We start from the raw sequence: 144,179 nt of genomic DNA on the forward strand, positions 1-144,179 counted from the left end.
AGAGGATATGTAAAATGCGGCAAATCGTCAAGGGTTCATTTTCACAGTTCAGGGTTTTCACTGTAAAGTTTTGAAACTTCTTAATCATCTTAAAAGTTGAACTGAATCTCCACGTTACCTGCAGGAATTGCAACCTCAACACAGTGTTTCAAAAGTTTTACCAAGAGCCAGGATTTTCAGATTTTGTTTTTTATCCATGAGGAGCTTGACAAAAATGCAGAATGATGCAAAACCTGCTGCGCCTAACTGTGAAACAGTAATCACATGTGAATGGTCGTAGCAAGAGCCAGTAGGAGGCGGGTTTGGCAATGGGGTGCACTCATTAGGTGCTCACTAATGTGCCCTTGAGATTTGCTGGACAGCATCAATCTTTAAGCTTTTATTCCTCTCTTTAGTCTGTTTTCCCTCTGGTCCTCCACCCTGCTGTGCATCTCCGACTTCCCTTCTGTCACAAGGTCAACAACAGCACTCAGCTGGAAAACATCTGTGTCTTCATGTTCACTAGAAATTACATCATCAACATTGAAAGTTCAGCTGCATAGAATGATGTTTTGCTTTAAATATATCATGTGTAGAGTGTCTTTTTTATCCAAACAACAGAAGGAGAGTTAGAGTCTCTTATTTATTTACCAGAAATAGTGACTCAAGTCAACAGCAAACGTTTGACTTGGACTTGTGCTCTTACTACTCACAAGTTAACTCAAAATATGGAACTCAACTCGCAAGTGATCTTTTACCTTACTTGAGCAAAAAGATGAATATAGCCCAGACTGTTTTAATGTATAACTGTGCCATGGTTGCAAATAGTGTCCCTGGGTGTGTTTTTAAGCACCGACGCCTTCAAGCATAAAGCACAAACGTTTTACACAGTTCCATTCGATTCTCATCTCCCTTCAGTGCTCTCACTGGGATTTCTCCAGTTGAACTCAATTTCTCAAGATGTGTTTGGACTGGGCTATTCCACGAAGGAGGAATTATGACTGCGACGTTGAGTTTCTGCACTGTTTTTTGTCTTCCTGCGATAAAATGATAAAGTCCTGATACCGGAGGAAGTGAACAAATTTCTTCAGTCCATGTGGGCAACTCTATATTTAGCACTCCAATGATTCTTAAATTTGTCTTACAAAGCCTGCAGCTCTCATCAACAGCCATCTTGTTCTCCCTTTGCAGTGAGAGATGGTTGTTTACAGTACATGCAATTTCTAATGAGCTTCATAGCAAAGTGTCCTTCTTAATGGAGCTGCTGTATTACATACCTCATGGTTAATATTTGGACTGTTTGGGTTTTAAACACGTTTTAGGTGCTAAATGCTTGGTGTTAGCCTCTGTATACTGGACCATGCCCTAAACTGAAACAAGTGAGCAACTCTTTTCACAAGGACACAGAGAAGTACAGACAAACTGGATTATTTAGAGTTGTGTATTTTGAACTTGTGCCAGCAAAGGCAGAGACAAACAGAGGCAGGGGGTGAAGGATTTTTGAAGCTTTTCTATTTTTCTCTGCAGGCATGTCTCACATCAAATCAACTTTTCCATTACTAACTCTCATCAAAACAGGATAGGGCATAAAACAAAAGCCTGGCTTCTGGTGTGGCCTCCTTGGGAACAAAACAGGGTATCAGTCCACAAACTGATTAACAGAAGTGTGTTTCTTCAACATCGATTCAAAGAGAGAGTAATAACAGCCTGGGGACACAAAGGCAGAGATTCAGCGCTGCTGATCTACAGATGTTTACGGGTGCACATTGGAGTCGGACTTTTGGCTTATTGGGGGTTTAAGCATGTGCACTGTTTAGGCATAAGGCACATGTTTCTTGCAGAGTGTAAAATAATTCCTTTAATGAATAACTTAATTTTTTTAATGTGAAAGTAAAAACAGTCAAATACATGGCAAAGCACATGTAGGAGGATATAAACTCCAAGGAATAATAATTTAATTATCAATAAATCTGTATCATTCACTTTGTGTAGAGGGGCCTTTCACAACAAAGCATCCCTCCTGTGGTTACAGGAAGTTACATAATTATGAAAAGCAATTTCTGTAACGTTTCAACCTATTTGTTTGTTTCCAGCCTGCTGACGTGTCAGACACTAATCAGTTTATTCAGCCCAGCTGTGCCTGGTGCCTCTCACCTGTGCTCTGCTCCCTGCAGCCACACAGACAAGGCCAGATTATCCATATCAGCTCTGTGTATGAATGTTTGTTGCCAGTTTTTTTTACCTCTCGGTTATGACCTTGCTTTTCTTGTTGTGCCTCAACCTTTGTGAATTCTACATTCATCTCTGCTTTCTGGACACAAAATGGACTTTGACCTTTGCACTCAGCCATGCCTGATCGCCTCAGTCCATACCTTTGTTTCTCACCCTCACTACTTGCTTTTGTCATTGATAATTGGAATTTGATGGCAATATTGTTTATCTATTTCTGTACTAGTTTAGTCTTGTTTTTTTCAGTATGATGTATTTTTTTTGTGTGTGTGTATTCTGTCTAAATTAAGTATGGACAAGTTGAAAATTGACAGAAAAAAAGAGGAATTATTATTATTATTATTATTATTATTATTATTATTATTATTATTATTATTATTATTATTATTATTATTATTATTATTATTATTATTATTATTATTATTATTATTATTATTATTAAATAAACCTTCTTGCCATGTCTTTGCCCAATAGACAGGATTTGTTGTTGGACCAGTGGTGATGACCTGTGGACATCAGGGTTCGGCATGTGGAAGTCAAGCAGCTGATTATCCTCAGAGAGTTTAGTGAAACTTTGAGTTTGTTTAACTCAGCAGTCATTTCTTTAGCCACCGACTTCCTTGTTTTCCCCAATTCATTTGCTCAAGAACGTTTTTGTGACCAGTCTGTTTCCCGCCAGTTCCAGGGCTTTTAAAATGTGTTCTGTGCTTGGCTGAATTATTTGGTCCCCAGTCAAAATGTTCACTTTGGTTAATCAAATGTTTAAACATGAATACATAAAAACAAAAAATAACAGCTCATCTCTAAAATGATGGTCTGAACTCTTTCTAAGGTAGGTTTTTTACGTTGGGTATGATTATGCATGAGATACTTTAATGCTAACATTTGTTTCTCTCTGTGACAGAAGTAGAAGTGCAGTTTAAAAAGCCCGTTGGTTCGATGGATAAAGTCTGTTGGAGACCGGCACCAAAGAGTGCTGCCTCGGGGTCACAAAGTCTCCACAAGAGCCATTAAAGACTACTTGCATGCCAACCAGTTATTTGGGAGCTACGCCAGGGAAAAGCTGCTGTTAGCATTTGGTACATCCCCTTTTTGCAGTAGGGCAGCACTTAGTCCTCCCCTAAAGATTCTTTGGTTTTACTTTGACCAAACCTCAGCAGGTGCTCTCAATCCCGGTCCTCAGTCAGGAAACCACCATTCACAAACCTGAATTAAATAATTTAGGGCGATTTGAAAACTTGAACATGTCACTCTGTGAGCTTAACCTAAAAATAGGTGATCATGACTGGACAAATAAGAACAAGAATCACATGCATTAGGTTTGTGATGTTAATGATGGTAAGACAGAGCAGAGATTTTGTAAACATGATATCATACCATCTAATGGCTGTGTAAGATGAAGAAGCCAAGATGCTACTCTTTGCTGCAGTAAGTTTTGGAGATCTTTTCACCTCTTTTATCATCTTTAGTTGGGGTCAATAACTGGCCCTCTTGATTCCGTTAAAGCCAATATTTCTTAATGTGTGTTGCTATTTTCTTCCAAGATTAGAAAAAAAAAAAAAAATCAGTATTTTTGTCTCTTCTTTGCATTAGCATTCAATCCTATGGTAATAAAAGATAAAAAAAATTTGCCATCCATTCTACATATGCCGTAAAATCTGGAGGTAGCCATGAGGTTTAACAGGAAAAATGTAATTCTAAAACAAAACTGTGTTGCAATAAGTTTTATCTTACAGCTGGTACATGCAGTGAGAAAGGGTTACAATAACAGCTGCAAGGCAGGCATCACTCATGAATCTGATGACAAATAACTGTGACACTGAGATCATGATGGAAGAGACCCTTTCTTCTCAGTCATCAGACCCTTCTAGATCATTTTAGTTTACTTTCTCCAACCAGTCAGTCACACTTAATTTGCGGCCAGACACTGGCAAATAAATGGAGCCAGAAATAATCAGAACGGTCAAACACATTTACATAATTAAAATGAAAATGATGTTGAAATTAAATTGGTAATATATCTACCTCCAAGAGGCTCTCGTTTACAGTGGAATGGAAAGAATTGATCTGTCATGGGTTGCTAAATTGACACTGTCCTTCTCCTCTGTTACAGGCTTTAATCTGAAATAAGCGTATTCTACTTTCCAACCATCAAAGTGAATGAAAAAAATTCCAGAGAATAAATAATTCAACTGAAAAACCAGCTTAAAAACAACATTTTAATATTTATACTGTCTCTTGAAGGGTCTTCTTAAACCATCATTGACATAATCAGCTGTAAATATGAAAATCCTCTGTCCTGAGAACACAAATATGAGCATCTCCTCCCTTCACTGACACAAAACCCAGCACACTTCCTCTTGATCTTTTGAGCTCCAGGTCTTGTTCTTCACCCCTCTTAGTCTTGTAATGAACACAGAGAGAGGGTAGGTTGGAAAATGTCACAGCACTGATAAGGAATTGTGAGGTAGTCAGAACAAAAGGTCACAAGGACTGTTACTAAATGAAAACAGTGTCAAAGGGTTGATCCTGCATCTTATTATTACAAAGCAAAAGCAAATTAGGGAATCACAAATATATGGAGTTCTAAGTTTGCCACAAATATTAGTCTATGTTCAGGACTCATCCCAGCAGATAACAAGTCTCCATTGCTCTTAAGTCCAGTGGTGATGCGTGCTACACCTCTAAATGTGAAACTTTGCTTTACACTTGGTGAGATAAGACTTGGGTAAAGCTGCTCAACCTTGAAAACTCGTTTCATTTCCGCACACTGTTCTTGAGCTAATCTCAAGGCTAAGTGAAGTTTGGCGGTCCATAGTTTCTGACTGCATAAAGCTACGGCATTCTGCGCTGCAATATTTAAATAGTCGTCCATTTCAAAGATGGGTTTTGTAATTTCTAATCACTTCTTATGAACTTGTTTGCTGAGGTGTAACTTTATCGTGGTATGATGGTGGATTTCACTGAGCGCAAATGTCTGTAGAAAAAGTATAAATGCCTGGGTGCTGGATTTTATACACATGTGGGATTGGAAGTATTTGTCAGTGCTGAACTGAATGATTTATGGGAGTATGTGAATACTTTTTAAAATATACTACAGGTGGGTTTTATAACCTCAGCATAACATGAAAAACAAAGAAAAGTCAAACAAAAGCAGACTCTGCAACCTTTCTAGAGTGCATCATGAACTCTGAGACACACTGGGACATTTTAAATAATAATAATTTGGTAGTTTCTGCCAATAAGTTAATAATCCAGGATATTTGGCTAAAGAAAGATGGAAACAATTCAGCAGATGCAAAATTATTTCATGATCATCTCATTCTCCAGAACTAAATCCTATAGAAAGTCTGTTATGAGTTTAATTTAAAAAAGATGGTTCTCAGTCGATTTTGTACAAAACACAAAACAACCAAACAAACATATGATGATCTTTAAATGTGTTTTTTTTTTCTGACACTGAATAAATGAACTCAAAGGTTTGATTACTAAAAACACTGGTAATTTTTAAAGGATAAACTGTGCCAATAAACATAATGGATGTTGTATTTAATATTTAGCAAATTTTTGAAAACTAACTCAATGAGATAATTGGGAGAAAATATTGCACATAGTAGTGTTTTGTGGGGTGTTTTTAGTGTAAGCACACAAATTGTTAAACATTCTTTGGAAGAGAAATGTTTATCCAAGTCTTAGAGAGGAACATTGGTAATGGCTGTTATTAACTCTGAATCACAATTGTTTCCTCATCAGGACTTACAGACATTTTGATCCAGAGCTCTGTAATTAGCTGCCCTTGAATCTACTGAAGTCTCTCATTTTCTCGAAGGTGAAGAAAGCTCGGCTGTTTGATAGAAAATTTGTCTTTGCCTGTAAAATCTAAATAATTCACACACACACATTATTATTCATGAGAACAGTCCATTTGGATCAAGTGCTACCTCTATGTTTCGTGTTATTGTCTGCTGCCTTAAAGCAGCTTTCAAATCTCAGTCATGTGTGGAGCAAGCTGTGACACGAAGTTGAGTTCAAAGATGATGTCTCATTAAAAAGTCAAATTTGTCTGCAAGAACACACACAGTCTGAAGATGCTAGTTGAAAACATCAAAACATATATATCCGTTTATCTGTGGCTTCAGGGCAGGAGCAAAAAAAAGTTTGTTTATGGAGCAACAAATATCAAGAAAGAGCCTCTATTTAAAAAGGATAGTTCAAACTTTTTAAAGTAAGGCTTTCTTATTATCAAAAATAGTTTGGAAAGTGGAACAGATGATAATCTCTTTCGAGATCTCTTTAAATCCCTCACCAAACATTTAAGCTGTTTTTCTTTTTTTTTTTTTTTTGAAGGCCTTAAAGGGCTCTTTTGATCTCAACATAGTGTTTACTCTAATTTGATCAGTCAGGTAGCAACTGAATGTCCAAGGAAAGAACGGGGCAAATCTTCTTCAAAATAGTGAATATTCTCATCATGTGCAGCGAATGTGACAAGACTTTGTGATTTCAGCCATTTTAAGTAAGAATAAATGACGAAGTGTCCTAAATTATTCGTCGCCAGATTTTTTTTTTCTTACATTTTAAGAAGTCAGGGTTATTTCCGTATGTATTTATTTCTTCAATATAAAATCTCAGCCTGGATCTTATTGCTCATTTTAATTGTACGCAGTCCTTTAAATGTCGTGTGAGTAAATATATTTGCCCATTTATCCATAACAACTGGAACTTCAACATCTAGGAAGTTATTTTCGCAGTTTACCGCGAGAGTGCCCCTCAGATTAATTTCACTCCCTGCTGCGGCGGGGTTGAAATTACCGTAATAACCCAAGATTGGCTGGGAAGCGCAACGTGTCCCCTTTCAGAACCGTTGGAATTTTTCATATAGTGCAAAGTGTATCGGAATTACGGTACTGGCAATATGGCTGGATCGCCCACCGGCGCTCCCTTTAGGATTTATAGGGTTAATAGTTCAATATATTTCTAGATTATTTCTGCAAAGCTAGATTGATGCTAAAATAAATAATCATAACTGTAATCATGCATTATGTGAAACAACAAAACACAGGCTTTCTTAGGGTGACATAATTGTTTTCATGAGTGTAAATTAGATTCCTTCTCATCTTTGTTTTTGGTGAGCTGGAATCTATTGCTGTAATGTTCCTAAAGGCTGTTGCTCGTCATTTCTCACAATAGCGTCTCCATGTGAGGGAAGCTGGTGCTTTGTGTCACTTAAAATATGAACTCTGACACGGTGTGGAGCTTTAACAAGATCACCTGAGAAGAGTTTCAGCCAGGCCAGGACATGAATCAGAGTGAAAGACTGAAACAATATCTGGGGCTGCAGTTTTCTGCTTCTCTGTGATATATTATTATTTAGAGAATTGGTTTTACAGATAATTTAATTTCCTTTTTTCCAAGGATATTGCAGTAACTGACCATAACAGAGGAAAAAGAGGTCTATAAAAAGACTCATTAATATAAATTATGGCGCACAAGCCAATAAAACACTGCAAGCGTAATGTATGTATATAAAACAAGAGAAGTTGTATCAGCTAAAAGTGCCTAAATGGTAAATGAAAGAGGCAGAAAATCACAGAGTCAGAGTGTAAGCTTACCATACATTACGTTGTGCTGTTAATACTTAGAATCACTTTAACCTTATGGACCAAAATTGAAACTAGATCAGATTCAAAAAGTGGTTAAACAAGGTTGTATTTTTAATCAGAGTCATTTTCCACTGTGATCTTTTTCAGTAGATAAGGTGATTATTCTCCATAAGGACCTCTTGATAAGTTATGATCAGTTATTCCATCTGGCATTGCTTAGCTGTGTGTTCTCAAAGTTGACAGTCTATACTAGCTTAGAAAATGATTTGATTGTGTTTTACATCTGACCAGATAAATCATGTTTGTTGGTTCAGTGGACCTCTTGATGAAAAGCCACAGGGTTAAGGGTTAAAAACAATTAAAATAGCCAGGCCTTCTTTGTGTTATAAACCTTGATTTCTGACATAAAAATCTGTGCACATTATCACTTTGGTCCATGACGATCCATCGCTGTTAATATGAGTAATAAGGAAGAAATCCATCCAGTTAAAGTGTACAAACACTAGATTAAGTCACTTTTTTTAAAAGTCAGATGTGAATCAGAAACAAAAGCGGTGATTGTTTTTCAATTTTTTTAATGTTACAAAAGCCAACCTGCAAGGTTTTATGGTCTGTGTTTGACTGCAGCTCTTACTGGGACAGGTGATTTATTTTTTTCGTACAAAAATGTTAAACATCTTCAATGCAAGCTAAACCTGACAAAAAACTAAAACATCATAACAACGCTAACAATAAAAGTAGTAACACCTTAGAACTCGAAGGACATGTGGCTGCAAAGAGCTAAAGCAACGCTAACTGAATATTAGACCCTAACATTGGTTCACTCCATCCATTCTCATCCTGGAACGGTCTGCTGGAAAGTTTGCTTGCTGCCAAAGAAGAGCAGGGTGCTGCATAAGCGAAATCTCTGCAGGAAACAAGTTTAAGTAAATACATTCATGCTATGTTGTTAGAACACGACATCTATTGTCAGCACAGTCTGCTCTGCAAAAATATTGCCTTAAATATGTTGGCTGTTGAATAATATTTCTTGGATTTGAAACTATTTCTATGCATATCCCCATTACAGTGGCAGACAAAACAATACTAAGATGGTGTGGCGATGAGGAAAGACTGGTTTTGTATTTAAGGATGAGCTCAAACTTCAACCTCCTCAACAACCTGCAGAAGTTGAAGGTTTTACATTCAGACCAGCTAAAAAAAACCAGATTTTTTTCTGGCAGCACTGTGCTTTTCTGCACAGCTGCAGAAGTTGGCACAAGTGCCAGTAGCTCATGAAGAAAATATCCCATTAACAACAAATTAATATGACTAAATTGAATTAAAATATAAGGTTTCCAACTATCCTGAAGCCTAAAGATTGTTGACATTGTCAAATGTCAGGGAGTGCTGGCTGAACTCTGGATTAAAACAAGATCATGCACAGCTGCATAACCTGCCAGTATAATATGTCTTCAGTGCTCAGTGATCTTATCTGAACACTCCTTTGAAAGGCTCCGGCACAAGAGGATGGGACAAATGTGAAGGGGCATCCTTCCATCATCTGTCCATCCATCTATCCATCCAGATGCAAGCATGGCACTTGTGATGAAGAAGCCCTGCAGCAGCTGAAAGAAGGCAGAGATGTGACAGAGATATCTGTCACTGCTGGGTTAATCCCCTGCAGAAGCATCTGAAATGAAAAAATCATGTGACTATTACTAACATGTTCCTTTAATCTAAAAGTAAAAACATAGAGCTGGAAATATTGAAATATAAAAAATTCTGCAGTTTTATCAAACTGCAAACGCATTGTTTTATATGCATTTCCAAGAACAAGAGTAATTTTTGTTCATCTTTAAGCTTTTTTTGGTTTTGGTTATCGCCTCACAACAGATTTGGACAAACTCACAGTTTGTTAATGCAAAGCAAGGCTGGCACCTTGTGGACAACAAAGGTAGCAAGCTCTTGTCTTGAAATGAGTTAGTTTGCTTGGATTCAGTCTTTAAAGGTTCACAAAAACATTCCTCCCTTTTCAGAGAGAATTTGAAACCAGATTCTTTGCTGCATTTTTTTATTCTTATTATTTTCTGAGTGGTCTGACCTTGCTATTGCAATGTGAAAGAGCTGGATGGGCCAACACTTCTGTGAACATCTGGACACAACATGACGACTCAAATGAGTCGTTTCTTCTGACCCGCCACCTACACATTCTTTTCCCTTTTATTTCTCTCCACAAGCATTGTTTTCTATTCTTCAGTCACTATCCCTTGCATCCTCTCGTTGTCCTTTTTCAGAAACTGCACATTTTCAATTGGTCTGGTTGTAACGGCAGAACGCAGCAAAAAATTAGCTCACATGTATTAGAAACTTACATTTTAGGAAAATGATTTTGTGTTTTTAAGGCTTTCAAATGCTCATAGGTATCATAAAAGCATATTTATAAAAATGTTCATTAGTGCTGCATTTGTGTTCTTTTTTTGCCACTTCATACCATGGCACAGTAAGGACTTCCAGAAATAAATGAAGAAAATATGGGAGAAGGAAAATGGGTGCACCTCCAAAACCCATGAAAAGACCAAGAAGAAAGAGGTGAAGGAGGCTAACAAGAGGCTAACACCTGACTAGCCCTGGTTGTCTGTCTGTACAAATCTTTCACATTCTTCATGTAACAGGAATGAGTATGGTTTTAGGACAGAGGTTTTTTTTACTTTTGAAACCTTATAAAACAATGTGTTGTAGTCTGATTAAGATAGACGAGAACTTTTTGCTACAAAAACAACACTGTGCCGTACAATGAAAGATGGTAGCAGCTTCATGATTGGTTGCTTTTCTTGCAATGATTGTGGGTATTTCCATCAAAGTAGATGAACATATTTTCCAACATTACAAAGAGTCAAAGCATATTTCCTATTCAACAGAGAAACAACTTCACCAGAGGAAAATTTAAGTTTTGGAATGGCTTTGCTACTATCCAGGACAACCTGAAGGGTTATGGACGAGAGATGTTGCAATGGCAAAGACTTGAGGGAGCTTTGCAAGTCAGAGGGGACAAATATGAGATGCTGGAAGACTCCTGCTTTAGAAGATGGAACGTAAATATTTTTGACAATTTGGTTTAATTAAAAGCTATGCACATTTATTTATTTTTTGTTGTTAAATTGTAAAGGATGTGCGGGAACCTTTCTGTAAAACACACACAAAAAAACTTATCTTACTTCAAGCAAAGGAAAGTCTGAACAAGAGAGGAAAGAATTTGAATTATGTAACGACAAACAGGGTTTGCAGACAGATCAACTGACTCTTCTCCAGGTCGTTGATTTTTTTTTTCTTCTTTTTATTCCTCTTCCAGACTCTCATCTCCTGCTCAGACCTGCTCTTTGGATCTCAGTCTAGACATTTCCTCTCCCCAAGGGATTCGGGGCAGCATTTTGTCTCTTGGATTTTTTTTGTTTTGCTTTTCCAGCAGCGAGGGCTTTGGGCTGCAGTTGACAGAGTATCTGTCTCAGCTTGTAATAAGTAGGCAATGGCACCTCTCCTGTTAGTTCCAGTGCATATTTCATCATGGCAGGAATCTTAAATCGCACGAAGGCCTCAGGGAGCCATCCACCAGGAGGCAGGAGAGGGGGGTTCTGGACATGATTAGAGTATGTCTGAGGGAGATCACTTATCCTTTGGTATGGTGGAGATATTACTTCGTAGCATATTTTCTACACTAGATTTCTGGTGAATCCTGTTATTTATGCTCTTGGGCTTCAGGGACCAGTGCAAAGTTAAATTAAACTTTTATTTTATTTAAAGAAAGATCAGCCGTAGTCAGAAAAAGAAAAAAATCTTTCTAAAGTAATTATTATTCTCAAACAAATGCGACATTCAGATTACTTACTGACATCTTGGGGTTTTGCAAGCTGAGCTTGTGTGAAACTATCTCCATCTAGTTGATGGAAATATTTTTATTGATATTATCAATAAATCTGCTATGTAATTGGCCTGTTTTATATCTTCAACACAGCTCTTTAACAATTTGTTCTCTATTAATATCTGCTGATTTTTAACGTCATAGACATAAAGTGGCGTCTGTGAATATCTGCTGGACAACGGACAAGTCAGCCATTTTCCCTATGATTATGTAGTCCACAGCATAACGTTTCTGCTCTAAAATATATTGATTTTACTTTGTGTGAAATTACACAATGTGAAAGTGTCACTGTGCTGAATTAGTGACATAAATGACCATTTCCACAATATTTCAATTGATGGAGATGGTTTTCTGCTTAAACCAGTTTACAATGTACATTATATACAGTTGAAAAGTTTTTTTCTTGATGTCTGAAATATCACTAAATAGTGTTTTATTGTCTTAATTAAATATTTTTTGTCTAATTTGAAAATTGTTCAATATTACAGTGGGTCATGTGTCATTGCTTTCTTTTTAACTAAGATGTGAAAGAATGATCTTTTTTCCCCCACCGTGTTTAATCACCAAACTTTGTATCTTTTACAAAAAAGCAATAATAATGTAATCTCAGTCAAGCCACAGGCAGAAAGAATGCGTAAAGACCGTGGTTCACTTCACACATATGTTTATAGTACTTCACCATGATTTTATTTCAAGGGGCCCAGCAAAGTGAAAGCGGAGGCTGAGACAGAAACTCAAAGAAGTCTGATCAGAAGCCATATTGGCACCACACGTTTCCCAAACTGACCTCAAGTGTGCAGGGCCTTGGCAGGGGGATAGACAGGCAACTGTGAGACTCAGGAAGAGAGGAGCAGCCAACTGGAGCGGTAACAGAGCAGCATTGTGAACTGCGGCTGGCTCAGGCCTCCGTGGAGCAGAGAGGCAACTGGCCGGGGGTGGCCTCCTTCCTGGGCCCCTGCAAGACCCCTCTGCACTGCAGCTTGGCTGGAAGTGGGTCAGCCAAACACGAGGCCACAAATGAGCAAAATGGCAAGACATTTACACTCAGCAGTGACAAAGAGGGATAAACAGTGGAGCTTGTGTACTGTTAGCTGGAAGGACAATAATCACGCTCAAATGAAAAGCCCTCTAAGAGTTTTTTGTTTTTGTTTTAAGAAAATTGTTCAAGTTTTCTAAAAACAAAACTTAAAAAGCAGAGGTAGTATCTGTACTTGCCAGAGGGGGGCAGTGTTATCTTTCATGGCCCATTAGCATCCTTCTCAGCATCCATTTTGCATCTAATTCTTTGCAGCTCTTAGACTGCAAAATGATTGCCTGCTACACAAGCAGAAGGGAATCGGTTATCTTGTTACTGATGTGGGCATTTTAAGGAGGAAGCAGAGGAAGACTACAGCAACACAAATAAAAAGAACTGTTTGAGAAGGAATGCGAGGAATGGTGGCAGTAAAACCTCCCATCAAAACCGAAACATTTGGAAATGCCATCATGCTTGTGAGTTTGTTCTTGGCAGTGTGTGAACACACGCAGTTAAAAAACAATCGCAGTACCAGAAGTGGGGGATACTAAATCCATGTCATAGTTTGGTTTTGAAACTGGAGGATATGTCTCATTTACTAGAGCAGACAAAAAACGACTTTACAACCTGACCAAGGCCCAGGAAAATGTGGACAAGCGGACAGTGAGGTTATGCTTTACATCTGTGCTGGCACCTTGTCAGAACATCATGTGTCTGAGACATTCTGCTCACTCTGAAGCTGAGAATGCCTGGTGTTTATCCTCCCACATGATGCCGCAGCAGGGAATCCATTCAGTTCAAATCCAGCAGAGTTTACAGAATAATAAAAAAAAAGAACCTCTTTTAGGCCAGATCTGATTTAACTTGGGGAATAAATGAAGAGCGAGGACTGTGATGTGGAGACAAAACAGACCACACCATCTTGAGATCTTGGTAAATGCTTTATATGTAACCGTTTTGATCTTTGCACACACGCACACACACCATATAGAAAACAGTTATGGTAACATTTTTTTCTCTCAACATTTGAAGCGTGTCTGAGCTGTAAGGCAGAGATGGCCCAGTAAACTACAGCTTTGCAATCATCATTCCTCTCACTTTACAACCTCCTCTTACACATTTCCCCATCACATTCAGATCAAACACACACACACACACACACACACACACGCCTCCATCCAAAACAATCAGTCTCTTCTTCTTCACAGTTCAGCTTAATTACACTATTTCAGCATATAAAGGTTCTCAATATGTTTTTTTTATTTAAAATAGCTATCACCATTTATGTTGTAATATTTGGAAAGTGATACATTTGTATTTACATAAGCTTATTGAGCAAGTTTCAAATACATTTTGTGTACATACAGTATGTATTCTTGTATCTAGGATTGTATTTGTACAGTAACTTCCAAAAGTATTAAAATGCCTTGAATTTTACATTTTGTGAAACACTAATTTCAACATGGTTTTTTTTACAGCCCAACATAAAGTAGTGCATATTAGTGAAGAAGAGGAAAATTGACAGTTTTCAATTTATTTCTTTTGGAATGAAAAAAAAAGAAAAAAGCATGGCATGTATTTGTTTTGCTCTCTTTAGTTCAAGGCCGCCACTAAATAAAATTCACAATTTGCAAGAAAACCACCTTCAGAAGTCCTCTAATTACTAGTTTGAGTCCAAGTCCGTGCAATTAAATCTCAGTATAAGTACAGCTGTTCTGTGAAGGCCCCAGAGGTTTGTTTGAGAACATTAGTAAACAAACAGCATCATAAAGACAAAGGAAGGCGACAGACACGGCAGGGAGAAAGCTGTAGAGAAGTTTAAAGCAGAGTTAATTTGCAAAACAATATCTTAAAGTCTGAGCACAACCCCATGGTCATCCACGTAATACGTACAGGTCATGCAACGAGAGCGTTATTCAGAGCCAAAACACCGATTATGACACTGGAGGAGCTGCAGAAAGCAACAGCTCAGGCCTTTCTGCTAACAGAACTATTAGATGTCCATGCAACAGATCTGGCCTTTAAGGAAGAATGGCAAAGCAACTAAATTGTTGATGGACACCCAAACAAAGTCAAATAAGAAAATTACTATTAGTAATTCCAGCATGTGGAGGAAATTTTAAATTAAAACCTCTTTGCCCACATTAAAAAGAGGATATGTTATTGTAAGGTTATCCAAACTTTTAACTTATAGAATCTGAATGAAAAGGCATGTTTCGCTATTTAGATGTATATATATAAAAAAATGCATCCTTTTACATCCTCTCACAAATATGCACTACCTTATTAAGGTCCATCATTAATAAAATTCCAATGAAATACACAAACATTTCTGTTTAAGTGACAATAGGAGAAAAACTACAAGAGACAATAATACTTTTACAAGGCCCTGCATGTGCTGATTAGAGCCATGCGAGTCGAGGGTGTTCAGTCGGTTCAGTGAAGTGCTGTCAGAGAAGAAAGTGCCTCAGTCTTGGAGGGGAGATGCAGAGCAGCAGAGACATACACCCCACTTACTGTCACTCCCTTCAAGATGTCGTGATAACATGAGGCCATTTGTGGAGCCTGAAGTGACTGGGCATGATATGACGTGCTCACAGTACGATGGACTCATACATTCAGCAGCGGCCAGGAGGTCTGAGCTGTTCACTTGGACGACTGCGGCTTGGTGTCCGACCACGTCAGCGACTGGCCCGCTCTGACTCATGGTTTTGCTTGGATAGCGTACGATAAAGAAATGTAGCAAATGGTCACAGTACCATGTCTGAGTTTAGAAACTTCTTTAAACATAAAAAAATATGATCCCCACCATTTCATACACTTATTCCTCATTTCTGTCTACTCTCTCACACCCAGATGCTTGCATTTTCATGCATATACATACAGAAGTAAATAAGCATCGACACCTACTGTACATACCAAGAAAAACATGAAAGCACACACGCACTGAGACAAGACAGGAAAGTGAGGCACATAATATGACAGGCAAAATGTTGCCTGGATTTTGGTATACATAAAACAAACGTCAGATGTAGACAATTAAGGTGTCTCAGACCGGCCCAGGCTTCTAGTCCAGTGAGAACTTCTAAAATATAATCTATTTCTCATTATGTCTTACAGATACTCTGTATGTTTCAGTACCAATAAAACGGACACACATGTTGTAGCTCTCTCATTCAAGCTAAGTGGCCACTTTTTGGGGATCACAAAAGGTAACCTTAGTGAAGGCTTTCCCCCTTCATCAGCATTTGCTGTTATGAAGGCTAAAATATTTCAAAAGAAAATCACTTAACAGCTAAAAAGTCATCGCCGGCTCTAAACTCTGAGTGTGAACCCAAAATAGGCCACCTATCAACTCTGGTTTGGTCCCTACATGGCAAGAAGAACAAAAAGGTTAGTATAGCATTGGGTAAAAAAATTGCTTTGTGTTGTGGTTAAAAAAAAAAGCACCACAGTCTTTGAGAGGTGCAGAATAACAGAAGCTGAATGAGAAATGATGAGTAGCATTTTTGTGTACTATTACAGTGGGCCTTCAAACCTTCATGAGGGTCATAGAGTAATTTAATGTCTCTAAGGTCTTTATTTAAACCGTTTTATCTACCTTTCCTTCAATCAATTTATAGGCTACTTTATCATCCTGGGCATGTTGGTTCATACAGAGGATATATTTATAACTCTTTTTTTTTTTTAACCAAATTTAAAATAAAAAGGGAACGACGGGGGAAACGAATAAGAGCAGTTATTCTGTCCATCCAGTCATCCCTCAATTTGTCAGAACAGAAATCTAGAACACAAGCGCCTTCGACTTCCACTTCAACCGTCATCTGGGGTTGAGTCGTCAGGCGTGGACGAGTCTTCGGCAAAGTCGTCTGTTGAGCCGCTCTTATGAATGCGCCCGTCGCTACTCATACTTTGGAAAGTCTTTCGGAAGGCCTCCATCATGGAGTGTGCCAGCTTCTTGGCCTCCAATTTGCTCTCGCACTCCACAGCGTGACAATCCATCTGGAAGGACAGGTCGTCGTTGATCTCCCGGTAGATCCACGCAAATATGTTGGGTCTTACACTGTGGTCGGCGGTGCAGTAAGCGATGCGCGCCACCTGGTAGGCGTCCACGGTTAGAGAGACTTCGCCACGCTCATCCAGGTGGTGGAGGCGCACCTGGAAGGGACGGATTTCCAGCAGGGAATTGCTTGAAGGATTGGTGCCCTGCTGTTGGTCCAAGGCACGACGTTCCACCAGACTCACTACCGCTGACTCCGTACAGCCTGACAAGAACTGGGTCCCGGAGATTGTCATCTTGCCCAGGTAGGTCACCTGCAGCAATGAGACAAGCAAATACTCTTAAATTCTTTTGTTCTTTTAAATATTCAATAAAAATGGAAGTATTCTTCAAATGTTCTGTGTCATTTGATTAAAAAAAGTGGGTCAAATACTGGGCATTTGAGTAACATAACAAAAGAGAAAAAGTGTTTATATTTAATTGTTGGTTTCAATGAGGGCCTCTTGTAGTGAAAAGTGAAGGTTTGCTGCTGAGCAAGGACTGGGCCAAGGTCAAGACATCTGGAGAGAAACCCCAACAGTAGGTCTTGGAATGATATCTACATAAACCGAAGTTAAAAGTTAGCACAATTTCTACAAAGCTCTTCAAGGAGATAGAAAATGACAGTCATAAACAGATGAAAATAGGACAAGAACTGTTGAAGTCTTTGGTGTTGGCACAACTTCCTTATTCCTTTCATTTGTTTGGCTTTTTAACAGAGTTTCAATACATCACGAGTGACAGGCAAGATCACTAGCACATGTATTTTGTGTATTATTTACTTAAATGCTACAAAAAATAGTATGTTAAACAGAACTCCATAGTAACAACACTACACAATAGGAGAGCGACAGACTGAGAAGATTGAGACGGATAAGAGGAAAGAGGAGGGAAAGAAAAGAATATTGCTGGAGATTTCTTTGGGAGCGAGGCCAATCTGAAGGCTGCAAAGGAATAAAGGCTGACTTATGCACTCCTCTACATACTGTTCTTTATGGTTTTATAAAAATACACAGAGGAGGAGCCTCAAAACTCAAACTGTTTTTACCCCCGTCTGTGTTTATTCTAGGCCAGGGAGACTCTCCTGAACTCTTTTGGAGTTCATTACAGTTGGCTTCCAGCCCACATTTGACACATGGCTGCAGACAGCATGAGTGCAGTATTAAATGTGAATTGCTAAGAAAAGATGTGTATCATTTTTATAAACATTTACAGAGCAAGTGGCCTGCACGGCTCAATGCACACCTGCAAAATGTAGCGAGTCTGATCTTGATGATAAAACTCTTGAGAGCTTTCTGTAGACCAGTGAGGTCCTTAAAACGTGTATATTGTGTTACTCAGATGATCAAATCTATAAAACAAAGCTCACCGAGAGAGGACAGCTTCAGTCTAGAATGGAACCATAGCATGGGTTTGGGAGCCATCCTTCACTTTATTCACAGTCTCTGCTCAGATATTTGACTGAATACGACCTTTCACATTAACATCAAGCGGTCAGCCTTATCATCTCTAGTCAGGGTTTGCTGTTGTGTGCAGCACAGTGCAACATTTCCCATCAGCCTCCAAAAATGTGCAAAAGCTGAAGTTAAGCAAAAGATACTAAGAAATATAATTCCTATGTAAAACAAGCTCTTTGTGATTTCAACAACATACAATATTAGCTAAATTAATGACACTACCTGAAATTTCTTGCATTTTGTCATGTTACTACTACAAACTTTAATGTATATTGCGGGAATTTCATATGACAGACACAAGTTAGCACTTAACTATCAAGTGGGAGAAATTAGATGCATGTGTTGATTTTAATTTATTATTTTTACTCGTAAAAGTTTGAAAAGTGTGGTGTGCATGATAGTTTACTAGCCCCCTCACTACACTGCCCCAAAATAAAATACAGTGCAATAAGCTGGATAGTAATAAGAGTCCAGCCTCATGTACATCAGTCCAGCTGTTCAGCAAAGACCTCAAACATTCTTTAAAGAAAATTGGTGGTCAGGAATGAAACTGAATGTAAAGTTAGATAATAAAATGCTATCCACACCTGTAATCTTTATATGCATGGCTCCATGCTCTAAATCATTCTTGATAATTTCCCGTCTAAATATAACTAGTGCACAAACGGATCCACAGTCAAGAAGTTTTAACAAATGCTCTAACAAGTTCCTATACCTAGGAACTTGTTAGGGCAGTTTCACTTCACTATTTTGCAAATCTGTATTATTTAAAGCATTACTGAGAAACAGGAAATGTGGTTTTTCAGCTTGACGGGAAAAAACATAAAAAAATGTTTCCTAAATGTTATTTTTTATCATCCATCCATCCATCCATTTTCTGAACACCCTTCGTCCCTAATGGGGTCGGGAGGGTTGCTGGTGCCGATCTCCAGCTGCGTCCCGGGCGAGAGGTGGGCAGGTGTTAGAGGTGTCACCCTGGACAGGTCGCCAGTCTGTTGCAGGGCAACACAGAGACAAACAAGACAAACAACCACGCACACACACACTCACACCTAGGGAGAATTTTAGAGAGACCAATTAACCTGACAGTCATGTTTTTGGACTGTGGGAGGAAGCCGGAGAACCCGGAGAAAACCTACCATGCACAGGGAGAACATGCAAACTCCATGCAGAAAGACCCCGGGCCGGGAATCGAACCCAGGACCTTCTTGCTGCAAGGCAACAGCTCTACCAACTGCGCCACTGTGCAGCCTGCACTATTTTTTATCATGTCTACCAAATACAACAAAGAACCACCTTATAATAATTTTAACATGAGTCTCTTATATTGCAACATCAGTAATTTCTATTTCACACAACAGTGGGAGATACAGACAGCGCAGCTGTCAGTGCCTCATTTTCATTGGAGGCCGACAACTATTCAGTTCAGCCACTACGCCGAGTATCAGCTGTCAACAGCAGTACATTGTACAAAGAAAGGGCCCTTTAAATTCAAGGGTTTTAAAGAGTTGCTCAACAGTGTCAACTCTTGAGCAAAAAATATACTTTAGTTATATTACTATTAATTTTAAATATCAAGGGGTTTTTGTTTTAGGCACATTCAGTCTTTTTCAAAAGCTTTTCAGTAATAGCTTTATAAGGCAAACTTGTAATATTTTATACCTGGTTCAATCGAAGTGTGATTTTGCATTCTTGAGTTTAGAATGAAACATTTTTAGAACCTGTTAAAAACCTTTAGACAATAAAACCAAACACTGGAAGGTAAGTGCAGTTTTCAGTTCAGTTCAGAGCCACTATGTCCCCGGGCAACTGAGGCTACAATGTAGCTTAGCATCACCAGTGTGTGGATGTGTGTATGAAAGGGAGAAAGACCGACTGCAGAATAAAGCGCTACGCAAGTACAGGCCATTGCCATTTACCCTGACTGTAGCTTCAGGCTCTGCTGTTTGATATTTCATTGTGGTTAAAAACAATTCTCCAAGAGAACTGTGAACAAGAAGACAGTAAACATGGATTCGTTTGGCCACTTATGGTTTCCAAGTCAAATAAATAGAGCCTTGTTGCTCTTTTAAGATCAGGCCAAAGATAAACAGGTGGCTAATAGTTAGTGAATTTCATCGTTTCACAGCAAGATTTTTTATCTGACCACCCAACAAGTGTTAAGAAAGGAGAACATTACAAAGGGGAAAGGAAAGTAGAGAATTAGTCATGAGGAGGGAAAGAAGGAAGAGACAGATTAGGAAACAACTCACGCTGAGATGGAAAGCAATAAACAGAAATTTTAGTACCATCATTAAGATTCAACAACAATGGCTCATAAGTCAAGTTGAACAAATCCATTAGCCTGTCTTGCTCTGATGTGTAGTGTATATGTATAAACATATAATTTAAAGCAGAGCAGAGAGGTTTAACCAAGTTAAACTGGAAAAAAAAATCTAAATTAAAGACCTAAATTAAAAAAAAATTATGTCAGAAAAACAAAAGCTGAAGAAAACAAGGGGAAAATCAACTAAACATTCATTTAAGACTTTTGTAGTTTACAGGACATGAGAGCAGATAATCAACTCTAAAATTATTTACATAGCATACAAGTATACTCAACACTGATTGCAAAGTTAGATGTTTGTACGTTTGTTTTATTTAAAAAAAATACAAAAAAACACCCTGCATATACTGTAGATGACAATAGTTTACCCAAAAGATGCAAACAGCATGAACCTTCACATAAATTAAAATAACACTTCCTGTGACTAATCCATTCTTTTAAAATAAGAACTCATCTTGAAACTAAACTTTCCAAACAAAAACAAAATAATACCATCTCCATCAGTTTGTGAAAATGTAAAAATAAATAAATAAATAAATAAATAAAAAAAACTTAGTTCTGGAAGGCATGCGCAAAATCATTTTTCAATTAGAAACACTTTTTTTTTCAGCATGTGACACTAGATGCAGAACTGGTGAAACCCTAACAGAGGCACTGAGTGGGTCTGTGCACAATCTGTCTGGAGGCAAGCTGAAGATGTGAATCTGAGACTAATTATGGTTTTGTTAACTCCTACAGTGAATCTGAGGGAGTGTGTGAGCATCAGGTTGGTCTCTAAGAATCACATTAAACATAGTAAGAGGCAATTCATTAATTCTTTCCTTTCCTTTTCATTTATGCTTTCATCACTGATGGACGTTTACCATTTTGAGCCATGTCAATAGCATAAAAAACACTGAAGTTCATAGGACTTGTGATATTTCAGCCAATAATTTTTGCTGTATAAATATTGCACACATCAACATTGTGATGACAATATATTCACGACATACTGTACAACCCTATTTTTGACAATAAAGAACATTAAATCAGAATCTGTACTCTGATTTCTGCAGAGAGGCAAGAGAGATGATCTCAGTTATAGAGCAGAACTGATTTTATTTAATGATCTCAGGGCCTAAAACCAGATGCTCTGCTGAGAATAACTCATGAAGAAAAGCAGTCCAGCTCTGGCAGGAAATTCATCAGCCTCTAGATAAAATAAAATAAAAATAAAAATAAAAAAATCCATACATCAATCCATCCATCACCAGCAGGGACACATCTGCTCTCCTTGACTCCGTCAGTCTGTTCACCAGTTGTTTCTGTGCTGACAAGTCAGGCAGGCAGCTTAAATCAACGCACAGGACCGCAGAGCTCTCCCCTTGTTTTAAACTTTCCATCTGTTTCTGTTCCACTCCAGTGTCTCCCCCGTCTTAAAACACTTTCTTTTACTCATCTGGTTCTCTTTCCCTCCATCGCCCCCTCCCTTTTCTTTATATCCTCTGCTGTTTTATACTTTTATCAATGACCTGCCTTATATAGCGTTCAATCAAAACAAACATGTTGACTCGAAGTGAAACACTATGGGTTGAGAAATAAAGATCAGCGACAGAAGAGGAGCCCCCCGAGGCCATCAACAAGAAAGAATGCTATAAAGAAAATTGACAGAAAAATAGACAGGATGAGCGGCAAAGAAAAAAGCAAAACAATGTCCCAGTAAATTTTGAATCATTCACTGGAATGCCGGTCTAGACGTGACACGAAAGGGCCATGCAGACCTGCTTTGTTGACGAGACACAAAAACAACAGAGAAAAGCAGCGAGAATGTTTGCGAGAGTAACAAAGGAGGAGGAGGAGGAGAGTTAAACATTTGCATGTGTGGTGAAACATGTGGGCACTATTACTGACTCTAGTTTTCCTTTTCTGTTCTCGCAACAGTAGGAAAATCTCAAAAGGCACCTGCAACACACAACGTAGGTGAACATCAGCATTCACAAAAATGTTTGTTGGGGAGAGGTAAGCCGACATTTTATTGCACCTTAAAATAATTTTTTTAATTTTACTGAAAGGTTTCTATCTCCTGCGACAGACTGGCGACCTGTCCAGGTTGAACCCCACCTCTCGCCCAGAACGTTAGCAGGGGACAGGCACCAGCAACCCTTCTGACCCCATTAGGGACAAAGGGTGAATAGAAAATGGATGGATGGATGGGTTTCTATCTCAAAGCAATATAAATGTTTTAGAGTGGGCCAGCCAGATTCCTGACTTGACTCTGGCCAAGAATCTGTTAAGGGAGCTAAAGATACAGGTGATGGGAAGGAATCCTGTCAAACAAAAATACTATGAGCTAATCACCAAGATAAATCATTAAAATATCCGCTCGATAATAAAAGTTTGGTGAAATGTAAAAAAATAAATAAAAATCCCAACAATTATTGAGAAGGGTATACACCTTCAATACATTAAATATTTAATTTATAGTATTTTTTTCAATCTTTAAATTTGTTGCCTATCGTACTTCTTTCAGAAACAAATTTCTTGTATGAATATAAAATATTTTTTAAATGTAATCTGCCAGCTGTATGAATAATTCTGTGCCTATGATGACTTCAGTCATGTATGAATAAATTAAACAAAATTTTAACACAATTCCAATGCTAAACAAAGTACACAATATTGTATGCCATTTTTTATAAGGCTGGGACAATAATGATTACATTACTAGGGCTAAGTTACCCTATATACTGGATCATGGGAGCATCGAAAATGTATGTGTTTTCCAACATAAATCTGAACCTACTTTGTTTTACTGTCCCTTTGCTGCTGTTGTTCAGGAATTTTCCCATTTCACTATAATACAGTGCATTTATCATCTATTCTATTCTAATTTCATACTATTTCTTGCACTATGTACCAAACTACTGAGATCTTTTCAGAAAAATTAAGATTTGTTTAGTTATCAATTAGGGATGCAGGATATATCCAGATTGAAATTGGTATCAGCTGATGGTAGCCATTTTCAACACATGGGCATTGATCCTACAAGTAAAACTGGACTGATATCAATAACCAATGGTTATTTCCATCTTGTTGCAGTATGTGTCTCAGTGGGGCAGAGGAGTGGGAGTTGGCCATGGGTTGAAACTGATTAATCGCAGGACTGTGGGGTGATGAACTGAAGCGCAGAGTCAATTTCAGCGGTCATTTTTTCATGGTGTCTGAAGGGTGGGGAAATGCCTATAATATTTCTCAATATTGGTTATCAGAAATATCATTAATGACATTAATATTGAAGATCAATAGCTGAACGTTTTATACTGCCACATCCCAAGTAGCCATTGCTCAGTCATCTACTTAGCTTCAGCTAAAGAGAAAATATGTGGCTAACTAAATATTAATGTGTCATTCATTGCTGATTTAATTTTTGTTGTGAGGGATGGAGAAAGTGAGCACCACCATAATCACGGAGGCCATCTGGTACAGCACTATGTCACCTTGGCAGGGTCACCCATGGCAATTAAACCTCAGTTGTTGGCTCAGATAGTTTGGCCAGTTCTCTTTGTAGGAAGTTGTATTTTGTGAGGTTCCAAATGGTAAAACAGCACTCAACAGGAAGAGACAGGAAGCCTCTTTCACATGGCCACCACCACCAGATGTGGGTGGAGACATCTACATCCAGTGCGACATGGACAAGGTGGGAGGCATCATAATCTGGTTTAAGGGACATGAAATGACCTCTAATTGCTGGGAAGGAAGGCCAAGTTGCTGTGTAAGCTTGAGCGAAACCAACTAGATACTGGACCAGCCACACAGCTTTGGCTCTGGAACGTTAGGAGGTTGCCTCCTTGTAGCTTCAAGATGTAGCACAAAAGCTTCTGTCTATCTGTGTTTGGCCACCAAACAACAGTTGTTAGGCTTTCTAGAAAGTGTCCTGGAAGGAGTGACATTTGGGGATTCTGTCTTTAGTCTTGGGTTCTCTAGTGACTATGGAGCCAATGGAGGAATTTGGACTCAGCAAACATTATTTTTGTAAACAATCAAATGCTGCCAATTACCCTATATTTGGGAGCTGTAATTTCCTAAGCAGCTGACATGCATAGTAACGTTGTGTGGGAAAGTTGTGGCAACACTGCAATATAAATGGAACAAAAACAGCTATTTGCTATAAACTGGAACTGGAGGAAAAGTTTTAGTTTTGTGGGTGGAGGGTGAGGTTGGGGTCACCCTTGTGTTCACCATTAATTGAGTCTACTCTGCATTAAACTATCACGTGTGCGGCTGTGCTCAGCCATGGGCAAAATCTTTAAGAGTTGGCTCTCTTTGCAAAGCTCGGTTAAAATATAGCAAAAAGCTGTAAAACGAAAGAAGTTGCAGCATCTAAAGGGTGTAACCTCATAAAGCCAAATTAGACATTCTATAAAACTTTAGCGGAGCTGTATGTTCAAAGGACTGAGCAGAGAAACTAGATGTTTCAGACTTATTTGTCTGCATGCTAGATTATGTTGGAGACTGTGAGAACTAAGCCCATCAGAGTGGTCTTCAAGTGTCAAAAGCAGCAATTTTAGTTAAGATACTAACAGTTTTGTATTTTTCACCAATTGGTGAAATCTACTGTTCAATTAGTCATGGCTTCTGTTTAAAACGACATTCCTCAATCACAGCAGTGACAGGCAAGTAAGCCTGATATTCGTTGATCCAAGGATAAATGCAGCAAATGATTCACTGCTATAATCCCACATGTTTTGGTCACAAATAAGAAGAATGTCTTTTTTTTTGTTTTCTGGTAAATGGGACAAGTAAATCTGGAATTTGACTCTTTTTATGACTCAGTGGATTAATACGCAACAATGAATGGAAACCACTACTTTTCCAAATGGTTTAGGACAAACTGACTTACAAGGAGGTAGGAAGGGAAACTGTTTTGGAAACAGATGGGGAGAAACAAAGTGAGACACATATACAAGGGGAGACAGGATAAACATCCGCACCTTGGCCACTGAGTCGATGGGAAGAGACGGGAACATCCTGGCACACTCAGATATAGAGTGTCTGTCTAAGCTGGGATGAGGGCATACTTGTCTGTACAGAGGCGTGTCTGCATGTGCATGAGAGGTGTAGCAGTTGGGCAGCTGCTGCCGCTGGAGCAACAGCTGGATCAGCTATTAACACAGAAAGGAAGCAAACAGACGGGAAGTAAGCAGGCGGTAGAGGAAGAAACACAAAGAGAGCTCAGTGAAAACATACCTGTCCCCATAGAGAGACTTTGGGGATGTGAATACAGATGCAGAAGATAAGATGAGGAGGTAGCTGTAGAGAAAAGACGTCAGCCAAGCTTGATCTGGTCTGGGAACAGACCTTTGTGGTGATTAAAGCAGCAACATGTTTCAGCTTCAGATAGTTTCTGGAGCTCAGTCCAAGGGCAAACAGATGGTGGAGACAAAACACAGCCTGCACCCAATCCCACAACCTTCTGTACCATTTTGGCTAAAATGAACTCAGTGAGACGTTCTAGAGTAAACAAAAGAACAAAGCAGCACAACTGACAAAAGACAGAAATGAATGAGCAATTACTTCAGGCAGCAAGAGACCACCACTATGATCTCCAACAAAGTATATTTCTTTAAAAGTGAATTCATGTCTGTAATTTAATGCAACCAAAAAGTTTGAACCAAATTTGAAACACAGAGTGATATATTTTTGTCAATGCTGAATATGACTTACAGCTGAGAAAAAGCCAAAGTTTATTTCTCAAAGTTTGAATATTATATTTCAATTCAAAAAGGTTCCTAAAGACAGAAACTTCCACATACTGAACTCTATCTGCAAGTCTGCAGAATATGAGCTCCTTGTTTGGTCAGGATTTCTTAACCTTTTGTGTCTTCCTTCTGGGGGTAAGGCAGTGATGGCCTGCTGGAGAACTGTCAAGTCACCAGTCTTCCCCAGGATTGTGTTGGATATATCCCATTTTTGCATAAAAAAAAAAAAATCTTTTCTGTATTGAAAATCCTTTCTTTATTAGTCGTGGGTCAATTAGACAAATTGACAAACTAACATTTGAAAGCCACCATCAAAATTAGCACAAATGCTACTGTCATTGTGTGTAAAGCATATATAAAACCCAATTTTAATTCATTCACATGAAACTATAAATATCATACATATATTTAGTGAGTTTGTATAAAAACTCCAAATTCCTGTTCAGTTTTAAACCTTCCAGTATAATACCCATAATACCCAAGTATAATTTAACTGGGTTCAGACAAACTGGATCATGCATACAGTCAGGACTGAAGATTACCTTAGCATGCTTCCTGAATTGGCCCCCTGTGCCTGGAACCTCTGACTGAGATTCCAGTGTTTGGAAATGCAACATTCCTCAGGAGCATGCTAACATTCCACTCAGACTTACTGAATCAGCACACTGCATCTGGCTCTGCTTGTCATGGCATGAAGTGATGGATGAGGTTCTCATTTCTTATTTTAAATAGAACAGTGTGCATTAACTGGTTTACTTTGGAACGTGACGGCCAAAGTTCAACTTGAAATGTTCCTGTGTAAAAGCAGGCTCCTGTTTTTGGTGTACATGAAAGGTGCTTTTACAGACAAACCACCTTCCTTAAAGACCTTTCAACATCCATAGAAAGATGGTGAACTCTCCTTGAACACACCACAAAAGAGTACCTTATAATAAAAAGTTCACCATATTTGTAGATCTATGTAGATTTCAACAAGTACCAAGCCAGAAAAATGTGTTGGCACAAACTACTTCTCCAAATATTTAGCACAAATAAGACTTTGCTTTGCTTTTTAATGGCATGGTCAACAAAGATGGCAACAATAAATCTACTTCACAATAAGATATCTGCAAGCAATACCTGTTTTGTTTTTTTTCCCAAAAAGAAAATTGCTAAACTTGTGTAAGCTATAAAGAGTATTTCATGGATTTTCAAAAGACCATTGAAAAAGTGGTTCAATACTTTTCTTTTTCCATGCTTCCTTGACTCATTGTGTCAGGATTGAAGACCTGTGGCCAAAGACTAATATGCTTTCTGACACTGGACAGCATATTTTATTCCAATATGCCTCAATAGTCTTGAGAAATAATTGTGTTCTGCAGAGATTCATGACTTGCCACAGCAAAGCAACAAAAGCTAAAATTAGTACACTATTTTGTTTTACAATATGTAACGCGTTTCTTTCCTTGAAGACCTCATAGAGATGATTTAACTGGCTGGACATCCGGTTTTCTCTAAATAGTTCAAGAATTATTCTTCCAGTTTATATGGGGGCTGTGAACACGCATTGGTGAATTCCAGACTGGCTTAGTTTTGTTGTTTTTGGAGCCTACCTGAAGTCAGTTATGTTCAAAAAGTGGCAGATGGAGAAATAAAAACAAAAACATTAAGATCCTTGAACATGGAGTTCAGTTTGAATGGTTTTGGATGGTTTTGTTGGTTCTTCATTTGCATTTCCTCCTGTGTGCATTTTCCTGCTACATGATTTCATAGCCCTTACCACTAGAATTATTTTTTATTTTCTGAGGTCCTCAGGCAGCTCTCATTTGCTCTCTCAATCATGACATCAAACTACCCAGAAGCATGACTGTTGCCTTAAAAGTGCTGATTAAAACCTTAAAGACACCAATTGTCCTAATTAAGGTTAAACAAGAAGAAGAACTGATGACTACTGCATTTTTTCACACAATCTATACCAGGTTTCCAATGGACAAACAATTTTACGTCTAACAAGTTAACTTATTTTTACATATTTCAAAATAGTTTCTCCCTCCACGTTGATCATAACAAAACTTATTTTAAAAACAACATTGATCCTTTTCAATAATGTGATATTATCCAAAACTTGACTACCTTCCATCCTTAACCAATATTTTTTTATTCATTTTAACAGAACTACTTGCTTGGTAACAATATAAATATTTATATTTTTATTCATCCTTTACTTTTGTTCTCTTACTAATACAGATTGACTCTTGTGGGGCCCCACCAGCCCCTCATAGCCATCACCACTATTAACTTTAAAAGGTGGAACAAGTGTGATCAAAACAAAAACATCGCCAGCAGCTAACGTCCAATGTCTAACTGATCTGAGAAATATGATGATCAACAGGACCTGATGATGTGTATAACATGCACAGCAACTGATAACATCTGGACAGTGGCATGACGATTGTGACACAAAGCTCAGCCTTGGGGAAATCCCTCAAAGTTGATGGTTCCAAGCTTCAAGCCAGACTCCTTTTTCCAAAATGGGAGGTGTGTGATCTACAAGCTCATACAGGTTTTGAGCTCGGTAGACTACCTAGTAATACGTTGAAGGATAAATTGATCTGTAACGAAAGGCTCCTAGTTAAACTCTTAAGGCAGAACCATGAAGTAAAAGGGTGTATTGAGAACAAGAGTAAAGCAAGGAAGTTATGGAAATCCAAGACTGAATTTGGATGCTCTTTGCTTTAAACAGCTCTGTAGGAGAAGATGTCAGTGAAAACAGTTTGGAAAGGAGCAGGCACTTCCATAAAATACTTGGCAGGAACAATCTGTCTGTTAAAGTTTATCATGACAAAATCTTAACTGACTGAAGTTGTTTTTAAGAAAGACCAGCTTTCGCAAGTCAATAAGAGAACAAAAATATGCTTCCCGCTGTGAAAAGAATGGAATTGTTTTTGCCATTAGTCATCCAACTACTCATAGCTTGCAGGATCAGAACTGACTCATTTGGGTCTTGAGAAATATCTGCAGTTGCCAAAATTGGACACCGAATGATCCAAAGTATCTTAGCAGCCACCAACTTATTAAAGCCAACTCGGAAAAGGTACAATTTTATGCAGTTGGAATTTCCTGAATTTTACAAGAATTTATCTGTGTCAAAAGCTCAGCATTTGGTCTCACTAACTCAAAAATACTGAGACTGAGCCTCAGATTCAGTGTTTGGATTTCGGTACAGTCCTGAAATCCATCTCAGTCTGGCTCTGCTGCTGACAAGTTGCAGTACCAGCAATGAAAACAGAGGAATTATCATGAGCAGGAGTCAGGACTCTTTCCTAATCTTTCAACGCTCTAGTTTCCATACACACAAAGCGTTTTTGATTCTTTATACATTGCTTACCTTCTCTGTAGCCCAGATTAACTGATTTGACTCAGCTTTAAGGTGTGTAAACAAAATGTGTGCCTTCCTAACCACTAACAAAATAATCCAGAGAAGTCTGAACACTCTCAAACTTATAAAAGCCAGCTAACATATTGATAATCTGTTCCCATTTTATCTTTTATCTTTTAGAAATGAAAAAGACAAGGCCATTTGCAAAGAGAAAAATAAACCCTCGGTCATCTCAACCTACAAGTCTACAAAATTCCTAAATGTTGCAGCTGTGCATCCTGTTCCTCCTCACCGAATGAGAAGAGACAGGGTGTCCAGCATTCATCTGACATCAGAATACAAAGTACAGAAAGATGGAAAGGCTCAACGAATAGACAAAAGTGTGGCATACATTGTTTCTGTTTTCAATTACACTTTCCCCCCAGTGGCTATTTAGAGTAAGGGCATAGTGCTTGAACCCACATCCTTCATTATTATCTTATACTGGCAACTTTTTAAGCACCCTGACTTAATGTGTCAATTCAAAGTCTATTGGAGTGGAAAAGAAACTAATAAGGAGGTCAAAAATAAGAAGTGGTCTTGGTAGGGAGACAGGACAGTAGACTAATCCTGCTATCCTGCCTTCCTGTAAACTGTGAACACAAAATACTAATTGGAGAAACAGGCAAGTGAAAGAAAGAAGATCTGAAACACTATTATGCTGCAGCATATAAAAAGCAACAAGAGAAGGCCAACAAGTATTTCAGAAAGGAACTAAATCTTTCTGTTTGTGCTGGTTTTCTGCCACAAAAAACAATCACGTCTCTTGAGTAGTAAAGCAGAGGAGCAGGTGGGCAGACAGACATTCAAACAGACAGGTAGGAACTCAGATGGGAACTTCCACAAGACAACAGATCTAGACAACAAGGCACAAAGGCCGGTATGCAAGGTAGTAGCACACAGCAGACAGAAGAAGACTGTGTGTTTTGTTGTGAGTACGCATGTGTGTTTGGCTGGTATTACACTGAAAATACGTAGTGGTATCCACAGCAACGTGGCTTTGGCATATTCAGTGCTGTTGGAAAGAGCCGCGAGTCAGAAGAGGAGCAGCCAACGAGTGAATGCTGGGATTCACACTGTACAGAGAGAGACACAAAGTCTACCAGGGAACATTCACATGGGTCATAGACATTTTCCTCAGCCATAGATCAACATTTAACTTCTGATTTAAACTGTACATCATCACTCAAGCATTTAGGAGACTTGCGCCCATGTTTTTACTGCCTCATGGCTTTGAACTGAATATTTTATTATAAAAAACAAATCTTTCTTGTTGCACTTTAAAACGAGAATAAAATTTAAATAAAAAAACATTAATAAACAGGGACAAAACAAGATTGTAAAAAGTCATTGTGTATGGCAATTACAGATTTCCTGTAGGTCCTGACTGGAGGTGAGCTTTGTGAAGAGACTAAACTATATCTGCTCATCTGTCATCCCAATCAGCACATGTAATATGACGGAAAGATTACAAATAAGCTCTAAACTCTGTTTTACTTGGCCAGGAGCTCAATATCACCTCAATCTGCTGTTTAAATGAAAACGTACTTAATTGTCTGTGGAAACACATCCTTACAGAATCACCTTAAGGTTTTTCAGAGTTTGTCACATTAAAACCACAAACTAATGTATTTATTGGGATTTTATGCCCTAGACCAACTCAAGATTGTTGGTGTAGCAATAAAGATCTATAAAATGTGAGGTGAATCTGTATTTATTCTCCAGTGATTCAATCCTTTGTAGAAACATACAGCTGCAGCTCATTCCTGCCATTTCTTCACCAGCTTTGCACATCTCATAATGGAACATTTGGATCATTTTTCTCCTATAGCTCAAGTCCTGTCACATTAAACGGAGAAACTTTGTGAACAATCGGTTTTATCTTGCCACAGATTCTCAACTGGATTTGCGTCTAGACTTGAAATAGTCAATCTTTATCAAATAAATATGCTTTGATCTAAAACATTGATCTACACTAGTCTGGCTGTAACGTTCAGGCTTATTGTTTGGCCTAAACGTTTTCAGCCTTCCAAGATAGTACGCTGCAAAAGACTTTTGGTAGGTCTGTAGTTTTGCCATAACCTTTCAGTTTTCTGGTTATTGACGGGACGATTGTTTTATAACATATTCCTCCTATAAACATCTCCACAGCTTCCTTCCTCATATTTCTGCTGTGCTCTTAGGTCTTCATTGTGCCTTTTGTTCACCAATCTTCTCTGACAAATCTCAGAAGGCTCCCACATACTTCATCAGGTTGATGCAGCTCTGTGTGTTTCCATATTTTAATGTGTTTGGACAGCAATGTTAATATTTTGCTTCAACTAGTTCCACTATCTGGTTTTCGTATCCGCAAGAGACGTGAATAGTTTTGAGGGGCGTTTATCTAACATGATGAGGAAATACCTATTTTTGTATGACTTTCATAAAATAACTACTATGATAAAAAGAACTATAAATGGCTAATAACTTATGAATGTAGGATGAACGGATGAAGCCTTAAAGGTTTCACAGAAAGGCAGAATTTATGCGAAGATTAAATTATACGCATGTAGACCGACTACAGCTTCTTCAGGCAATCGTTTAAACACAATGTCAAAGGGAGTCAGAGTAAAGAAGGTTAAAATGTATCCTCTTCATAATCATTGACTACTTTGTTCAAATACCCAAACGTTTGTGCTTATAGCATAACAAACAGTTAAAAACATCCAGTGGTATTAATACTTTAGCAATGTACTACACTCTGTGCATAGGTAATGCATCTGGTCCTGATCGTTTCACACATAAGAGCTACAGCAACAGAGTGAAACAAAAGGGGCCACAAGGAAAGTCTTGCCACTACTACTTGATCTTCACCAGATAAAAATCCTGAAAACTACACGCTGCCGGATGTCTCATGTGTCTCTGAGCTAGACTAGACTTCACTGCTCTGCAAACAGAAAGGTCGAGCTAAGGGTTACATTAAAACTTCAGGGTGTTTCTGTAAAGAGCCAAAACGGCGCTTCTAGTCGTATCTTTTCCTTTTTGTTTTATAGTCATCCGTATGTGCTCAACTTCTTCTCTTGTACAGTGATCCAACAAATACAAACATCAACAAGCATAGGGACTGTGTGTTCCACATTTGTGTTTCCTGGCAATAATACCAGTGGGGGTTTATTTTGTCCTCTTAGAGAAGCTGCCAAATATAAAAAGGTTTATTTTAGTGAGGGGAGAAGTTGGGAAATGACTCCCTTTTCATCACGTTTACTAATGACACACCAGATTTCAATCAAAAAGTCACAGAAAACTAAATTCTCTCACTGAAGGAGCCTCTCAAAGGCAGGCAAGCACACAAAGACATTTGGTAATTTGTTAAGAAGTTTCATTTCAATCTGTACCGGTGTGCTTCCTGTTTTGAACCTGGATAAAAATAGAGGAGTTTAAATTACACAATGTATTAGATCTAACTATACAGGGAAATTGAGCACCTACAGGCTCACCCACACTTCTAGCACACACAGTCTGACAAAAGAGCGCTGCAGAATCAACAATAGGGAAATTATTTAACTTCTGTGAGGAAAAAGGAAAAGAAAAACATTTGGATTATGGCTCTGTATTAATGCTATTATGCATTCCGGATCATGGTTGGATTTGAGGATTATCAGGCTCATGTGATCCTACCTTGTACCCAGCGTGGCTCCTGCTCTTTGCATGCGGCGTGGCAGAGCAGAGCTCAATGGCCTCGGGCTCATGAAAGATCACCGTGGGCAGAGGCTCCTTCCTCAGCGTCAGCACGTTTAGCTTCGTCTTCAGCATTGTCTGAAAGTGCTGATGGAGAGAGGAAGATGAAAGCAGTGAGCTGTAAGCCAACTTTCAGTAAACCTGCTGCAAGCTGGATGCACGTCACAATACAGAAATTAAGGATGAATGCTCCTACAGGCAGGCGAGCAAGTTTTACTAGTTTACTGCATGGCCACCGTCAAATCCAACAATATATTCCTGACTTATAAACACTAGGATCTGGTGTTCGTTGTAATGTGAAAGAGCAGCTAGTTTGAAATCTACCCCTCACATTTTAATAAGTGAAAACTAAAGATGAAGTACTGAAGTAGGATGGTGTGAGAAATTTATTATGCCCCATCTGAAATGTGAGGAACAGATGAAGGGAGCGCTCCCCCCCTCCCTTCCTCTCTCCATTAAAATAACAGAGGTTGTATAATCTAATACTGCACTTCAATGCCAATGCCGAGCAGAACCAAATGCTCCATGTAGTTCTGTGCACAGCAACACCCTCCAGTTCTGTGGCCTTCACGGAGCAGTCAAAAGTAAACCAAGTATTTCCTGAAGGAACCCAGGCTGCGACTGCTGGAAGCTGTTGCAGCATGTCTGTAGCTGTGAAACATGCATGGCGCAGCTCAATCTGGTGGCGACTGCGATCAACAGCACAAGAGCAGCATGAGATTGATCCACAAAGAAACCTGGAGATAATTGTTAGTTACTGCAAATGTATGCAACAAGTCAAATTAACTGTATGTGTTAAGATGTTCTAATGATTGGGGAGGAGTCACTGCTGTACAGTGCTGGGAAAGACTACTTAGTATTTTTTAAATTTAAAATTATACAAACAAAGTAAACCAGAGTAAATTTAAAAAATAAATGAAATTCTGATTTTTCTTTAATAAAGACATACAATTTATCCATTGATTGCTTTTTTAGCTATCAATCGATAGCTGTATTGATAACTTTGATGATGGCATTTGGCAAAATGTAATGTTTCACAATCGGTGTCTGTAACAGTTTTATGATGTGAAACATTTTGAACTGTCTGATGCTGAATTGTGTTATATAAATAAATTTGATAACTCAACTTGCCCAAGTGTGAAAAAGTAATTTTTCTATAAAAAGGCAAATATCATGCATATTTAGTGACTTAGATTATAGTAATCAAGATGTTAAAGCTCTTGCAAAATAATAGAAATACGGCTGTGCTGTGGTGGCGCAGGGGTTAAGTACAACCCACATAAGGAGGCCTTAGTCCTCGACGCGGCCGTCGCAGGTTCAATTCCTGGCCTGGCTGTCTTTGCCGCATGTCTTCCACCTTTTCTCATTACCCACGTTCCTGTCAATTAACTATCAAATAAAGGCCACTAGAGCCAATAAAAATTTTTTTTTTTTTATTAAGTAATAGAAATATGATAAACAGAAAAACAATGAAGGTAATAGGGGTTAACGACAATCTGTATTATTATTGAAATTTCTTTCAGCATGCTTTCCTAGTATATTGCAGCCCTAAAATAACTTTGGGAACGCTACACTGTTTCCTCATGTTGTCACATAACATCGAATCTATAAACAAACCTTTTAACACTCATGTGCCTAATTAAAGCATGTCAGATTGTTTCCCCCTCAACTAATATATATATTGATAAATTAAAGAGCTAAATATTCATATAAACCCTTATAATAATATTATTATGTTATAATATGTAATTAGTTCATTATATAATTTCACGTACCCACATCTTTTCATTCATTATGGTTCTGATCCATGTTTCAGACACCTGTGTGCCACGATAACAAGCAAATTAATACCCTTGGTCGCCCAAAAATGACCACATATGATTTATTGGAGTCATCTAACATTATTTTACAGTAGAACATAGAAAGTTACTACAAAACATCCGCTGACCAAGCAAATATGCAACACCACCAAGGGAGGCTCCAAATAACTCATGTTGAGTACAAAATTACAAAATGCCCAGTGAGAAAAACTCATTTTCATAAACTGGACAAGAAAAAGAACAAAAGAGCAAAATAAAAGGCCTCAGGAGTAAACTGACTAACACTTCTTTTTTCACTTCATTACTGATGTCTTTCAAGTCCATCTTTGTTCCTGGCAAAGATGGACTTGGATGAGTTTCTGGCTAAAGCTTGAGTAAATAGTACTATGTACTATTTATAAATCACTCCAGAGTCTGAAATCATAAATCAAGCTTTATTAAGCCTTTCAAACTGTCCAGAAAACATTAAACTAAGACATTGGGATGAACTTGAACACCTTCTACTGAAAGGCAACTCGCAAAGATAAATTACCCTTCAGCCTAAAGTTAATTTGAAAACAAATGAATCTTCCCAACAGATTGCATTTACTATACAAACAACCTCCATTTTTACAATGCATCCCACTGTCTGTACTTTTCAGCAGGAGCAAAGGGTCTTTCTGTACTAGAGTTGAACTCTAAAAAGAATTATTTTATCCGACAGATGGTCAACATTCAGTGAAAACAGCCGTTGCTGCCAAGCAAGGCTTTTATCAGCCTACAGTTTTGCCTTTGAAAGCCAAAAAGAAAACCCTGATAAGGAAACATATTTGGTGGCAACTCTCATAAAAACCAAAATATCCTCCTACTTATTAACATCAGTTACAGTAAAAGTACTCGACTTAGAAAATATGGTACTATATTCATCTGCATTGTTTTGGCTCTTTAATCAGATTTTAAAAGACAATGGCTTACAGTGCATCTCGCTACCTGAAAAGGAGTGAAAGAAAAAGCATGATGGACTTGTGAAAGTAAAGCCATATGTGTGGTAGGGCTCAATGAACTCCGCATCAGCACTTTACAGCTGCCTGGCAGTGGCTTGCATTCCTACACTTGGACCCGGTTCGAAGGTGGGGGCTAAAAGGGCAGTTTAGAGGGTGGTGCAGATAAATGGTCCAAGTCTAGTGCTCCACTGGAATTCTATTCACAATATTTTCATTATTTTAAATGTTTTCTTAATTTTATTTATTTAGTCCCTATAGTCTCCTCATCAGGTTACTGTGCAATTAATTACATTTTTGACTTTTACTTGGCAAGTGCGCTCGTCTCTGACGTAAGACCAGCGAGGGTTAGGCTGTGTTGATTTGAACGGCTGTGGGACGAGACACACGTTGACACATTAAACTTTCTGCTGTAAGACCACAACACATTTCCAAATAGAAGCCCTCGTTCAAAAATATAAATAAAGTATTGTGTCAATACTGACGCCGGAGCAATCATGAAATGGTAGGCTCAGCACATAACATTTAAATGTTGGGTTCCAGTGAAATCCACATACTTAAATAAAATTGTATAACTACAAATGGGAGCCCATTATGTCTCAGTGTAGCTGTCTTAGCTTTTTGGAGAGAGTGACACTGGTTACTGATGGAAATAAGATGTCATTGACAAACTTTTTCTTTTTCTCGGTTTAGCCAAAATAGCCATGGTTTGGTAAGTGACACCCAGCTTCAACACCTTGTTTCTTCTAAGCTTCAAGGCTTACAAGCTTACATCTATAAATAAAACATGCAGAGAAAAAAATACTCTGAGTCTCATAGTGGAAACATGTATACTTTTAAAATACTTTTTTTTTTTTTTTGCTGAACATTATACAGTCAGAATTTTATAAACAGCCAATTCCTAATAATCAGAAACAGTAATGCACAGAGTTTGATTTAAGGCTCTGATAAAGCATAAATATGATGCCGAGTTGAAGGAAAGCTCGAGTAAAAAGAAAGTTGGAAAACAGCCTGATGGAGCCAGAACAGTGATCTGTCAGGAACGCTTTATAGCAAGTCAGTTATTTTATGACTAAGTGCTCACTTAATGAGCATTTACCTTATGGCATTCGTCCAGTTATACAATATTAGCAAAAAAATATATAAATAAAAAAATCCTGCTTGGCCAGACGTACATCCAACACTGCTGATTTATTTCTCACTCTAATCTCTAGCAATCTTATTATTGCTGAAAATCCAAAGTGTCAGACATAATGCAGTGGGCATTTTTCTGCCAAAGAATCTTAAGCAAAACCAACTGTAAATCTGAAAACAAATGTAACAACCGCATCCAGGAGAAATCAAAGTCAGAGATTTTTGTGGTGTTTGCCTCCTGTTGTGACGAGTTTAACAGTTCACAGATGGCAAATTAAACTCAAAGCCTTCCCAGGCTGTACCTAGACAAAAAGAGGTTTTCAGGTCAATATTATGGGAAGATACTCAATAAGAAGGTGAAAAACAGCCACTTAGCCTTACAGAGTTACGGTTGAAGAGATGGGATCGTGACAAAAGAGTAGGAAACAGCTGGAAATGATGTTAAGTCAGCCAGACAGATGTGTGTCTCTGAAAGCATGAAATTGGGGGGGGGGGAAATAGCCCCTCTTGATGCACAAACAGCTACTGGTTAATCCCAAAACCAAAAGAGCAATAAGTCATGTACCACAGATTTGAAGATCAAAACTGTGGATAAACTGTAACATCAGGCTGTGTCACATGCTTTAACAAAAAGTCTAAACATGTGAAAACGGTTAGAAAGAACCAAGAAAAATGAGTCAACTGTTGAAACTTTGTGGCCTGTTAGAGTGCATCAATGCGATGCAATGTGACTCTTTGTTTAGAGCATGCTCAGAAAACGTGAGCATGTTTTCATTCTCAGATGTAAGCATGCATTTAAGATTTAGGAAGGTGTACAACTAAACTCATTTTAATATTCCTTGACAAAAAAAACAAAAGGCGCACAGCAGTGGTTTTTCCGGATGCCTGTGAAGTGCTTTAAAAAAAACATCAGTTATCTGATGCTAGATGAAAAGGAGGCATTATGTTTTGTCACAAAATGAAAAGGTGGGTATACACTTGAAGATTGACAAAAACGATAAAACCAGGCATGGGTTGGTAAGAGGTTCTCTAAATAAAATACCAGAATCTCACAGTATTTCCAGACAGTATCTCTTTTATCTGACAAAAATATTTCTAAGGAGCAAAGTTTGCCCATTTTGCAAGCAGGTGAAAAGTATGGCAGCCCTCTTTCAGCCACCTGACTGGCAGTGTGCAGCAACAAGTAGAGGGAGCTTGGTGTTTTGAATTTGCCTTATAACTAAGGAAATTCCAGTTATCTCGTCACTTTCTTTGACATCTCAGAAAAATTACTTTAAATTGTAAGAATAGTATGATGGAAAATGTTGGTAACCATTTTAAATCTCAGTATACCTCAACGCCGCCTGGATCTACTACTACTTGTTACAGTTTCTCAGTGTTGTTCTTTTTGCTGAGACATTGCAACATATATATTCACAAAAACACCAGTTGTTGATCAGGGGAAAAACATAAACCCCATGGCAGGAATGTAACCCGTCAGCCATGTTATGCAACATAGATTAAAACCTTCCCCCAAAGTGCCACAAGGAGCCACACTGTTCACAAAATTGTCTTCAGGAATGAGGATGAAATATATTTTTGTCACAAAGTGGCTTTGCCTCTTGGGTAAACAGGATGAGAGCTAAAAGTAATACTTGAAATGGATCATTCATGAAGTTGCTCCTCAACACGGAGTCAGTGAAGCCACCACACCTCCTATTTCCAAACAATAACTTCACTTTACTTTGAGGCTTTAACCTTACATTACTGCAGACTGGTGTTTACAGCCTTCCCCTGTGATCCTTTGACAGTTTATGAGGAGAAATGCGACTGATTAAGCTCGACTCTGTGTGGTACTGTGGGGGGTTCCTACAAAGAACAACAAAGTAAAGGAGGAAGAAGGGCCGTGATTGGATGCTGCCTTCGCAGGGGTAGCTCTGTGGGGAAAAAGCAGGTATTAAAGCACCGCAACCAGAGACCCTGAGGGGGGCGATCTCCAGCTAGTGGTAAAAACATCGGCAAGTCTTTGACTTAAACAATGAACAAAAGCTGCTTGAATAGAGTGAAGGCCTCGTATGGAATAAACCAGGTCACATAAGCAAGAAAATTAGTTATTTAAATGTGCGGCTTGTTCGTCTGCTCTCATGGAAATCTCTTCAGAGTCTCTTCAAGTTTTCATGTCCAGCCAAAAATTTATTTTTGTAGACTTGATCAATTATTTTGAACTTTATATGTTTTAGAGGTAGAATTACCTTTTAAATCCATATGCGAGTAAATTCTTCTTTTTTGTCTCACTAATACAACTGAACAGTTTAGCTATTTTTTTTAGTAGTGTCATATTAAGAAAGTAGTGTAGATTAACAAATAAATTGTCTTTTTTAGCTATTTAAAAATTTTTCAATAAACATTTTTATGCATTAAAAATAATATATATAAATAATAAAATAAAATTTATGTAAAGTTGTAGTTGTAGACAGGCTGTAAAATATTATTTTGAAGAATGAAGGTCATTGAAAGGTATGAGAACGTAGATATCACTAAAGCATCATTTGTTTAAGTTATAGCTTTTAACCCGCATCCCAATTATCTATACCAGAATATTTATTGCTTAAAATAAACAATGTTTTATGAATGTCAAAGTCCACCCTGCAGTAAATAACTCAACTTGAGGTTTTGTTGCAACAGCTTAGTTTTTTCAACAAAGATAGAATTAAAAAATAATGTAATGTTGGGATTTAGAAATAAACCAATACATAAATAAATAAATGAGGAACAAAAGGATAAATGTCCTTCTGAGACAGAGGCATTTTTAATAAAAAGATGAACATCCCTTACAATCTGATTTACCAAAAAGCATCTAAAGTTCACAATCAGGAAATTAAGCCTATTCACTGGATACAAAAAGTCAAATGTCACCTGGGTAAAAAGGAAGAAATGTGCTGGCCGAAAAAGAAAAATGAGACGAGGGAAGTGTGCCAGTCTGCTTGTGGATTCCTTCACTCACTGAGACCACACTCAGCCTAGCTGTGCCTACAAACAAACCCCAGACAGACAGAGACAGGAACAAAGACAAATAAAGATGGCCACTGACAGAAGCTGCTTTTGACCGTGTTTGACCTCAGACAGCTATTTCTGCACCGTCGGGTCACATCTTTTCATCTGCCCATATGTCACATTTAGGTGTTAAAAGTTCAGGCCATGGCTGCTGCAACAGGAAGAGAGCACATCTGGTACCTCAAAAAGGAAGCATGCTCACATGTCTGCATGCACATGTAGCCTTTAGCTGAGGCACGGGCACACAAGTGCGTCTTTCTCAGACCGCTCTTGTATGTTGTGCAATTTGTTAGTGAACTTAAATGGACTCTGTGTAGGAGAGGAAGGGCCCCCTGAAACTGACCGAAGGATGTGGTCAGCGGAGGAAGAGCGCGCAGACAGATGGAGAGAAAAACAGGGAGGCATGATGCAGCACCAGCACAAAGGCACAATAATTCTCTGCACTCCATAGCCTGGATCTCCTGACCCCCCAACATATCCATCTAGCTCTTTTTACCCTCCTTTCTTTACCCGCCAGAGTGCGAGACAAAAATGCAGTGAGACATCAGGTGTTGCTATGGCAACAGAAAGAGAGAATATCATGGATTGTGTAATATGCGGACAAAGACAAATACATACTGAGCAATTCTGGTTTGATTCTAAAGCTACCTTTAAGGTGTATGTGCTGGGACTTACAGACCTTCCAAATTAAAATATTCTGTAAAACCAGTTTAAAGACAGACTTCATATGAATGATTTAAATTAACAACAAGAACAAGAGAAACAAACAAAGTGTTTTGTAAGGTTCCAGCCACAGCTGGCCCTTCAGGAGGTGAACTGGTGGGACTTGCTTATCACATTTTTTTTAAAACATTCCTATCTCTTTTTCAAGGTTTTCCCACAGCCCCAAGTCACAATTACAGCTCGGCTGTTAAACACAAAGTCAAAATCACTCCGGCATGGCTTCTGCTTGAGAGTTTACAGATTCCTGATCTGCAAGGTTATCTTTCAGTCTTCAGCGAGCTCTCCAGATGGACTTCCTAGCCTCCCTCAGGTCAGGAAGAAAGCCAGGAAAATTTGTTTGGGTTTACCTTTAAAATGTACTTTAGCTGAAGTTCAAATATGCAAAGCATTTGAAATGCTCGTACTGTTGAAAGTCTACATAAACTTCTAATAGTGAACTTATGCATGTGTTACTCTGTTTTCTCTTTGAAGCTGTAAGCATGATCTATCAAATGGCTAAATAAAGTCAAAGAAAGTAACAAAATGTTATAGATCACATTTCTACCCAGTTTGACTAATTATCTGACCATCTGCCATGTTTCAATCATATTTGTCTTCCAGTGTGCCACTGATTCAGAATGTATAAGATAAAATACAGCTTTGGGTTACATTCCAGGTCTAGAATTACAGAGTGAAATTTAGTTTTATTGCTACACTGGATGAAGGTGGGCTAAAATAATGATCAGCATTTCTATTTCTGACTGTGAAGGGCGAAATGGATTCTAAATTTTCTCACAATGTTTTTTTGATGTTTACAACAACATATTACTATAAAAAGTACCTCATATTTATTAAAGCCATTTAGATGTGCATCAGTTCCTGCCTACAGTCAGAGGTCCACAAATATTGCTCTAACGATATCATGCCTTTTGCAACCAGCATAAAATGAAGAAATAATACTAAATAGTACCAAGCAATCATTTGATTTTATCAGAACTTCCCTTTTCATTTATTTGGAGCCACTCTCCTGGAACCAACAGTGGAAAAAGTATTTCAATCAAAAGAAACAACTGTACTGTCAACTTTTCTAGTTTGTAACCAAACTAATTTTTTTTTTTATCATAATAACAATTGAAAGTTATTTTAAATATGTTCATTTGTATCTTTTTTAAATGGTTTCTCTTTCTATTACTCTGTTTAATTTTTTATATATATATATAGAAATCAGTTTACTGACAGATAAAGTGTGCTTGACTGTACAGCTGCTGTTTAACACACATGTGAATTTTTTTAGAAGACAGTCTTATTTTATGCCAGTTCCTTTTATTATTGCCAAGGTTTAACATTTTTACAATAAAATACTCCTGAAGCTGCTACTCCCACGACCCGACCCCGGATAAGCGGAAGAAGATGGATGGATGGATGGATGGATGGATGGATGGATGGATGGATGGATACTTGCATATTAAATTACTATTAGAACTGAATTGAGTTAATACATATTCCATCCACATAAAAATGTAGAATGGCTATATCTTAAAACAAGTAGAAAGTAGAGACACTTCTCTTTCAAAAAATATTCTCGTTTATTATGGGTCACTGAGTGTACTCAAATATAAATAAATCTGTCATGTAAGATAATGTGGAAGAGTCAAACATGAATGATTCGGTGGCGTGCGGAAATATCTTGTTGCAGTGAAGGCCTGGTTAAATATGTTATGAGTTACTTGCTGATATGAAGCTGTAACAAGAAGATAAGGATACACAATTAAACACAGAAAGAGGTAAATAAAGGCTGACCAGAATCCCCTGACTAGAAACATTTTAAATGATGGACTTCTTTCAGCCGCGTTATGGAACGCCGTTGCTAGGCGACGCGTTAGCCTATCCTAGCGGCTCCAACCTGCACGTTTTACCTTGAAGAGCAGATTTCTGTTTACAGGGATCTACTGTAGCTTCACATCCGAGGGGAAGAGAAACAAGCGGAACTAATTGGTCCATCCTCCTGACGCCTGGGCAGGAGACGGAATTGTGCAAGTTCACTTGGCAGGCACTTCGCAGGCCGACATCTGGAGAGCATTACGTGTGCAACAGAGACGTGAAGCCATGGGGTCGGTGCACAGATTTACCCCTGGGTTTCAAACTACGTGTCATCAGTGGATCTTTTCACTTTGCTTTTTTTTCCCCCTTTAGCTTTCAGCAATTTGAGACTAAAATGAAAATGCTAAAGCTAGAGTTTAAGCATCCCGGTGTGAGCAACATGAGGAGACATGAGGCCCTAAGTTCAGCTACAAAGAGATGGATGAAAACAGCGAAGATCAAAACGGCGTCTTAAACATAACTTTAAAATGCATGCGTTTTACGTCATGAGTTTAAATAACCTCCAGCTGTGGATTAGCAGAGGAATCCAGAAATCCAGAGGAAACGATAGTTTGATGCACTCCTGCTTGCGTAACGTGGATAGGTGCGTTCAGACCCGCTAAACCCTCCGGAGAGACCCAGATGTTTCATTTAAACGCAAACTTTGAGACAGGGATGTGGATTAAACATTTGCGCTGGCGACCATCTGTAGCCGTTGAGACAACGTAGCTTCAGGTTTGAGCCACGCACAGCACAGCGGGGCTGAGTAGCTGCTACCACGGTTCCATTTACTCCTGCCCTGCCGATGAGAGTTGCCCCATCAAAATGCCTGTTCTTACCTGCAGCCGCTCCGACGCAGGTTGCCACATATTAGCAGAGTCGCTGGTTCTCTGTCTTCACTTCTGGGTATTCTCCTCCCGCAGTCCAGTTCACATCTGTTGGCTTTAGCAGCTTCCTTCTCTGTCCCCCTTCGCTGTGGTCGGCTCGATAATGAAGGATGTGTTGCTCCGCCTGGATGTAGTTAACACATTTGCCAGCAGGTGGAGGTACCTGCTGTCCTTGTTGGGTTGGTGCTGTCTTCAGGTGATGTAGAAAATCCAGCTCCCATAAAGTGTGTGCTTTACTACTACTAGTTAAAACAATGCAATACAGTTTATTTATATATGGCTAATTTATAATTAACGTTTTCTCAAAAAAGTTGTCTTTATTTAAATGGAATCCAGTTTGGTACAAAGTAAATTCACAGCAGTTCAATTAATCCAGCGGAAGATTGTACAGTCAAATTAAGGTTATTTAATAAAAAACAAACAAACAAAAAACAAGGTTGCAAATAAGTCAGAAAGTAGAGAGAATGAATCATTTTCAATTGGTTTTCTGTGTGTCTTAGCTTGTTTAACCTTTTGGGGGGAATCTCCTCAATCTGTATAATTCTCAAGGAACCTCTGTGATTTTCACAGAAAAAACTTGAGATTTTTTTTTTACTGCACAAGATCTCTTTGAAGTGGTTGGTTAAAGGCCTGGTTTGATCAATCACCCCTCTCAAGTTTAAAATCTGGTGCAATAATTCAGCTAAATTAACTTGATTACATAACAATTGCATAAGCATAATGCTAGCAGCAGTATTTGAAGGCCTTAATTCTTTAATTTTCTGAAAGTTGTTTGGGAACAATGAAGGTTATGTTCACAGATTTTGATTAAATAAGCTCTTAAAAATCCTTTTCACCTGATTGTTTGCAATAGGGATGGATATTATGATTCTAAAAGTAAAACTTGTTTGCCGCTGTAAAATACAAAAATAATCAAGAGGGTTACTGAAAAAATGTTTAAGCTAAATATAATACAAAGTGTCACTGTGTATTTCTTCTGATGTAGAAATCTGAAGCAGGAACACATGCAGCTGACCGTGCTTAAAGACAAACAGTCTAACCCTCTGCAGCATTCAGAGGGCAAAGGTCAAGCGCAGTTCTCCAAAACAGACCATAAGTAAAGGTGAGAGCGAGGAACATCTGTTCCTCCTAGAACGAGTGTCTATGTGTCTCCATACAAAAAATACCTAGGTGTGCACAGAGACACGACCGTCACAGTCTGTATTTAGCCATGTTTACACACGGGAACATCTGGACAAGGCCTGGGGTCAGCCAGTATGTTACCATCACTGACACTCCATAAAAGGCCTTTCCCATGGCTTTTTCAGTTTGATGGCTTCAATTCTTGAATAAGAAAATGAATGCTGGAGAGTAATACAGAATAGATTCTAGTTCCACACATGCAATAAAATTAAATTCACTCTGGACACAATGAGATAAGATTATGAGCACTTTATTGTTTACATAATTCAACATAGATAATAGGCAATCATGTCTTAAGTGTGTCTGAAATGAGAAAAATAAACAGTGAGATTTGCTGCACTCAATAGAACGCTGTCCGACCGTCAGGGGAATGACACAGCTGCACAGACAGAAAGTTGTCCACTGGCAGAAACACACAAGCACAAACAGTATATTCTAGAATAGATACCATCATTTTCAGTCTCCTCTTCCTCTTTGCTGTCCTCACCAGTGGTTTAAGAGAGCCCAATCTCATAAAGAAACATACATACAGACACTATTCAGCACTGCCGGTATGAGAGGTGACTTTGTACACCAGGATTAGCAGGTACACTGTGTGAAACCATCTATTTTTCTGTGCAGTGAGAAATATATCGACCTATTACCTTATATATCACTGAAATACATAGAGTAGATTTGTAGGGTAGTTCTAGTAGACCCATTTAATTTACTATTCATACACCACTGAGAAACTTGTATAGAACAGGACGAATATAAAAAGAAAACCCTGTGACTAGTATTTTATACACGTTTGGATTTTGCCAACTAACCACAGCATACTTAAAGAAAACATTTGGCACAGTCTCGACAGAGAATAATACGTCTGCCTTTACAGAGCCATCCACAGTTATTGACACTCCTCTTAGAGATGTTAGAAAGCCTTAAAGCATATTTATTTTTTATTGCAGTAGCATAATTTAACACTGAAAGATGAAAAATGGGAAAGACAGGATAACATGTCATTCAGGTGGAGGAGACATGGGTAGGTCTTTATGAGTAAGAAATGGAAAACAGATAATACTTGGTAAAGCTTGTCCATTATTAATCAGAGTAATAATTTCAAAGTTTCAAACTACTGGAACTGTATCAAAATGACTCGTTGAGGACTTAATATGCCACCTGGAACAGCGAGCAGAATGATACGGGATGAGAAAAAATATCTTTAGCTCCCTGTTAGAGAAATGCTGCAAAGAGTAGCATCTCTTGGTCCCCTGGTTTCCATGACAACTATTTAACACGATTTGAATATTTATTGGTTGTTTGAGAGGGATGACAGGAAAACCCTTTTTTCTGTGTAACCACCACAAACAAATGTGGGCAATGGGATTAACACCACTGACTTGAACTGGAATAGATTGCTTTGAACAGATTAGACGAAGTTTTACCGTACCTCTATGAAGATAAAGAAAAATTAAAACATATGGCTATGTCCCTCATGTCCACCCCTGAATGGTGGCGGCTCTTTGCCTCTTTCTCTTCCAAAGACCTCATTAGTGAACATGGCATTCTGAACTATGGTAAATATGAGATTTAATTAAAAATCTGGACCTCTCCTAGAAAAATTAAGCCAGGTCATGACTGAATCTTTCAACTGCAAAATAATCTGAAACGTAAAGCCAAATCAACCCTAAAAGGGTTTACCGGACACAAAACCCACCTTCTTATACTCTCCTGGCCTCAAACACAAAACCCACAGAAAACTATGGTGAAGTGAGGAGGAGAGAGCATGGCAGAAGGCCTAAGACTCTACGCAATCTAGAGAAAACCTGCAGAGTAATTCCCAAAGTTAATTCTTTCTCTGTGCTTCAGCCTTGTGAAATGTTATAGAAGAATAAGTTCTGTTCTCTGGGAAAAAAAGGAGGATTTGAAAGGTTTCACCAGAAAATGGAATAAAAGATAAACTTTCAATGTGCAATAAAACATGAATTTCTTTTAAGGCATCGCGTAAACTTTCAATGGTGATGCAAATAACTGTGGGAGGCTGCATAAAAATCAGAGCAACAACCAGTTACAAAGGGTTTAAAAATGTTGAAAGGAGAACATCAAATTTAATCATGCACAAAGTAAGGCAACCTACTGCAGGTGTTTACATTTTTTGATACTGAAAAGAAATTGAAGTGTGGCTAATTCTAAAATACTTCAAAGGACTGTTGTTAATGCTGTCTACTGCATTTATTTGTTGGACCTCTCCTACAGATTGTCTGGTTCAGACTAAAATCAACTATTTATTGTGCAGTAGAGGTAACTAACTGCAAATGCTGCTCAGCATCTGTAACTTAAAAGTATTGTAAAGTATGCTACTACAAAGCCTTATCCTCAGGAAAATAGATATGGTATCAAACTCCAGGTTTGCTTCTTTTTAGCTACACCATGTTTCTTTTATTTCTTTACATTCAAATGTGATTTTGCTGTTTTGTTTTAAGAAATAATTTCATTGTAATAGACATGTGAGTTTGTATCTGTGTATGCTCTATACATACGGCTTGCTATGGTTTGAGTTTGCGGACTTTTACAAATCCTTTGTCTTAATGAGGGTAACCAGAGGTTTGTCATCTGGACTGTAGTCCTCGTAGGCGATGGGGGTGGCATCATACATGGCAGGCCGAGACTTCTTTCCAAATCTAATGAGAAAGCATAAATTGGTTAGAGGTTAGAGGACATGGTGGTAAAAACGGTTTGACTGAAAAACAGTCCTCGTGTAATTCACTGATGAAGGTTTTGTGAGTAAAACAAATATTAGTAATGGCTGAAAGTGTCCAAAAGAAAATTTGTCTTCAAAATTGAAGTTTGACACTGTCTAAAGGTTTTAGTGTTTTGTTTAAGGGGAGAATTGAAGAATCTTCAAACACATTTATCAGGTCAGACAATGGACGAGAAACCAGGCTCACTGTCACCGGCCTAAATCTTCCCAAAGGTGTTCTGTTGGTTTAGTGAGTTTGGTTTAGTGGTCGTGGCTCCATAAAAGGTAATCATTCTCACAAATAATCAGTACCATTTAAATAAACCAATTACAAAAGGCAATAGTAACATAAAATCTGAAAGGGGATTTGATTGAACCCTTTAACACTCCCTCATGTTAGTCACTATAGTTTCCTCATACCTGGCATGGCGGATGGAGGCGATAGCGTTGCTGAACTCGCTGTCAATGCTCCGGCAGTTGTAGAACTCCTGGTATGCGTGGCGTGATGATCCCTGGTACTCGATGCGGCTGATGCGGCAGATGCCCACTATGAGGATGATGAGCATGAGGACGAATGCCACACACAGCGCTCCGATGATAATGTACAGAGAGTGGCGAGGCATGTTGGTCAGGGTGTCCTCAGTGTGCGCTGGTTTCCACTGCAGGTCTGAAGCACACAAAGGAAGGTCCTCACGTCTCTCCATGAAGTTTTGATTGATAGCTTAAAAGACTTTTTTTGACAAGCAGACTTACGGATTTCACAGCTGGGGCCAACCCACCCCAGCGGGCAGTGGCAGGTGTATCCGTTTGATTGGTCGATGCAGGTACCACCGTGGTGACAAGGGTTGCTCTCGCACTCATTGATGTCAACCTCGCATTCCTCCCCTGAACAGACAGTTAAGGTGACAGTCAGAAGTGAGTGGCACTATATAACCAAGAAGGGAAAGTGGATGTTAAGCTGCTGCCCCGCCTACCTATATTCATTGTCTTCCAGACATTTTCTCTTTTCTCAGTCTTGAAAGGATTAATTGTTCTATTTGAAATTAAAGTAAAAATATTTTTTGCCATCTGAATATGTGGAGCTAGTTCAGTGATTTACAGAAAGATCATGTATGAAAAAAGCCTTCCCACTGATTCTCTAGACACCAAAGAAACCCAGTTAAAACCATTAATGGTTTTAATTACAAAGAGTGGAGTAAGTTACTCAGAGATCATAATACAGACCCAGCAATGGCTGTACTGTACTTACAGACAAAACTAGTTAGTTTTGTCTAAAACTAGCTGAATATTCACAATCCTCTACACAGCTGATGTTTAGAGTGAACTGCATCTCAGCTAAGGAGGTCATGCAGAGGAGAGTGAGAGGAGCTGAAAAGATCAGTGGAGGGCCTCTATGACCTCTGGTCACAAGCTCTGGGTAGTGACAGAAAGACAGAGATCGCAGACACCCAGACAGCTCAGTAGGGTGTCTGGGCTCTTCCCTAGAGATAGGGTGAGAAGTTTAGTCATGACAGACTCAGAGTAGAGCTGCTGCTTCTCCACACTGAGAGGAGCCAATTTAAGGTGGCTTAGGGGTCTAGTCAAGAGACCCAGAGTAAGACCCAGAAGATGCCTGTTGGCCTTGATATTCCCATGGAGGAGCCGGCCCAAGTCGCTTGGGAGAGGGACGTCTGCTCTGATTATGCAGAAGATAGATTGATGCATTGATTGACCCTTATTGAAAATCAGTGAATGAAGTTTATTTGTATATCACAGTTCATCAGCAAGGTCACTCAAAGTGCTTTACATAATAAAAGCACACAAATACAAAGTCATAAAAGGTGCCATGCAGTCACAATTGCAAGCACCAGTTGTAACAAACATTACATTTTTAATAAGTGCAATCATCAAAATCCTCAATATGCATGAAATATCTTGTTTAAGTTTTCATTTCTTGTGGTTCAAAGCACAAACAGCTCAGTTTGTGCTGTTCTTCCTGAAGGGTTTTTCCTTTTAGTCGTCTCGTCAGATTCGAAGTGTGAGACTTTTTTTCAGCTTAGCTCCCAGCGAGCTCCAGGGTGAACTGTTTGGTGAGGTGAATGCAACCTCACCACTGTTTTGAAGAAACGTTATTTCATTTCCAGAACCATGATGGTCATTTTTGGTCTATGAGCTCCTTTTCTTGTCATTTACGGTCTAATCTTGAAAGTTATAGATCTCTTTGAGTTCATTGTGTGATCTAGTTAAACCGGTTTGGATTTTTGTTCTTTTATGTTTATAATTTTTTAATTTAGTCTTTTTATTTTCCTTTTAATAATATGGTTAGATCACAAGGTGTTTTGTGTTCAATCTGAATTAAAAAGATATTAGCTATTCCATTTCTTCTGATGATTTTGGCTATTTTACATCTCTTTGGGTTTGTTCAATTCCCTTGTGGTTTACACTTATGTCTTTAGCATTTTTCTGCATTTAATTTACTATAATGTAGAATTTATCTTATGTTGTAATTTTGCTCTTTCTGTGCAGTCTGATTTTCTTTAAATGTCTTTACTTTAAAGTCAATGTGAATGTCCCTACATACCTTTAACTTGATGCTGTGATGCCTGGATTTCAGGATTTTTACATTCTTTTTTATTCTACTCTATTCACTATATTCTGTACCTGTACTCTCTTTCCAACATCCATAGGCCTCATAAAGTCATTCCGTTACCCATCCAGGGCATTATTGCGTACCTACATATCCAGATGGACACGCACAAGAGGCATTAAGTCCACTACTCTCACATCGACCTCCGTTCTGGCAGCGTACGTTCACGCAGGGATCCTTGAAGATCTCGCAATGCTTTCCTGCAAATACACACATAAAGTGAACTTGCACCAATTCATTATGCAGGTTGTGAAAGTGTAGACGTTGATGTATGAGTGTATGTACCTTCAAACTGTGGTGTACAGACACACTCGTAGGCATTAATGAGATCCCTACAGGTGGCGTAGTTCTGGCAGGGCGCAGACAGACACTCGTTGTACTCCTCCTCACAGTACAAGCCATGGTAGCCTGGAAAAGGCATCCAGTGGTGCTGTTAGAGTCTTAAAAATCATACAGTACTGCCATGTTGATATTTTTTTTCCAGAGCAGAATATGTGAAGTGCAAATTCTTTTTTTTGCTTCATTGAAAGTGTTTGTAAATGAATCTTCTTAGCAGCTGCAAAGTGTGAAAGCAGCTTGTCTACTGTCATTTACAATTCACACCAGCAGCTTCCCAGAAGTGTCATAGCATTCGTCTGCAGGAGAAAACACCTCATGGCCTCACATTAACAGCCTTTCTCCTTCAGGATTCATTTGCCTCAAGACTATTTTTCGTTATTCAGTCTAGCCATGACACCATTGATGACTTTATCAGCCCTCTCACTGTATAAAACATGTAGATAGCAGGCAGGAGGCAAATTATTCTGCCACACTGTTTGATCAGAATTGAGGTGACAGGACGTGTATCGCAGTTTATATGCAGTTCACCGTATATCCATAGGATGGCAGTTATGTACTGAGGCACTATGAGCCTGCAACAGCTACAAATAGCCAATGAAAACAATCAGAGCTTATGATGTTTTTTTGTTTTAATATCAAAAAGTGTGACATGAGCAAAGCCTATTGTTCTCAGGTATAGCTGAGTGTGTCTTTTTGTTTGAGTGTGTTAAAAAGATGGAAAGAATTATTGAAATCTGTGGAAAGCAAGAATAAAGAGAAAGAAAACTCTGTGATGTATATAATTCTTTCCAAAAGTATTCATATCTCTGCAACATTTCAACACTGTCACATTACGCTAAGAACTGTATTTTATTGGAGTTTCATTGGACTAAACAAGAGAAAAAAACACATACACTGCCTGTCTAAAAAAATATTTCCAACCACCTTTAACTTTGAATGTAGCTCACATTGACTGTGGCATTGTCTTGATGAGCTTCTCTAATCTCACAAGATTTATTTCCATCCAGTGTTGCATTAATTTCTCACCAAGATCTTGTACTGATGGAGGCAGAGTCCGACCACTCTGCAAAACCAACTCACAGTTTGACTTTGACCCAGTCAAAGTTCAGATGTAAATCCAGTGGAGAATCTGCAAAGCTTGTAAAGACATCCGCAAAGGACTTACAGCTATAATTACATTGAAAGTTGGTTCTTCAAGTCTACACTCCAAATTTCAGTTTTATACTCATAAAAAGAATTATAAAAATCAAAGCATTATTTTCCAACTACTTCAGATCTTTCCATAGTTTTGTATTGGTCTATGGCATAAAATTCCCTAAAACTACATTTAAGTTTTTATTTGTAGCATGACAAAATTAAATAGTTGAAGGTTCTTTTGCATTGCACAGTAGCAACCTATTTCCTTCATGTCCCATTCCTCAACTGTGCCCCATTGTCTGACCGAAGGTTCAGCGATCTCTCCTTGGGCTCAGACTAATGTGTGTTTGAGGGAAGAACGAGACACGGACTTAATGAGAAGCACAGCTAGAGCCTCTCGGGTCTCCTCTGTGAAATGCCAGTGAAATGTCAAGTGCCTTTCCAGGACTCGGCCTGTTGTCTGTGAGCAGGCTGGTGGTTGCAGAAGCCTCTGGTGTCGACTGGATTACATGAACTGGAAGAAGGCTCCTTCTACATTACCAGCTCCCCGGCAGCTCTCTCTCAAACAGCCAAAATTAGCAGAACTCAACTCACACGAAGGCTCACAGACAGACACACTCGCATTCTCACACACCAGCTGATGTTCCTGTGAGCTGGAGAGACAATTTTACCTCATGTTGTGTGTGTTCATTGGAGAGACCGGCACCATAATTACAAACCGTCAGTTTCTCCAGTCTCGTTAAAGAGGCCCTTGATTGGACGGCAGCATCTTCACGTGCAAAGCCGCATATGCACACACAAGGACACACACATAAAGTCAGGCACCTCACCATGGCAACGAGACAAAAGAGGATGAGAGGGAAATGAGGTGAAGTAAACAGAGGGAAGACGGAGAAGCGAAAGGACATAAGGACAAACGGAACAGAAAAATTAAGGATATGGAAAAATGAAACAAAAATAGAAAATATAGAGGGGAGACATCAGAACAGTTGGAAAGCAGCAGATGGAAAGATCCTGATGTTATGAATTTAAATGAAATCATTCAAAGTTTTTCTTTTTCTTTTGTTTTTTTAATGGAAATGGAAACAATCCATGTTGCCAGGATAATTACCAAAACATCTAAAGGCCAACTTTAAGTCTAATTTCTCACACATTACCACTATATCTTTTTTAAGCCATAGAAACAACAAAAGAAGCACCTGTATTTCAGATGAGTGTAAATATGAGTCAGAGAGGGAAAGTCTGACTGCTGTATACACTCCACTGACAGCTTGTACAAACCGAGAGCACTCAGGGCAAAGTGTCAAATTATGTTTATAGGCCACTGAGAAAGCCATCCATCTCGTCATCCCGGCAAGGTAATTGCAAGACGGGGAATAATGATAAGTCATCATTCCGCCCAATTTATTTGATCACAGAGGCATCGGCTTCACAAATCATGCCAGCTAAAAATACCTCATCTCTGAGCCAGGCAGTATTTTCTTCTACCAAGGCTGAGCCGCTGCTACCAACCAACATCTTTCCAGATACAGTAAGCCTTTATCAGCTGTTTTAGGCTATATATTCAGCTTAAGCTTAAAAATAATATACAGCTGTTTGAAAATGTCTCATATTTCAGAGTTGAAAGTGTGCAGCTTAACTGGTGAAAAAGTGGTTGTAACTGTGACAAATAAAAGCTTCGTACTGCAACAAATAAGGAAAGAAACAGTGAGACACACCAACGTCACGACCAACATACACTTTGAGATGTAAGGGGTTGAAGGATTAAATAAAATTTGCAAAGCCACACATATTCACTTTTAGAGCTTAGGTCAGGGTCTTCATTTATCAATACTAACTGTGTCACCTTTGACGTTAGCTGATTATGCTTACAGCCATGTTGACGTTCATCTGTGCAGCTTACCTGGAACACACAGACACCTGTAGCTGTTGGCCACGCTGCGGCACACACCGTGGGCGCAGGGGTTCAGGGCACAGAAGTCCACCAGCTGGGCACATGTGGGGCCGGTAAAACCTGCTGTGCAGCTGCAGCCAAATCCCAGAGGTCCGGGGCCCTGGCCATAGCATGTGCCATTGTTATGGCACGGGCTGGAGCCACACGGATCCACCTTCTGCTCACATGTAGCTCCTTGGTACCCTGTGCGATGTTAGATGGGTGAAATAAAGACACAAGTGGTTTCTTGTGCACAGCTGAAAGTTTGCTCAACTCGCAAAACAGAACCAGCAGGGCTGATGCTAAACTTTTAGCTGATCATTTACAGCAGGCGTTTGCAACTCTAATCTCCATACAGGTTGAAATTAAACAAAATAAATAGCATTTTTATTATGGGCTTCTTGCAACACAGTACATAAAGATACAGGTCAGTGGCTCCATATTAAGTAGTCTGTGTTTGTTTCTAAGCATCATAAACGTAACATAATCGAAAGCCTCATAAAACTGGTTAAGTGGTGGCCTGAAAGACAAAAATTGGCTTTTTGGAAGCAACATGAAAAAATTGGGATGATTTGAAACATTTGCACGGTTCAGTATTTTCAGCACAGCCAACATAATGACAGGGCAGAGGTTTAGCTAATGTCTCCATCATCTTGTGAATGATTATGTTTTATGGCATTAACCTGCTCTCATGTGTCTTTCCACTGAAACCGGTCATTTATTTCTTAAAGCTCCAATACTTTGCTGCACATCAATGCACAGTGTGGCTGCTGATTTTTGACGTAGCACAAGGGACTCAGAGAACGTTGAACACAGTTTGATTAAAGTCTCATCTTTTTTCAGATTTGTAAGATTCATTATTCTGATTTCTGTTGTTACCATTTTGGTTTTTGCCGTTTTGTAACATCAAATTTTTGAAATTACATTCTTACGTTATTTATGATTCTGTTTAAAATATAATTTCCAAACAAATACTTTCATTCATCTACACTAAATCAACAATGAAAGTGTTGGGGTTTTTTTTTAAATCATCCATGGTTTTTAGTTTCTCATAGAAACAGTTTCATGATTGTGAGTCTGTTTGTTGGAGAGGGTCTCCTCTGTAAAGATCCCTTCATTCAATTCGATAAAATCTGCAGACCTTTTCTCATTATCATCCGAGTCACCTCTTCTCTGTGTCTAAAAATAACCTCTCCTCCTCGCTTCTCCTCCTTATCTGCTTTCACCTCTGTTTCAGGAGCCGCCACTGTAGTGCAGAAATGGAAGCGCTCAAACAGTGTGACGGAGTGTGTGTGGGTCCTCTGATTTAAAGAAACACAGCAGTAAATCCCCTGTGCTGAGTGCAGAGACCATGCTCCATTGAGATAATCAAGAGATTTCTCACAGGCAACCATTGATCCAGATCATGATATTTCACTTTGTGTGGAGAATGTTTGTCATTAAGTCTGGCTGGTTTTTTTTTCCTCCAATGACAAGAATTTACTTTATATTCTCCCTCTGTGATGCCAAATAATGAATTAATAGGTTGCCCACCAGGGTTTGTTCTCTTGGTTTGCTTCTGCTTTGTTACTGAACTTCTGCTAATCTGGCAAAGACAAAAAAATATTTTTTTTTCTTTCTTCTCAGCTTGACACACACACACACACACACAATAGCACAGGCTCCCAGTTAACAGAAGGAAGCCTATTTATCCTTGCTTCTGGCTCTAAAACCTAGCGCAATGTTACATTTTAAATTTAGCCATGCAGCTCACTCCTCAGAATATCTGTTTCTGACTTCAGGCAAACTACTAATACAATACTCACACTTTCATGGAAAAAGTGGCTGATAAGAACACTGTGGTGTCCGCTGAGTTTTAAATAAACTGGTCCACATCCCAGTGAATCATATGAATGACAATTAAAAAAGTTAATCATTTACTACCCCTGAACTGGTGGTCCCTTTGAGTGCTGAACAAGTCAAAGGGCCACACACATAACAGTGGCACAGCTACATGTTTCAGATGTACCTCTAGTGTAGCTCCCCTGATTTAGGCTGTAAAGATGATAGTTTTTGAATTTGTGCAGCAGACGAAAATATTTAGTCGACTCTCCCTAAATTAAAAGGAAAAGAAGGGAGAGGTGATATTATTGCAACATGTTCAGACCTGAACTGTCCGAGTGCAAGTTAAACAAAAAATGGCCCACACCATGAATGCTACGAGCACGTAGCGCTGTCCATGGTACTTAAAGCTGGAAGCCAATTTGTGTTGATCATCTGTCCAGACATCACCATCTACAACTACTCTTTGAGGAATCTGTTGATTTTATTTATCAGAAAGTACGGAAAAAAAAAAAACACATTTTCTGGAGCTTTTATTGGCAATGACAGTAGTAATTTTCCTTGGTGTCTTCTCAGTTTTTACTGCCAGGAGTTAGAAAAAAAATCTGCTTGTTTATGGTAAAAAAAAAAAAAAAAAACTCTAGCAGATCTTTTTTTAAAAAAAGACTGAAAATATGAACGCTGCGGGGCGATTCAACTGCAGGAGATAAAAATGCGGCTCCTGCTGGCATCGCTGGCAAAGTGATCACAGAGCTGATGCATCTCTGATGACAGCTATTATGGAGTTGTCATGACTTTATTGCTCATGTGTGTGTGTGTGTGTGTGTGTGTGGGTGGGTGCGTGTGCGTGTGTGTGTGTGTGTGTGCAGAAACACTGAAGCATCATTTGGAGATGATTCACAGGCATTGGAGGAGAACAGCCATACTGGCACCGATGGAAAACATTTCAACAGTCATTTATGTGGTCGAAGGTCCATATGTTTTTCCACAAGTGGATGACAAAAGTATTTAATTCTCTTGGATTTTTTTTATTTCTCTTACTAACTTGTTATCTAACAAAGTCATATTTTCTTTAAAAAAATCTTAGAGAGATGTGGCATTGCTATCGCTGCTTCTTTTATCCCATCTGAGTAGATTCATAAACAGTGGATCAGAGCTTCTCTATCTCATTGAGGACACTGGTTTACATCTTTGGGGACACTGGTTTCTGGCTGCTGTAGTCCAATAACACAGTCAGGTGTTCCAGTTTAGCCAGAACAATACTGGACTGACTATTGGGAATTTCAACTTATACAGCTCGTCCAACAATGGCACTTTTTCCACTCCTGCTGTTTCTTATTTATATGCCTCCTTCCATTCTTATCTGCTGCATTTTCATGCGAACACAGTCACATCCACATGGATGAAACTAATTGCAAGCCCATGTGTTCCAGTTGGTGGGGGGAATGCATAAGTTTTGCGGTCACAGATTTCCCCAGAGTGGCTGATGCAGGTCGCTCAGCCTATGAAGACTAATTAGAAAGGAGGAGGAAGGTTTAAATTAAGCATCGGAGTGGCATAGATACTCTAAAACATGCAGCAGATACTCAACCTGGCAAAAACACAGATGCTGTTCTAGAATGCACAAACATGCAGTATCCAGACGTCTTTTCCTGCTTAACTGTTAAAAAAGATTCATATCGAAGCACACAAACTGCATTTCTCTGGCAGAGACTCTAATGCTTCCTAATTTGTTTACTTCACACCCACACCAAACATCAGTTGCAGAATAATTGGCTTTTTACCTTCGGGACAGTAGCACCTCGGTCCAGCCAAGCTGCTGAAGCAGGTGGCTCCATTCTTACAAGGCTGAGAGAGGCAGTGGTCAACCAGCATTTGGCAGCGCTCGCCTTCATAACCTGGCAAACAAAGGCAGTCCCACAAGATTGCTTGATGTGTTTAAGCAAAAAAAAAACGACTGATTTTATTTTATTTTGTTTATTTATTGGATGATATTGTTGGTGCTTGAAGGTCACCAATATCATCCGATGTTTTTCTAGTGATTTGACCTCGCGTCTCACAAAAATCCAATTTATGATGGTATAGTTAGTTATTTGTTTGTGTTTTTTTTTTTCATTTAGGTCTGTAAACATGTCTTTGTAAGGAAAATAACCTGAATTCATCATATAATCTCTATTAGTGGAGGTGCACCACAAATGCAAAACACAAAAATGTACAGTAACTCATGTTTTGATGATTTGTCAACATTTATGTAATGAGGCTCACAAAAAAAGAACCATAATGAAAATTATGTCTAATTTTTTCTTTTAGTTCCAAAATGTAAATCATCCCAGTGTACTGTGCATTTTTATACTAACCCAAAGAGAGAAATGTAATGTAAAAAAATATTCTAAAGCTTCCAAAAATGCTTTCTCATGAGCCACAATTAAAAACTTTTTTGTGTGTGTGCTGTCAGGGAATAATCTTGCACATCTAAAATCAAAAGATTCCTCTGCACGTTCTGAGTCGTCATTGAAAATTTGAATTGTTGCATTTTAGCATCTTGGGATTACTAAATTTACAATCCTGAATTACATGAATAATGCATAGAAGCTATTTTTGATATAACATGAAAACGTTTCTGCAGGTAATTAAAACTAGATGTGATGTCTGGGGATGCTTTATCAACTTTTCAAAGTGGGCTTCTTAGCGCCTTTAGCAATTACCTTTGACATTTACTACCCTGTCAGAAGAACCTGTTTTGAAGTCCATAACACCCAAAACCACACGTAAAAATTACTATCAGGATGAAAAGTTCACCGTCCTCTCTGATCTCATGAGAGATTTTCTGAAAGCCAAGGAAGAGGTTGGAATAAACACACAAACCACGGAGTCGCACTTGGAACAATCCCCTGAAGATAAACCTATTAAACACCCGTGAAATGCATCAAAGCATACCTGGTTGGCAGGAACATGTGAAGTTTTGCCCGTCGCCACCTTGTCTGATGTCAGTGCAGGTGCCGTTGTTCCGACAGGGCCGGTGGTGACAGGCGTCAAGCTCTTCACAAAAAATCCCAGTGTAGCCGTCCTCACACTCACAGAAGAAAGTGCTCTGCAGGTAGAAATCACACAAAGATTGAATGAGTTAAAGAGAAGAGTCTAAAGGCTGGAAAACCATTCAGTGACTTTCTCAACTAGATATAATAAGAGACTGAATCTGTTTAGATGACGCTGGTGAGGCAGCAGGGTGAGCTTCCAGATTATTTTTGCTTCTTTTAATTGAGATAAAATTATTAGTGTGCTTTCAAGAGCATCTGACTAAATTATAACTTTCTTGCTTTTCACGCTTTGTCTCATTACAACAAAAATCCTCGGAGGCCAGTTTGCCCCCTGCTGCAACACCTGAATCAAATGACTGAATTACTTAAATTACTTTTAAAGATTTCTGCAGAAGCTACATGTAAAACAAGGATGTGTGCACTACTTTGTGAAACAGGACAAGGACAAAGACAGGTGTGTCTCTACCAGATTGAAACTGTTCATTGTACAAAAGCATACAGGTTGTAATCCTGCAGTCTCAGTCTCATGTGTTTGTCAAACGCTAGCAAGTCCTCTTCAGTGACTGTTCTGTATTTATTTATCAACTATGACCTACTTCCTTGTCCCTGCTTAAGAAATGTATTGCCACAGCATTATGCTGCCACCACTGACTTTCAAGGAGAATGGTGATGTGCAGCCACTTATTGCTAATAGGGGAAAAAGTTGTATTTATATATGATCTAACCAAAATCACATTCTGCCACATGCTGTAAAACTGTATTTTCTCTAGTGACATGGACAAGGACAAAGAACAGGATGGAACCTGTAAGATTGACAACTTTTCCACAACTTAGTTCCTGATTTGTCTGTGCTGTTCCTTGGTTTTCATGATGCTGTTTGTTCTCCATCGTTCTCTAACAAATCTCTGCAGTCTTCACAGAACATCTGGATTTATATTCAGACTAAATTACAGAAAGTTGGACTTAGGTTACTTATTAACTGGGCCAGCCTGTTATGAAGGCAAACTGAGCATTCAAGTCGGTCTAAAAAAAATTTTATGCTGCAAAACTGAACAAAAACATATTGTTTATTAATTCAGCTTAAGTAAAATCACATTTCCATGGATTGTGCTCATTTTACAGCTCTAGGTGACAGTGAGGCATACAGTTAAACCATTAAATCAAAATATTAATATATTGCTGTTTTATCACTGCATATACTTTAAGTGTTCTTGGCCTGCAGGAATTATTGTCCAAGCAGAGTTGGTGATTTTGCAGAATTTCTTCCCGCTAGTTTGCATTTTATAATGCAAAATGAAAATATGGGCCTGGCCATATTTACAAAGTAAATTTATAAAGTGGATTCCATGATAAACACCTGACAAACTCCCTAAATGTCTTCACAGAACATCTGGATTTATATTCAGACTAAATATGGCAAATGATCCCGACTTAAAAAGGCAAAATTTTCTTATTAACTTATTAACTTCTTACTGATTTTTTCATAAAATAGCATAAATAGTAAGAACATTATGGGCTTTAAGTCATCCAACAAGAGGAGGGAGAGCTGCTGAGAGAACAGAGTGATTCTCCTTGTGCAATGCAATAAAATGATCAGGCCAGGGAATGAGCACTTAGATTGTAGCAGTGACCTTTGCTGTTTCTGGGAATTCTCACCTCCGACGGCTGCGTGACACATTTTCCTTTCCCAGAACACTGAGGATCGCTGAAGCTGCTGCCGGGCTCCACGCAGCTGCTGGCCTTCACCGTCAGGTTGAGACGCAGGGTTACCTCCGGGGCTGTGGGAGCGCCAACACGGATCACACCTGCGGGGAAACAAACGTTTTGTGCTTAAAGGTTTTAAAGAGTTGCTTCACTTACATATTTATGTGAAAACAAGTCAGTTTACCTCAACAGAACAAATAATTTAATAATACCTTAAAATAGCTTCCTTTCAAGTTGTATTCATTCGCGTGTTGTCAGGTTGCAGCTGTTAAGTGTAATGTAATTTGTAGGGATCTTTTTGGGCCTGAATACCAAAGGCCACACATTTCTGATCTTTCTTCCAATCCACTGTAAATATCTGAAAATACACTTTCTGGTTTCCAGCTTTAGAAGTGTATTTATTGAGAGTATTAACTGTCACGACAGAGTATCAGGTTACAGTTTCACAGAGTTACTACAGCTAGCCTAGAGATGAGTCAAAAGACAAATGGATGCAGGCAGATCTTTAACAAGTTCTCCTGTAAAGCCTCTCTCCTTCATCTGTAAATGTCAAACGTCTCTGTTATTATGTGCTCAATCAAGCCTGACAGCTTTGCTGCTGCTTGGATAAAAATAGCTCCGTAGTAAATATCAGGTGCTGATTTACAGAATCTGACCTGAACCAATGAGCGGGACGTCCGCCGCTGATGGAAGCAGTGACGTCAGCTGGCCTGACCAATGGGAACGCTGACAGCTCTGTGCACGTTCCCCTGCCATCCTCTGACTTGATGATCATTAACCCCAATGACAATGAGATTTGGACCTGCAGAGTCATTGCGGCTTTAAACCCGGAAAGCTATCAGGCCCTGAATTGTTCTCATCTATGGTGTAGGCATTGTCTCATCCTTCTCACATGTGCAAAGCCTCCAAATAAGATACCAAAAATGAGTCTGGATGATAATGTTGTGAACATTAGTCACACATGATTAAGCCTGGCATCTGAAAGAACAAAATTTATTGAAGCCGATTGTTTCTCGCAGTTTGACCTTTCGTTTGTCCTGGTGCATCCTTTGTCTCCCCGTCCTTCCCTATAATCCCTTTCTGCCTTGCTGTCTCCTCTTTGCTCCCCTGCTATATCTGAATCCCTCTATCCCGCCCTCCATTGCCCCTCTTTTCCTTCTGATTTAACTCCATCATTTTCTCCTCTCTGTGAAGCAGAAGAGGCGACTGTCACAGAGGTAGCAGACATGAAGGTCAGCTGTTTGACAGGAAGTGCGTGGATGTGAATAGTACAAGCATTTTTTGATCTACATTCAAAGATTATTGGCTTATTTGTCAGACTAAAATGGTTTCTATGTTATTTTGTACTAAGATATTTTCACTATACACCAGACAAAAAAATACCATATTTTGTAAAATACAGTAATTTTGTATTTTTGCACCGCAAAGTTCTGAATACTCAATGACCAAACACAATGACCAACAGATGTGGGGGTCTTTCACGTTGCACTCTGCAGGTTGTCCTTTGCTATTTCCAGTGAGGAGAGACTCACTGAGGAAGTAGTTCTGTCCCAGGGGCAGCAAACGGTCTGGTACCACCAGGCCATCCGGGGCCTGCAGAAACCATATGGTGGTGCCGTTCAGAATAGACGAGCGCAGAAAACCCTCTTCACTCACACGCCACAGCACTGGAGCTCCACTGGCATTCACCAGCACCCTGGTGGCAGAGGACAGGCAAGTTAAGGAAGGGAGGCAAAAGCATGAGACAAATTAACAAGCAACTGGAAGCAGGAGAGTTCAGTGATTATTGACTCTATCAACTTGTTCCAAAATGCAACTCTTCAGCCTTTTGATAGCGAAATATTGTTGTAGTCTGCATCCTTTCTTCTTTTTTGCAAAAGATGTGTGTGACAAATCAAAACCTCTAAAAAACCCCTAAAGTTGTGTAAAGGATATATACAGAAAACCTCAAGGGTTAGCGTTCCACCAACAGGGTCTTTGGTGTGAGGATGAAGCCTCAGATGCAACCAAAGACTAAACTGATCCAGCTGTGTGTGGAAGATGGAGAAAAGAGTCGAGCAAAGCTGAACTAAGCTGGATCTTCTCGCAGAAAGCCCTTGTGAGAGACAGACAGGGGAGTAGAACGTAATCTGTCAGCTGCAGTTGCAAGAAAGATGCTCAAAAAGCTCGAGTGAAGCTGCTCACAGCTAAACGGCATCGAGAGCCTCTCTAGCCTCCCTCCTACACTGAATTAATCTTTCCCATATTAACCAAAACAAATAAAACAATATGTGATTATCCTCTTAGCCCTCCATGTTGTGCACTCGGTCTAATGAGTGTTTACAGCTGATAAGAGCTGTGAACATTATCACCGCTACACTGATTTTTCCGACGACATGATGCGGGCGGAAAGAGCAGCGCAGAAGTGAAGGAGGATCAGAAATCTGAGATGTGGGATGTGCTAAACGAAAGACTAAATCTGACATGAGGAAGGGAATAATTTATGTTACTTTATTATTGACTAAGCCTGAAAGCTGTGGTCCAGAATACATTACATCACACATTTAACTTTCAAATTAAAGAAAGCAGACCGCTTGAGGACTGATGCAATAGTTGCCCAAAGTGCCACAGAAGAGATGGAGCAAACTGAAACTGAGGCAATGTGACTGAAATAATAATACTGTGGTTTGGTCACTGAAAGGTGAAGTTTTCCTTTTTTTCATAGATGTAAGAACACCATCTGTAACTCAGACTGGCCTTAACCACACTACTTAAGGTTCACAGGAGTCATAATTTATGGAGGAGCAGCTCTCTAATAATCCACAATTAAATCTAAAAATAATCATAATAAAGGCCTGACAAAAATAAATAAATAAACAAACAAACTCTCTTGAGCAACATCTTTATGATCCCAAAGACTTTTGGGAAATGTTCAATGAACTATTCAGACAATGGTGGTGCTTTTCAGAAGGTTACATTTGATGTAAATCTAAGACAGCATTTCAGGCTTTGATCATCATACTGACAGTCCAACATGGTGGTGGTAGTAAGATGCTTCATGGCTGCTTCCCTGCTTCATGACAACTTTCTGTAATTGCTGGAGCCATGAATTCTACTCTCTACCAGAAAAACCTGGAGAATATCTGACCATCAGTTTGTGTTCAAAGGCACAATGACCCCAAGTTCAACAGTATGTCCATCTGTGGATAGCTCTAAAATAAGTCTGTATGTAAATCCAACTGAGATGACTTGACACGGCAATAAGATCTTCCACAGTAGTCAGTATTTTGCCCACTGGGAATTAACAAAAGGCTCAACCCCAATCGCCACAGTTTCTTATGGCACCGCTGGTGGAAACACACCATTAGTATGGGTTAGGGAGAAATTACTTGTTTGATTCCCAGTCTGGGCTATTTACTGCATGTCTTCCCCTTTTCTCTCTGCTCTTCATCCTGTCAAACTACTAATGAATAAAGGCCACAAAAAACCTTTCAGAAATGTGTGGGTTCAAGTAGAGTAACAACAGAAGTAATCTTGACTTTCTCACCCCCTTTATCGCTGAGCCTTTTAATGCACTGTGTGTGATATACCTATCAGATATACTTATCTGCTTTTCTAATTAAATGCCACTCGGTGGTCATTGCAGCTCTGGACGGTGCTAGATGTTAGTTTGAAAAAGTCTCCTCAGAACCAGCATCATGGTGCATCATTCAGGTATTTTGTGAAATCAAAAAGCAGGAAAACAGGGCAGCGGAGGTTGATTACCTCCCAATTCGCAGCCTTTTGTCTGGGATCATCAGCAGAGCCCTGCGCCGTGCCTCTCATGTGTAATGAGAACGTCAAGGGCATCCAGCAATCACCTTGACCACTCCTTCTGCATAATTCATTGAACTCCTGTTTACAGGGCAGCTATAGCACTGTTTTTGGACAATCACACTCCTAATAAATTGAGCGCACCTGTGCTGGCATGGCACAGTTGGGTCGCAGGGTTTCAAATGAAAGGGTATTAGTGACACAACCTTCAAGCTGAAAAATGTTTCCTGAGAAAGTTGCTGCATGGTAAGTATGCACATAAACTAATGTACACACCAGGCTCTATTTTTATTTCTTCTGTGAAATAATTATGCAGACTCTGTATTTTTAAAAGGTACATTTTGGTCAGAACTACCTATTCTCAGGTGGCAGCAGAATCTACAGTTTTACAGATGATGGGGCTGGCCAGTGACTTCCTTTGCATGCACCTGAATGCAGTTCGTTTTTAAAAGTTAGAGCAATCAGTTCTTGAGGAACTTTTGCAGCAACAGATTAATTAGGAGGTCATCTCCAGGCTGGAGTGTAAACTGCAGCTGATGTGAACTTTAGAGCAAGAGGAGGATAGACTTTCTCGGCTTTTTCTGAACGTTAAGTGATCCTACATTTAGAAGGGAGCTGCCGGTTTTTAAAAACTTCATGATATTCCTCTTACTTCACGGCGGTTTCTTCAGGCACCTCCAGAGACAGAGTCAGGGTCCCTGATGTCAGCTCACAGAGCTCAGGGCTCACACAGTGCAGACCCTCAGTGACCTGAAGCACAAACCATCCCATTTTCAACATTTCGTTCTATACACATTTTCTTAAAAGTTTCAAATCATTAAAAGAATTTCAAAAATCAAACAAAGGTAACTTCAGGGTGAAAAAAAAAATATCCAAACCAACCTGTCAATTTGTGAAAAAGTTATTTTTCCCCTTTATTAACACCACAAGTTGCCTGTGGTGTAAAGTCAGAAGTGTCAGGCAACATAAAGTAGAATAATAGATCTAAAAAATAAATAAATAAAAACCAAAATATCCCAGGAGAGATCAGTCTAACAGAATTACTGCTTTTTGTCAACATTTGTAACACTTAGACTTAGAATATACTGCGTAGGCTGGATTATTCTATACTGAAAATAGGATCTAGTGTAAAACTAACATCTTAGAATAAGAGTATTATGTGATGTGGAACTGTGATTGTCTTAGACTGCTTTGTTGCTTTTAAGATCAGGATGACTTCAAAATGATGAAACTGTGAATTTTATTCTAACAAAACGATACAAAAACGATGACAATATCTAACCATCAGCTGAATGGACAACAAAGGAAGGTTTAGGAGTGGGCTAGTCAAAGTCTGATTGATTAAATCTGATTGATAAGCTGCGATGTAACCTTAAACTGACCTTAGCAACAATTTTGCAAATAAAAGTGGGCCAAAATTCCCCCAGAGTAATGTAAAAGAGTCATTATCAGCTTATGAAAACTCTTTTGGATGCAATTAATTTTTCATAATGAGCCAGGTTGGTTTGGATGGCTTTTTCCCAGGGCGAGGGGAAAACTGTATATCCTCTGGTGCTGAGGATTAGTGGAAACGTTCTCACCCTGTCTGCATCCCACTGCACAACCAGCTGCCTCTGCCCGGGCTTGGGCTGCCACGGCTGCAGGGTGGGAGGTGCCGGTGTGGTGGTGGCTGGGACTGTGGTCGGCTGCTGGGGCGGAGTCGTAGCCGTTGTCGTGGAGGTCACCGGCGTGGCCAGCTCGGGAGCGGAGGGGGTGGCCGGGTCCCAGTCGGCGGCGGGTGGCAGGTCCAGTAAGATCTGATCGCACCTTTCTCCCTCGTAGCCTTCGGTGCACTCGCACGAGTAGGCCGGCTCGCCCTCCTCCCCGCCTTCGCTCCGGCTGCAGTTTCCATGGAGACAAGGGCTGCTGGCACAGGGGTCTGTGAAAAACTGAGATAATGGAGAAAATAAACAACAAAAACACATAACAGAGAACACAGTGGAGTCAAAGTCAGAGGAGGAAACAGGAGGAAAACACAGTTATCTTGCTACGTTCATCACTGCTGATCTCAGCTCTGCGTCGTCGCCTCGTTTGAAAGGTTTTCACTGCGAAGGCAGAAAATATAAAATCGAGTTTTACATCAGATCTGTTAGTAATAGCTAAAACTGCAAAGCCGTATCTTCTTATGTGAACTTCTAAAATTACCAGAGTTTACCATCTTGATGGAGTCCAAACTGTATATAGGAGTTGTTTTTGATCTTCTTTTGAATTAGTTATTTCTCAGAATATCTAATCTGTTTCTGGAACAAAGCTCCTTGAAATGCACATTTAATCATATATTGGGACAAAACCAAAGCAGATGGGTTTATTTTTTGATGCTGTTATTTATTATTATTTAAAGGGTCTTTAAAGATACGTGCATTAAAAAAGACAGATGTCCGAGAAAAGGGATGGACTTCTACAAAAATCACGCATGCTGGAGACGTTGGTGAGCATCGAGGCACTTAGTTGAAGAGGTTGGATTTCTCCACACCCACAAAAAAGCAAAACGCTTGTTTTTGGCCTCAGATTATGAAGCAGTTGGAGTCTAGGATTGGAATAGAAATAGCTAAACCCAAGAACAAAGAAACACTGTTTATGCCACGGCCACTACAGATAGCTTAAGAATGAAGAAAATGCAAACACCACCAAGATAACCGCAGCTGGAAGAAATGTTGTCTTTTACTGCAGGTTTTACATATTATGTCTCCCCTGTGTGTAAAAGTTGGAATTGTTTGGCTGCTGCAGACAATCGGATTTAAACATCAGTTCTTTCTCTTTTCTCCTGTCCACCACGCATTGCAAACGCTCGAGTTCACTTTTAGGGCCAAATGACATGTTGCTGCTGGAAAATTTGTTGTAGACTCTGGACTAAAAGAGTTCAACCTCAATTACAGAGAAACACAGGATGATTATGTGGAGAAAAGTGAGACTTCACGATCACTTAGTGGTTTAATGCAAGGTAACCTGGTGGTACAGGTCTGAAAGGAAGTACAGCTGAGACCGGAGTGGAGCGGGGCATCTATCTGAGTGCTCCCAAAATGTTTGTTTTCAATTACATTTATTTTCACAAGGGTGTAATTTATACCACTGGTCGACTGGATTTGAAATAAAGCTTATAAATCTCTCTACAGGGGGCCAGTTTGTCAAGTCTCCAAGCTATTGCTCTCAGTCAACTTTCCAGACCTGACTTCTTCCTTCTCACAGTCACTGTGTTATTGCTACTTAGGTCCTGAGTAGCTTGTTACACCAGTGTTTCTCCTTTAAGAACAAAACAACAAATTCAGAACAATAAACCCCTGAAAAATACCACTGAATATATAATATTCTGTATTTCTGCTTTAGTGTTCCTACAAAGTAGTAATCAAAGGAATACCACTATCATAACTATAATTACATAATTTTACCTCCATAGAAATAATACTAATTTGTTTTCTACATAACCTTCTTTACTGTATAAATACCATTACATTGTGACATTGTGCTATTTGTATTTATAAATTATCACACAATGAGAATCTAATGCTGGATTATCCTTAATCTATACACTTACATTTTATTCTAAATTGAAATTTCATCCACCATGGAGCACTGAGGGACATTCCGCCTGACAGCCTCCTCCATGCTGGTTTCATCCATAAATAATGAATCGCATTTAGAGAAAACCTTCTGGTTCTTATGCTGAAAATGAGACATGACAAAACTCACTGCTTGAAACGGTTGTCTGCTGTTTGGCTGAACAAGGTCTGTAATCCTGTTCTTACTAATTGATGCATTCTCTGAGCGGTAGAGCCTCCAAGTATCTGAAGCTCCAGTGGCCAAAATAACATTTGAATAAAGTGGGAAAACAAACGAAAAGCCCAGAATTCAGAGAGAGAAGAACAGAGATGTTGCAGTGATTCGGATGGTGAATCCTCCCTCCCCTGCTACATACAGATGTGAGCTCGTGAACACACACTGGTGAGAGAAACTGAGTGGCAGAGCAACAAAGACTCATTAACAATCTGTTCCCTCTACGGCCAAAGTCACATCTCATTAGTGCTAATCTCTCTGTGCAGCTTCCCCTCTTTGCTACTCTGACAAACTTTTTTCATGTTTTGACAGTCCGCTCTCACTCGCACGCAGTTCGATGCTCCTATCTGTCTAAATTCGTCAACCTTTAGAGGACAACAACAGTCTTTTCTAGGTTACAGCGAGTCCTGGAGTTTGACTCGTGACCTTTTTTCTTGCGTCTCTCCAGATCGGTCTTTAAACCACAGTCCATGTCGATGTGGAGCCACACGAAAAGGTTAATAACAGGAAAAGTTAAATGTTTTTTGAAATTTTTATTTCAGCATCTTTACAGCTTGAGTAAACTTTTGCTATTTTCAGAGTAATTTTACTGGAGCACACTCGTCAGAGTAAAGCCTCCGCCCAGGAAAATAAGCAATTCAGTCTCAACAAACCACTTTCGCTATCAAACAATAAATTCCCTGAATATCCATTATGGAAGATTACCGATGAACATGCAGCCAGGAAGGGTCACCACTCATATCGACTGGCAACACATAGACAACAAGCATGCATGCTTACACTCAGGCATCAGGACATTTTACTCTGCATAAAAACCTGAACCTGCCACAAACCAGCTGCAGAGAGCTGCTGTTAACACGATGAAAGCAACTAATCAGGGTAATCAGGCTGCTTTGAAACAGCACAAACTATTTAGAACAATGTAGAACACAGAATCTAACAATGTGCAGTGAGGAGGAATAATTTCAGACATTCTCTTTTGAACAAAGTGAAAACCAGACGCAGAATGAATTTCTCTTTAAAATCCTCAAAATCTAAATCCTTGGCACACTGTAATATCCTATTTTGACAGACATTTGAAAATAAAAAATATTACTTTAATTTTAAATTTGCCAAGGCTGTGAATAACTTTGGGATTAACTGTATGTTTAGCAATATGTTTGATGCAGTGAGTGTACAACTACAATACACAGCATATGCATTGTGTTTTTTGTTGGAATTAGAATTCATGCATTCAGACTTGTTTCTGCATTGTTCTAGATTTGTATTTATTTGCCCCAGGCTCTGGCAAAACATGTGAATCAATTCCATCTAAGCAGCTGATAATACCCCATTTATCTATATCCCCACAGACACCAACAAACAGAACAACGAGATTCTCCAAGGCCAAATTAATTGCTTTGCAAGGTGCTGTGATCCCCTCTCTAATTTGAGATGGTCGCCCCCGAGGAGCAGGAATCGATACAGCCCGGCAGAGGAAAACAGCAGCACTACTTACTCACAGACTTCATGGGCTGGTTTTACGGAGCGGACGTCATTATTTCTGAACGTTTACCAGACACAAAGTCATATATTCCAGTGGTGAGGCACATTTGCACTTACACTCATCTGTCATGCAGTTTTTCTTCACATTGTGATTTAATTAGACCATATTTACAGAGGATAAATGCTGCTGCTGCTGCGTTTCTGCAAACTGCCTGGTACAGACACTCACAAATGGCTGGCTAAATGTGGTGATAAAAACATCTGAAGGTTTTGCTTCTTTTTTTAGTTACTAACCTACATTTAAAATGTTGTCCAAAAGAATGATGCTGTTTCTGAGTTGCTCATTATTACATCCTATAACAAGCAAAGGTGAGCAGATGACAAAACAGAACGTGATTTAAAATTTTTCTTCTGTCCAGTGTATCTTTGTTTTTCTGATATGGAGTCAGTCTGCTCTGGTCTTACCTTCACAGTGTGCATTTGAAACAGGCTCCAGTGTTTCTGAGAAGTGCTTCAACACTGTCTGATCTCTAAACTTTTGGTACCAAATCATATCAAAGTTCTAAATAGCAGAGCAGATCAGAGTCAATGAGAAGATGGATGGAGATTAATAAAGGGCAATCATGTGTAAAAACCACTGAAAGACTGCAAAGACCCCAAACACACTAAAATGAAAATGTTTTATTGAAGTATATTTATCTGGTAAAGTCAAAGTAGAGAAACTCTGTGGCAAACTTGCAAGCTGCTATTTAGACACACTCACAAACCAAACTGGCTGAGCTTGAGTTGTTTTACTAAGATGTGGAAAAGATTTTTCTGTTTCTGGATGTGCAAATCTAGGAGGAACGCACCTTAAATATCTACAGTACATCTGTGTGTGTAGTGAAAGCTGTTTCTACAAAGTATGTAGCATCAGACTTAGGGGAACTACACATTCATGTTACGATTTTCAGGTTTTTATCTGCAAAAACGAAATTAAACTGAGCGTCATTCTCCTTCATCCTCACAGGTGTAAGTCACTTTGTGTTGGTGTATCCAGAACTGTCAGTGTTTACTGAGAGGCTGCCAGTGTCAATAAAAGTAATGAAACACATTTAATGAGAAGTTGAAAATATGGACACAAAATGTCCTTCAGAAAATCATCACAGTGAACCTAAAGCATTATTTGACCACTTTATGAAATCATCTTCTTGGAACAAATTTCCAGATTTCTGAAAAAAAACAAAACATTTCAAAATCAGTTGCAAAATGGCAAAAATTCACATTTTTCACTGTTGGATTTTAAGGAGGTTCCAGTTTGAGATGCAAAATCCAAAAAGAAGAAACGGGAGTGGAACCAAACAAGGAAAAATGAGTAAGAAAATGAATGCAAATAACAATTAAGCTGAAATAGATTGCTCCTTATCTGACCAGAATCAAAATAATGAAATATTGCTGCAGACAAAAATAACACAGCAGTAAAATATTGCAACATGAAGATAATTAAATTAAATGCTGCATCTCATTACAGAGGAGGAACCTGCTGCAGAAAGTGAGTCATTTTGTAGATCTATCGTTGACATATGTTGTCTTTTCAATGTTGCTTTTATGGGTATAGATGTGAAATTTTAATTTAACCAAACATCAGTGAGCCCATCAGCCTCAAACTTTGTGACCTTTGAGAATTATCGTGACTGCTCCATTTCACCGCTTTAGCTGCTGCAAGTGCGACTCATTTGAGCAAGAGAAGACAGCGGGGGTTCCTCTAATGGCCAGATCGTTCAGCTAATTACATGCAGACTCAACTGAGACATGCATCTAAAACAAGATGTGCAAAAATCTTATGGTGAAAAAAGAGGCAGAGGTTAAACTATCTTAGTTTCCTTTGGGGAGGGGGAACCTAAAAACTCATGATATTAAAGGCTTTTTATATTAGTTAGTGATAGTCATTACTAACATATACTATGACTTGAATTTCATTTCAGCATTTTCATTGATATGTTTCCTAATATTGAGAGGATCTGCTTTCAGGTGATAAACCCGATGCAAGTCATGGTAATCTGACTCAAAGGAACCTGAGCGGTAGCGCCATGTGACGAGTCTACACGAGTCTTGTCTTTCATGTTTTACTGATGAGAAGTGTCGTTAAATATTGATGGGGCCTGATCTAGATCCGTCTTCTTTTTAAGGCTGGAAAGAGCCTGAAAAATACTTTTTTTTTGTTTTTTGTTTTGCTTTTTGAGGCAGTTGCTGAATTCAGAAAGCAGAAACTGGAGCACCGCTGCGCATTGTGGGATCTCAGAGGAGCAGAGCAAATATCAGCAAACATGAAGCAGAAGAAGAAAATACAACCACACAGCGTACAAGTTATGTACCCTACACACACACATGCACACACACGCACACGCACGCAACACTGAAATGACAACTGGGAATAGCACTACACTGCCACATTCAGGGAATTACAACCTCCACCGTGTGAGTAAAACAACCAGGGAACAAATACAAAGTAATTATATAATCAATCACACAGCAATTAGCTGAATGAAGCGAATTAAACTTTTATATAGCCAGCAGAGATTCTCATCTCAAAATGTGCGGTGCATAATGAGCAGCAGCAATTCAGCTCAAACAAAATATTTAATTCATGACGGGTGACAAAATAATGCTTGGAAATCATTCTTCAAAAGAGTCATTTTTTTTTCCTTTTTTATTTTTTATTTTCACTCATGAAGTTTGATCCCCTGGAGTTGACGTGGTAATCTTCACTGTGAGAAGATCCCACACTCAAGCACTTAACACTGCTGCCAGCATGTAATTAATTAATTTGTGCTGTACGCAAAGCACAACGCCCGTTGTTTGCGCTCGTGTTTTGCTGAGACCAGAAACGTGGAAAAGAGGAACCAACAAAGGGATGTAGATCAAACACGACGCAAAAGCTTTGAAGACAAGTGAAAGTCTTCCACCTCGGACCCTCACTGGGCTTAGAAACATTCCTCTGAAGAAATAACTGAGTGCCACAAACAAGTGAGTCATACCTTCATGTACAGGAAAGAAATAAGACACTAACTGATGCATTTGGAGATTTTTAAATGTGTTTTCTATGATTGCAGGCTGCATTAATTGTTTGTATGAAATGTCTTGCATCATAATGGGACTTTATTATTTTCACTGTTGGGAAAGCAGTGGAAGATTAGTTTATGGTCTTTGGTAGCAAGACAAACATTTTTGGGCTTTTTTTTAACGTCAGGACAAGTCCAAGACTCTGAATACTCTGCTGCCTGCCTACCTGAATTTGGGTGGTCGAACTACACAAACAAGGTGCTACAATCAAAAGATGAGTTGATGAATTTTAGATCATTTATTTTTGGAATTTTTGAGAGAGTTAAAGCAAGTGAATCACTGTCTCTCTTCTTGCTTGCATGAGCACATCACAGAGATTCAAGAGAGTCAGGCTTACTTAATATCTGGAGGGGTTTTTTTTTTTCTTTTAGTGCAAAAGACTGATTATGTGCTCTATTTTCGCCCATTCATGTTTGTATTTCTGACCATATGAAGACATTGTGTTGACTTCCATTTATTTTATCCCAAGACCAATACTGTCCCAATCCCAAAACCTTAGAAATTGGGGGCCATGTCCTCAACAAGTCATTAATCTTCTGAATAAAAGGGACAATAAAAGAAACTGTCCTAAATCAGCGATGGAAATGTGTACACACTGTGTTTGACCTAACAGTTCAACAGAATAAAGGAAACAAAATGTGAAATGCAGTGATTTGAGGCTCCAGTTTAAAACAGCAACAATTTGTCAGTAAGTGATAGATGAGCTACAATTTCACTCACCCATCATTCAAAAAGCAATTCAGCATGAAACTCCCCCATGAGCCAGTTTATCACTCGGCTGTCTGTCTTCCTGGACGCCACCTCAATGATCACAAGGATAATTTTACTCACTTTTCAACTGTCTTCATGACTAAAACCAGGAGTTGATGAATTTTAGATCATTTATTTTTCATCGCTCACAATTTTTATTTTTTTTGTTGTTGCTTTTTTTTAAAAAGCTTCTTTATTTTGACAATATTTCTTTTAAGGGCTAAAAGAACTGAAGCACAGACAAACCTTCCTACATTTTAAACAGCGCAATGTGGAAAACAAGTCATTGCTCCTCCTGATGGTGCCTGTTTTAAAAAGATAAACCTTTTTTTAAGAAATTTCTTCAGTGGGAATCTAAATATGGAAAAAAAAAAAAGGAACTGATAAAGATGGGATGTGCTTTAGCTCAAAGAAGAAGAAACTATAAAACCGGTAATTGTTTTGTTCAGATGTCCTGGTTTGCTTCTTTCCAGCTCAATTGATACCTAAACATGCTCCATGCTCATGAACCTGTACAGACTCGGTTCCTCGGCTTCAGCAACAAGAACTGTCAAAGCAGCAATTTAGCAGCATCGATCTCCTTACGTAAGCACCGCTTTCCTCTTCTTAGCAGAATGGGCCGTGCAGCAGTGCACATCTACATTTATATGTGTTTAAACTGGCTGAGATGGCATGACTCTGCAGTCTCAGCCAGTTAAGTTCCCTCTTGCTCCTTTGAAAACTTTGCCTCAAAGTGTTCCCTATATCCAGAAATTAGCTTTGAATTAGTGCATGGTTTATTTATTTTGTGCATACCTACGTAATTGTATTGAGTCATGTGTAAACAGAAAGCAATAATTACTAAAAGCGCATTTGCTTCATGCAGTAGTGATGACTGTCAGCTGGATCAGTTGCAAAGAAGTAAAATCAAAGTTATTAAAAGAGTCATCCCAAAAAAAACAGCCTCTCTGCACTTCCACCAATCCAAAATATTCATCCAAGGTGTTTCGCCACCAATAACTAGAGATGACGCTTACGCTGAGGCCAGAGTGTTGTTGTTTTGTTTTTTTTCCTCTCTCCTAGCCGCTCTTTAATGTTATCTATTTCTGCACATCAAAGTTTCCGCCATCCCTCCCCGTCTCACTGACTTCCCCGTGGTTTTCTGGCCCCGTGGCTTCAAAGAACAGCTCGCCTTTTAAAATCCGGATACGTGAGGTCCACGGGAACACGGTCAAGCACCTCGACACATTTCAATCTCGCCTTGACGCAGAAGCAGATGCAAATGCGGCGGCGGAGTAGAGATGGAAAGGAGACAAGCTAACGAGGTAAAGCTGTCCTCCATGCTCATGAATTTTAATTTAAAGAATATATTTTACATCACAACAAATCTCTCTCTCTTCATGTTAGGCGTCCTGAGTCACTCTCTTCTGCCATTCGGAAGGCAACTGACAGCTGGATGATGCTGACTGCTGGTCCACCAGGTTCTCTATGTAAATTATGTTCAATGAGCTGCCATAATAAACTGACATCAGCCCTCAAAAGTTAATCACCCCTCAACTTTGCCTTCTGCCAAAACAGATAGAGTGAGTGATGAGGATTAATACAACAAAATGAGACCACACGGGCTGCAAGGGGAAAGAGGGAATACTAAGTAATGCTGCAAGGCTCTTCTTCCACCGAGGCAGTGGAGGGACTCTGGGCGTCTCATCTTTAGGCCTGAGTCTGGCTCCCTCTTCAATCAGGCAAGGAATAAAATGGATCAAGAGCTGTCATGCTTTCTGTGAAATCATCTAAAGCCCTTCAGATGCACCAACAGATAGAAGAGAATTTTTTTTGGGATTCCACTCCCCGCATGCAGGCATTTTTTCACGCCACACTTGGCGTAGCGTCTGCGTGCAAGAGCAACCCTCCAGTGAAAACCCTTCTCAGCTACTCTTCATTAGCTGTGACTTTAAAATCAGCTTTGTGTCAGTTTGAGTCTGCCGCGTGTTTTTCAGGGGAACAAAACTGGATCAGTCTTCAATCAGACGCTCTTGAAGAGTGAAATAGCTTTTTCTGCCTTGAGATTAGGCCTCCTCAAACTTTTATGCACTAGAATTCAGATCAACTGAATTGCTAAAACCCTTACAAAACTCTCTGCTTGTTCTGCTCAAAGTAAAATGTTGGAGACGACTCATTATAAATTTGGGTTAAAAATGTCATAATTCAACTGTGACACGCTAAAACCTGCCTATGTTTAATATTGATGTCTTTATTTGCCCCTTCGAAAAGCAGCGGCTGTAGGTTTAATCTATGCTCTGGTTAACTGGAACTGTTTTATAAGAGCTGATTTAGAGCTCGTTTGGTTAGACGTGTTTGCGTTCTCTCCTGGTACTCTGGCAACCTGTTCATGGTTTACCTGCCTCTCACCTTTAGGACACAATGAATAAACAGGTACAGGTAATGGATGGATGCTCCGTTTTATGAGATAACGTCAGATTGTGAGACAATTTTAGTAGATGCTTTCTCGGGGGCTCTGGTGTTCCTGGTGTTTTTTAAATTCTCTCCTTATTTTCTTTTATTAAATTTCTCTTTGTCTGTGAATAGTGCAACCGGTTTGCCTCGATTCTGACTCAACTGCAGAAGGATTTTGCCTTTAGCGGAAGAAACTTGAAAGACCGCGTCTCCCTCCATGCACATCCACAGCGAGTTGCTCACTAACCATGGATGCATTTTACTTTTGAACTGTGCATTACCAGCTGCTTCCACAGCATTTCTTTTTCCTCATTTCGCTACCTATCCTGCACTCCCAAACCAGATTTTATCTCCACTTTGCAGCACGCATGTCTTGAATGTGAATAGAAACTGATTTTTAGGCAGCCTTTTTGGGTGACACATTGTTTCATCATCAGCCACAGAACAAACCGTCGTTACTGGCTATGCTACACGCCACGATATGAGCATTTTAGATCTGAATTGAAATGTGCCCAGTTTTTGAAATGCTCAACATAAAACTGCTCCTCTTTCTGGCCACAGCTGCTCCAGATGGATATCATTTCATGCTGCGATCTACAAATTCACTTCTCACCCTGACCTACATACACGGAGCGCTCAGTACTAAAAAAGTGACACCTACTACCGCTGACGTGATTAAACCGGTGCTGGCTTGAAAAGCCACATTTTACTGGAGCTGAATCAAACCAAGAGAGGCTTCAGGCGATTGTTGTTCTGATTTTTATGTCAATTTTTTTATCTTTTTGGTTTTGTTTTAAGCAGGCTTTGCAGTGTGCATTAAAATGACTAAAATCCCTTTTCTTTCAAGTCGGGCTAAAACTGGATCCGGAGCTCATCCTGGCGCCAAAAAGGGAATGAGTCATTTGGGAATCGATAGAGGAATGTTCTGATCTTATTGTCCTGATTTAAACCTGAACGGTCAAGCAGTCGCTTTTCCGGACTTTTAGCAGCAGCAATGTTGGGGAAAAAAAAAAAAAAAACATGTTACGTCCATCTCCACCTGTTGATCTTTTCATGCTCCTTTCATCGTTGCCTGTTGCCATAGAAACCCACACTGAGCAACAGAGGAAATGACAGTGTAGAAAGTGGGCATCTCGGTAGGAGGCCACCCCGGACATGTATCATCACTCTGCGCCCCCACCGGCCCCGTCACCGAGGAGGAAGGAAATGTTTCGGAGCATCTGACAGGGATCTGAAAAACACGCCTACAAGACGTGTTCAAATGGTGACAGGAAGGAAGCTGTGAGCTGACAGCACTTATGAAGGTTTTTTATTATTATTATTGTTAAATGGAGCCAGGTCTAGATAAGAGTGGACAGGATGCAGCTAATGGGCAGGATGAAGTTATTTGAGCTGAAACACTGAGCAAGGCTGACATTATTTCCCAAACTGTATTTCCGTTACTGAGATGACTAGTCACAGTGTTGGAAAAATTAGCACCAAAGCAACATTTAGCCCATTCAATAAAGTTAACAACGTCACGGCTACAAAATAAGCCAACAATTTGGGAAAATTACATATTTAAATATTTTAGTATATTAAAAAAAACTGGATGTAGCACAAAGTTCACTAAAGGGAACAAATTTGAAAAATAGAGCAGAATAGATCAAAATGTTGAAGGATGTTCAACATCAGTCATCAGATTTGGCCCATCTCTTCAGATCCTGATAACTTTTACTGAATAGTCAGTGAAGGTTGGTTTGTAATTTCACTACAGTACACATGCCTAAATATGTGAAGCATGCAGGAAACCACTTGAAATCTGACTGTAGCCACAAGTGATCACAAGGCACCGCCTCTGATTTGGAGAAGTTACAGTAACTTAATATCAACATTGACGTCAGATAAAGGCAGAAAACAATCAGAATTTCACCCTGTTCTTTTCAAGTCATTCAATGCTGGCTCATTCTGGTATATTTTGGGTTTCAAAAAGCAATCAGTGATCCATCTATAGAAACCTTCCAGCTTGTGGACCAACCCAGCTGTTCATGCGAGCCTATTTCAGTGTGCAACACCAAGTTGGTAAATGCCCTTCATGCTGTTTGTTTGCAGGATTTCTTTGGATTAATCTGTTATTTACTATCAGCAACTGCGACGTGATGTTTACGATGCGCACAAGGACATACATACATCACGCCACGCTGGCTTGCATCCCAGCTGGCCTCTATTAAGGAGCATATTGTCAAATAAAGCTGGCTGCTGAGTTATGAGTGTCTGGTAGGAGGACAATCATGCATCTGTTACCGAGTCGATGTCTTTAAGAAGGAACAGGGGAGGGCGATTTGACTCAGCTCTCACGATCTATGCCAGCGCATCGTTATGAATCAGAGCTCTGAACTGTGAGTGTTTTTCTGTGTATAAAATATTACCTATTGAAGAGTCATCTTTACACATGTTGAACCGACTGTTTTGAAGCTGCGCACTCAAAGTAATGTTATTGGTTTGCTTTAAAGAAAAACCTAAGGCAAGAAAGGAGTGGGCTGACACCCCTCATTGTCAAATTATTTATTCTCCTTGACACTGTGCTCATCTTGGTCGGGTTCTCAGGAGAAATGATGCTATTTTCCGTCTGTTTTGCCCGAGCCGAGACAGAGCTGAGTGACATATCTGTCAAACTCTCACCATCTTCCTCTGACAGTTGCCAGAAGCTGTTAACTTATTGTTGTTGTGTTTGTTTTTTCTTTTCTTTTTCTTTTCACAATGATTGAATCAGACAGCAGCACTGATCTCAAACCCCGGTTTTCTGAAGTCAACCTTTCATGTTCGCCAAGCACTTAAATTCAGACATTCAGGTGACGATGACGCCAATCATCATAAGGTGCTGCAAGAAGATTAGGCATCAGAAGTTATCGCTACAACCATCAGCGGTGGAGTTAATGATGAACCAACTTGCTTCATACATTAAACATGTAATGAGAGCGGACAGGAATAAGGAGACTGTAAATAAGCCACTGAGAGAAATAAAAAGAGCTGTTGCAGGCTGATTTCTCCTTGACTTCAGACAAATGAAAGAGGCTGTGGCAGAGAGTTTGGAGCTCTGTTTGCACTCAGATCTGCCAACAGCAAATTATCTGTCTGTTAAAAGCAGAAAATGAAACATGATTGTAGTCTAACTGATTTGTTTCATTTATGAGATTTTGTGGTAAAAACAGGCTTTGGCGAGTAAGTTACATAAAACTGGGAGGTGTTTTTAGGTGATTTATTAATGTTGTTAAGTGAACAGTGAGATCTGTCCCGATTCCTGGGATTTTAAATTGTACGTGTTTCATCCTCTGCCCAGATTTTGTTTGTTTCTACAAGCAGGTATTGGTTTCGTTATTGGTGCCTCTGTGCTGCTTTTGTCCAGTCTCAAGGGATTTTTTGTTTCATTTTTGCTTGTTGGAAAACTACCGTAGCTGCTTCTTTTGTGCATTTTTCTGGTTTTGTTTTCCATTGCTCCAAGTATTTTATGTTGTTTTTGTAGGTTTGAAATGCCTGGCTGCATAACAAATTCCCCCCCTTTGCGGACAATAAAGATACTGAACTGAACTGAGTCACTATAACAATGCACGTGATACATAACTTTACATTATGATATCAGAAGGCGACTATGAATCCATTCAAGCACTGAGCAGAAGCACAGAACAAATTAACGTGTCATTCACACACTGATTTGTTTTGTGCTTCTGCTCAGCCATAACTTTCTCCAGACGAATAGAAACAAAACCGAAGAAATTTTTGGACGAGAGCGATCAGTAATCAGCTTCAGTAATCACAGATAGAAACAAGCAATCAGGCCCGAAAACTGGGTGTAGTGATGGACTCAGCGCTGAACATACTGGCTCATATAAAGACAGTTATAAAGTCAGACTTCTATCTCCTGAAGAACATTTCCAGGATTAAAGGACTAATGTCAGAAGAGAAACTCATTCATGTGTTTATCTTCAGTTGCATTGATTACTGTCTTCACATGTTTGCCTAAAAATAACAATCAGGCAGCTGCAGCTGACCCAGAACGCTGCTGCTCGTGTTCTCACTAAAACCAGGAAGATGGAGCACATGATCCCAGTTCTAAAGTCTTTAGACTCGCTCCCTGTAGCTCAGAAAATAGACTTCAATATACTTTTGTTGGTTTATAAATCACTAAATGTGTTTTTATCTTGCAAAACATTTGCCTTGCTGTGCTGTGTGCTACACAAATAAGCTAGATGATGATGATGATGAATTCTGCCAAACTAGTTTTAGTTCGTACCAGTTTATATTGACAATAAGAACAATGAGATACATCTGTTTCTGTCTTCAATAATCACATTAGAAAACTATTTCCTGTAATATTTGACTCTTCTTTGAAGTTTATTTGTACAAATAACAGTGTCATTGGGTGCAATGCCCAGGGTTTCCGTGCCGATTCCAGCGGTTACAGGATAAGCGGTAGATCATGGATGAATGGTCTCATTAGGGATTAAAAAAGAGGCAAGCACGGCATCCGTCACGGCAAGTACTGCAGGACTGTGACATCACTCACCTTTACACTGAACTACATACAAACCTATGGTTCTATCAGAAAATCTGTACTGTCACAACCTGAAAAGGCCTCGAAAAATAGTAAAAATGACTCAAATCCATTCAAAGATATGTTGGTCTGAATATAAAGCCTGAAAAAAATGGATATAGGCTAAAGAGGAACAGACAGATTTCCATGAGTGTTTTCACTTTCTAAGGAATACACTAAAAGTAGAAATCAAAACGAGCAGCTGCTGCCTTTTAAGCCGGCGTTGGCTGTTTCTAACCCCTCACACCAGCCTCTCATCTGCCGTTCTCCCTCCCCTGATCAAAGGCCCAGGTGATGTGTGAAATGGAAATGACCAGCGAGTTTGGCCAAAAACTCCCCTGTTCAAAGACCACAAAGTCCCTTTAATACAGGGAGACATTAACGTGACCGGCGGTGATTCCAGCTCAAAGCAGGTTCACTCTGCTGACGGGTAGCTGCTAAATTAAATCCATCGGCAGGAGTTACAAACAGAGCTGTAATATTGCCGCATTTATCAAACCATCTGCTCCACGTGGAGGAGTGTGTTTTCCTTTGTGATTTGTGCAGCGTTGGCTGCTGTTTATCAGCTTTGTATGCATTTGATTTTTGGAGGGAAATCTTCACCTTTCACACATTTTCTCAGTTTTTCTCTCTTTATGGCTAATCCCAATGATGCATACAAGAAATCTTCAGGAATTTACCTTAATATGTATCATAACCTAGCTACCTCCAAGACACCCAATAAACACCTTTAAGTGTTATCATTTTGAAAACAAAAACTTGTATTTTGTTCAAATTTCATGTGGTGAACAAGCACAAATTAGAACATAATTATCAAGAAGAAAGAAAACGGTTTTCCACAATTTTAGAAAGAGGAATCTGAGCGTAACATGTTCTAGTATTCAGTCTCCTTGATAAGTTTCCGTATAGATTTAACTAAAACCACATGCCCCTGGGCTTCTGACTCGCAGGCTTTGTATATCAAACAGAGCAAAGACTTGGATGAGCTCTGAGCTCTGCTTAATTGGATGTGGCTCAGGCTGCATCTCCTGCCGAGGAGAAGAGGGTCGTGGGAGAAAAAAAAAAAAAAAGAAAAGAAGTTGACCACCACACACACAAGCACACGCTTCCTGACAGCCACAATGGGCTTCGGGACACGGCTTTGTTTATTCTCTGAGTGCTGTCAGCAGAGGGACTTTCTATAATGGGATGTGTGTACTGGAGCCTCGTTACACACTTTCTCTCTTTGGGAGAGATAGTCTTAATGTCACTGCGGCCTAATTAACACTTCTTTTTCAAAACAGCTACAGTGTGAGTAAAATAATCTTTGGTGAAAAGTTTCTCACTGCATAAAAAAACTCTCACACTTGTGAAAACTGAACGAAGAAACGGCAACTCTGAAATGCAAACGTCATAATTTGTTCCAAATCAAAAACACTCTGCAACTGAATTGCATCTGATTCTTTGATACTGTTGAGACAGATATTATTACAATACACTTTTAAACAAAAAGACCTAACTTTTAGTTTTAAACAATGACAGATCCCATGTGTCGTGCACCAAAGAGCAAAATCCAACCACTTTGTAATCTTTTGAAAACTGGAATAGAAGCACCTAGAAATGTCACAGAACAGATGGAAGATTATAAGAAAAGTAACAATTTACTCCAGTGGAGAGAAAGGCAACTATCTCAAGATCATCATCTTCTTTATGAGACTCTCATGAAGATGATGCTCAACAGTGCTTTCAGTCAGAGGTTTCTTCAGACTCCGTCTCGACCCTTTGGTGTTTGGTTTCCTGTCTATTTGTGTTAGACAGGTCTTATTATATTTTGTTACTTTCTCCATGTTCATAATGGTGCTCCCATATCAGTTCATTCCTTTGCATTTAGGTTCTTAGTTTATTCTTGTGTTCCTTGCACATTTGAATATATTTTCTAGATTATTGTCAAGCCTATTCTCTGTTGGTTTGTGGATCTGTAGATCTGTATCAAGTGTTAGTCTCCTCCCTCTGTTTTTCTGCCTTCTTCCTGCCGTGGCTGTGCCATATTTCCTTTTGTCAGGTCAGCTGGATCCTTTGTCCCTTTTCTCCCTTGGTTCAGTATTTAAGCTCTGGTTTTCATTATTCATTGCTGGATTCTTCCGTTCCACTGCCTGTTCCCATGTCCATGTTCATGCTGTCTTAACCATGGTTCAAGTTCTGCAAGTTTTCATTTTACTAAGCCTTCCCAATGTCTTTCGCTAGTGACTTCCTGCGTCTTTGTCCTGCTGCAACTGCACACAGAAGATCCACTGAAATACTGGCCGCTATTGACCTATCATTCCTGCCACTCTCTGCAACAACTCTGAAGAAACATGGATAATATTGATTTAATTTGTCTTTTGGATTAATTAAATATTTCTGAAGTGATCTAGATTGAATTTGAAGTTGTAACTCAACCTTGCAATATCCGATTTGAAAAAAAGAAATTTAGATATACTTTACTACAAATCCAGTCTTACAGATAATTACAACCAAAAACCAAAAAGATGACTTTGATATAGAAGCAAATTATTATTATTATTTTTATTTATTTTTTTACTGGGAAGCTCTTTGTAATTCAGGAAATTTTTAAAGGTTGCATCCTCCAGCACCACTGACTCAAAGAAGGAAGGTGGCAGCCTCCAAAACACATCCAGGCATCATGGAAGTGTTGCTCTTTACCTTCACACTCACACACATCTGGCGCAGATAGGAGTGTGGCACTGATTAGCTGCTTTGTCTGTAACTGTGTGGATATTTTGAGCCCTCAATGAAACCCTCTAGTGGCAAAAACAACAGAACAGAAAACGTCTATGCATAGTCAAAACAACGCAACAAAAGCTTTTTGTTATGCAGCGTATAATATAGGCAGTGGATTTCTTTGTCACATCATCCCACTCAGACTTAAACAGCAGCTGCATAGCAACATAAAAGTGCGCATCAGATGTTGCTTTAAAAGATTAATGATTGAAGCACCGGAGTCTCACGGTGGGATCATGACTGCTTATATCTGTTCTACCCAAGCAATAATGTATTCAGCAGCAGGTCATTGAGTGTTAATTAACTCCATGAGCATGGTGATTAAGACAGAGACATTATGCAGCACAAAACTAAAGCAAAGCTTTCACTACTGGCTTTTACTTAGAGCAACTCAGCATTATAAAATGTGCTAAAGACTTTTAGTTAGAACGTATTCAAAGTAGAGACTCCACAGTAATTGGTGAGTGTGTAAGAAACTGGTAGGCAGATTTTGTTACCTTGGGAAAAAGCCAAGCAAGCATTTTATGTTTGCGTCTTTTTCTTCTCCTTTATTAATTCTAAGCTTAACCAACCATATGAACACTGTAGCTCTCACTGAGAGAAAGAACAAATCTGTTTTTACACAAAACTGCAAATGGTAAAAACAACAGAAACATCCAAAAATCAAAGCAAGAAGCATTATGGCTCATTAAAGATTCATCAAGACTTCAAAATCAGTTAAGCTCTGGCTAAATTTAGATGGTCGCCTGTAGATCAAATCATAATTTAATATGGATGACTATTGTGTTCAGCTGAATATAGCTGTTGAAAAATATTTGGGCAAACTGCAAAATTTCAAAATAAAAAACATATGGAGGAGGCTTGTGAAGAGGAGCAGAAACGGCCCGACTTCATAATAAAAGACCTTTAATGATCATTTTGAGCCAAGTTGTTACAAGACCCTTATGGTCCGGTTTATGCATCCCATAAAGGCCATTTTCAGCTCCCAACGATGTTTCCTGCTGCACCGCTCACTTCTGCTGAGGCAGACAGATCTATAATCAGCCCAATTCTGCCTATTAACTTCACCATGCATGCGCCTGGAGCACAGCCCATACCATCACCATCATCCCAATCAACAGCAAAGGGAAGAGGGAAGACAAATTTACAATCTTGTAAGGCAGAAAATGTTGGCCTAGTGTAGTATGAGTTTAGACTTCATGTGCTGCCACTGTCCTTGTGAATCAGTAGCTATTTAAGCTTATACAAACTGAATTCACTTTTTTAATCATCTCAAGATCGGAGTAATCATCAAAGCAATTAAAGCAGTTAAAGTTCTGAAGACGATCATCATCTGGGTCAGCTTCGTAGCATCTGTCATTGCTTTAGGGTTATTAGAGTTGAAAAACAGCAGGATCTTTGAGAAAGCCCATTAATTACCCATTAATTGACAGTCAGTCAATTACACTGGCTGTGTTTTCATAGTCGGTGTAATTTCTTTTTAGCCAAAAACCTAAAATAGCAGGTCAGTAAAATGAAGTAGTTCTTTTATGAGGCTGATTAAGTGAAAAGAGGTAATGGAAAATAAAATTAGCCTTAAAAGTCTATCAAGATCATCAGAAAAGGTCCAGCTCATCAGAGCGCTGATGTGTTCATGACGGATTATCCTCCTGCAGCCAAAGTACCATTTTCAGTGCGTTCAGTCAGAACAGAAAATATGTTTCCCGAAATGTATATTCAGTTCTTCTGCCAAGATCTGCTGCTTATATAAACCTGAGTGGCTAAACCCAGCGAGAGCCTTTTGTTGTAGAACAAATTGCTGTTTCGTACAGCAACAACTTCACTGTGCAGCAGAATAAAACAACCAAATCCATCAGGGGAGCACAACAGGTCCTTCAATAATGAATAACTGAGAGGCTGAGGAGCTAATAACGCAGAGAAAGGCCAGTGGCAGTGAATTCCAACTGGACAGCTCAGGGGACGCCGTCCTGAAAACGGTGCCGGCGGTTATTAAAAAGCAGCGAGTTTAACAAGGAGAGTGGGTTTGTTTTCCCTGCTGGTGCTCAGCGGCGGGGTCTGCATGTGGCTTCTTTGATGATTTCTGCAGCATAAAGCCCAGCCAGGGAGGGAAGTCATAAAGCCGGGACAGTAGCCAGAAAAGTTTAGTAATCCTGCAAAGTTTCCTGAAATCTGCAGACTTTTTCATCTTCATTTTCAAAATTTTTTTCAGGATCGAATGCTCCTGTTTGACACAAATCAGCACATAAACCCCAACAATTTCTCCTTCTCTCATGGAGCAAATGTGTTTCTGGAGAGAGCAAAATGATTCAAACTCAGGTCGGCTGCTAAACCCCAACTGACTGCCGCTCCAGTTTCCATGGTGAAGAGATGGACTGAAAAGTGGAGCGAGACAAAAATCGATGAATCCCCTAAGTCCCAACTCAGTGCTTGTGCCAGACCTGAGCTTCAGTGGCGCATGAGGGGGCATTAAGCTAGAGTGGTGTTGTTATTTATGCACCAGAAGAGAAATGTTCGTGTCCAGCTCACTGATGGTTACTCTCTGTTGAGGCTCTCTTTAAAGTATTCCCATGGCGCACATGATGTCCAGTATGACCTCAGGCCAGGACGTTACTGTCACCATCCTCAGTAGTTTTATTAAAGCAGGCTGCAGAGGTAACAGCTCTATTCTGAGAAACAGTAAGGTACAAAGACCGTCCAGCAAACTGCTTTAGTTCTACAAGCGAACCACACACAAAACACACACATACTTTGCTGCTGATGTGTCGCCATTCACTCATCACTGGTAGAAATTTCATATTGGCTTCATGTTCTAAAGAAGCGATTGAAATATTTCATCAGTGCGTGGAATGATGGTGAAACAAACTAATTTAATGACTTTTATAAACATTATTTGAATGCACAATTCTTTGATTATTGTGGATTTTCTTCACTCCACACTGGATCAAAATTACACATTCAGGCTCAAATATGTGCATATGTCTCCATTAATATTTACTTAATTTCCCAGGACACACTAAGCTTGAAGAGGACCAAACAGCAACCAGAAGGGTAACAATGATAATTACTTATTGGTAAAAAAAAAGAAAAAAAAAAAACTTTCACAACTGGAGGCGCAAAGGGCGAACCAAAGAGAGTGAAATGGAGACAGAAGGAAAATAACTGGACTTGAGAACAAGAGGATCTGACAAGGGATGAGTGAGAGAGGGAAGCTTATAAATCCTGACAATGGAGACAAGTGGTTTTTAAAAAAAAAAAAAAGTCAAATTTACTGACACAAGCTTCTGGCCGTTAAGGTCTCAGCATAGTTCGGTGTCTTTGTATTTACCGTCTTTTTAAGCATAATCAACAGACTTTCAAAGAGGTCAAGCTTAGTCAAGAAGCCTAATATTGCTGCTTCAGCCAATTGCAAAATTATTATTTTTTTGATGTGTGGTTATGTTATAAAACCCAAATGTGTCCATCCAGCTCACCCACAGAGGGAAGAAAATTGGTAAGCATTTTAAGGACCAGCTCAAAAAAAGCTAAAGTATAGACCTGCCATGCTGCAGAAACCACAAAAATACAGAAGCTGCTGTCGACACTGAACTTAGTGTAAAATTAACAGAGGAGGAGAGATGCTGACCAAAACTAATCCACTGCTTTACAACTGACACAGCCAAGCTTGAGTAAAATTTACATCTGCACAAATGGACAGATCACATGTCTTATTTTATGGAGATTGTACTTCAGGAATATAATTATAGTAAATTTGCTTGGACAGTGGCCTGGCTTTTGGACCTTCTACAATTACTCATAATAAGTTTGGCTAAAAATTTAAAAGAACCAGACAATGATTTTAAATATAGATATAACAACTAATGATGGTTTTTAACTTTTTTCACAAAGAAAAAAAATGCTTTTAGATTTATTTTTATTTTATTTTATTTTCTTCAGCATTTTTCATACCACAGAAAAACAAAATCCATCCTTTTCGTTTTACATTTATTTTAAATCCTGAAAGCAGAAATAAAAGTCATTTAAGTACATTTTTGTCTAAATGTATAAGATGTAGTTTTTCAAAAAAGTCTTGTGACATTTGTGATTCTAAATTTCATTTATTTGGCTGTCCTGAGAGCAAAATGGCAGGTGCCAAGCCTTTCAAAACTAAGAACATCTTACAAAGCGTTAAGCATGGTGATGGTAGCATCATGCTGAGGGGTTTTGTTTGTTTGTTTGTTTGTTTTTGCCAGAGGTAGGAAGAAGAGCTAAGCTCTTAAATTTTAGCGGAGACCAACAGATTGATGACCAAAACTTTGACACAGTGTTCCAACAGGACAGTGAGGTATTTTAGTTAGTGGAAGTAAAACATGTAAAATTTTTACCAGAAAAAAAAAGACAAAAAACACAAAGAAGTCAAACTTCACACAACTGCAAATGTATTAAAGAGAGCTCAAGCAGAGGAGGGTGAGGGTTTCATCTGCCACCTGTTGGATGATTCTGCTAAAATCCAGTCACCTTGGCTTCTCCCTCCCCTCTGCTGCAGCAGCCTCATTTATTCCCCTCCTTGCTGCTGGCGGATGCTCTCGCTCACCCCGGCCCAGCATGACTCAGAAGCCCGGTGCTGTAGTGACGTTCAGCCAAACTCTCTAAAAGCCTCAAGTAAAGCTCACGCGGTCGGGGAGCAATGGAGAGGGTTTATGGGGACGTCGATGAGGTGCTAAATCAGAATCAAATAGGGCTGCATCAGAGCTCGTAGCGTCCTTGAACATATAGGAAAGCTGAGGAAAATAAGAGTCTCTAGAAATGAGATGTGATTCAAGGTGTCACTGGTCGACAGAGGAACAGAGCCTCATTTGAGGGTGTTTTGATGAAAAATTGAAGGCCATTAAAATAATGCACTATTAATTTTTGAATTATATATGCTCATTGATTAACACCAATAAGATCTGGTCAGTTTGGCATTCCTGATCTTTTTCTAGCAGGGCAGCATTTAATCCAAATCATGACTGTCCAGCTGGAAATTGATAGATTCACTTTGGCCTCGATATCTGCTCCTCAAAGAGTTAATAAATTCTTGCATGCATAATTTATCTGATGTAACTTTGTGCAACCATAAACATAAAGCCTCTAAAAGAAGGCATTGACTCCTCAATAGGTTTGCCAAACATTCTGTGATATTTTCTCTCTGAAACACACACACACACACACCCACCCATACACAGTTTCCCTTTTGCATCTTTCTGCTGCTGCTCTTCCTCCCTGTTTCCACAGCAACGCGGCACTCGACTCCATGTCTCAATGACCACACATGCTCCCATAAAAATTAAAAAAAAAGAAAGAAAGAAAAAAGAAAAGAAAAGAAAAAAAAACACTTTCAAACAGCAGGACGTGTGTAACAATCTACTGCATGGCACAAATGCAGCTCAAAGCAGAGATGAAGAGCTCAGTGGCTTCGTACCTCACAGTTGCGTCCAGTGAAGCCCTGGCTGCAGGTGCATGTGTACTCCCAGCTGCTCTCCAGCCTGAGCGGAGGTGGGAGGGCAAGACAGAGCCCCCCGTTGAGGCAGGGCCGGCCTTCGCAGGGGTCCGGGCGAGGTGTGGGTTGGGTCGGGCTGGGCTCGGCCGGTGAGGGGGTGTCCGGAGCCAGCTGGAAGAGAGAGGGGACACTCTGGACACCTCTGCCCGGCAGCAGCAGGAGAAGCAGGGGGAAGGTGAGCTTCCAAGCAGCCTGGATGTAACGGCAGGAGGCAGCTGCCGGCACGCTGGAAGCACTCATCCGCATCCTGATCCTCTTTCTGTTTTCTTTGTGTGTGTGTGTGTGTGTGTTTGTGTTCTTGAGAGGTTCTGTTAGTGCTCAGCTGCAACTGAGAGGCGTGTGAGAGAGAGAGAGAGAGGGAGAGAGAGGAGAATGAGGAAGAAGAAGAGGAGGAGGAGAAGGAGGCTGCTGTTGATCCTCAGCTGTGTGCAGGAAGAATAACCTGCTGCTGGTGCCAGCGCTGAGGAAGGAAAAAGTAGGGATGCGGGAGAAGAAGGAAAAATAGGCTATTGGCTCTTGTCTCTGTGTGAGTCACAGTGACGATGATCACTGACGACACTCAAGCACCCTCCTACCCCCTCCCCACGATCACCTTCATGCACACTCCTCCCTCTCTTGTCTTTCACACACTCTTTGCGCCGAGTACATCCTCCTCATTTGGAGTCTGATCATTCATGACTTCTAAAAGCCTGGGTTTTAAAAAAAAAAGACAGAGAAATCCAGGAAAACAGAGACACGGTGGTGACGGCAGAGATAAACTTCAGCTGGTTTCCAGCTTATTGGCTTTAATTAGAAAGTACTCAGTACTGAAAGACAAAAAAAAACACACATTTACAACCAACTTTTTCTTATTTCAGTTTCACTAGCTGCACCTATGCCTGGTTACTGCCAGAGTTGTTGAACCACAGAACCTGACAAGAGGAAGCAGGCCAAAACCTCTAAAAGAGAAACACATCGAGCTCTGATCGCGTTCAAAACCAGAATAGAAACAATTCATTGGCATCAATCTACAGTATCTGTGAAGGGTAAAAAAAAAAAAAAAAAAAAAGCCCGCAACCAGCATAAATATTCCAAGAAAACACCAGTGATTCAACTGAGAGGTCACAAAAGAACCCAACACGATATCAAAAGATTTCAACTAAGGTCAGAGGTTACGTTTCAAAAATAACAAAGACACTCAACAGAAACGACATCCATGAGAAAGTTCGAAGGTGAAAACTCTGCTGACCAAAAAGAACACAAAGTCCTGTCCAAAAAAATAATCTTGATGCGCCACGAGAAGATTCAGTTGACATAAAAGTGAAACTTCCTGGAAGGTTCAGGAATAACAATAATGTTAAGAATAAATCCCAAAATATTTTCCACAAAGACAATGCCAAAACAATTTTAGAACATTTTTCACTGACCTAAATTTAAAAGTCAGTAAAGGTACCTGTGAATCATCGTAGGTCTGAAACAAAAATAGTGTTGCCTTGTTAAAAGGGAAAGGGAAAGAGTTTCCTATTTTTGTTTTTGGTCTAGGAAAAGAAAAAAAGGTTTACTCTACGGATCAAGACCAGGATTTGGGTCATTCTGTCCTTAAAGTCCTTGCTATAGTTTGCCAGGTTTAATAAATCTGTGAGCCTCAGACTGCTTCTGAATGAGTAATCTAGAAATTTGTGGCTGTGATTACTATTAAATTTAAAAATAGCTGGAAGCATATTTAATAAAAGATCAATACTGTATGTTGTACTGAACATCTCAAACAATCTTACTTTAATTGTGTTTTCTTTAACATCTTCATATGAATCAATCACCAGAGTTGTCACCCAAATTTAGACTATTCTTGAATTGCTATTAGGAGGTGCATAACAACATAATAGGGGGAGAAATTGACCTTGGGTTTCACTTTGGACAACTCTGCTCTAAAAGAACTGGATAAAATGCTCAGTGTTTCTGTCTGTCCAGTCACAGAGGAATGAATCTTTTCCTTTTGTGAATTTGCCCAGTAGATGGCGGTATACAGTCAATCAAAGCCCATGAAATGATCTGTATGGCAACAGGAATAAAATCAACATCCAAAGCTATTCCAGCCAACATGAAGATATTCCCTGCAGTGACCATTAAACACAGAAGCTTTACAGCATCAGTAACTTGGGAACGGATGTAGGAATCCGTTTTCTTCCACTGTCCTCATTCAGACATTCAGGCTCCGTCAGAGTGGATGGAGAGTGTCAGTGTGAAGCTATTATTAGCTCCCTCCTGAGATGCTTCACCCTGTTCAGGACCAAACTCCAATTGGGACAGTTTCACTCTTACTGGTGCAGCTGTGTTTACGTCCTGGCATCAGAAGACACAGAGCCAGTTTGAATAATGAGATGTGGTGGAACAAGAGTTTGTATCATGGATGATCAGAACCTGTATGACGCCTGTATGTGGAATGTTTCCAACAAATTATTAAATCTATGTCATAAATACTCAAGGAAGTTCACAGAGTTAATAATTTTTTTTTTTTTAAAGTAAAATCCAATAACATGGAGTACCTCGTAACGTTACAGTTCAGGTCAGATGGGAAATAATTGTAAAATTATATATGCGAGCTTTTTTCCCTCCTCAAGTGTCACACAGGTTTTGCAGCTCATACATTTAGTTGAAGCTGAAGAAAAAAATGTCTGGCTTCTCCAAGGTTGCCGACTTCTGCAAAGCATGTGGTCTGATAAAACAGACAAAAGCAAGCCTACAAGTAAAATAATTAAGCTGATAAAAAAATACCCAGGGAATAAGGACTTATTATGGTTTATTTATACTTGAATTGCCTATTTCAACACCCACACACATATTGTGTAAGATTTAATCACAGCCTAAGCCTTTTGTTGTTTGAGCAAAGGGTTTTAGGACACAGCGGTAGGAAAAAGTCCAAACCTGTAATAAGCAACTGTTATTAAACCCTGCCAACACATAACAAACGGATAAATCTCAGAAAAATCACAAGATTAAAAAGATTGAGAACTTCAACATTTTTAAAAGTGAAACTTGTGTCTTATAAAGATTGATATAAATATTTCAAAGTCTTTATTACTTGTAATGCTCAGGAAACCTTTGCTGGTGTTTTGAGTTTATAGTCTATTTCAAGATGGTTACCTTAACATTTTCTGAGACATTTTGGTTTTTCATCATCTGTAAAGCACTATCAAAATCACATGAAATAAAGGCTTAGGACATTTCATGTGCAATTAATTAATACAACATGAGTTTCACTTTCTGAAATGTGACAAAAATTACTGAACCTTATGATTTTTTTTCCTTTTTAAGATCCACCTGCCAGAGAAACAAATGAGGTAAAGAAATTGTGTAATAACTAATCAGTAGTAAAAAAATTAAATTAAATAAAATCAAAACTATAAGCCAAATGAGTCAAACAGTTACTTTATTTATGTTCAGGTAAAAACATGAACCTGATGCAAGTAAATTATTGCAGATCTTAGAAACCAGCACATGAACGATTGGGCCAGGAGAGCATACAGTGGCGCCCTCCCCTGGCCACAGACTGCAAGTGCACACCACGGTTTGTTCCAAGCCAGCAGTGCAAAGAAAAAAAAATTAAAAAAATCAACTACAGCAAGAAAAAAAAAAAAAAAGACAATATAGAAAATAAAAAAAAAGAAGAAAGGTAAAGCAGACATTCCCACCTCAAACATGGTGTGAAACTGCATATATACTTTATTCCATAAATGAACTTGAAATGCTATCTGGCCAAGAAACGATAAAATGAGACCAGCCAATTATTTTTGTGCCCAGCTACATTTTATGTGTTGAGGGTTGCTCAGAGATTGGTCTACTAATGTCACCCTACACGTCCAGTAGGGCCAAACATAAAGACACTAACTATCAAAATAAGAGCAAAACAAATTTACCTGGTCAACACATAGGTTACAACTCTTCATTTAAGCTGAAGCTCTCTATAATAAAGGAGGCCAGAACACAGTCCCAACTTGGGCAGATGGTGTTTGGGGGAGAGAAAAATAAGAATAAAAAGATAATATGATCTTATCACTACCTGCATTCAACCAACGGCAACTCTCGTTTTCAACACTGGAAGCAAAGACACACAGAGGGGGAGGAAGCCGAACCAAAATGCAACACACAGACTGGGGGCCGATATAATACAGAACAAAATGCCAACATATGAACCGAGGGGGAGACATGAAAACAAAGAACTATTCTATCAAATGTGTAGAATGAGCAAAGTCTGCAAATTTGTCTGTACAAATGATCTTTGGAGCTAAAGTAAACCTAGCCTGCTCAATGAAATCGCCCTCCCCTTCCTTCCCCCAACACCCAGTACGCCGTCTGCCACTCTGGAGAGGAGACATCCCTTTTTTTTTTTTTTTTTTTAATATCACATAGCAATGCAATTTAGAATGTCACCCAGATGTTTTCATCTTTTTAACACTACTGATATAGGTTTTATTCTCTCTTTTTATATCTTATGTTCTGAGTCATGGAAACACTTCCACTTTTTTGTTTTAATAATTTTTTTTCCTTTTTTCGGAGAGACAAGGGGCAGCAAATATATATTTAAAGTCTTAACTTTTTCTGCAAGCTGCTTTCTTTAACAACAAGGCTATCCCCGTAGCCTCCGTGTGTGAGATTACAAAACAAAACTTAAGGAAGTAATGATTTTTTATCAGTTGCTGAAGAAGGCATTTGTATTTGAGAGGTGGCGAGATCAGGAAAGGTGGAACGACTGCTGGCCCTCGCGAGCAGCAATCAACAGTTTTTCTCGCATGACCTCTATGCTGGAGTAGTCAGGCAGCTTCAGGTAGTTGACGCAGGTCATGACTGAGGGCAGGAAGTCGTCGGGGTTCTCCGTCGACTCGAATGTCTTCCTCACAATTGTCAGAGGGGGGTTGAGGCTCCGGAAACCTGCCGATGACGACATGCACGTTAGAGTCAGGAAAATTACAGCGCGGGCTTGTTTAGCGGATACATTATTATTATTATTTATTCACCTCCGACAGGCAGCCTCGGGCTTCCAGTAACAAACTGGAGAAAGAGCCGCTGCTGCTCGGCATCGAAGCTGCTCAACACCTCGAACAGGAACCGGATGGCCCGGCTGTAACAAGAACAGAGAATGTGAACATCGACGACGAAGAGAGTTATACATACGTCTCCCTAAACTGTAGCTTAAATCGGGTGAAATGTGATGTTGCACTGAATAACATCAGACTGATGGTGTATTCATATCCAATCAACTTTTCCAAAGTCTATCACAGTGAAAACTTGCACAGTGGTATGTATGGCCCTCTTCCTAATTTCCTTTTTTTTTTTTTTGCATGTCTGACATTTATATGTTTCGGAAAATCTAACCAATTTAAATACTTGTCAGACAGCACAAGTCAACACAAAATGCAGTTTTTAAATGAAGTCCAAATGTCCTTCAATGCAGAAGTCTGATACACATAATACAAATATACAAATAATCAGAAATCAGGAAGGTGGCAAAAAATATTTCACACCTCTAGTTTACTGTACGTTTGTTGTTCTAAAACAAAGTGCATAATTGTGAAGCGGAAAGACAGAAAGAGAACTTAGTACAGATTGAACAATATGCTTTAATCTAAGCATATTTGACTCCATTGTAGCTCTTGCTGCATGTTTTGGGCTAGTAAAGCTGAAATGCACAAACACTTAATAATGTAAAGCCAAATTAATGAGCTGAGCTGAACGGAGCTGTAATCAAACTGCGTCATAAATTAATCCTACCTGTCATGCGTGTAGCCGTGGTCCGGTCGACAGCACTCCATCAGCGTCTTCACATCCCATGTCTCTGATTTACTGCCGCACAGCAACTGGTCCAGCTAAAACAAATATGGACAAAAATTTTTAAAAAATGCAATTTTAGATGGAATTTTTTTTTCCTATTATTGAACAAAAGGACAAATTCATTTATTGAACAGTTCTCACAAGGGAAAAAAAAAAAACTTGCAACATTTAGCAATATATGTACACTGCATTTTGTAACCAGTGGGAAAACGTCACTTGTTTGTTTCTGAAGCACCAACTATATCAGGTAACACTTATAACAAAATAAGGGTTTTTTAAAATATATCTCACCTTCGCAACTAAGACGGCACAAAACTTTGGGATATCATTTCAAGTCACTTTTTCCCTCTAATAAAGCCGACTTAAATATCCTCAAACAAACATTGTTTAGAGGACAGAAAATTTTAATAAATCAAAAGAAGTGGGAGATGGTGACGTTTCTTACCTCTTCAGGGTAGAAATACTGCAGGTGATGCAAAGGGAAGACTGACTCAAACCCTTCCCTGAATGAGTCAAACTGTCTTGATACTCCTTCATTTAAGGTCCAGTACACCACCAACTAAAACGATGCAAAACTCAAAGTAAGAATAAAATCATAAACCACAAGAGAACAAAAAAATAAATAAATAAATAAAACCGTGAGACACAGCAGTGCCGTACCCTGAGGTACTCCTCCAGGTTGTAGATTGTGACTGGCACGTCTTTTCCGCCCTTTTTCAGCTCAATGTTTGGGAAGCCAGGAAGAGTGAAGTCCAAGCCCAGGTCCTCCACCGAGCAGCCGTTCATGTTCAGGCTCTCTAGGGCCTGCTGGAGGGTTTCTCTGGTCTGGACACACAAACGCAGACAAACTCTTGTAAACGTGTTTAAAAGGAAGAGGGGAAAAAAAACAAAACATACGAGTTCATGTGAATGTGAGGCTATGTTGAGTGGTTTTTATGAATCTGGAAAGACGGCGCACAGGATCCCAACGTTCCTTTGCAGAGTAACAAACTAACAAACAGGACATTTACCTGTGATCGGTCCTGTTCCAACCTCTTCTTCTGACGGATGATATCCTCCAGGTGCTGGATGGACTTGGCCACACTCGGATCAATGTTCATCAAGTCGTGAGAGCTTATAGACGTCTCGTGTCGCAGCATCCACTTATAAAACGGAAGCCCCAACGGCAGATCCAGCTACAGTAAGGAACATTTGTGAAACGGTTCAGGGACGCTCATTTAGACAAAAACTTGAGATGTGAAACATGAAGCAAGTTTGCTAACAAGTCTACATGCACTCTAGGAGTTCAAAGACTGATTCTACAGCCTAAGATAGAAAACAGAGTTTAGTACCAGTCTAAAGTCCATAATTGCTTTGGCCATCAACTTTCCTAAGAAACGGAACTTCATTTTAATTTTGGCTATGTGTGCTGGTTTTGTTGTTCTGCCAAAGGGAACAGCAAACAGTCCTCTGGAGTTGAACATGTACTTGGTGCCCTCTTGGTTTCCTGAGGAGAAACATGGACAAAGACAGGCACTGTTACCATAGAGACCAATAACTAAAAGTACCAGATATTATTCTTTTAATCAACTGCAACTTTTTTTTTTACTTTCTAATCTGATAAACTTTGGCACTTTGCTCGGTAACAGGATCACATATCTGATGTCTGTTAAGAAAAAGTGAAATGCTCCAGAGGGTTAGCACCTTTAGGATTGGCCAGAGTAATCTCTTCGCCTCTCCAAAGACCAAGATCCGCTCTCTGAAGCTCCTGAGACACCAGAGCGTAGAACTCCTGCGTGGGACCGAGCCCCGTGCCCACCTGGAACAAAATGTCACCTCAGTTCTGCTTCAAGGAGATACAAGACGGGACACATGTTCCAGCTAACAGAGGGGAAAAAAAAAAAAGAAGTAAAATACCTCATTCTCATACTGAATCTCCAGCATTGCCCTGGAGCTGCCGAGGTCCTGCATCACAGACTCTGCCTGTTTTAATAGATCCTCACGGTTTATAGTTCTCTGGAATGAAACACAAAAGTAAATGACCCAAAAAAAAATAAATAAATAAACTACAAGAGGACTGATATTACAGAAATTTGAACAGTTTGATGTAATGGCACATTTTCTGTGTCGAGGTGCACCGACAGGATGATGGATGATAAATGGCTGGTCTGATCATTTAGAAAGAGTTAGGGCTCTCTCTACCAAAGACCACCCACCACAAATATCAAGGAAGGTCAGAAATGTTCTCTGAAAGTCACGCAGTGTAACTGCTGCTGAGAGCGTCGTCTGACTTTTGTCCTGTTTTATCAAGTAAACCGTCTGCTTTCATGCTCTATTCAGGATTCAACTAATAACGGCGTTGACAGTCAGGCTGATCATGTCTAGTTACCCACTGCGAAATGTTTTGGTTAAACCCAATGCAGTTTCAAAGATTTTACAGGATTTGGAGGCAGTTGTTTTGAATTCAATTACAAGAATACATCATTTATGCATCAATGGATGGGTCCCAAATCTTTGATTAAACTTGAACATGCATCATAGTGCATCATGTGGATGGAAGATTTGATCAGATTTATTGGTGTTTGATCATTAATCGCTGATTATAGAGGATCAAGTGAAATTTAGGATTTCTCCTCTCTGATCGACGCATCTCTAGGTTACTGGTTCAGTGATGCAAACCGCACCTTTTTCCTGTCTAGACGTGGTGCGACTCTGCTGTCCTGAGAATCTGACTGGTTGATCTCGGGGTTTGTGTCCAGCAGGCGCTGCATGGCTCTGTCTCGATCGAAGGCGGTTACATAAAACAACATCTGCCGAGTGTCGAAGGGGAAGAAGAAGGGGCTGTAGAGGCGGAGAGAACAAGAGGCGACGAGAACAAATTGTTACTTCATACTGTCACATCGCTGTGCTCAGCACCGAGAAGCACATACCAGGTCTTTCCCAGCTCGATAAGCCAGGTGGGGATGTTCCCCGTCATGATGACCAGTGGGTCTTGTAGCTGACGATTGGCTTTGGCAGTCAGTTTACTATTAATGAACTCAGAGGTTGGAATAATTTCCTTACACGCAGCATTCTAAAAACAAGGAATCATACATGTAGTCATTTATACATCAACTTATACTAAATTACTCAATTTCGCCACAGTTCCTTTGAGGATCTACAATAATAGAGGCTTCCTAAACATTTATTGTCCCGGCTGATGGAAGGTGACCTACATCATACAAGTAGAACCAGAATCGACTGATGGAGTGAAGGATCCTCAGCAGCAGGGTGACCTCTAAAGAGGGGTCGTCAAAGGTTATGCTCTCTGGTGGCTCTGTAGTGAGGTATGTTTCCAAAGGATTGGCGACGCTGGGACATACGCCATCTGAGACGACAAAAGAATGGGACTCAAGCCGGCTCTTCAGGTTCTGATAAAGTTATTTGGTAATTTTATCACACATTACCAAGAACATTCTTAAGTCAAAACAATACACACACACACACACACACACAAGGTAAATGATAAAATGCACCGTCAATCTGCCATTTAGCAACACCAGCAATATTGCTACTTTGTAATAGGGATGCAAACAGTTACCATTTTGGAAGCCAATAATATTTTACAAATAAGTCAATGATTATTTTTACTCATTTCAGATTTTTGGGGGTTCACTTTCTGCTTCAAGAATTTGTATCTGTCCAACTCCACTTACAAGTCTCCACACTTGTGAATTTCCCCCTTTGACCTCTGCATCATTGTCATTTCACAGTAATGAGCTGACCCATGAATGGAATGATCGTCAGATCAGTTACAAAACAAGAAATTACTAAGGGTACGTTATATCTGAACTGGAACTGCTGTGCATAAAATTAAGTCTCCACGGTGATCCTGGTGCCTTAGTTTAATTTAACATACCCGGCCACGCGTTGTCACAAAGCTCTGTATTGCTTTTGCTTTGGATGCCTACCATAGAAGAAAAAGTTTTGCTATTAGATATCTGCATGTACCTTTCTTTAGAACAACTTCTTGTTGTGCTTTACAATTATAAAAACACTGAAATACTTCAATGTAACTTGCCAACAATAAAATTACATTAACCAAGCATCACTGCCTAGCAAGCACTACTGAAACTACCAATACGAAACTGTAGAAGTGAGGATATATTTCAGCCTCACCATGCCACAGCTCATCCTGTTTCTTGGCGTTGCGCGGTGAGGTTTTAGTGGGAGCAGTCTGGGCTCTGCCTCGCTTTCCACCCACCGAGTCCTTACTGCCTTCCTCGTCTTCTCTCACAGGCTTATACCTGTCAAAGGACAAAAGGAAACATTTGGTCACTAAAGGCTTTGCTGAAGACACTTCTAGGATCTCACTTATTTTAAACACAACCTGAAAATTTACAATAAAAGCTCATAGATGAGCTCGAGTTATACTCTTGTAGAGTCAGGAAACGTAAGAAATCAACTTCTACTAGTTTGCAGGTGTTCATTTCTTGTTTCCAGAAAACTTCATCAGAACATCATATTATAATTTTTTTATTTTTTACTTGAATTTTGACTTTGAAAGTTTAATTTTTGTAAAAAAATCTGTTTCCCCCCCATTTCTTTAAATATCATTTTAATATCACTTTTTGATCCAACCACAAAAACTTCAGAGTTCAAAACTGTAGCCATAAAAAATTTCAATTTCAAAAGATGAGTAGTTTTGATTATTGTTGTTTATATACATATATATATATATATATATATATATATATAAAACATGAAAACACCATGTGCTGAAAGCTGGCATGTAATTTGGTAGTGTGACAAAAAAAAGAAGCAATTGTCCTGGTTTTTTTGGCATATGGACAAACTTAAATCAAACCAGCATTATGTAGAGAAATCTGATCTGAGTCATGTGATTACTTGTGATGACTCATGCAATAAAATTCCCAAAACGTTGGGAATGAATGACTATATTTATCAGTAACATAAAAACCAACATTATAAAAATGAAACAGCCTTTTGTTTTTCAGAAAATCAAATGTATATTAAAAATAACTGATGAAAAACAAACAAAAAAAATTTCTTAAATTTCAAACTATTTCCTGCTCAGCTTCCATTTTTCATACCTATGCAGGCTTGGAAAATTACATAAAGATCTACAATGAGAAGGAACTCCATGTATTCCTGCAAGTTACTGGAATTCAGGAAAAGCAAACCATGTTTTACCATATTGTGTGCGTTTTGGTCCAGATTCCAGCCCTCCCCAGTGGATTTGCTTCGTCATCCGTCGACTCCCGCTCTTCTTCTGCCTGAAGACTGTATTGCCGGACAGCCTGGTACACCGTCATGTTGTATGGCAGCAGGTGGTCACCAATGTAGAACTGTAGTCTGTGACGCACGCTGCCAGAATTTAGGAACTGTGCCGCCTGAGTGGAAAACAATTGTTCAAGAGTTAACAGCAGATGTGGTTAAAGGAAAATTCAGAAGAGTAAAACCAAAAAAATAGCTTCTTTACAAAGCAAAAAGTAATAAAATACCAATGATTCGTCTATTTCATCATCTGAACCGTCATCGTCGCTGTCCTCATCTTCTTCCCTGATTCTACCATAACCTGAAGAAGAAAAAGGAAAAGAGAGGAAAAAAAAATAAAATAAAATAAAATTTAAAATGCAAATGAGCCATCAGATTGAAACATACACATCCCTAGAAGACTCTGTTCTTCTTTAGTATTTCAGTTACATGAAGCTGTCTAAAAACTCCAAGGACAAAAAAGGAAAAAGAAACAGCTCTCACCTCTGACCACCAGATATCTCTCGATCGCTTGCACCAGGGCCAGTGGGTCGATCTTCACAGGGCCGCCTTTCCACTGTTTAACATTAGTGCAGTCTGGGTGCCTTTGCAGCTGACACTTGAGCTGATGTGTGTTGAAGAACTTCAGCGCCTGAGATCCCCTGATGAATCAAATATATCTGATTTAATAAAGCAGACCAGACAAAGCAAATTCTCCCTCTTGAGACCAGATATTTGCACACAGACCTGCTGCCGTTGCCATTGCCACTGGGGAAGTCGTGCACCTTGACTGGGAACTGCTCCATTTGGCTCAGACAGCTGTTCATCTTGTGTACGAGTGCCATGTACGCCGAATTATTTGTGGGATCCAGACGACCAACAGGCTCAATACCCGGCAGCTGTAAAGCAAAGAAAACATGATAAAACATACAGACGGAGCATGAGAGCAAACATGACGCAGATCACAAACCCTCCAATGTCTATTCACAGCGCCCACCTTCTTCAAATACTATTTAGAACAAATTTAGGAGAGGAAACCAGTCATCGTACATAAAATGAATAACATCTAGATTTTGGAATGAGCCTATAGTCTTCTCACCGGACAACCAGCGAAGATGTTGAGGAACCTCTTGAGCCGCACGTCACGACTGAGCAGGTCTCTGTCCGCGTTGGAGGTAAGATAGATCAGAAGCTGCTTCACCAGACCGCTGTGCTGGATCTCAAACGATGACACGTCAGATTCTGACACGATGTTGGAGATTTCCACCAGGCACTCCAACCCACCATCCACCTGGAAAACGTTTCATTCTTGGTGTGAAATATTAAATATGTTCTCTAGACCAGCGATGTTTACAAGTCATCTAATCAAATTTTTAAAACCCTTTCCATCAGAATATCCAAGACATCAATTTATGTCCCAGGCATTTTTTATCCGTTGCCCATTTGTTACTTTCTGGTTCTTGTTCAACAGTGTGCATGTTTTCACAAAGAGTGGATGTCGTACCTGCAGGTTCAGCTGCTCGGTGGCCGTGCAAAGTCTCTGGAGAACATTCAGAGCGGGGTTGCTGCCGTCCACATTCTCAGCGTTGAAGTAGCGCTCCACAAACTTACTTGCCTGCTCTTTAATCCAGGCTTTAATTTTCTCTCTACAAAGTAAAAAGAATTAAAGCAAAACTATAAAATCAAGAAAAAACTTTGAGCGAATACATCAACTAATGAGATCAATCCGAATAAAAATTTCCATTAAGTCATCAAAGTACCTGTTATTTGAAATAGAGTCTTTGGGAGGCGCTCTTGCCAGGCCGCTTACTCCGGCTGTGCGTGATGGCTCAGAGTTGGCATTGTTAGTTTGAGCTCCCAGCTTCCCCCAGGTCTTAGGATTGAGGCTGGCCAAGAATGACGACTTGGGTGACTGAGTACTGGTGGGGCTCTTGGCTGCGAAGAAGACTGGCAGTTATGCAAATATCATCAAATGTGCTTTCCTTTCCAAAGGTTGAGCTTTTCAAACACTCCACACAGCAGTGCTTTGACACTTACCCTGATTGTCTACTTTATCATCGTCTCTTGGGGGAGAGTACTTAGGCCTTCTGGGCCCTCTTTTTGGAAGGCGTTTTCTCTTTAGGACATCACTTAACCGCCTTAGTAAGAAATAAGAGAAGGAGGCTTAAAATAACCATTTAATTTAAAAATTTGCACAGCTTAATGCCAAGACATTTATCTCCAATTTGGCACAGAAGCCAGATTCCCTTCAAGTCCTTTTAATTCCCGGTAGATTCACTAAGAGTGTGTGGTGAGTGTTTAGCCTCACCCCTGGGGACTGAGGTCCAGTGAGTCATCCATGCTGTGCTGAAAGCTGGGGGACCCCAGGTCAGGAGTTGCAATGTTAGCCGACGTCGTGGATACACTGGTGATTGTTGTGGTACAGAGACTGGCAGTACCACTGGAGCAGGCCTTTGGGGGACTAGTGACAAGAAAGCTCTCAGACTCTGCAAGGTTCTTTACTTGATGCATTACACCTGGAAGAACAAAGATAAACGGTGTCATAAAAACACCCACATAAATATAACAAAACAAACTGCTTTTTAATTCTAAAAAACAAAATGAAAGCGGTCTGAAATATTCATTATGTCATCTGCACAGGAGTTCAGTGATTTCTACTGTTTACTTAAAAACCATTTATTCAAAAATTAATTTTCAGTTCTAAGTCCATAAGTTTGTGCACAAACCTTCTCTTCTAAAATAGACACTGAAGATATCAGGCAGCTTCTGCATGAGGATATCTGCCATCTGCAGAGATCCAACCACAATCTTCAGGTCCTGGCTGGACAGCATGGAGGCAATGTGACTGCAGAAGGAAACAAGTTAGATTACTATCAGTTCGAAACTGTCAATTGTTTGTTGTTTTGTTAGATTAGAAAGTTTCAGTAAAACTTTCTAATCCTTCTTTATCATCCACTCAATTTATTTATATAGAGACAATTCACAGCATTTCATCTCAAGGCACTTTACCAAAAAAGTCATTTTAAAGCATCCAATCCAAGTGATCCTAATTATTTATTATTCAAACCAATTAAAAAAAAAAAAAAGTTTTCCAAGGAAACCAGTAGAGTTACTGAATTGCAGCATTCACTCCTCCTGGACGTTTATGTAGAGACAGTAGATGATCGCTTGCATCGTGTTGCTGAGTAGTTACCTGGACACAGCATGGTTCCTCAGCACATCCTTCAGCAGCTCGGCGTCAGCGAAGTAGATGATCCTGAGGATGGCTCTAAGGCACTTGTGTCGGACAGCAGGGCCAGCTGATGAGCTGTAGACCTCATACAAGACCCCAAACAGTGTTTTAATAAAGCACTTCGCCAGCTCAGGGTCCTCCTTCATCAACTGGGCTCTTGCATCTTCCCGACGAACTTCTTGGTGACTCCCTAAGTTTTTGGGGGGGTTTTAATGACAAGATGAATCATGTTAGGTCAGAATGTTTTGCCTCCATCAAGCAAGGTCATCACAGAGTCCCTGCCTCCTGGTCAAGGATGTGCTTCAGATTTACTGCAGGAAAAAGGCACTGAACACTGAGACACAAATCCATCAGGTAAAGAGCACTGCCACGTTAGAAGCAGAACCACTAGTGTTTAAATGAAGAGGTTATGCACTTTACATTACTGCTCTTCATAATTTCTGTAATAAATTGACGGTGTTCAATTTTCTGTGTTTTAATTTGTTGAATATCTAAAAGAACCTATGTTTTACTTTGTTATATACATTTAAATGTCAGCATATTATAGATATACTAGATGCATTTTTACACACATGATGCTTTGAGAGTTCTTTGCCCATTAAAGCCATCAATTAATGAGCATACAAAATATCTTGTGTTTCTCATAATCTAATAAAATCCTCAGTAAAACAAATCTAGGAAAAAAAACAAATGTTAGAACCTGTGTTAGGATTGGCAAGAGGATTAGGCTTCCTCTGGATACCACGCGCTGTTCCTGTGTCTTCATTTATCTGCTGCATAGAGTTGAAGTCAATTGTGTATACACGGCCCAGAGTCGACAAGCTGATCTCATCTTCTCCGTTCTGGTGGGCCGTCTGAGGACAAGACAAATAATCAGCATCACAGACAGATGAGCCTCACATTGTTGGGCAGGCAAATATCCACTGATACTGCAACTCTGTCAGGAACCGCAGAGTTTAAAGGGCTTTTTTTTTTTTCACCTCAATGATGCGGCTGTCGATGCGGTTGTAAGGATGCCACAAGCCCCGGTCATCCCTCCACTGCCAGATTGCACCTTCGGTTGTTTGAGCGCTGCCTTTCTTCAGCATAGCATCAACTGCAAAGATGCCCTCTCTGGGGAGGCAGGGCATCAGTTCACTGGATGGGAATATGAAAAAAGGAAACATTTTAGCTTGTTCTGCTCCGCAGTGATTGTGGCTGCAGAAGCCTACTAAAAAAATATATGCATTTTAAACTCAGCAAGAAGGAAAATTAACATGTGTTGATATATTAAATAGATGGGTCTTGTAAGGTTTGCAGCAATAACAAATAAAATATTCTAAAAAATTTTTTATTCAATTTACAGTTAATTTAATCAATTGCTTTATTGCATGCAATTCCCTGTATTTAAAGGATTAGCACCATCACATACAACAAAAACATTACCAAATGAGGGAGGTGAGTTCATAGAGTTCCTGGGGGCTTCGAGGTACGAGCTCAATTTGTTCCTGGCAGCTTCCATTTGACGCACCGCACAAGAGGAAACGCAGAGTTTCTGCTATGTCTATTCAGAAGGACAGACACATATTCTTGTTTTAAACTCTCGTTTGTAGTTTATTTTCACACACACATCAAGCTAAACACTGAATTCATGCCAACCTACCACAAAAGTAAAATTCTACAATTATTTAAGACTGTTTAGATTTGAGACATGAAAACAGATCCAACTGTTATGCTGCTGTAGGCTAATGGCTTAGTGAGAAAACAAATGAAAGCAATAACACCCGCTGAGTTACTCACTTTGTTTCATAAGCTGGACTGCCAGACTTGGGCAGTTGGAGCACATCAGGGAGAGCATGCGCACAACCATAATAAACATCCCCGAGCTGAGAACGGGAGGCGTCACAACTAGCAACTGCTGGATGTTGGTCAACAGGTCCCTCGATGCCACCTGCTGCAGCAGGTTCTGCCAAATAAAATAGAGGGAGAAAAACAACAAACTGTTAACCAAAAACATCAGACACAACAAACCAGTTTCAGAAACACTCCAAGTACAGACCTCTTCGTGTTGAAAGTTGTCCACCAGTCTGGCAAAACAGAGACAAGTGCTTTCAACGGACTTCTTATCCTGAAAGACAAAGGAAACATTATACTTTACTGAAAGCTCTTTCTGAGTATTATTTTAAGCACCAGCCAAGTGATAATGTGAAAGTTGAAATGTGAAATATTAAAGTGTAAAAATAGGATTACATTTATACTCAGTATCTCTGCAGTTTAAATACCTTCTGATTTTTTTTGCCTACAGTATCACAGACTTTGTTGCTGCCAAGAAAATATAGCAAAAGGTCCAAACCTTACTCCACAAATTAAATTTTATTTAATTGCTGCTGCTGTTCTTCTCAGTGCTTTTCTAGCTAGTTACATATACTTGTTTAGATTCCATCTTATTAGATACTGCTACTTTTACCAACAACGTTGTTGCAACTTCTGCATTTAAAGATATTTGTTGAAATCTCAAAAAAATTTAGAAGACCGTCATAGACAAGAGACTTCACACCCAATGAAACCTACACTATTAAATATATTCCAAAATATTTGAGATATTTAAAGGCAAAAACTATTCCAATAAAACATGTCATCCTGTTTCCTTCTATATAATCTTAAGGTATTTAAATATCTAAAGTCAAAATATAAACTTCAAAATCTCAAACTGCATAACAAAATTTACTCCAGGCTCCCAATCACATTGATTATCTTCATCTCGCGCTGATCACACGCACCTGATGTGTAAGTCTCTGAGTCAACAGCGAGAGCGAATCATCAACAAAGTGAAACTCGTCTGGAGTAATGCTCTGGCAGCAGTTCGCTGCTATGGCCAACGCATTCCTCTGGGCATTGATGCTGAAGAACTCCAGGTAGAGGAGGCAGTGAGCCAGGCCCCTCTGAGAGGGAAAACATGTTTGTAACAGATTAGAGTAATGCTAGAGAAAAAACTAATTTGGAAATAAATAGGGTAAAAAGTAAAGTGCGGGCAATACGTACAGCCTGTAAAATTGCTTTGCTGTGTCGCCTTGACAACATTTCCAAGGCTGTGAGGGCTTGTTCTGCTACGTCTATGAACTGGATCACCTGAAGCTGCAAACAAGGGAGAGAAAAACTATTAGCTTTTAAAACATTAAAATACAAAAAAAACAGAGGAGTGACTACAGGAGTGTAATGCATTTACTTTCTCCAGGAAGACAGGAATAGCGTCAACCACGACAGCAGAAGAACGAGGAAGTGCCTCCATCATGTAAGTGAGCGCACGCGACGCATGATTCATCTTTGTGCAAAAAGCAACACCAAAAAAGTCAGTTTTTACAGAAAAACAACAAACTAACTTCACTTGCAATCAAACAACTCAATCATACTTACAATTTCAAAATTATGCTCCATCTGTAACAGTGTAATCTGTAAAAGAAAGTAGAAGATTCGTGGCTTCAATAAACTGTCAGTAGATCCATAATACTTGCCAAAATAAAAAATTTAATAACTACAATACAGAATTTTTCCTTAGAAAAATAAAAACAATCAGTCTACTCTTGTCACCATCATCCAGCTTGAAAAGTCAATGGGAATTACCAAAGCAGGCACCACACTCTTGACAGGAAATCCACCAAGAGTTTCCTCATTGCCCATCACCAGCAGCTGGCACATCTCAATGGCAGCTTGGAGCTGTTGAGACTCGTCCCCTGTGGCCTGAAGGCCCTGCAGCAGCTGCTGGGCCTTGGAACCTAAAACAAAAGATTTGGTTGGTAAAATTGATGGAACCTTGCTGGTTGTAGGGAGATTGTACTCACTGGCTCCACTGCCTATGGTCCTGTGAAACAGCTGCGACATGCGGGGCCCCAGTGGTCCAAAAAGATGTGGTGGGAGACCTCTGGCTTCCAGAAGCGCTGTGGTGAGCAGGAATCATCAATGTACATGGAATGAGGATGTTTATCTGCTTTTATTGCCATTACGTGACAAAACCTGTGAGTTTAACAAACCTTGAAGCCTTCCCATTTCTGAATCATCAGACTCACTCTCTCCAGAAGTGGTCATGCCCACTGCTCCGGCAACTGAGCTTGAAGCTGGAAAGAATTACAGCATAAAAACTCATCAATGATGTCTCCTTAAAAGTGGCAGCCTGTTTACAACAACTCTCAGAAATTTGTTTGTGTTCTGTGATCATGTTTTGACTGCCATTTTGCTCTACAAATTGAGTCTAGTCAAAGTCACAAACTAAATCGTGGTTTAGGACAGTAATTTTTACCTGAAGCTCCTTGTGACGCCTCATCAGTGCGAGCAGCTGATGAATTGGCCCCATCTTGGTTGTTGTCGGAGTCAGCCATTTTCTCCTGTCGGCGAGCGTCGGCTGCCCCGCGCTTGCCCAGGCCTGAGCCCCGCCGACTACAACATGAGAAGAAACCAAATTAAAATGTCAGAATAGCAGGGGACGTAGTGCAAACAAAAACACAATATGCTTCCTGAATGATCTGATCTTCCCCAGACAGAACTAAATACAGGAGTGAACACACAAGACCGTTTTTATCAGTGGGGGTGGGGGGGTCTACCAAAATATAAAACATTCTGCCAACTAACAATGTGGTAAGCATCACCAATTAGGCAGCAAGTTACCTGGAACATTGTCAATGGAAGATTAAAGACTCACTGTTTGAAATCCTCATCAGCAGAAAATAAATAAACAAACAAAAAAATAGTATCTACACCAGTCAACATTTTTTCTGATACATCATTTATGTTTCAGCATTTTTGGTGCCAACTGAACCCGCCATGGTCACCATGTTACAAACATATTCCTCCAAAGCTGTACAGGGGGTTTTAGGGGAATCTCTGGCATGTTGACACCTAAAATTTCAGGGAAATGCCGTAAGAATATTCCTGCTGTATCATTCTGAATTATTCTAACATGGCAAATTTTGTTTGTAGGATAACTTGGAAAGAATGTAGAATCCTAAGTTATTTGCCCACGCTGATGCCTAGAATTTAAGCACCATTTTATAGCAAAATCAGGTTAGTATATTACCTTGATAATAAAAAAATCTGTTGTATATCAAACATGACTAAATGAAACAAGTCTTAAAAAACATTTGACTTTGCAATTTAATGCCTTGAAATTGGGTCGTTGAATCAAAGTCATGAAAAGAGTTCCTACCTGGTGCTGGCACAGGAGCCCGTGGTCTTCTGGCGTGTGCTCCGCCGAAAACTGGGGAGCTCTGCTGGAGGAGACTCGCTGCGCTTCTTTGTGGATTTCCTCAAACCTAAGGGAAAACAAAAATGAGCATTAATTGCTTAGATGGATCGTATTCTTATACTAGTCTAAGAATACATTTGATATGATGGGAGCTGTGCATCTCGATGCAAATAGAAAACACTGTTTCCCTTACAATTTAAAGAAACATTTTTAACAATAGTTTATAGATTATCCATGGGGGGAAATATAATAAAACAAATGGGAGTCCCCCCCCCTTTCTGGTTCCATATGAAGTGCTTCAGACAAAGTTAGATGCAGAATACTGTCTCTTATTTTTTTAATACAGCACAGGACCTGTGCTGTCCATTTAGACCCCTATACCACCAGCCAAATGGGTTATTAATAGCAACACGACCATGGCCCTATGACGGAACAACCTTCATGCTAGGTCTGTGACTCATAACTCAGTGGTACAAATCTAAACACTAAAAAGTTTCAGAGCAAATTAATTGCACACAGGATGGTTTTGTACTTTATTTAGGCTTGATATTCAATCTTGTGTTCTTTAGAATTGCTCAATCTAGAATATTTCCAAATTTCAGAAAATCTAAAAGATTTTAAACCAGTTCTACTTTATTAACTACATCTCCATTTAGTCTAGAAGCCAAAACATTTCAATTTGATCCTTATGTTAAACATTTCTTTTGCTCATGCAGTAAAACGTAATAAGTAAAATAATTATAAAGCCCACTCACCATCACATAAGTGTTAAAAAGTGCATTTTAAAATTTAAAGAGTGATTAATTTATTCCGAATGTTATGAAGCTTTTTCCCTTCTGAGAGAAGCAGGTTGTTAGTCCTTCCCTACCCTCAAACATACTTCATGTCAGCTGGTGGGCCAACACGTGAGAGCCAACTTAGGAGGGGTCTCACCATTTGGGTCAAAGCCCATGACACAGAGTCCACTTGAGTTACTTTCCTTTTACTCACTTAGAACAGCCTGAGCCCATGCTAACCTGAGAAGCCTCTGCCTCCTTCTCATTGTACACAATTTTGTTCAGATTAATTATACTTTTATATCCAGGTTGACTTTATTCCTCACTCACATCTAACAATAATAGTGGAAGGAGCTGGAAGAAAGATATAGAGGCTTTACATGGCTCTCCAACAGTACAATGTTAGCAACAAAAAAAATACCTAGAAATAAATCCCTCATTTTGAACAACAGTATTCAGTTACTTTAAAATAATACAACATATTCTGGGTAATGGATCATGTGACCATGACAATAACTGAACTGGCGTGGCTGTCAAGGTATCAGTCGTCTGTCTCAGGACACTACGGTTGATTTAGTTTCAAAAGAAAGGTTGAAGAACAGAAGGAGAAAGGTTAACTTTCTAAAAATAATAATGTGTTCCGGGCTCGCCTCTCCTGAACCAGGTATTTCTGTTATGCACGAAAGAGGAGTGCAGCATTTGTGCTGATTCTGAGGTTTAAATATTCTTAAATCACAGAGAAATGATAAACCATCTTAAGCTTCACCTCAATAAAACTTTAAGGTATTTGAAACACAAAGTTATATTTACCTGACAGTATGGAAGCTTAACCTGTAAAATTTGGTCTGCTGGAGGCAGGGTATCGGTTTAGATTATTGTTTTCCTACTTCGTTTTACCATTTTCCTGTATTTTGACAGAAAATACCCTTTCCAACAAAGATATTTTTGCTTGACAAGCATAAGCATAGCTTCACACAACATGTAATAATCATAAGTTAATTACTTTAGAGACACCTGTAGACTCACTGCAAAGGTTTAGGTGCCTGAAAACAGAGCCTTGAAAAGGCCGCTGTTGCACTGATACAATAAGTCCTTGTGTTAATGGCACATTCCCACCACCTGCTCAGCTTCAAGATACTGAATAGAAGTAATAATTATCTCCAGTTTGCTCCTGGGTTCAGAGCAGTTATAGATCACCTGACATCATTACTAACCTATTCTGTGTGGTGATGCACATATCAGAGGTACACAACCACCACAAACGATGGATTTTATATGACAGGCGAACACAAAGTAAAGCATCATTTTTAAGATTAAAATACACACACATATATATATATATATATATAGACTATGAAAATTATTTAGAAAAAAAATTGTATGGCATGCTTTGTATTTAAACCACTTAACTCTGACATCCTTAAATAAATGTCCAAAGCAATAAAATGTCTTGACTCTGAGTGGCCATTGTTTTGTCTTTTGTGTGTTTTGGATTCCCTTCTGTGTTTCTATCACCTTGCTTTCTGACTGGCTACAAGTTGCAACAAACAGGCTGCAATCTTGTTTGTCCTCAATAAAAGACCATAGACACTGTGATATCAGGCCAAGACAACCTAACATGTTGAATATGGTTAGTTATATGGTTGATAACCTCCCACCATGAAGCTCCACCTTTAGGTCAGGACAAGCAGGACATTTGGGATAAATGTCCTGCCTGTCCACAGGGTCCTTCTTTAAGTACATTTATATTTCTATTGTCTGATTTGGCACTGGTTCCAGCAGTGGAAACACAGGGGGTCAACAGACCATAGCAGACTCTCCAACACAGCTCTGTTACCATGAATGTGAGCCTCAAGTCTGTACTGAGTAAAATGAAGATCCAAGCCTATTGCACAGTTTCAGTGGGTTGTTTATTTTATTGGTTATGTTTCTTCTGACTAAGAAACATTTTGAAGGTGTCCAGCCTTAACCTGAATCTAAGAATATATGGGGGGAGCTAAATGTTAAGGTGATGGTATGGAGGCCTTCCTTCAAACACCAAAGAAATTATCAAAGTATCTATGGAAACAGAAAAGCCCATCATGAATTTTTTTGATGGCTATAATGTTAATAAAGACGCTTATATTCATTATTGAAATCGGTATGAACTGACATGCCATTGGCAATAAGATTTATTTGTTTTAATCAGAAATTACACAGATTTTATGTTACTGTAAGCTTTTTGTTTCAACAAAATACAAATTTAACCTTAAATCCACCAGGGGTATGAATAACATTGTGCTGGACAGTAAATGTAATTAAAAAGCTTCAGCTTCCAAATGAGTCAAAACTCTAAATGTTGTGAAACCAGACTTTTGCTGCTGCTAATTATATTTTTCTTCTTCACTGTAAAAACATTTAGGGTTTTTCATGGAAGAGATACAGTTTTCACTGAGGTTTGCAGCTGTAAAACAGTTTATTTTTTTCCATTAACAGGAAGCCTAGCAGTCAAGAATTATATTACATTTCAATAATCCGCAGCAGAATAATTCTGTTAAACTTCAGAACAAATGGTACATTAACAGTAAAGGGGCAAAACTAATAAAATCTTTTTTTATATATATCTGGTTCTTCTTAAATGTTATTGACTTGTAGTTGATGGCAGCTACGGTTTTAAACAAACATATCCAGAGTCAGAAAACAAGGACTGAAGTCCATTATCACAGTGTGCCAAGTCAGATCATCTAAACATGTCTTGTACAACCTGCTTAATAACCCAAGCCAATGAAGCATGAAGAAAGCATTTAAATGTGTAAAATACAAGTATGTGTAAATACAACATACTAGTCAAAGCGTTTTTTTTGTATGCGAGCGAAATTATTAGTTGCCAGCTGTTTTTTTTAAACATAAAAAAAGCAAAGCAACTGGAATAATAGAGAGTAGGACATTTGTGAAATCTGAGATGGGTCACACTAAGAATACCTTATCTGAATTTACAGTTTAGTCCATATCTGGTTTTGCCTTGTGGTGTCGATGAGCTTTAGCACATTTAATCCAGGGAGCCATTATAAACAGATTGTTTGTAACGTTTGTAACTGAGACTGTGATGGTAGTTTGCACAGAAATCATGGCACATTAATCTACTATCCAGGTCCATAATAATGAACTAATCATCAACCTGCCAATCAAAAAATATTATACATCTACCTCTTGCTATACACGAACACAAATTCATTTTCACACAACTTACTTGCTAGTTTAGCTTGTAGTCCAGATGGCCCAGGTTTGGAGGTCTCAGTTTTGGAAGTTCCAGGTAAGGAAAGTTTGGGTTTTGGCAGGTTTACTTTGGGGTTGAAGCGTGTTGCCCAGTCAAACTTTGAAGAGCTGGCGGTTTTGGCCTGCTCCTTGTCTCGTGTACTGCGACGCGGAGAGGGACTAGATGCTGATCTGGAACGACGAGCTTTTGTCTGATCTTTTCCCTGTTTTAAACGAGCGCCCTGCGTAGCAGCACTGTTGGTGCCTGTGGTAGAGGAAGAAGAAGAGGAGGAGGCAGAGGAGGATGAGTCTGTCACGTTGCTACACCCAGCTTTGGCTGAGGCGGCCGATTTAGACGCCAGCTTGGTTGGTTTTGCAGTTCTGCCTTCGGTACAATTGGGTAGAGACCCAGCGGTGCTACTTAGACCTGGGAAAGAGTCTGATTTTTTCCGTTTCTGGACTGGAGAGGCCAAGCTGGCCGCACTCTTCTTGCTCTGATTTCGACCTGTCGATGCAGGTGCCTCTGAAGAAGCCTGTCTCTTCTTGGACTTAGCTGGGCCTTTCTTGGTCTCTGAGGTATTACTTTTGGGTGGTGGGACTGATTTGGGCTTCTTGGAAGGGGTGGGCCCAAGGACGCTAATTTGGTCAGGAGCGTCGCTTCGTTTAAGCCCTCTGGTGCCCTCACTTTTTGACTGGTGGCCTGGTCGTTCCTGTTCGGATGTTCCCGCAGCCTGCGAGTCGTCTTGCAGCACTAATGAAGCCACTGATAGGTTAAGACCGCTTCTGTAAGGTAGCAAAAAATAAAAGAAAATTATCTTGCAGAATTCTTTAAATCATTATTCCTAAAAGTACAAATGTGTAAAATACAAGTTGCAAGGAAGGATACAATTCAACTGTAGACACATATACACTAAGCACCAAGTAGAAAATAGGGGTACCTTCTTGAGCTGTGCCCTCTGGACTGGCCAGTGGCTGAGCTGGCAGTGGCTTTGGGAGCCTTAGAATTAGGTCTTCTACTTTCAGGTGGGGAATTTGGTTTATGTTTTACCTGCTCTGACTGCAACCTGTAAGGTTGGACATTAAAAGAGCAAGGAACAGTGTGGGTTTCTGGAAAAAGGCCATATAAAAAGAATTTATGAATCCCTAAATTGTCTTAAGACACAAATGCCAATTCTTTTTGTCACCAGCACCTCTGGAGTAACCAGTAAAAAGAAAAAAAAAATGAAAGCCAACATAAGAGTTAACCACATCTGACTAGGAAAAGAAAGCAACATATGTCTCTTTTTGTAAAGGCACATACATAACCATTCACCAATCAGTAAAGTTTCCTACAGTGTTTACAAAAGTGAAAACTCTTCTCAAATAAACATCAGTCTTGCTGATTGGATTAATCCAGAAAAGAAGACGGGGATTTTATTGATCGAGAAAGTATAAAGCAAACATGCAGACAGACTCACCTTCCAGCTGCTGTGTGGTCTTGTGGCTGGGCCGCAGCAGTGTTCCTCTGTGAACGGCGCAGTGACCCCCCTGGATTGGAATTAGGCCGGTTGGACATTGGCACCTCTCTCCTGAAGGGACATACCCTTTCTAGATACTACCATTCACTAAAATAAAAGAAAGCAAGCAGACGTGAGCATATAAAAAAATCATAATGAAAAATAAAAAAAGTGGCAGCATGTTTATAGCATTAGGCTCCCTCTTTGAGGTGATTTCAGATGTCCCATTTCACAAAAGGCACATTGATCAACATTTAGAAACTCCATAAAAAAAAAAACTAAAGAAACATTAATCTAATTAGTGGTCCTGGGATCTGTATTGGCTAATAAACAATCCGCATGTATGCAATCTCAAAACCACAGGTGATATAAACTTTTGATCTATGTCTACAAATGACTTCATTAATTGTATGTAATCTATACATCTTTGATCAAAAAGTTAATTCAATCAAATCAATCTCTTTGAATACAAATGCAATTAACGCATGCTTTTAATAGCTAAGCATTAATTTTACAACCATGCATTAAATCACTGAATCCCCCATGTTTACACTCTTGTTACAGCCTGTGTGTTTTCACAGTTTCTATCAACATATTGTTGATGCCATATAACAAACCAAATTTTCTTTATATCTCTACCTCTGGGGAAAAATGGCTTTGAGGTATTCTTGTGACAAAATATTACCCAGCATTATCAAAACAGCTGAGTAGTTTCCTGAAGTAATACAGGACACATGCATGTCACAATACACATACATTGATCATAAATATTTTTCAATAACTTAAGTTTTATACAGTAATAAAATGGCATAAACATTCCATAATAAATAATATTTATCTGTCTTGAATATTAGAAATAACAAGGACAGTTTACTGTGGAAAAAGGCCAGTTTTAAAAATTATGATAGAAAATTTCAAATTGCAGCAGGAACAATTTGCATATAACCTTAATTCACGAGACAATTGATAAGGCTGAACATGAACATATCCAGGTGGATTGGATATTTGCAAAATAATGCTAACTTACCACCTAAGCACTTTTGGCATACAAAAAAAATTAAGACCAAGAAATAGCAAATTAACTGACGATTTATCCATGATACAATGAATTCTGATGACAAAATACGCCACATTCCCGGAGCTCATAGGGCCACGTTAGGCCTACACTGACAGTACATCCTTGTCTTTGTTATTCGAGCCCTCTGACAACTGGCACGCCACTCGCCAGTAATGTGATTAGATTTACACAGCAAGTGGCTGACATTTTTAATCGCCATCTCGTTTGGTTCGCTTTCACAACATAACCAAGACACCAACCGCGTCCAGTTTAGTACCTATGATTTCCAGAGGCCTGTGTTTCTGACGTAGTTGTTTAGCATCACCGAGCAACGTTAGCATGTTGAGCCAGTCATTCCCTTCCAATCTCATACGTTTTGACAGTAGCGAGTTCACACTGTATGTTCTGCGGTCAAAAGTTACCACCCTAAATACGAAAACCACAATACGAATGGTATCTCAACGAGAATATAAACAGATTTGAAAGCTTAAACAGCTAAAAGCTACGCTGGCTAATTTAGCACTGGTTGCATTGAACTGCGTAGTTTGAGTACCGGTGTGTCAACCTATTTAGACACTCAACCAATAGGTAGGTTTAAACTACTATCTCGTTTGTAAGTTGTTTCGTAAACGAAAAAGGATATGGTCTTAAATAAACTAAAAAGACAGCCTCCCAAAATAAAAATGTAACTACTTGAGATGAGCTAGGCACCGAAAATGGCAGCATCGGATGGACCGACAGTGGTTTGATGTAATAAAGCTGTGGGGCTAGCTAGGTTGGTATTCGGGCTATTATGACACACAAGTATGGCTGACAAGTTTTAAGAAAACGAAAAGAGACGTGATGGCCCAAAATACGTTGGTCCACATTTTATGATGATTGGTAGGGGAATCAATTTCAAAATACACGACTGTCATACAACAAATACAATGACTAATTCTTAGCCTCGGTGTCAACCTAGTTGTTGCGTACAGGCTAGCCAACCTTTACAAATATGAGAACTGAACCGATGTTTTCTTAGCATATAAAAGGCCAAGGGCTCCTCTCACTGCACCAATGTCTGGGGCTTTAGCTAATGCTAGCCTAGAGAAAATAAGTTGTCTAACAAAGTGTAAACAAAACACAGTTTGTCGTTACTGTTGGGCAAACAGAACCAAATATAGCTAAAATCTTAATACCGTGGCTAAACTGACAAGCGTCGAAGCTAGTTAATTATTAGCAAGCTAATATGAGCTTAGCCATGCAACATAGCTTTTTTAATGGCCGTTCAGCAGTAACCTGACAAAATAGGGAAAAAAATAAATTTACAAGTAGCTGGTTGCTATTAAAAATGATAGTTCTCCGGTTTATGAAATACTAACCTTATCAAAACAGAATTAGTCACCGCAGGACAGTCACGTAGGTTACGTTAAGCGACGTTAAATCATCCAAGAGCGTTGTAGCTAACCTTGGCATGCTAATCAATAAGAGCTTTCCTTGTTGTCACTGGCTAGCGCTTTGCCATCTCGACAGAATGGGGTTCAGAAATAAGAGCTTAAATACACCTCACAAACACGTGAGTTCTTGATTAAATACAATAAACTCCAACTCAATTAAGTAGTCACACAACTAAAAGGTAGCACGACCTCGCTAGGTTGCAAAAAAGAAATGGCCACTGATACATTTTAGACACAAAAAACAGGAAAGCAGGAAGGGAGTTCGGGATGACTCTACGACACAGAATCAAAATCCTATTGATAAAAATCGATAATAAATCATTTCTAAAGACTGATGACTGAGATGTCACTGAAAATGTAAATATTTCACATATTGTTGTTACCTATTTGTTCCAGTGTTGTAGTTGTTACAGACTGTGCACTGCTCCTCTTTTCTCTCTCTACCCCTGCTAGCTTCGTATCAGCTGAGCGGCCTACAACTGCAATATACATCCGCGTTATTCATCCGCTGTGGAACTAGATACCCGTGATTTTCGACATCAGCTTACTGCGACTCGACAGAGACGCTTTGCCTACAAACAGAAGTTTTTAGTCTAAAATATTAATACAGCGCTGCTGAAAAAGAAAGAGCTTTATCTGTGAATGTTCAGCTGTGATCAGTTAAACATTGGAGATACTAGCTTGTCACAAATATTAAATATAAATCCGCTGGGTCGTGAACCCCCCTCACCTCCTCCCACTTTCGTCTCTCTCTCTCTTTCTATCTCTCTGAATGTGTAAAAATATAACTCTGTTAATAATTTAAGCCATCATAATTATTTTTCTGTTGCTCAAACGTACGTCCACTAATCGTATTCCTCTGCCGTTGATTTTTTTATATACTGTTATATTTATTGTTATATTTTAAATGTGCGCCCTGAAATTTTGGCTTTGAATCTTTCAGTGTAAACGTGACAATGAATGCATTCTATTCTATTGAAATATTTAAGACAGAGTTGTTTTCGTGTTGTCATGGATACAGTGCTGCGTCCAAAATGGCGTCGTTGCTTGGGGAGAAGCTGTTTGAAATTTCTGGCCAGGGCCCAGCGCCCTCTAAAGATTTTTACAATTTTGTGATTACCAGAAATGAGGTAGGGTATGTCTTGAGCATAAATGCACATACTTGAATGAGTTCTCACACATTTTTACTAATCTAGAATTACTGAGGTAACAATTTTCTTACTTTGAGTTCCCCATTTTCTGTCTGTTTATTTGTTTAATTTAAGGTAATATTGAATATGTGGACCGTCTCTTTACGACTTGAAAATAAGTTTCGTCCTCCGAAACAGCTGAGGTCAACTTTTTCTAATTTTCTACTTGACAAACAACTTCAGTGTAAGACGTATTTATGTCCTTTATCTCTTTTTATGTTTAATGTTTAACCCTCCTGTTATGTTCCGGGTCAAATTGACCCGTTTTAAAGTTTAATTATTATTTTTTTTAAATAGTTGGAAGCATTTTATTTTTTTTATTTATTTATTTTTTTTTGCATGAAGCTTTTTATATTTGTCTTAATAGGTGTACTCTACATATAAAATGAAAATTTATTCATTTTACACATGTGCACCACCCTCTGGGTCTACTTTTTACATAGTTACTGTTTGGGTCAATTTGACCCAGCAGTCAAGTTAAAGTGTAAAAAAAGATTAAAAAATTTCTAATTCTATGTTTTCTTGCAGCTAGGAATCATATTTCACCACACACACACAAACACAACACACCACACACATACATGCGCATGTACACGGACACAAACCCACGTTCTCACTATTCTCTTTACTTCACAAGAAAACTGCGAGAGAGCAGGTGTTCATATAATTTTTGACGGAAACTTTTTCTGTTCCCGTGGACAAACTCCACTCAGTGTGGGTGGACACTCAGCAGAAGTGGAGGAAAACATATATACTCTCTGTATAAGTCCTTTATCTTGATTTTAATCAGCGGGTCAGTTTGATTCTGAACAGTATGTGTGTCTCAAGTTCAATTATAAAGATCACCCATTGAAAGAAAAAATAAAGTGTAATTTTAAAAAAATTACCAAAGATCAATTTTAAGGAAATTATTGTTTTTTTGTGTCTAGATGGGGGTTTTTTCAGTGGACATAAAAAATGGAAATTCCATTTTATATGTCCAAATTAAAGATCATTGATCTTTAATTTCTGAGAAATGAAAAAGCATCATTGCACAAAAATTGATTGAAATGGTTAGTATTGGAGTTAATAATCAGGTGCAAAAATGTTTTGGAGGAATTTTTTGGTTTCTGACACTATTGCATGATTAAACACTCTCCCGGTCAAATTAACCCACGAACATTTTTGCTGTACCCTAGAAACGAACATAACAGGAGAGTTAAGCTTGAATGAATCACCTTTGCTATGCAGAACTCTGTCTGGTGTAATTATTGCCCCTTAAAATAAACGTTCAGTTGACTGAGGATTATATCTCCTTACAGGGAAAATTGTAATTCTTGTTACATTAGGAATGAAGCCACAAATCAGTAGAAAAAAAGCATTCTAAAAGTCTGGATCCACCTTCCATTTCTTTGTAATTTATTTCAGGGAAGCCAAACTATTAACACTATTATGGAAAATTAATATTAACTTGCTAACTGCATTTAAAAAATTTGGTACCCCATTTTGAAGGTTTTATTTCGTGTCAACATGTAAAACTCACCTGCAGCAAAGACACAGATGAAAACCTCTGTGAAATTTGAAGCAGCACGAACAACTTTGATCTCATAGTTTTTTTATTTAAAAAAATACTTCAAGCATATACTGTGTCATCCCTGTGTATTGACACCCCTGGCAAAAAATTAGGAAAACAACAAACTTTGGTTTCTGTAAATTTATTCACCAAATGAAAAAGAAAATCAAATGAAGATATAATTATAATTGTACAATGTAACCACAATAATAACATCGCCAATAAGTGGAGCAATAGTGGCGAGGGAGGTAGGAATTTGTCCTGTAATCAGTGGGTTGTTGGTTTCTCTGTCCATCTTTGTCATTGTTTCCTTGGGCAAGACACTTGTACTTCACCCACCTTGCCTGCTGGTGGTAGTTAGAAGGGGCTAATTGTTGGTGGGCTAATTGTCTTTTAAAATACATTCTTGGTTCAAAAACATGGTTCAAATAGTGGGATGTTTCACGTTCTGAAGATTTACATAGCAAAAGACAGTCATTAAGAAAGTGTGGTATAATTTAGCTTAGCTCTTTGCTAAGTTGTCAATAACAATATTTAGGTGAGATTTCAAGAAATTACCATTGCCACAATACATGTCCTCCATAGATGATATTAGCCATGTTTTTGGTGAGAAGATCCTGGAGTACTCGCTGTCACTGTGTCGGGGAAACTACGACTATCTTGATCGCATACCGGATGACTTACTGCTCAGAATTATCTCCTTCTTACAGCTGAAAGAGAGATTTGTGTTGGCACAGGTTTCCAAAAGATTCAGAATGGTAAGAGCCTTACAGAACAGCAAATTTACAATAATGAGATTGCTGGATTTGCTTTATTTTTAATCATTTGCATGATTGTACATTAACAGTCTAAAAATTTTAACAATCCTCGTCTTCCTGTCATGGGGTCTAACTGGACCATAGCTCTGCGACTCTGACAAGTTTTGGGAAATGCTTGTGAAGAACGACTGTCCTGATTACCAACCTGACATGGAGGACTTAGGAAGAGCCATGGGATGGAAGATGACCTTTTTTACCTTCTTTCACAGTGATGGCACCAACATTAATGGCATCGACGATGATGTCGACTTGAACGGCAATGAGTGACACCAGCAGCAATAGCACCGAAGAGCAGTAAAAATGAACAACACAACAGATTTTTGTTGTTATTTTTTAGTGAACAAAATGAAAAAAATGTGCAAAAGCATTCTTAAAACAAATTAGAAAATTACAAAAACATATTGCTAACAGTTGCATTTTTGAAAAAAAAAGTTTTAACATTATGCAAAATTACAGGCAACTCAAATTATGCTACATAAAAAATTAACATAACATATATACTTTAAATGAGATCAAAACACAAGGTAGCAAAATATAATCAAAAGATCTTAAATGCTTGAGTCTTGCTGACATCAGATCGGAGGACAACGTCGGTTTACATACTTCCTGTTTACATTTGAGCAAATTATTGTAGTGCCCTCTGGTGGTGGTCCTCACGTATAGACGTTGTCTTCAACGTCTATACGTGAAGACAGACATTCCACTTCAGTGTGTTTCCACTGTGATGTGTTCTTTCAATGAGCCAGCAGAGGGAGCAGCACAGCAGCGAAAGCAGGATGATGTAGGGAGGAGGAGGAGGAGAATCAAGAAAAACAAACCCTAGGGTGGCGTGTGCAAAACAAGTGCTGTAGTTCTGGTTACCACTTCCAGGCCTAAGTGATCCTGCCTTGAAATTTTGGGCAAATCAAATTTCATGAGCATCTGCTTCTGTCCCAAGAAAGCTACTGTAACATTAGATGAAGGTACGAACTTTTTACAGTTTTAAAATAGCTGTATTTTGTCACAGAATATTTAAAAAGCTGCAATTTGACATGGTATATTTTGTTTTAAAAGAAAGGCAATAAGACAAAAATTATCTTTTATTAACAATGAGGCAGACAATTTAGATTTTTTTAATGATACATTAAACACTAGCTGACCTTCTATGATTTGACATGGCCACATGCAGGCCTCACTGAGGAATTATGGCCTATTATTAGCCTCTCGCACAGACTTCTCAGCTGAGACTGTTCTGGGAGGGAAAAAAAAAAGTTCATTACATAACAATAAAGGATCTGTCTCCTTGACTCACTTCCTGAATACCACAGCAGCAACCGGGCCTCAAACTAAGGGAGAACGGAAGCCCCATCCATTTGTTTGTTGGAGCTAGGCTTGTTGTTTTCTGCTTATCCCTTTTCCTTTTTTTCTGCTCCACACATTCGCTTCACCACCCCTCCTTTTCAGAAACTCTTTGTAGGTCAGTGATGCAGCCAGAGTGACGCAGCACTGGCAGCTGTCTCCACAAGGCAACTTTGCACAGCAGGAGCAGGGAAATCTCTGCCAGAAGCAAAGTCCACACCGCCAGCAGCTATGACAGAAGATGGGAAAGGCCTAAGATGGGCCAACGCAACAACGGAGGCCGGGTAGTCGCTCTACCCTCCTGCGCCTAAACAAGCAGCAGAGAGACTTCCACTGCGCCAGAGACGGGCCCAAAGCAAGACCTTCCACACAGAAACGTTTTTTAATAGGCGACTACAGGTATGGGTGCTTATTACTACAGCAAGATGAATTCTCCCGTGCATAAACCTCTTTGTTAACTGGGATTGCTTTATATAAGGCCTACTCAGCTTGGTGCGCCGGTGTTTGCCTTCCAGCCGATGAGCGTTCCCACAGGCCACAGCTGGGATCACTGAGCCACAGAAGCATAAAGGCCTGTATATTTTTCCTGTTGTTTTAAATACTTCCTGGCTGTGATGTTAGGGCTAGATGGTGAGATTCCTCTTATATAATACAAAACGTAATCCAACATATAGAGGATTTAAGGTATAAACAGATTTTTTTCCTACCCAGCTGCCATTTTGTTTCCAGTTTAGATGTACACTGTAAAAAAAACCAAAAAAAAACGGCTCTAATTTACAGTAAAATACTGTAACTTTACTGTCTTTACACGGTAAAGTTCTGGCAACCAAAACTGCCTGTATTTTGTTATGAAACGTTTTCATCACTTCATATTCCAGGTATTCCTGAAAAAAATATGTTACTGACATCATGCAATTCAAATTTTTAGATTAACTTTTATACATTTTAAGAAATGGCCTGTTTTATATTACTACCCCATTCTTCCGTGAGTGGGTCAGAAATGAACCGCATTCTTTTCCTATGGAATTTAATCTTCCTATGGAATCTTTCTTACTAACTGTGACTGTCAGGGAAACAATTTTTTGTGAACCATACACACTGAGTCCTAAGTGTCACCTCTGAGTAATATTTTACACAGCAAGAACTGTTATATATAAATATTATTTTTATTTTTTACCTCACAAATGTGTGTGTGGGGATGTGTGCGCGTGTGTGTATGTCAATCATGAGTAATGTGACAGTGTTATTGTCACAAATCAACATATTAGCCTACTTCAAAGTTAGCCAACACTAGTTATCTAACCAACTAACTAACATTACTGCCTATACTGTGAATATAATATGTGTATTATTTGTGTGTGCGTGTCTGTGTGTGTCTGACACCATGGATAAGAAAACCAAGAGAAAAATGTGTTGAATGACATGCAAAACCTGTTGATCAATGTGTTCAAGGTTCTTTCTTTTATCATCTCAATAAATAAAATAAAAATTCATAGCTATATAAATAAATGAGCTGAAAAAGAATAGAGTGCCTTCTCCGGATTGGGGGGATGGGTGTCCTGCCCCATGTGGAGGAGTTCAGGTATCTTGGGGTCTTGTTCACCAATGAGGGAAAAATGGAGTGAAAGATCAACAGGCGGATTGATGCAGTGTCTGCAGTGAAGCGGGCGCTGTACCGGTCTGTCATGGAGAAGAGAGAGCTGAGACAAAAAGCAAAGCTCTCAATTTACCGGTTGATCTATGTTCCTACCTTCATCTATGGTCATGAGCTTTGGATCATGTCCTCTGGGCTCTCCCTCAGAGATAAGGTGAGAAGCTCAGATATCCTGAAGGGACTCAGAGTAGAGCCACTGCTCCTTCATGTTGAGAGGAGCCAGTTGAGGTGGCTCCTAGACGCCTCTCTGGTGAGGTGGTCTGGGCATGACCCACCAGGAGGAGACCCAGAGGAAGACCCAGGACACACTGGAGGGACTATGTTTCCCAGGTGTCCTGGAAATGCCTTGGGATTCCCCTGGAGCAGCTGGAACAGGTGGCTGGGGAGAGCAAAGTCTGGGCCTCCCTACTTAGGCTGCTGACCCCGCGACCTGACCAATAAGCGAAAAAAGATGGATGGATGGATGGATAAATAAATTCACACATACATACATTCAAATGCGTGATACACATAGCATAATAGAATACAGACAGTAATGTTAGCTAGCTTGGTTAGCTACCTAGTTTCAAGAAATGTACCCTTTCGCACCCCACTCACACACACACACCCACACACACATAATGGATGTTGAAATAGTCCATTATTGACATTTCATCAATGCTGTTGTAAAATTGCTGTTGTTGTCATTTTGTTTTAAAAATGTTCTACAAATTGTCACAAATGTTCTACAAATTGTTCTAAAACCATTTTAAAAGGTGAAAAATGAAAATATTTCAAACATAAAATAATTCTTTTGTGAAATAAAACACAGTAGAAAGTATAATACAAAACATTATTTTGAATCAAAATGACAAAAATAGCATAAAAACACATAGACTGCAACCCAAGTCATAAAAGACCCACTCACAGAAGACCATATAGTCAGTCACTCACGCATCAGAGGGTTAATGTATGACAAATCTATGGTTGGCATAAAATTAAATAATCCCAAATATATCAATTAATAGAAGTCGTAAATGATGGTGGTGTCGGCTGTAGGAGTTTGCCTTGCAATCGGTGGATCGCCAGCTCGATTCCTGGTCTACCTTTGAGATTTCAGTTTGGTGTATAAAAGGCATTATTAAAAAAGAAACCAAAATATCCCACCAGCATTCTATTCTTTGTAAAAACTACTTTTACAGTCTGATTTACGGTTTTACATTGCAGATATAAATATCAGCAAAATCAGTAATTAACTGCTGGCAATCTTACAATATTTTTCTATGAATTTTATAATTACTTATATTTTTACAATATATTTCTGTGTTTTCTGCATTTCATCACTGTCAAAATTACTTGAAATAGATGTTTATTGAGTTATTGTAATTCTAGGTATTTTCTACTGTAATATAATGCTTTGGATATTACTGTCAGTAAATGTTGGTATTTCACAATTCTTTACAGTAAGTGTACGCCTTTTTTTACAGTGTAGATATTGAATGTGAACAGAGTGATTCTTCCTAAAGCCGTCAACAGCAAACAGAAATGTTTGCTAAAAGACAAATATCATGGCACAATGGCTGAAATAGTCCACAGGTGAAATATTTTGCATTTTGAGGTAATTTACTTAACTTATGGAGGAAAGTGGTGACAAGGGTCAGAATTCGTCCTGTAATCAGTGGGTCACTGGTTCAAGTCCCTGTCCTACCCGTATATGTCATTGTGTTCTTGGGCAAGACCCTTCACCCATCTTGCCAGCTGGTGGTAGACAGAAGGGCCAATGTCACGATATAGCAGCCTTGCCTCTGTCAGATGAAAGTGCAGGAATGGGAATGACTGATTTCATTTAAAATGTCCTTGAGTATCCTAATGAAGCTACATAAGTCTGATATCACAAAATGGCACACATCAGAAAACATTTCAAATGGCAGACCAACAAAAATAGAACACGACTGTGAAGGGGAAGTAAATCACATCTATGTTAGAAATGTGTTATTCCTATGTGTTTTATACATGTGCTGCTTTTATCAATGATTTACCTCTTGGCAGCCCTTAGTGGGAGCAGCACACAGGTTAGTTTGACCAGTAGTGAACAGAGTTATCTTATCCTGACCTGTGAGAAGTTCTTATCTTTTTGTTCTCACAAAGCAACTTTGGGGAAAATGACATTTGGCTTAACAGACAAAACAGAAAACACAAATGTCAAAGAGCACTTTGTGTTTTTGAATATAGAGCAATTCAGTAAATGTTACATTTATTTATTTTTTTCAGAAGATTTCTTTGGATCTCTCAGCTTTACAATCATTAAAACCATTTTGTAGTTTAGTTTGTTTAGATTTTGTTCAGATATTTTAGTTTTCCTGTTCTAATTTTTGTTGTTGTGTATTAATATCTAGAAGTATATTTAGATTATTACCCAGATATTATCATATATCATCATGCACATTTATCTCATTGGATTTGTGAGGGGTGCAGGTGCCTATCTTCAGCTGTCAACAGGCGAGAGACCAAGTACACCTGGACAGGTCACCAGTCTCATTTATAATGTTTCAAAAGCAACTCTAAACAGGTGGGTTTTTAGTCTAGATTCAAAAACACTCTGTATTTCAGCTGTTTTGCAATTTTCTGGAAGTTTATTCCACATTTGTGATACATAGAAGCTGAATGCTGCTTCTCTATGTTTGGCTCTGGTTCTGGGGGTGCAGAACAGACCAGAACCAGAAGACCTGAGGGGTCTGGAAGGTTGATGCAGCAACAACAGATCTTTAATTTATTGTGGTGCCAAACCGTTCAGTGATTTATAAACTAACAACAGTATTTTAAAGTCTATTCTGAGCTACACAGAGCCAGTGTAGGGACTTTAGAATTAGGGTGATGTACTCTATCGTGCTGGTTTTAGTGAGAACTCAAGCAGCGGGGTTCTGGATCAGCTGCAGGTGTCTGTTTTTTTAGGCAGACCTGTAAAGACACTGTTGCAGTAATTAGTGCGACTAAAGATAAACGCACGGATGAGTTTCTCTAGAACCTGCTGGGAGACGGACATTAGTCTTCTCATCCTGGCAATGTTCTTCAGGTGATAGAAGGCCGACTTTGTAACTGTCACTATGTGGCTCTGAATCTTCAGGTCAGAGTCCATCACTACTCCCAGGTTTCGGGCCTGATCGCTGGTTTTTAGTAGTAATAACAGAAGCTGTGCGTTGACTCTAGATCGTTCCTCTTTAGGTCCAAAGATAATGACTTCAGTTTTGTTTCTGTCCAGCTAGAGAAAGTTTTGGCACAGCCATATGTTTATCTGTTCTAAGCATCTGTTCAGTGCTTGGATGGATTCAGAGTCACCTATTGACATCGTAATGTAGAGCTATGTATCATCTGCCTAGTTATGGCAGCTAATCTTATTTCCTGTTATAACCTCAGCTCGTGGGAGAATATAGATGTTGAATAAGTCCCAGAATAGAACTTTGGGGTACCCAAATTTGCTTCAATGAGAAGTTACCTTTTGAAACAAGGGCGGTCTGCATCATGAAGGACTCCACCCTTCCTGCACACAGACTTTTCCAGCCACTCACCTCAGGCAAGCAGCTGAGGAGCATTCAGTGCAAGACCTCCAGGCTCAAAAACAGTTTCTACCATGCAGCTGTCAGGCCGCTGAACTATAGCCACTCTTGATACTCACTTTTTAACTTTTTAAAAATATATATTTACATGCTTTTATTTATACTTTATATATTTACTAATTATATATTGATATACTTGTCTATTACTTATATTCATTTATTAGGCTTCTTAAACTGAGACCTAAGTCTTAATTTCTTACTACAGAGAAAATATGAGAGCTGGTATGGCAATAAAATCCTTGAGTTCTTGAAATTTATGGTGGTTATCATATCACGCTGTGACAATATATTGTTTATGCAGGAATAGTGAAGTTGGTCAGAATTGATGGGAAGACGGATGGAGCTAAATACAGAACTATCCTATAAGAAAACCTGTCAAAGGCTGTAAAGGTCTACTTTCTAACAGGAGAAATACCCTAAAACAGAGTTAGTGCGACAACAGAATAGTTCAGAAAGCACATTCATTGGTTTGTATGTCCCTGTCAAATTTCAGACTCAAGTACAATTTAGAATCTATGACAAGAATTAAAAAGACTGTGTTCACGGATACTCTTCATTCAATTTGAGGGGCAGCTTTTAGGAATTCTAATAATAATATATAATAATTATAATAATTCCAGATTCACAAACCTGATGGAGACATATCCCTAAAGACCAGAAGCTGTAACAGCAGTGACAGGAAGCTCTACAAAATACTGACTGATCTGAATACAAACATAAGCTTCACATTTCAGATTTCAGACATTCTAAAAACTACAAATAAGTTTCCTTTCACTTCAAAACAATTCCCTTACTTATGTCTATTCATCTCTGAAATAAATCAATAATATACACTAAGTTTATATTTATTTGTTGTAGTTAACAAATGTCTTTAAAGGATCCGTACTACTTTCTTAAATAGGTCTCCAAACCTAGAAGAGACTGACTTTAGAAGAAAGAGTTTAGCATATTTTTCTACCAGGATCAAAAATAATTTAAAGCTTTGCATTCATATTTGCTACAATACAAATAATAAAAAATGGATAAACAACTGATCAATAGTTTATCATATAAAAAAAACCACACACACACACATAAAATGATATGTGTCTTCTTTGCATTTAGATGCAACAAGTAAGCTTATTCTTACAGATACTGCACCTGCTCTTTCACATCAGCAGCCATGTAACATCGCTTGTTTGGTTAAATGGAAGTACTAGTCAGGATGGGTGGGCCTAAGCAATTGCTTCTGTCTTTAGAGGCTAGTGGAGAGGCTACCGAGCCACGTCGTGTGTTTGGCTTCCTCCCCTCCCCCCTCGTCTGCAGTGCTGACGCATCTGCTGCTTTCGCATCAATCAGCAGCCTCTATATAGGTATACCCCAAGTCGCTGCAGAGAGCACGGTTTGTTTTTATCTCAGCCAGAAAAAGCATCGCTAAACATCTGGACAGTGATTGCTGCTTTGCACAACCGGGCGGCAGTGTGTGTCATCTCCTCTTTGCTTCAGCTTTATCTATTCTAACCACAGTGACTATCAAGGCATGGGCGAAAGGCAGTGGTGTGATATGCTGCTGCACAGACAGAGACTGTGTGCACCAGCAGATGGTGTGCTGTTATGCATTTAAGGTGGATATTAGAGGGCTCATGATGATTTATATTTCATGCAAGGCATTGTCCTGTAAAAGCACGCATCAGGCTCCACTTGGATCTAGTTTGCGGTGCTGGGGAGGTTTAATACGGCATCCGTTATTCGGCTCGGGACCACTCGCTATGAGCGCTCACAGTAATGCAGCTGAGCGTGTTTTCTGGCTGTGGGATGAAGAACAGAGCTGATGTGTGATGTAGAGCCCTGCATTTCTCTGCGCTCCCTACAGCTCTCTGCGATGCTTAATAAAAGTTGCCGCTTCCTGCTTAGTGGCTCCAGAACGAAAGCGTCTGTTGCCCAGCTAGTACATGGGACAGACCTATGCTCCAATTTAGCTACATTCTGCAAAAAAAAAAAAGAAAAAAATTGAGTTATTCCATTCGCTGTAGTGCTGTAGGACATAGGAGGGTAGGGCAGCTCTAGCCCAGGACCCGGGCTGCATGGATAGAAGCGATAGATGCTGGAGCTGAAGTCATCTGCACACTGATGAGAGGGAGGGAGAGGAAGAAAGACGTCAGAAAAAGCTCGGCTTCAGACACCACCACTGTTCAGCGACCATCATAGGGGAAAAAGTACTTTCGCCTATCTCTTATGAAACTGTTTTTCGTGCATCACTGTGTGTATGCCAGGCCGTAGAGAAAGGGATATTGCACAGTATTGTTTCCTGTTCGTTGTGCATCATTTTCTCTGATTCACTAAGGTACGTTTTGCATGCTTACCCTCAAAATCTAACCTGCTTGTGTGTGTATGTGTGCGGAAGTATGCCTTGCAGAGCTGAAGAGGGGTTTTTTGCCTTGACAGTTTGTTTGTCATTTTACAATACTTTCTGTATCTTGCTCTGACATTTCTCAGTTTGTGGTTTGACGTCAGGGGATTTCTATTTTTCAGAAAAAAAATATAAAAGCAAATTATGTCTTTGAAGGTAGACTAAGTCGGGGTGTGGCAAATTAAAAAAAAGCAGTGATAACAAGTTAAGAAATTCCGCTCAGCATGTGGCTGCAACAAACCACAACAACTGATGCCAACCAAAAAATGAATGTGGTGGATTGAAGAAGCTTCCTGGAGGGAGAGGGCGATGCTGATCGACAAATAGCGCAAAAAGATGAACAATTCTATGTGTTCGGAACATACTTCTCCATCAGATAACGCTGAAATATCTGAAAGTCCATTTTGTGCTGCAGACACAAAGACTCAGACCTCGGCAAGCAAAAGACAAAGTATAGTCAGGTGGAGACAAAGGCAAACCTCCATTGCTTTGTGCATTTCTGCTTGCAGCAGGGTTCCTAAAAAGGGCACAGTGTTGTTGTTTTTTTTTAACAAGAGGTAAACTGAAACCTCTGACGGCAGTTACAGTCGATTGCCATCCGGCTGAATTCCAATAAGTGCTGCGCCATAGCATGTTGCCATGACAACGGAGGCCCGTCTGCGATAGAAGGCAGGAGGTTAGTTGTGTTTTCAGTCGTCTGAAAGGCTTTACAGACACTGGCGGCCATATTGTATTTGGTATACATCACAACATTAGAATTAAAGAAACCTCTCTGATAATTACCAGCGTCCTCTTTAGAGGAAACACTGTTCTGTGTTTAAAAACAATTAGCAAAACATGGCAGTGTTAAAGACATCAGCGTGAACGTTATTTACAATTAGTAAAACTAGAGATAATAAGCATAACGTGAGACAAAATATGTTGATCAAGAAAGATAATACTTTGATGTTTTATCATTAGGTTTCAACAGTTTTAACAGAAATGCGTTGTTTGGCACAGTAAGTCTCAAGTGCTCCTAGAGATGTAATATTTAATACAGCAGTTGTAATTATACTTCTGACGAAATTAAAGCACAAAGGGAAGCTGTAAATAACAGCAACACAAGTTCATGATTCATCATTTAGAAGTAACGAAGTGTGTCTTACCATGTACAGCCAGCATGATATGCAAAACAAAAATGACTCAGATTGCTCTACACAATGAGAGGCTCACAGTGTTAAGATAATACTCATACATTCAAATAAATGAATGTGTGGTTAGCTCAGTTCAATGTAATTTAGAACTGATCTCATTTAGTTTGTCATCACAGCATTTTCTTTTCAGTTTTTATTCTGTCCTAATGCACACCAATAGGATGAAGCAAAGAAAGTCTCCAAGTCTAAAAAATGCAAAATGTGCTTCATTTTATCACACTGTTAGCTATGATTTCTATCATTAACTATTAAATGATTGTTTAGCAGAATGAAATACTAGCAACGATTATTTTCGAGGCATCTGAAAGGAATATGCATGCATGGCACTATGTGAAAATATAAAATGATGCAAAATATTGCATCATTACGATAATTGCAATCATCATCAACAATCCCAATTATTGATGATAATTGCAATTATATGTGATGCCCAGCTCTGCATTTTATTGTCTCAATTTGGGTACAGTAGTTTTTATTTCCCCACATTTATTTAATAATCTTTAAGCATTATTGAATAAATAACTTTTTTTTTATAAAATAATTACTCTCCTCCAGATCTGTAGCACTCTAAAGTGATTTAGTTGATCAATTAAGGTGTCTGAAATTAAACAAAAACTCATATATCCAGAGACACAATTTACGGTAGATCCTTCATGATGAATCATTTTACTCTTAAGTGTGTTCTATGATAACATGCTTTTTTAAAAAAATCCTTAAGACTGAATTCAAATCAGGCAAACTTGGAGGTAGGCTACATTCTTTATGCATAAAATGGTCTGGAGGTCATCAGGTTTACATTCAGCAACTGGTGATAAAAACTGGCACTCCGTGTCAGAATGTTGCTGCCATCTAGTGTTAAAACAGAAAAAGCGCTGAAAGGCTTTAAAAAGGAAATAAATACATTTCATAATCTTACAGTTTTCTACTTTACTACATGTGGCATAATAATTTCTTATTTTTTTCTTTTTTAGATGACTGCAGTGGGCCTATGCATCCAAACCTAATGGACAGCACACACCCTTCTACTGTGCTGAGCAAGCTCAATGAGCAGCGGTCACAAGGCCTCTTCTGTGACGTTACCATCGTTGTAGAGGATGTGAAGTTTCGGGCCCACAAAAATATCTTGGCTGCATGCAGCGGATTCTTCAGAAGCACTCTCACAACCACAGATACATGCAGCTCCAGCCAAGTACTAGAGCTTATGGACCTAAAGTCCGAAGTCTTTGCCTGCATCCTCAACTTCATATACTCCTCAAAGTTGACATTGCTTGGTGAAGAGAACAGAGGGGGACTCGCAGCAGCTGGAAGAAGACTTGGAATTCCTTTTTTGGAAAAGCTTGCAGAGGAAGAGCAGCAGGATGAATGTGTTACTCCTAGAGACTCTAGTGCAAACACAAAATCTTCAACAACAAAGAAGGAAGCCTCCAGGCGTGAGGAGACAGACAGTGCAAGAGGACCTCGCATTACCAATGCCTTCTCTATCACTGAAATGTGTCCTGGTAACAATCCCTTCACTCCTTTGGTTCAAACAGACAAACAGAGGCAATCGCCAGACGTGGGACAGCTACCCTCAAGTTTCCCTACAATATCCAGCGTCAATGGGAACAATGAGACAACCCACACCCTGTCTGAACACTCATATGCAGTAAACAATTCCACTGAAGGCAAAGACACCAGTCAGTGGGACTACAGGAACGTCTGTAAACCAGCAATATTGCACTCAAAACCACTCATGTATAGGAATACAGGCCCACTAAAAAAGCGCCACAGGCTGAGAGGCATTTTGGGCAAAAGTATGCTTCCAGCACCAGCAGATCAACAAACAGATGAAGCAAACACAGTTACACCAGTGTTATCTGTTGGTGATACTGCTGCTCCTGTCACCGTTATGACACCGCCTGCACTTTTTTCAGAAGCAGAGACAGAGAAGATAACAGAGACAGAGCTCTGTGGAACCACTGACAGTGCTAACACAGAGCTAGGTCCACCACCGCTTTCCCCTCACCCAGAGGACAGCATTTCAGTCTACAGCTGTGAGCACTGTCCAGAGATATTCTCAAATAAAGCCCTTCTCACCATTCACTCTGAGGTACATAAAAAGCATTTTGATACTCGTTTGTTTTGTAAATTTTGTCACAGAAAATTTATACATCTCAAACGACTGCACAACCACGAGAGATTATGTCCAAAGACTGGAAGAGGGCCTCCTAAGCTTGATGCCAGGGAAATATCAGCCAAAGAGGTGGAGCACCACTCAGATGACAGATTAAACATGGAGAGCTCTGCAACACAGCCTCCCTCTGCAGATCTTCCCAGCCCGAAGATGCCAGAGCTCACTGAAGTTAACCTAACAGAGCGCCTACATGAAGAGAAGACAGTAAGGCAGAGGCGATACAACTGCAGTGTGTGCAAACGAGTCTATGTCACCTTGTCCAGCCTGAGGCGGCATGAGAATGTGCACTCATGGCAGAGGGCTTATCCCTGTCATTATTGCAATAAAGTGTTTGCCTTGGCAGAGTACCGCACCAAGCATGAAATCTGGCACACAGGTGAACGCCGCTATCAGTGTATTTTCTGTCTGGAGACATTTATGACATATTATATCTTGAAGAACCATCAAAAGTCCTTCCATGGCATTGATCCCAACCTCGCTGTCAGAAAAAAATCTGCCAATGGTGGGCTGAAAGCCAGCGTTTATCCAATCAAACTCTACAGACTTCTGCCCATGAAGTTTAGAAAAAGGCAATATAAGACATACAGCCAGACATACTCAGAAAGTGGTGAAAAAGGTGACTCATCCTCCTTAGACAACAGTTCTCTTATTCCTCCATTTGAAGAAAACAGTCTCCTCAGCCACCCTGACACAACTTCTGTCCCGCTAACCTTTATGGCCACAACAAAGATGGTCTCCCCTGTCATGCCTCGCATCTGCTTTGACAAACCTTGTAATCAAGTTATTGATCAAAATCTCAATAGTGAACAGGGAAAGCAGATAAGCACTGAGAAAGAGGCTGGAGACAGAGATTCACCTTTTAATGCCTGTGACAGCATCTTCTCGTCCAAGCTAACTCTGGCCAATCCTGAGCCTCAAGCAGATAAACCGCCTGTGCTGTTGAACTCAGAGCACATTACCCACAGTGTGCCATTCTTCAACTCCTTAAGCACTGTTAAAAAGTTAGGAGAGTTATCAGCTTCAGCAAAAAGGGTTGAAGAGATGACCAAGGAGATACTTCAATCCAGCACAAAGGATTTGATGCGAGACAAAATAATGGGGACAAAAACAGAGACTTACATCGCCAAACCCGCTTGCCAGGGCCCGTCTCTGGACAGTGACACCAAGCCGCTATGTCAGATAACAGTGAAAATAGGTGATGAAGCCATCATCCGCCGCAAAATTAAAGGATCTAAGCTTTTCCCCCGAAAGAAGAGGAAAACTAGAGAACTAAATGAGGAACAGACCCCAAGTCAGTGCAGTCCACTGAGGGAAAATTCAGAGAGTCCAAGGCTTCGACTCAGACCGGAAGCCGTTGGTTCCACTGAGACATACGATGATACCAATGACGGTGATACAGCTGATCAGCTTTGGCGTCCCTACTATTCTTACAAGGCTAAAAAGAAGAGAAAGAAGTTCAGATACAAACACAGAAATACTTTGTTTCACCCCTGTCCTGAACTTTCTATAGACAGAACAGGTTTCACTGAACCCCACTTTGAGAGAACACATTTTCCAACAGAGGAGACCAGCTCAGGAGCTAGCATTGGGCTGAAACATAGTCTTAGCAGAAACTACAGTCCTAGGCCCACCTACAACTGTGACATCTGTGACAGCTCTTTTATCACAGAGACCGGACTGAAAGCTCATGTGATCGGTTCCCATCCTTACTTCTGTCGGACCTGTGGAAAACAAGGTCCCCCCGGTGAGGCACCGTCTTGTGGGGATTACATCTGCAACAGCTGCATGGAAAATGGCTCTTGCTTTGACAACACACCCCGAAGCCCCAACCAAGAGAAGAAATATCGCTGTTCATTCTGTCCCCAGCGTTTTGTGTATCTTGCCACAAAGAGAAGCCATGAGAAAAAACACCAGGAGTCAAATGATAAGAGTCCCAAAAATGATACATTCACATCGTGTTCTACATACTCAGCACATCCAAGGGAATGCAGCAAACAAGACACCACCAAAAGAGAGGACAGTGGCAATCAAGAGGAAGTTGACATAAAATGTGAAAACATGGATGAAGCACATTTTACAACAAATGAAAATAAGCCAAAAATCAAGGATATGTCTGACTTAATGTCGTCAACTCCCTATCAAGATGTGTCAGATTTAAGTATGAAAAATCCACCATCACCAAATATGGACTGTCTGCCTACACAGACATCCTCAAAAATGAAACAAAAAGTTGTGAAAAAGAGGATCAAAGTTCATCATTCTATGCATCATACTGCAAAAAAGCAAGCATATGACAGAGACAGTGATCCCAACAAGAAATCATCGACAGGACCAAGAATGAACAATCTCATTAATTATGAGAAATCAAGCAAACCAATTCAGAAGACTGATTCTGAATCTAACGGTGAATACATTTCTTTACACAAGCCGGAAAAATGGGTGTGCAAAGAGGAACCGTTCTTTTAAAGGCCTTCAAGGAATGCAACTAACGCAAATGTCAATTGAGATTTTGTTGACTTGTGAAATCTGCAAAGTTTTTGACAGGCCAAGGCAACCTATGATAATCTTGCATTAGCAGACTGACATTTCTTCCACCTTAAATCCAATAATTCTGTGATTATTTTTTCACTATTTTTCACCACTATCAAGGATATTTTTGTCCTCTGTCTATGCATGCAAGTCAGAGTCAGAGACTCATTGTAATGTTTTTTAAATGCAGTGCAATAACAGTTCAGCTTCTGCATTGTGTGGGGTGGCAGAATTGTTACCTATTGTGGTTTCAGCTTCACCTTTTTTAAAGCGTGTCCAAGCAAAACAATAGGGATTTTCTGTTTTCACCTTTCTGGACCTCTTGCTTAAATAACTGGAATTGGTGACTTGCACTTTATGGTTAGACTATGCTGACTTGTAGTTTAATACTTTGATAATTGCCATTTTTATTCCAAGCTTTGTTGATGTAATTTGAATTTCTACTAAATACACAGGACCACTGAGATTAAGATTACTCCTTTTTCTGTATTTAGTATGTATAAAACATGTCAAACTATTTAAATAAATATTGTTACTATGAACAGTTGTCCTCCGTCCATGCTTTGCAAACATGATAAAAAAAAAAACATGTTGTGACATGTCAAATTTACTTTTTGAGTTAAGCAGCTACATTATCCAGACAAGACTTTTACTTACATTAGTTACATTTATCAGATCATTTTACAAGATGCATTTCATACTTGACATATTATAAAAGACTATAAAACCACATGACGGTTATCTGCTCCTTTAGGAACCTGCAGCCCATCTGAAAAGTTCATTCTCTTTTTCCACTCAAAGTGCATCTGTGTTAGGCCTCCAAACACAATTTCCAGATGTTTTTCAGTTCCTTCCTTCATTCAAAATTTGATTTGTTCTGCGTTTAAGCAGATCATATGCTTTATAACTACACCCCTTCATATTACATAATCATAAACCAATAGTTATACTAAAACTATTTACTACAACTATTAATGTTGATTCTTTCTTAATTAGAATGCATAGAAAATCATTTTTATTTATATTGCCAAGAACTAGAATCCAACTTTAAGATGAATAGAAAACATTAATTTGAAGACTGTAAAATCCTGACTTTTACTTGCAATATTTCAACTGAAGAGGGCACACTTTGTACAGCTCTACAATTTGTTTATGATCTGTAAGGGTTTGTTAAAGTCAGTAGATGCTTTGTTTCATTTTGTCCCTCTCAGCTTTTTGAGTCAAAATTTGTATTTTAACCCCCCTTGGACATAAGGGGGGTTAAAGCTTCAAGTAAGCTTCAAGTATTATGATACTTGAAGCTTCTGCCAGCTTCAAGTATTTTCTTACATAAGATAAATTTTATACAAAAAATAGAAGAAAAAAACCATCTTTGAATATTCCTCGGAAGCCTTTCAGGGGTGCCTATACAACTGCACTAACAAAGCACCACCTATTTCCACAAAGATGTAGTTTCCAGCCGAGCTTCAGACTCACATATGTAGCACCTTTTTAACATTTGAAGGTGACTTAACTACTTTATTGTGCTATAAAGTACCATAATGTGCCTAGAAAATACATAATATCACCCCTTTAAGGAATACAGTGTAAGTATGCTTTGTTCTCTACATTTTTAAGTCTTAAGTTGGAAAAGTGAACAAAAGAATTCTAAGCATAAGTTGTAATAAAATAAAAACATTTACTTGCTCATCTGACTATTTATTCAACTTTCTTTAGTTTGCATTTGCTACAGTATTTGGAAGTACAAAATGCTGGTTTATAGTATATTTTCTTGCAAATTTTTAGCTTGGACTCTGTGATCAGTTTTAGAACCACGGGTCAATGCAAAACATTCATATAACCGTAAGAAAACAGAAGGTATTTTCAAATAAATCATCCTAAAAGTATGAGTCTACATATCACCCATTGTATTAAGTACATCTCGTTGGTGATTGGATGGAAATGATCAGCAGCAATCCTCAGGTTTAATTTATTTGGCACAATTAAAGTGCAGCGCAACAAAATTAAAAAGAAAATGATCATGAAAGTAATAATATATAAATCCTCCACCGAAACAGTATGGAAAATATAAAATAAAAACCCACAATACAATCTTTCATCAGTGTATCATAAATTTATAAAATATAATAATGTAGAAAAATAAGAACATAAAAACAGATCTCTAAAGTATTATTGGGAATTTAAAGAAAATATGTAGCCTAATCATGAAAAAAGTGACAATAACAACTCTAAGTACAGTTTTAAATAATCTTTAAACTCTTAAACCAAAGGCTTGCTCAATGAGTATTTTCTATTTTTCTGATCATTATCAGTAAATATGAGATGGTTAGAAATGAAAATTCCAGCAGTTTCTAAGATACTCTTACCAGTTCAGCCCGTCTGGCACCATCTTAGATACAACACTGATGATCACTATTTTCATCTCTCTTCTAATGCTCAGTTTGAATTTAAGTCGTCCACACCAGACTATAGACCTGCATAGGATATTGATTTGCTGCCATTTGTGTTAACAAGCACAGAAACAGGTGTACCTAATAAAATATTAAAAATCCCCTATGCAATGAAAATCAAATAGGAAAAAATGGAAAAGCATGTAACTTTCTTTGGTTATTTACTACTAATTTTGGAAATGAATAATAGTATTAGTTCAGCTTTTTGTTATTTTGTTTTTACATATCTTAACACAACACAAGTAACCACTGAAAGCACCACTCCTGTTGCAATCGGACGCTAGCAGAGCATTTTATTTGTTGCAGTTTGAAAAAAAGCCTTTCGTTTTGTTTTTTAAATACTAAAAATAAATGTTTAAAAGCTTTACACTTGCACACAGGAACTAGAACAATAACAAAAAGTGAAGATGTGTTTAAAGTTAGCAGGTGGGTTTCATTGTTTGAAATATATATTTCTTTTTACAAAAAGTCTCTCAAATCTAATTTCTAATGTTTTGAAAATGTGCTACGCTTTTTTCTTGTGTAATTTAATCAATTTTAGTCACCTTGTGGTGTCTTTCCGCCTCCCTCCCTCATCCTTTCAGTAATCTGTTTATGGGCGGTTGTCAACTCATTCATAACCAGTGACACATTTACACGGCACGCTCTCAAGAGGTTCACTTGAGCAGTGGTATGGTATCCGCGATTAGTTAGTTAGCCCCACAAGTCCAAGTCTGCGTTTTCCGAAAGCGTTATTGCACAACGAGCCACAGCGCTCAGATACCTTCACTCCCTCTCAAAAGGACTCAGCTGCACATTGCAGTAGAAAGTCACACCGACTTCCGGGGAAGTGTTATATTTTGCCAAATGTTTTTTTAGACCCCAGTGTTTTTTTTTTTCTTTTCTTTTCTTTTCTTTTTTCTAAGGGGGTTGACGTGACGCCGCGGTGGGACTGGCTTTCCTCCACTCTGCTTGCATTCATAAACGGATATGATAGAACAGCACTGAATGCACCGGAGCAGCGGCAACAACACTCAGCGCTGACCATGGCGGAAGAGGACGACACTAGGATTCGGATTTTACAGAGTCTGCGGGGTAAAATATGTAAGTATGTCTCTCGACCGGGTGGCCGATGCGTCTCGCTCCGGCTTGAGCGTTGGGGGGAGTCGGTAGAGGAGCTGAGCAGCCGAAGCAGGCAACGAAGAGGGGCGCGGCGTGCTCTCAGCAGCCGCCAGTGTGAAGGCAGAGACGGGCACTCTGCCTGCTGCCTGCTGGTGCTTAACGTCAAGTTAACGTAGCATGCTAGCTGAAGCTACTAGCTTGTTGTAAATGATCAAATTCACTGGACACAGGAACCACTATTAGGTCATTTAAATAATTCAGAACAGAACGTTTTATTGACGAAATGAGCCCATTTTGAGAAGAAGAGGTGCCTTGTGAGCCCAGTTGACGTTGGTGACAAAGTGCTGCTAGCTAATATGTACCACTTCACTGCATCGTCTGTAAGCTAACCCATTCAGCTTTAACGTTACCCTGTGCAGGTGTACAATAACGTATTGTGATCCCCATCAATTTATGACCCAACTATTGTCTGACATTCAGCTCTATTCCCATGCCTTTCCTTCTTTATTAATTTTTCCCCTTATTTTTACCTTTGTGTGTGTCATCTTGTCATCATACAGTACAACCCTCTGTCTTTAATGCTGCGCTTTATTATTTTGACATGATCACACGTATTGTTTGGGGATAATATAAATAGAAATTAATGCTACAATACATATATATTAATGAAAAAATCATTAAAAGGCACAGAATTCGATGATGGATTGAGATTTATATGCAACTGCTGCAATTTCTGCTAACTACGTTTGAATGGATTTGCAGAATTTCCTGTTATTTACTCTGTTATCTGGGGATATTAAAGTTGAAGGGTTTAAATTGGACTTCACCATTATTTAGCATAATTTAAGCATAAACAAAATACTTATGTTTACAGTAGATTTGGTAAGAATATGTCATTAAAGTACAGCAAAAGGTCATGTTAAAAAAAATAACTCACTAAACTCATGAATAAACTTAGGCAGGTCGATTCCCTCTCATGTCATTGTGTGTATGAATGCTTTTTTTTTTTTTGTATCTAAATAGTTTATTTTTCTTTACTGCTAACGTTTTGGAGCCTACACATTTTGAGATTCATGTGAGATACTGGTTTTTAATGTTGCAATTGTTTTGTTGTTTTTTTTCCTGCTGATTTGATAGCCCTCATCAAAAAATCTGATTATATACAAATTTCCATTAGCTGTTTTATATCAGTGTTTACGATTATTTATTATAATTAAGTCAAAAGCTCAGCGCCATCAGTAAATAAAAGAAATCATAGTTTAAACTACGTTTTGAAGACATTTTGCTTTATAAGTAAATGTCCTTATATGGTCGGAGTAGACCCCTCAGAATTGAGGTGAAAGGTAAAGAGGTGCAAGCGTCTAATGCATAGGCCTACAATAGAAAGGCAAATGTTAGTTTCACTACTATGAATTAATGAGAAAACACTAAGCAGAACAAAATTGAGGAACTATCATGGCATGTAACTCACTGCTGTCTTGCGAAACTCCATTCTTCCTCGTTCACATTTGGTCCTTTTTCCTTTAAGCATGTATACATCAATGGAGATGGTACTCTATGAAGATGGGTGCTTATTCATTTTCACACTTAAGTAGATAAAGAGACCTGTTATACCATAGTTTCCTTTCTGCCCCTCAGATCAGAGATTTCAGTTTGTGAAAATATTGTCACAGAAAGCAGATGACTGCAGAGTTTTTGCGCCACTCTGCTTCTTGCGTAGCTATGTGCATAGTTACTTTTCGCCCTCTGGGACATCCTGATATAAGCACATTGACCCGATTTTACTCACTATTCCTAAGTTTAGCCTTGTTCTGTTATTATTAGTCTGCTAAAAGCTGATCTCATCTGTGGCTTTTCTTAACACGGGCTACACCTGGACTTAGGATACCTTTTCAAAGCCAGAGGACTAATTTAGAGTCTCACTACCTTTTAATCCTGCTGTCTAAATCTGTCATGTCTCACAACAGGAGTGTTCTGACAGCACAAATTCAGCTTGTCCGGCACTGGTTCTGTGTATTTATGTGTTGCTTCCAACCCCGAGGCATTTAATCTGCGTCTGTCTGCAAAGTTTGGAAGTGGTGCGTGTTACAAAGGTGTTTGTCATTTGTGAATCAGCGCTGTTCTGTCGCCATTGGTTATGCTGAGGAAGTCAATGTTTCGTGTTTTTAACCACATATGAGCGTCGAGTCTACTTCAGCTACATCCGCTCTGCAGTTTGCCCCAACGTTTGCCAAGGGCTCCTGGCCCCAAATGAACATGAGGATGTTGAACATCAAAGTAGCGTTTTTAAAGTGGTATAGTTGTGAAGAGAGGGATTCAGATAAAAATCAACCGCCTCTTTTTTTTTTTTTTTTTTTGTCAATGTCAGAACATATTCTTTGTACCTTTTATTTAGAAAGGGCTAGAATCAAATCTTTATTTTGTCTTGCTTCAGGATCACCACTAATCCACCGCAATAAGAAAATCTTGCTGAAAGTTCTCAGATGGTCTCAGACATGTTGTTTCTGTTTCCCATTGCTTGGATGATAAAGGTTCTCTCCCGTTTGTTTTGCAGGTGAAGCCAAGAACCTAGGTCCAGTTTCAGGTCCAAATCGACTAAAGGATCTCTGTACATTTTGCACCATAAGCTTGGACCAGGAGGAAGTGTTTCGCACCAAAGTGTTTGACAAAAGCATCACGTAAGCACAATTGCAGACAAAAATCAAAAATGTAAAACGTGATGTAATTAGTTTAATTTTAAAACAAAAAGCTAGCAATTATTTCTACTGGTTATGTTGAACCCTGGGACAGGCTGGCATTTTTTGCAAAGAGAGCCATACTGAACTACTAAGATTGTCTTGAAAGAGCAATCTTGGCTCTTAGCTTACAAAAGCCGATCATAATATTGCATCTTTTTGTTTATCATTCAGGTATTTCTAATAACATGTGTCTAACGAGCTGATTTTAGCAGTTTAATTAGTTCAGCTGCCTGCTCTGGGAGCCAGCCTGCATTTAGCTGCTTAACAGCTTTGCCGCTTATAGTTTGCAGTCTGTAGCTTTAAAATGTTGTTGACATACTTTTCTTTAGTTTCCTCTCCGTGACTGTGTAGCTTTTTATGACCTGAACATCTTTCTTGTTAAAGAGAAAGTGTAGTAGCCTCCTCTCAGTGAGTAGCAACATTTAGAGGAGGTGGGATTTTGCAATCCATACGCCTGAGAAAAAATCTTCTCTTGCGTTGGCATTTTGTATTTACTCTCAATTAAAGATGTTAAGTTGTAGAAACAGGATAAGAAAACATTGGAGCAGTTTTTAAATTTAAGCTTATTAAAATCTCTCTACTTTATCCCTCTAACTGGCTCAGGCCTAGAAAACATACACACAAAAAAATATATTAGCCTTTGCTGACTTTAATAAATGCTAATTATTTATCATGTATTGGGTAATTGCAGTAATTGGGAGTTGTGCAGGTGTGTTTTTTGTATGTATTTTTATTGTGATGATTTGCACAGAATTTATGCTTTCTTGAGGTTTTTTCACTTTATTCATATGTTTTATGATCTTGTTCCATCTATTTGCTAATAACTGCTGAAAGTACAGAATCATAACACACTAATTAAAACTCTCGCAAATTTAAATTAAACAATTGTGTGCCACAGTAAGTAAGTGTGGATAATTTTGAAACATGACAATGTAAAAGTGTTTTGCAATATGTGAGACACACCCACCGTGGGGTCACTGAAAGTGAAACACCAACACATTGCTCTTTACAGCCCATTTATCAGAAGTGATGCTGGCTAAAAGATCCAAACATCTACTTGTTTGTACTGAGGCAAAAGATCTGAGTCCAGGGTGTTTGTGTCATTTTCTCCTGAAGAGTAATTCTCTGAAATGAAATGAGTTGTGAATCATTTGTAAGGTTGAAACTGCTTAGTGTAAACACTAGTTAATTAAGGTATCATGTCTTTACAGCTAGATATCAGTTGTTTTGTTCTTGTAGATTAGGTGATATTTTTATGTTTTGTGGTGGTTGTACTAATATATATATATATATATAATTTTTGGGGGGGTTTAAAAAAGAGGGGATGATTGTGTGTGTGTTTTTTCACCATTGAATCAGTTTTGTTTTTGATAGAATAATGTTTTTGGTAAACTGTAAATTTCTTAAAATTAAATATTAAAATATCCATTGGTGCTACAATATCAGGCTGAGTAAAAATACATATAACAAAACAAAGGCATAAAAAAATTCCTCTAAATCTTAAAAATATTTGTTGTACCTACTTTATTTTTTTTCTTAAATAACCATACACGGGCTACTAGTCAAGTTCAGAAAATCGAAAAGGTCTTAAAAAAATTGTTTTTGTTTCTTTTAAATCAGGTGTTCTTTTCTTTTTTTCTTTTTTTTTTTAGCCCGTTTGTATGCTTGAGAAGTAGTTTTATTTATTTAGATTGACATAATCTTATCCAATAATCACAAGAAGTTCAGTGAAAGGTGTGGAAAACTGTGATGAGGTGTGAATTAAGACTTCCTTAATTCACACATCATTTCATTAAGGTTTTCTTAAATCATCGTGCATCACTGTATCAACATTAGCCCATCTTTCATGGTATTTCACAACACTCTTTTCTCCACACATTTTTATTTTTTTTTATTGGTCCTGTTTTGGTACCGTTCAGAATGATTTTACCGTCTCTGAGGAAGTACGTCCTCCCACGCTCTTCTCTGTTCTCTGTCCTTCTCTCTGTGACACACTCTTCTACCCTAGCTACTGTTCAGCAGAATTAGATAATCAACCGTGTTTTGGCCTTATCTTCTTGAATTTTGCTCGACTCATTTCAGTTTTATGTGCTCCTTGTGTCTGATCCAAAGGTTATCTGGAAGCTTGAGAATGAGCTAATCCTGAGGATAAAGTAGGCATGTTTAAACAGCCACCAACGGAGGCCTGTAGGTAGAGTTTTTACATTGTTTAGAGACCAGGATGACAACAGAGGAAAATGCAGTTTAGTGGGTGTATTTTTGAGTGTGTGCAGAGCGGGAAGGGGGTGGGTCACAGGTGCATATTTCTGTGTGATATTTGAGGAGGATGCGTGGGTGTACGCTGGATGCGCCGGCCAAGCCTGCTGTCGAAGTGTCAAGCAAGATATTTCTCTCTGTGCAACATGTTTAAATTGTGAAGGAAAATCATGAAGAGCACCTATGAGCTACATTTTTCTATACCTATCCTTATTTTTTTTAAACCTGAGTATATTTCTCTTTATGAGAAGGAAATTTGAAGTAAGTTTAGGTATCCATAAATACTAGTCGGTAGGATATTTAATTTCATTTTTTTGGACAAAACTGTTTTTTAATTGCAGTCATTTAAATTTTTTTTTGGACACCTTTTGCCAGTCATTTCTGAACAAAGCAGAGATGATCTTTACCCACCTGCTACGAGGAAAAAAAAGTGGATTTTGTGTTTTGTTAATGTTTGTTTTTCTTTCTCACTTCCCAGCATTTTTCTTTGTAATAGATTAAATTTATTAGTTCATTGTTTTAACTTCAAATAAAGTAAAGTTTTCTTTACTTCATTTTATAAAAGAGCAACTATAAAAGCGCAATGAGCATCTTTAGTATGAAATACTCTACATTAACACACAGGATCAAAGTGCTATATAGAAAGCATAAACATTAAAATTATGCTGTCTGTCATTTATGTCTGTGAAATTATAAATTTTATATGTTAGTTTTAGTTTTTACACCAGAACACCACTAAAACAACTTGAGATACCAAAATACTTTAAAAACACACACAACCAGACATGCAGTAAACTGCTAAAATAACAAAACTAAAATAAACAAACCTCTAAAATGGTAAGAAGACAAAGATGGATAAAGACAGAAGTTTTAAGAATTGCAAGAAGTTGATACAAAAACTTTTTTTTTTTTTTTTTTTTGGAAAGTTCTTTTTTTAAATAATTCTAGTTTCTGTGATTTAAACAGGTTTGCAGTTGGATAAATCATAACTAATCCGTAAATAAATAAAATTATTAGCTTTAAAGAAAAAACAAAAACTAACCCGGCACACACTTAACTAAGAGAACATGTCTCACGACTTTTTAAAGATATTTTAATGTTTTGATCTTAATCTGGTGAATGTCTATGAACTAATTCTGTAAATATGATCAATAATGTTCAAGTACTGAAATCAAGTGAGTAAACTTCATGT

At 39.0% G+C, this 144,179-nt stretch overlaps 6 protein-coding genes across 20 annotated transcripts in view; 3 read left to right on the forward strand and 3 right to left on the reverse strand.

Moving 5' to 3' along the window:
- Window positions 1–13,957: 13,957 nt before the first annotated feature.
- Window positions 13,958–43,957, reverse strand: pid1 (phosphotyrosine interaction domain containing 1). Of its 2 annotated transcripts, XM_044118711.1 has the most exons (3): window positions 43,764–43,945; window positions 33,336–33,482; window positions 13,958–17,035 (listed from the first exon to the last, which is right to left on the reverse strand). In XM_044118711.1, exons 1-3 carry the CDS (start codon window positions 43,791–43,793, stop codon window positions 16,535–16,537), a joined length of 678 nt encoding a protein of 225 aa, XP_043974646.1. In that variant the 5' UTR covers window positions 43,794–43,945; the 3' UTR covers window positions 13,958–16,534. The 2 variants fall into 2 exon arrangements, with proteins under 2 accessions (XP_043974646.1, XP_043974647.1); XM_044118712.1 differs by lacking the exon at window positions 33,336–33,482 and having other exon boundaries at window positions 43,764–43,957.
- A 1,270-nt stretch (window positions 43,958–45,227) lies between these two features.
- On the reverse strand, window positions 45,228–89,009 carry dner (delta/notch-like EGF repeat containing). The gene is made up of 13 exons (XM_044119441.1): window positions 88,450–89,009; window positions 65,683–66,030; window positions 64,755–64,852; window positions 61,843–62,006; window positions 60,263–60,411; window positions 58,506–58,659; window positions 57,353–57,466; window positions 53,718–53,951; window positions 50,624–50,746; window positions 50,425–50,538; window positions 48,466–48,597; window positions 48,133–48,379; window positions 45,228–47,653 (listed from the first exon to the last, which is right to left on the reverse strand). Exons 1-13 carry the CDS (start codon window positions 88,771–88,773, stop codon window positions 47,542–47,544), a joined length of 2,313 nt encoding a protein of 770 aa, XP_043975376.1. The 5' UTR covers window positions 88,774–89,009; the 3' UTR covers window positions 45,228–47,541.
- Window positions 89,010–91,916: 2,907 nt separating this feature from the next.
- trip12 (thyroid hormone receptor interactor 12) lies at window positions 91,917–116,505 on the reverse strand. Of its 9 annotated transcripts, none has more exons than XM_044119053.1 (43): window positions 116,397–116,505; window positions 113,482–113,628; window positions 112,963–113,088; window positions 112,020–112,807; window positions 107,976–108,081; window positions 107,073–107,209; window positions 106,807–106,890; window positions 106,618–106,713; window positions 106,400–106,551; window positions 106,193–106,228; window positions 106,005–106,100; window positions 105,821–105,913; window positions 105,559–105,720; window positions 104,838–104,906; window positions 104,579–104,744; window positions 104,225–104,342; window positions 103,780–103,936; window positions 103,500–103,653; window positions 102,761–102,989; window positions 102,294–102,412; window positions 101,876–102,083; window positions 101,605–101,705; window positions 101,328–101,502; window positions 101,072–101,213; window positions 100,667–100,858; window positions 100,315–100,466; window positions 100,072–100,229; window positions 99,816–99,889; window positions 99,505–99,704; window positions 98,470–98,597; window positions 98,210–98,257; window positions 97,527–97,678; window positions 97,242–97,384; window positions 96,996–97,152; window positions 96,229–96,327; window positions 96,016–96,130; window positions 95,664–95,818; window positions 95,343–95,507; window positions 94,993–95,157; window positions 94,778–94,891; window positions 94,273–94,367; window positions 93,519–93,622; window positions 91,917–93,432 (listed from the first exon to the last, which is right to left on the reverse strand). In XM_044119053.1, exons 2-43 carry the CDS (start codon window positions 113,577–113,579, stop codon window positions 93,236–93,238), a joined length of 6,225 nt encoding a protein of 2,074 aa, XP_043974988.1. In that variant the 5' UTR covers window positions 113,580–113,628; window positions 116,397–116,505; the 3' UTR covers window positions 91,917–93,235. The 9 variants fall into 9 exon arrangements, with proteins under 9 accessions (XP_043974988.1, XP_043974985.1, XP_043974986.1 ...); XM_044119050.1 differs by having other exon boundaries at window positions 101,328–101,514; XM_044119051.1 differs by lacking the exon at window positions 116,397–116,505 and adding an exon at window positions 115,939–116,192 and having other exon boundaries at window positions 101,328–101,514.
- Window positions 116,506–117,041: 536 nt separating this feature from the next.
- On the forward strand, window positions 117,042–119,888 carry fbxo36a (F-box protein 36a). The gene is made up of 4 exons (XM_044119422.1): window positions 117,042–117,143; window positions 117,279–117,387; window positions 119,341–119,513; window positions 119,658–119,888. The coding sequence occupies exons 1-4, from the start codon at window positions 117,048–117,050 to the stop codon at window positions 119,838–119,840; spliced, it is 561 nt and encodes a 186-aa protein (XP_043975357.1). The 5' UTR covers window positions 117,042–117,047; the 3' UTR covers window positions 119,841–119,888.
- A 361-nt stretch (window positions 119,889–120,249) lies between these two features.
- Window positions 120,250–134,998, forward strand: zbtb38 (zinc finger and BTB domain containing 38). 6 transcript variants are annotated; one of them, XM_044118642.1, is made up of 4 exons: window positions 120,250–120,535; window positions 121,017–121,310; window positions 121,390–121,482; window positions 130,712–134,998. In XM_044118642.1, the coding sequence occupies exon 4, from the start codon at window positions 130,729–130,731 to the stop codon at window positions 134,377–134,379; it is 3,651 nt and encodes a 1,216-aa protein (XP_043974577.1). In that variant the 5' UTR covers window positions 120,250–120,535; window positions 121,017–121,310; window positions 121,390–121,482; window positions 130,712–130,728; the 3' UTR covers window positions 134,380–134,998. The 6 variants fall into 6 exon arrangements, with proteins under 6 accessions (XP_043974577.1, XP_043974580.1, XP_043974579.1 ...); XM_044118645.1 differs by lacking the exons at window positions 120,250–120,535; window positions 121,017–121,310; window positions 121,390–121,482 and adding exons at window positions 123,124–125,113; window positions 127,397–127,510; XM_044118644.1 differs by lacking the exons at window positions 120,250–120,535; window positions 121,017–121,310; window positions 121,390–121,482 and adding an exon at window positions 123,124–125,113.
- A 2,495-nt stretch (window positions 134,999–137,493) lies between these two features.
- The window catches only part of rasa2 (RAS p21 protein activator 2), a 28,370-nt gene continuing 21,684 nt past the window's right edge, over window positions 137,494–144,179 (forward strand). The window contains exons 1-2 of the mRNA XM_044118647.1: window positions 137,494–137,975; window positions 140,548–140,671. Of these exons, the coding sequence (XP_043974582.1) occupies window positions 137,918–137,975; window positions 140,548–140,671 (182 nt within the window). The 5' untranslated portion in view covers window positions 137,494–137,917. The remainder of the gene's footprint in view (window positions 137,976–140,547; window positions 140,672–144,179) is intronic.

The sequence above is a fragment of the Gambusia affinis genome, linkage group LG06 (genome assembly GCF_019740435.1).
Source record: "Gambusia affinis linkage group LG06, SWU_Gaff_1.0, whole genome shotgun sequence".
Lineage (NCBI taxonomy): Eukaryota > Metazoa > Chordata > Actinopteri > Cyprinodontiformes > Poeciliidae > Gambusia > Gambusia affinis.

Excerpts from the sequence above, each read along its gene's own strand:
- pid1 (XM_044118711.1), bottom strand. The coding sequence starts at position 43,793 with ATGTGGCAACCTGCGTCGGAGCGGCTGCAG. Across the intron at positions 33,483-43,763 it reads CTGCGTCGGAGCGGCTGCAG|CACTTTCAGACAATGCTGAA; the intron begins GTAAGAACAGGC and ends TCTCTCCATCAG. Across the intron at positions 17,036-33,335 it reads GGAGCCACGCTGGGTACAAG|GTGACCTACCTGGGCAAGAT; the intron begins GTAGGATCACAT and ends TCATTGCTGCAG.
- dner (XM_044119441.1), bottom strand. The coding sequence starts at position 88,773 with ATGCGGATGAGTGCTTCCAGCGTGCCGGCAGCTGCCTCCTGCCGTTAC. Across the intron at positions 53,952-57,352 it reads GAGGTGCTACTGTCCCGAAG|GGTACCAAGGAGCTACATGT; the intron begins GTAAAAAGCCAA and ends AACATCGCACAG. Across the intron at positions 50,747-53,717 it reads CAGGTGTCTGTGTGTTCCAG|GCTACCATGGCTTGTACTGT; the intron begins GTAAGCTGCACA and ends TGCCTTTTCCAG.
- trip12 (XM_044119050.1), bottom strand. The coding sequence starts at position 113,579 with ATGTCCAACCGGCCTAATTCCAATCCAGGGGGGTCACTGCGCCGTTCA. Across the intron at positions 105,914-106,004 it reads TTCCTGTCTTCCTGGAGAAA|CTTCAGGTGATCCAGTTCAT; the intron begins GTAAATGCATTA and ends CCTTGTTTGCAG. Across the intron at positions 103,654-103,779 it reads TCGACAGCCGCATCATTGAG|ACGGCCCACCAGAACGGAGA; the intron begins GTGAAAAAAAAA and ends TCTTGTCCTCAG.
- fbxo36a (XM_044119422.1), top strand. The coding sequence starts at position 117,048 with ATGGCGTCGTTGCTTGGGGAGAAGCTGTTTGAAATTTCTGGCCAGGGC. Across the intron at positions 117,144-117,278 it reads TTGTGATTACCAGAAATGAG|GTAATATTGAATATGTGGAC; the intron begins GTAGGGTATGTC and ends GTTTAATTTAAG. Across the intron at positions 119,514-119,657 it reads TTTCCAAAAGATTCAGAATG|CTCTGCGACTCTGACAAGTT; the intron begins GTAAGAGCCTTA and ends ACTGGACCATAG.
- zbtb38 (XM_044118641.1), top strand. The coding sequence starts at position 127,345 with ATGGAAGTACTAGTCAGGATGGGTGGGCCTAAGCAATTGCTTCTGTCT. Across the intron at positions 127,511-130,711 it reads AATCAGCAGCCTCTATATAG|ATGACTGCAGTGGGCCTATG; the intron begins GTATACCCCAAG and ends TTTCTTTTTTAG.